General features: G+C 40.7%; 3 protein-coding genes and 1 long non-coding RNA gene across 5 annotated transcripts; 2 read left to right on the top strand and 2 right to left on the bottom strand.

The window, feature by feature from the left end:
- Positions 1-40,880: 40,880 nt before the first annotated feature.
- Positions 40,881-48,095, bottom strand: CRIPT (CXXC repeat containing interactor of PDZ3 domain). The gene is made up of 5 exons (XM_074168639.1): positions 48,036-48,095; positions 47,704-47,769; positions 47,240-47,294; positions 46,468-46,571; positions 40,881-44,634 (listed from the first exon to the last, which is right to left on the bottom strand). The coding sequence occupies exons 1-5, from the start codon at positions 48,049-48,051 to the stop codon at positions 44,570-44,572; spliced, it is 306 nt and encodes a 101-aa protein (XP_074024740.1). The 5' UTR covers positions 48,052-48,095; the 3' UTR covers positions 40,881-44,569.
- Positions 48,096-48,141: 46 nt separating this feature from the next.
- PIGF (phosphatidylinositol glycan anchor biosynthesis class F) lies at positions 48,142-69,106 on the top strand. The gene is made up of 6 exons (XM_074168640.1): positions 48,142-48,279; positions 48,596-48,846; positions 50,499-50,590; positions 51,490-51,606; positions 56,765-56,873; positions 68,730-69,106. The coding sequence occupies exons 2-6, from the start codon at positions 48,619-48,621 to the stop codon at positions 68,841-68,843; spliced, it is 660 nt and encodes a 219-aa protein (XP_074024741.1). The 5' UTR covers positions 48,142-48,279; positions 48,596-48,618; the 3' UTR covers positions 68,844-69,106.
- Positions 64,067-87,615, bottom strand: RHOQ (ras homolog family member Q). Of its 2 annotated transcripts, none has more exons than XM_074168642.1 (5): positions 87,391-87,602; positions 87,173-87,231; positions 71,032-71,196; positions 70,181-70,276; positions 64,067-69,440 (listed from the first exon to the last, which is right to left on the bottom strand). In XM_074168642.1, the coding sequence occupies exons 1-5, from the start codon at positions 87,533-87,535 to the stop codon at positions 69,408-69,410; spliced, it is 498 nt and encodes a 165-aa protein (XP_074024743.1). In that variant the 5' UTR covers positions 87,536-87,602; the 3' UTR covers positions 64,067-69,407. The 2 variants fall into 2 exon arrangements, with proteins under 2 accessions (XP_074024743.1, XP_074024742.1); XM_074168641.1 differs by having other exon boundaries at positions 66,963-69,444; positions 87,391-87,615.
- A 161-nt stretch (positions 87,616-87,776) lies between these two features.
- LOC141462502 (uncharacterized) lies at positions 87,777-92,153 on the top strand. Its single transcript, XR_012463203.1, has 3 exons — positions 87,777-88,049; positions 88,681-88,920; positions 89,590-92,153. It is a non-coding gene; the product is annotated as an uncharacterized lncRNA (long non-coding RNA).
- The last annotated feature ends 52,026 nt before the right edge of the window (positions 92,154-144,179 follow it).

A 144,179-nucleotide genomic window follows, 5' to 3' on the forward strand; every position in this document is an offset into this window, starting at 1 on the left:
TGGGCATGTGCACAAGTGTATGCATAAATATAAATATAAATTAGTAATCAATAGCAAGCTAGTAAAAAAAGAACACATCTCAAATTTTCTTAACTCACCATCAAGAAACAGAAAATACACAGTGTGTTTATTTATGTCTTTGGGGTTAGGATTTTTTTGTTGTTATTGAGGGGAGAATACAAACTGGGAAATACAACTACAGCCATCATTGAAGAGAGCTGCACAAATGAAAATTATAGGCAAATGAGAGTGAAAGGGATAGAATACTAATAAACATACAATTCATGTGAATCCATTGTCATTTTCATAAGGGTAAACCAGGTTTATGTTAAAATTAGTGCCTATTTCCTGTATCAGGACTGTCTGGATTTACTACAGATTGGACATTAAAAGATGTTGCCCTTAAAGTACCAACCCAATAAAGACTTGAAGCCTGCAGGACTGTGCCCAGTTGAGTTCTGAATCTCCAAGGACAGAGACTCCACAACCTCTCTGGCCAACCTGTGCCACAGTAAAAAAGTGTTTTCTCGTGTTCAGATGGAATTTCATGTGTTTCAATTTGTGCTCATTGCCTCTTGTCTTGTCTCTGGGCACTACTGAGAAGAGTCAGCCTCCTTCTTCTTCATTGCCTCCCACCAGGTATTTGCACACATGGATAAGATCCCCCTGCACCTCCTTTTCTCCAGGCTGAACAGTCCCACCTCTCCCAGCCTCTTCTCCTATGGAAGAGGCTCCAGCCCTGAGTGATCTTTGTGGCCCTGTGCTGGCTGGACTCTCTCCAGTCAGTCCACCTCTCTCTTGTACTGGGGAGCTCAGAACTGGAGACAGTACTGGAGGTGTGGCTTCACCAGTGCTGAGTCGAGGGGAAGGATTGCCTTCCTTGACCAATGCTCCTCCTAATGTAGTCCAGGATGCTTTTGACATGCTGTTTCCTGGGAGCACTGGTGCACACCTGCACTCCCAGCTACCTGGGAGGCTCAGTCCACCAGATTGCTTGAGCCCAGGAGTCAGGGGCTGCATTGGTCTACACTGAGCAGGTGTCCCCACTAAGGCCAGCATCAGTATGGTGATCCCCAGGGAGCTCAAGGTCACCAGGCTGCCTAAGGAGCGAACCAGGCTGGACTGGAGAGGGTCAAAATTCATTGTAATAAACAAAGTTGAGAAAGTGTTAGATGTGAAATTTAAACCTAGAAGGGAAATAAATTGTCTTAAATATGCTATATTCTGAAAATATTTCATGATAGTTTGACTTTTTAAACGAGGGGAGCTATTCAGCTAACTAAATAGTGGCTACTAATTTTCTAAATTTGTTTTCTAAGCTTTATGTCCTAGGTTAGAACAGGATGTATTACCCTACCTACCTTGCCATTGACACAAAGGGAGCATAGGTGACTAGGTTAGGCAAGATATCTGGTGCTCAGGTAACAGAGCTCAGGTAAGGCAGCTCCCTGATCTCCTGCCTCACACCCCGACATCCACATCCACACACAGAGTTGTTTGGCAATGTAATTAGCACTGAACCAAGTACATTTGTCAAGCACATACCTCTTCCCAAGCCTGCCCAGCTGGGCTGATACACCACCGCCATGGCTGTACTTGCTCAAGGTAAGGCTAGGCACTGCTTCACCCACTGCCGTGTCACCCTGTACGGTTGGAGTGACAGTGAAAACAGTGAGCTTTGGGGCACTGTCTTTGTTTCACACAGGCATACCACACCGTTTGGGAAACTTCTCCAGTTGCTCTTCTGGACTTCAAATGGGTTGTTGGGATCGACTTTGGTTAAGTGACTCAGGTTGCAAAATGGGCTGAACAACAAACTGCATGTCTCATCAGACCTTCACTTGACCAGTGAGTATTTCTGTGAGTGCCATGCTTCGTTCCCAGCTACACAGACCACTTTTGCGTCTAGGATGGAGTCTGCTTTTAGGACATGTCTATCAGGACCAGCACCAACTCCATGAATGTAGACATAGACATGTCTGAGAAAGCAAGCAGCAAGTTCTGGGTGTTTTCAAGCCTCTTCTGAGGCAAGAGGAGGCCTCAGGGGTACATCTCAAAGTGTAAAACAGTGACCAGATTAAAGGAGATTTAAAGCACAGATTAAAGGAGCCCTTATTAGAGTACACATTAGAAGAAGTAGGACAACTAGAACATTTTCTCAGGATGTGCTCAGAACCACACAGGAATCGTTTCAAAGACCAGTGGCTTATGACTAAAAGAGACAGTTTAAAGTGCTTTTGGACATCATATGTCTCTCATCTTTACCACAGGTTTAGCCATGCATGGACAACAAGGGGCACTTAATTTCTCATTAAATGATGCTATTTAAATGTTGGCAGTTTGAAGCAATGGTGCAATGCCAGATTTTTATGCTTTGACTCTTATGACCCCTCTTCTCCACCCTTCTTGTGTTGAAAGCCCATTTGGGTTAACCTGTACATATCGTCTGGGTGGGAGCACAGCCTATGATCAAACAATACTACTGGTTCCAGTGCTTATTTTTCTAAAGCAATCCTATTGTCACCAGTTGGGCTATTTCCATTGATAAAGACTATTCTTGTAGTGAAGGAATGTACTATTAGATTTTTTTATTTGTAACTGACAAGTAGATGGCCTTTTAGCTGGCAATATCCCTACAGTGTATAAAGATATATAACTAGAATAAGATTTACTTGAAGAAACTTAAACATTCATGACAACCCTCCTTAAAATTTAAATGTCAGAGTTCCCTATCTCTGAAACAACTAACTCCCACTGGTTCCAGTGAAATAGATACTAATTACCCTTTGAGGATTTGAACCTGGAGCATAACAGAAGGCAAAATGTAACTCACAGAAGTGCATAATAGAAAAATAATTATGATACTATAAATATAACTTGTAGTGCTGTTCTAGTGAATATTCTGAACTTATACATTTACTTTAAAAGGATTTACAAGATATATAAATCTGGTTCTACAGTGTTTTAGAATTCAAATCTGAGAGAGACCATGTCCTTCAAATTGCAACAACCACACCTGAATTTAGTTTAAAACAGTTCAACTTACAAGAATGAGTATGATTTTTTCAACAGGCTCTATTTTCTCCTATAAGTATTTGATAATATAAGCTACATATACATGGACTATAAGGACTCAGTTGGTCCTATAGAAAACTACACTTCTGCAAAGTTCTAAAAGCAGTCTGTCAAATCAGCTTATTGCAGTACCTGTTAGAAAAACAAGCTATATTGTCTTATTAGGCTATATTGTGTTATTAGGAACAAGACATGTATCAAGCTTTGATGTTAGCTACCACCTGTGGGAAATATTAAAAGAAATTGGCAATAGTCAACATTTAACTCTGTGTGATAGGAAATACAAGCTATGAGGCTAGTCCCAAAAATCTAGCTGATTTGGCCTGCTAAGTCAACGGGCACAAAACACTATAGTTATAAACAGCCAGTTTATATCTGCAGACAGATAGATGTTGAACTATGCAGTTGCCTAGATGACACATAACATTTTTGGTGTGCTTTTGAGTGAGACAGTTTTAGATACATTGAGTCTGGATATCCTTACCTTGGGTTCAACAGAACATAACAGGTTTTCAGGTGCCTTGTGGACTCACTTTGTGAAATGAAAGCATTCAGGTAGTTTTCCACATACATATATCATTTTCATCATATATAGTATATCACTTATGAACCTACTCAAGGCTATATATTATAATCCTTGGAAAGACTGCTATGTCTCATATTCCTCAGAATCTACCCACGCCACCTAGGTAGAATTTAGATGGTAAATCTGAGCTGCCCATTCACAGCTGGTCCCAAGTCCATCTTTCCCTGAGCTTGGCCTATGCTTTTTGAGTGAAAATTACTGTAGTGCCATCTAGTGCTACTCTGCTGGTCCTTGCATTTGCTGTTTTCCAAGGACATTACTTTGGATTCATTACTTCTAGCTCCAAACACCCTGAAATCTTGAAAATGCAATTAACTTCCTCGGGAACATTCCCCACCACCCATTTTTTCTCAGGCAAGTCATAATATAGATCATATACATTTCTATAATAGACCTTCCAGCAATGCAATAAATTGGCACTGAGCAACGTGACTGTGTGGAATGGGGAAGGAACTACAGATTATCTTGCAAAGAGCACATGTTCCCGTATCTTCAAAATGTGCAACTTTTAAAAATAGGAATGCAGAAGTTGCTCAGGAAAGCACGTCTAAAGAAGGCGCCTGATGCCTTCCAGCACGGCCAGTCTGGGTGTGGGGCTGGAGAGCACCAGGGAGGAGAGGGGAGATATCCCTGCTTGCAAAGACAATTTTGAAGCACCAAGCCCAGCCCAAATGGTGAAGGAACTATTCTTTTTCCCTGCATATATGTATATATCTCTGTTGAAAAATCCACAGGGATTACCACACCCCAGGAAATGAAAAAGACTTCCAAGATTTTCTGTGCAATTCTGTTAACTAACACGTACCTGGTTCATGTAGCAATTGTCCCTGTTAACTCACTCAGGTCCCCTGCGTTCCCCATCTAGGAGCCCTAGAGGATTTTGGTATGGACAAGGGACAGCTGCCCTAAAAGTAACTGCAGTTGAAAACCAGTTACCCAGCCGCTAACTTCTGGCTTTCTGCAGGCTGTGTGCCTTGAGGCACCTAACACCATATTTTTGAAGTATTTTTAAAGTATTACTACAAAGACAGTCCTAGTGAGAAACCAATGGGAAATTAGGACATAGGGGCTTGTGAAAATCCTGCTGGGTTCCTGTCTACATCTGCAGAAGCTTTTAAATCTGACCTCAAGACACCTTGTGGTCAAGTAAACGTGCTTTGCTAAATGTGACACTGATTTTGTGTGCTGTGGTACAATGTGACCTGTGGCCTGTGTGATTAAAAGTAGTTGCTGTCGCCAGATGTTCCACGTGTCTCCCCAGGCTGCTTATTTAAAGTGCTGGCAGCATCTACCATCAAGTAGTCCAGCACTCAGTGGGCCAAATGAGTATTCCTGTTTCCTTGAAGAGCTATAACGTCGAAGCATTTATCTGAAGTAGTTTGAGGCTATGACCATGATAATAACTAGAGGGTGAATAATTTCAGGTATATAACAGGTTCCACTTAGACCAGTAAAGTCTATTCTATGATTTCTTTCATCTCGCAGTCATTGTAGTACAAGAACTACACTGGGATTGCTCTTGAAAAGTCCTACTGACACTCCCAGCATTTGCATTTTCATGGCGCCTTCAATACCAATCTAAAATTAGACTGTTCCTGAAATGAATGTTTTGCTCTTCAATATGCAAGCTGCAAATCGAACAATAAATTCTCGTCTTACATACTTAGTGTTGAATTAGCTTGGGGTAAGATAGGAAGATTTACTTATTGCCACTTCTGAGGTCATAAAGTAAATAATAGAAACTGTTTTCTGTGCAGTCTGCTTGAAAGTTATAGCGATTTATTAGCTAACAGAGCAAATTTTGTCTGGTGGCAGAACTATTGGTAAGACAGTAAAATAGGTAAGAGGGGTAATATTAAGGTAATATTATAAAAATCTAAATAAATATATATTAAGAATTTAGCCCAGTGTACAAATCTAGAAGCATTATTGCTATTTTTTTTTAACTTTGGAATAAGCACAAACATCCACATACTTGATATAAATGTCTAGACCTTATCTTATTTGAGTGAATTCATGTCTGTTTAATAAGCAGAATGGTGCCAACAACTTTATATAAAGCCCCACATGTGTTTTTCCTCTGGAATGTCTCCAAGCAAGTCACACTCTTCAAAAAAAAAACTTTTGGCGCTCATCCTGCAAAGGCTTGTGTATGTGTCAGGTTTTACATGCTGTGAAGAGCCTCATTGATTTAAATGGAGCTAAAGTAAGATGTTAAGCATCTGCACAAATTTCACCCGGTTTAGGACTTTTCTTTGAAAAACATTTATGTGTTCTTTACCTTCATTTTGAAGGGGCCCCTACTGCCCATTGCTCAGTCTTTGTGTATCCAACAGTCTCTGTAGCTGTTCTAGTATTACTACATCCTGAATTTGCTGGGACATTTAACAGGATCCTGTAAACTGTGCAAAAGAAAACTGCAAGTAGGAAACCCATCTACTCTATACTTTTTGCAGATCAAGTGTGCAATACATTATCCTTCAAACAGTATTAATAGATCTCTGTGAGTTAATGACAGAAGAATTTGATCCAATAAAAAGTGTCTAAAATCTACTCATCAGGAATAAGGATGTCCCCCCATGAATGCCAATAACTTTCATTTTAAAAAAAAGTTTCTAGTGCTGCTCCTGAAAAAAAATTCAAATGTGTCTTGAGAATGACATAGTATAGTACCATTTTCCTGAGTCTGCAGAAGATAATTCCAGAGTCTCCGCTGCTGCCCAATGCCTTCTCAGATTGCAAAGGAGTGAAAAAGCCTGATGTGAGAAGACACTTTTCAGATTTTGCCATGTAAGTCACAGAACGACAGCAAACCTAATGTCTTCCTGAAGTCTTCGAGGTGAATAGCTGTATAGCTATTTCAGAGGTGTTCACCATCTATCTTAGATAGTGCTCAAGTTAGAGAACTGAAAGCAATGATTTATAATTACCATCTGACTGTCACCCGTTTGGAACATATCACGGGAACGGTGGGAAAGACTGATACAGTTTAATTTAGGGACATTCTTACTGAATTTTACTTTCCACTATACGTTAGGTCTGATAAGAATCTAAATTTTAGGACTGTGCTAAATATGTCTTAGCAGTAAAATATACCAAAAGTGCAGGTGAACTACCTAGATTTTACTCTTTTTAAAAGGTCAGGATTACATTCCCATTGTATCTAGAAAACATTTCACACATTTTGTGAGTACAATGAATTAAACATAAAAATGAGCTGATTGACGGTGTCACAGCTAAAGACAGTACACAATTGACTCATTCTTTTAAATGTCAAATAGATGTTCCACTCTGGTATACTTCAAACTGGTTAAGAGATTTAGATATAACAGGTGTAGATCAATTTTTCCCTGTCAAGCAATAAATATAACTTAAGAAACAATATAGAAACAGAAGGCTTTAAATATAAATATATCCTTCCCCTAGGAGCTGTACAGAGGATGTCAACACATGTGACTTCTGAAGATTCAGTGACATCTGGCTTCACATTTTTACTACACATGATGTGATATTTGGCATATAAAGTTTTCCTCTGTGATACTGTTCCTACATCTAAACATTTGACCTGACCTGATTTCTGTCAGAAGGACTTTGGTCTTGTCTGCTTTCTTTTGCGTGGGTTTGGTTTGGGTTTTTTTCTCTTTGCTGCTTTTACCCTTAGACAGAAATGGTCTAATCTGTCCCTTCTTTCCCAGATGATCCTGAACATGGTATCAAGCAGCAGAGTAAAGAACAAACCACTGCTCTGATGCGACTCCTTTCCAAAGAGCAGGTACCTGTGTGAATAAGTCATCTCTCTCCACTCAACCTGATGAATGAAGATCACTAGCCATTGACTTCTATATTAATCATGTCTTGTTATATGTAAGAGTCACATAATGGGTGTGTGTGCATGTGCATGAAGTGAGAGGTCAAAACATACTGCTACAGAAGATATCCGTGCTGGATGTTAGGGGGGGATGTGAAGATGCACTGAGGTTTAAAGAGGTGAAGAAAGGAAGGAGCAACTGCATAGGAAGGAGGGTGGACAGAGGAGGGTGAGAGTGAAAACAAGGATGGTCAGGGAAAGTGAAGAGTGCGTGAATAAAGTGAAGGAGAAGCAGCAAACAACAGCAATGGTCCAGACAAATGGAGACTGGTGCAGAAATAGCTGACACCCAGATTTTGGAGTTCAGGGCATGGTTTTGTCCAGGAGGACAAGGCCCTTCCCAGCTGCTGCTGTGCATCTCTTTAGACAATGGGAGAAAGGAAGGTGTTTGAAGGCTTTGGCTTTTATTCCCTGATCTCAGCCTTAAATGGCTGCTTTGAGAAAAAATAAGATTTTAAATTGCTGAGGGAGATAGAAAGGAAGAACAAGGGAGAGGGAGATAGGAGTCTAGCCTCATTGTGATTTTAATTCAGGCTGCTTGCCAATACATAGTTTATTTATTTTTCTGGTTACTATTGGATAATACTAAGACATGGCACCTGAGACCTTGACTATGATTTGTTTAGATGGTACCAGGGAGCCTCCTTCAAACTCTCTCTCACACCCCAGATGCCTTCTTTATCCCTTATCCCACCACCTTTAAGAGTGAAGAGGAAATTGGTGAATGCTCACTGGACACTGTCACTAAGCTTCAGGGACTCGGGCTCCAGCGCAAAGGTGCTGCAGCACCCATCTCCTCGGGGCATGGGGTCTCTCTGCTCTATCAGCTTCCACTGCCACAGCAGGAGGCTCCCAGAGTCACTAGTGCAAAGCGTCTCTGCTAGCCAGCCCGTGGAGCAAGGGAAGGACAGAGGGAGTTAGTTTAGCCATTTGCTGTTCCCTGTTGTCAAGTAATAGCGCATGGGCAAGGTGGCTTTCAGAACTCACTACGGGTGATCTGATATTTAATAAGAATTGCTGGTTTTGCTGTGAAAAGATGGGACGTTGCAGGATTGTCAGCTCTGGAGCCATTCTCTTACAAAGAGTATCCCATTTCGCTCACGTCTATCTCTCGGTGGCACCGTTTCCTATCCCCTCCATTTAACAGATTCATTTTCATTCTTTATTACCATTCCTTTAGCTTTACACAGTTCACTGCTGTAACTCCAAATAATCTCCATCTGGAATATCACTTTGGCTCTCTTTTTTCATATTACTGGCAACTCATTAGTTCTGTCAGTGTTTCAGTTTAACTCTGCCTTCAATTTTTTACTTTTTTTTTTATTTTGGTGGTGAGTTGCTGGAAGATTGTTAGCTGAGTTTCTGAGTGGATTGCCTTAGCTTCTCTTTCTGATTTAAAGGTACCAAATGCTAAAAGTTAACAGGTTGTGTCACAGCAGAGATTTCACAGGTTTTTTTCAACAACCATGAATAATGCTTATAATGAACTTCTTTTTTGTCCTCCTAATGCTTGCAGTATACTTGTGATGGACACTATCAAGATAGCAAGTTTAGACATGAACTTTCACGGCTGTTCAGTTGTGTTCCCAAATCTTTGTAACTCCTTCTTGGTGTTAGGATTCCATTTTCCCCCTCTCCCACGATTATGTAGTTTCATGTTTCAGTAATTCTAAAAATTATTTTAATTAATAGCCAAAAGGTGGACTTTTACAAATCTTTACTTGTCTTTCTGTAAGATTGATTGTTTTCAGTCTGTTATTCTTTTCCCTTTTATCCCTACAAACATAAGAAGTATGTTAGAACAGACTTGCCTCTTTACCAAAGTGCTTGATTAAAATCAGCTAAATCCTTCTTCTCTTTACGATTTCTGTGCATGCAGAGCAGAAAGCAATAAATTCATTCAGGACCAGACTCTGTCGTCTTTTTCACAGGAGTAAATCCAGAGATCTCTGCTGACTGCTCTGGAGTTGTGGTTGAGATATCTCAGTTCAAATGTGACCAAAATTTCTGCTTTAATGTGTAGCTAGCAGCACAGTTCTCTCATTATCAGGAAGATGCTCATTCCTATTAGTGTTTAACTATGTTTTCAGAATGGTTACAAAGATGGTCACATCTTTTTTCAGCATGCTCTGAACTTACTTTCATAATTAAGGGTGTTTTACAAAACACCGCAGAAATTCATTACACTGTCAATAAAGACAACTGTTTGTTGTTTTTCTTTTAACTTTCCCTTCAAATTTGAATGCATTTGTAATCTCTTTGACTTTCTTGGCCATCCTTTCACAGAGTATAGAATTATGGTGCTATTGCAGCAGATTGATACCTACTGGTGCAGCAATACAGCTCTCTCTGATCGGAGGAATTATCTAGAGATCTCTCCTAACATTTTTCCCCTTCCTTGGGCCTAAAATCTGGCAGATTCGTACTCTGCTCAGGGGGCTTTCTGTAATATGACCAGAATCTGTTTTACTATGAAATGTGCCAAGAAAAGGACTTTAAAATTATTATTTTTCTTTTCTGTACATTTAGCACTGCTGTGTGATTTGAGATACTCTGGCAGAAAAAAAATACTTGGTTTGCTGATGTGACTTTTGTGATCTGCAGTAAATATTGTCAAAATTTAAAAGTTTGAAAAGGAGTTTTCTCCTCAAATTTTCAATGGTCTACCCTTATCCAACACTGTAGATTTCATTCTGGGCTTCTGCACATAAATTAAGGAAATTCTGCCACAATACTTTCCTTCAACAAGAGGGACTGTGAGGGAATCCTTCCTACTTCCCTATGCTTTTGCAAGTCACTCACTCCACACAGGTAAGTTCCTTTCTTTTAGGAGGCCAGAGCTCTTGGGCTCACCTCGACGGCTGCAGGGAAATTGGAGAAGGCTGCCTTGTGGACCCCATGGCATTTGCCATTTCAAAAGCCAGACTGGGTATCTTTCTACTGGAAGTGGTGGGCTTGAGTTGTGAAATCCAACTGCCTCTATTATGTCAGAGTGAGACAAGATGATCTGCAATGATTCTTTCTGGCTGCAGGGCTTATGAATTAATGAAGAGATGAAGAGGCACAGAGAAAGAGCTCCTGTTCTTGGGGAGTCCTCTCGCCCGTGAGAAACAGTAAATATTTCACATGCACAACAAGCAGTGTTAGAGAAGCCTAAATGACCTTCAAATTATTATTTCCCAAGATTCGTGTACTTTGCTTTATACTTTTTTTAAGGTAAAGGTTTTCCATGGAATTAATCTGCATTTTGAACACTTCTGACATCTTTATTGTTGCACTTAGGAAATCTGAAAAGATTTATTATTCTATGTAGTAATTGCCTCCTGCTCCTGACAGAGTAGTACTGACACAGCACTGTAACAGCACTGACATCGTGGCCATGGGATTCCCATGTGTCATTCATTCTATCACAACACATTTTTCCACCTCTGAAATTTTCTTCAGCTTTTATTGACTGATCTCATCATTATGCTACAATAATGACACACTGGAAAAGAATTGCAAATTCTGGTATGATATGTTGGCTTGCTAGAAAGATTTAGTCTTTTTCTGAGATATTTACTAAAAACTAATTAGATTTGTTTTAGAAAACATATGAGTTGCATTACTGTTTTTCAAAAATGCAATGGTTTCAAGAAAACCTCTTTTTATAGCTTCTAGACTCTCATGGAACATAAGTTTTACATAAAATAATGTTTTATTTTTCAAAAAGAGTTGGTTTTCCTCCAAATGCCAAAAGCTAAGACATTTGAGAATGCAAAAATCTTTTTCTATTTTCATTGGCAAAGAATCACCATTTCTTATGATATATGATTTTACAGCTTTGTAAGGTGATATGAGCCACTATTATTGCTAACATTTATTTCGCTTTAGAGTAAAAATCAGCAGGGAAAAATACAGAGCTTTGCAAGACAGTAGAGAGCATTATAAGTACATTAATTATCCTGGTACTTTTAATATTTCTTCAAATAAATTTGTCTTACTGTTACAGCTCCATTACAGTTAAATGCCAGTCAGCTTTTCAGTGTTCTAACATGATTTTTAGGAGTTAGAACGGCTTCATATGAAATTGTCTCGTGAAGCCTACTGCATATTTTTGCGATAAAGCTAATTGTTTAGATAATTGTTTATCTTGTCTGTTCTTAATCACTTCCCTTTCATTTTAAAAAATCCAAAACATTATTTGAACTAATGATGTCTGCTTAACTGACATACACATTTAATAGTTCTTTTTAGATGTACAGATCCTCAAGAATGACTTGGTGGCAACATTTCAAGTGTCTCATTGCTGCAGACGCTCGAAGCTCGCCTCCCATGGGTTGTTTAATGTGTTTGTGCAACGAGCTGATTCAGTGTGTGCTCCATCCCTCCTCTCCTTGTCTATCTACAAAATAAACTAAAGGCTCTTGGTCACGCAGTAACAGTGACCACTGAGGCAGTTTTTGTGTGCACCTGCATGAGCAGGCATGTTTGTGCTCTTTGAGCATCTGGCCTTTATGGACACATAGAGGAAATTCCACCTTGGAAAGCTAAGGAGCTAGAGGAAAGCTATGGATAAATTAGGAATGCCCCAGGAAAAAATTAGACTAGAGGCCTAGGTCTCGCCTCCTTGACTTTTATTCCATGCATTCCAGCAAAGTCAGTCTTTCATACTGATTCAAAAGGGACCAAAATATAGCTCTGAGTTTGCAAAAGTCTGCATACTTCTTAAGTAAACAATTCTGCCTGCCTCCAAATCTCTTCCCTATTGTCCTGCCCTGCATGACTTCCTGTCCCCTCACTCCTCCTGCTTCCCCTCTGCTCCTTCAGTAGATCCTGCAATTTTGCACAGGTCCTTCTCTCTCTTTCCCTGCAAGAGAGAAGGAGCTTTTTGAGAGAGCAAAAATGCATATATATGATAAAAAAAAGACAAACCTGGTCATAAGGAAGCTATTCAATAACTCATGTTATGGGCAGCCCATGTAAGCGTGGCATTGCATTCCCCCTCTCCTAATCCACAATCCTTTCCCTGCAACTGCTTTCTCTTCAGTCTGGATGTCTGGGTGAGCAAATCTTGCAATGACTTGCTTTTACACATCCACTCTTTGTGTAGGGGATTCAGAACTCACAGAAGTTATGGAGTACAAAGTAAGAGGGGTGTGTGGGATTGCTGGCACACTAGGTTCACTGCTGCTGAACTTCAGCCTGGAGCTACTGGAAAAAATGAGGTTTCCAGTGCAGACCAGTGGAGCAAGACATGGGATGTGCTGTGCTTGAACAGCCATAATATCCTCAAGACTTTGGCAAGTTAAAGCCCAGTATCTTATTTTGGTATTGCTAATGACAAGTATTCAAAATCCATGCCGCAGCACCCCAAAATCATAAGGATTTGGGGTTTTTTTGTTAACTTTTTAGGCTTTTAGAATTCATCATTTTTCTTTGCCATTACACATGACATAACTTAGATTTAAGAACTCCACATCACCCTACTATTGTAAGACACATAATAAAATTATGTGCTTCTAGAGCAATGATTAAGATTTCAGGTTATTTCCATTTTATTTCATTTCACTTCTTTCATGAAATTGCTTGAGTCTCATGGCACAAACCAGGTTTAAATAATCTCTGGAAAGTGTTATGGTTTGAGAGAACCCATAACAATCTATTGTCGTTAGACAATTATTCTATCACCTGATGACTCCTCCCCACCAGGAAAGGGGAATCGGGGAACACAAAGAAACACAAGGGTTGAAATATAAATAGATTTAATAGACTAAGACTAAATAATTAACAATAATACTAAAGAACCAGTATTAATCCCGATACTGATATAAGATATACAGGAATTATACTCAGCCAACTGTATCAGTAGGAAGCTGTGCACTCCCAGCAGTGGATAGCAAGTATTGGACACTGGGAGCGCAATGGCTTCAGGAGGAAGGGAAGGCCTCAGGGCTCCGGCACCGGGGCGAGGAGTTGTCTGGACCCGCCGCCATCAGGGAGAGAGCCCACTACGCAGCAAACTTTTCTAATTTATATTGAATGTGACATTCATGGTATGAAATAATCCTGTTGGCCAGCCTGGATCAAATGCCCAGGCCTTGCTCCTCCTTGTCCCTGCACCTGGCAAGGCTTGAAAACACTAACCTTGAATCCCACAGAGCCTGGCTGGCTATAAAGTAAATATTTTCACAAATTCAGACACCAGAATCTTCTAAAAGTGCAATTTTCCCCAGCATTAGAAGAAAAGTTAGTCCTGTGTCTCTCAACCCAGGACAGAAAGAAACCCATAAGTGTAGAAAACTGCAATGAAGCATGCAAGTCATATAACCAGTACATTCTTCTTATCACACAATGGCTCGAGTTCTCATAAGAGTCTACTCACATTTAAATAGTGACAGTCTTTGCCGCTAGTGAAATCTCATAAACTCTTAATCAACAAACCCCACAGCCTTTGATTGCATGAAAACAGTCAGGTGACATCAAAACTGGCACTTTACACTGTGGTTTACATACAGATTACAGTCACACTATATACTTACACTTTTTCATTGCATATGACAGCTCATGACCTTCTGGGTTTCCTTTCATGCTCAAAAACACGAAGGGCTTATAGTTTTCCTAATGACCCATTAAGCTAAGACAAAGGAAACCCTTTTATTCTATATGGAAAATACAAGCTTCAAACTTCAAAAGTATCCTATTTTCCCAGCTACACAGACATCTTGGGAACGATCAGGACAGATCTGAGCTCGGGATCTATGTCATTTTCGATGACCTAGGTTGTCCAAGACATCTGCATTGGTCTGGCAGGTATGATAAGGACTTACAGGAGATCCAAGCCCTTTTGCAGCAGTAGCTGGAGGCTGGTCAGTATCTGAAAATACACTAGATGTTTCTGATTAGGCAACTGAATCACCTACTGTCTAACATCCACAGCTGCACATAAACAGGACAGTTGATGAAACCCATACACTGTGGTGCCCACCAGCTCCTGTATCTGTAGATGCAAACAATCACTTCTAGAAGAGTTGTCAATTTTGCACATGCACATTTCAGGGACTGTGCCTTGTTCAGGAGCCAGTGTTGATCAGTTGCCTCTCTGTCCTTTATGTTTTTCACATTAGTTTTTCATGAAACCTTGCAAAGCTGATAAAAGGCACAAACAGGAGCCAGAGATTGAGGTAACTCGCATATCATAACACTGAGCAGACACCAGAACTGGTATGTAACTGAACAAGATTACTTCAGAAACACAACCAGCGATGCAGGAGTAGTAAGTCCTTAGATGAGATTCTCATTTCTTACCTGTGCCAGTGGGCCTGGTGCTAAGTATGGTCACGAAGATGAAAGAGAGGTAGCTGCTCAGCCAGTCTTTGGCAGGCCCCTCCAGCAAGCCACCACATGCCTCCAAAGAAGCCTTATTTTCCTAGTGTGGATACCATGGCAGGATGTTACAGAATAACAGCTAAAGAATCCACCATAGAGGAACCTTTTACCCGTGGAGAAGCAGCTGGAACTTGTTAAAGGTCTTCCCTATACCTAGCACTCAGTGTGAAAGGACTGAAAAGGTTGCATGCAGGATGACCTGCAGCCTCTCCACTTCTTGCCTTTGAGACCAAGCTAAGAGTTACGAGAGCCTCCATCCAGATCCAGGGTGGAGGAGGAGTCCCCGTAGTCCCTGCTCCCCAGCAAGGCAGGCTCTTTCCCTCCTCCAAGACTGCTGGAGGAAACACTGCCTGCTACCCGTGTCACTCGCCGCTGAGAAGAATTCTTGTCTTTATTCAAAACAGTAGCAAAACTCCTTTTGACTTAGCAGAACAAAAGTTTCACCCTTGGAGAAACTAAGGAGTAGCTTTGTATTTCCAGCCTGAGTAGCTCTTATCCCAAGGAACTTGAAAACACTCCAGTACCTCAGTGGTTCAGCAGCGGGTGCTCAGGAAGGAGTCTCTTTTTCCTTGAAATGATTGATGGAAATGGCCAGAATCTGACCCATTAAAGCTGGAAAGCTACTCCTCAACTTTGAACACATCCCTCTCGGTCCTAACTATTTTTTGCCAGCTAAAATCTTGTTGAGTGGACAACTTGAAATAAAGCGCACAGAAGGTAACATGCAGCTACAATCAACCCTTGGTAATACTTCTGCAGTAATTTCTTTTTTTTTTCATTCATGAACTTTCAAGTTGCATGCACAGTCCACATACCTATCCTAAAGTGCTAAATTCACTGAATGCAAATACCAAACAATTTGGGCGTATGAGGGTGGGGGCAATGCTACAGATATCTGTGATTGTGATAAGAGGAGTTAAACACTTTGCTCTGACTTCAGTCTCCTGATGACAGGAGTGGAAAATAATTACCATTTTTCCATCTGAATGATGAGTTTATTGTCTTGGGAACACTCCTTGCAGATGACAGACAGAGGAGAAAGTACCCTACTAGATGTACTTCTAGCTCTTCCACTATTTATTTCTCCTGCCAATTTGGAAGCCTGTTTATTTGGTTTATTAAATATTACAGCTTACTATTTAAAATACCATACAGCAGGACTGGAAGAACTACATACTTAACTACTATGTTATCCTCCTTTGTTCAGCTCTTATCTGACAAGGTCATTATTTTAAGAGTGTAGGCACATATAACCTTCAAAACACAATATGGCAATAACCTGTTCTCTTTTTAGTATCAGCTGTAAAATCTGCAGGATGACTGACAATTATAAACATCTTAGGAAGTGAGCTATGAGATCGCCTTTAATACTGGATTCTGATATCTGTATTCTGTGTTGGAGGCATGGTCTCTCTAGCAGGAGGTGTATAAGCAAATAAATGGGAGGACCATATGAAATGTTTCGTTCTTATGGCTGCATTGCCTCTTCCTCTTACCAAAGGATAGTCACCACTAGTAACTCCCCCCCACCCCCCTTCTGTTTCTGCATCAGACAGAAAAAGCTAATTATTGTCTTTCAGATATCTGGGCAGCTGGAGAACTTCTTAATCACCTTACAATAAAGTGTAAACTCCTGCTCCTGTGGCCCCTACATGGCACAATTCAGTGAGGAATGTATCTTTCCTTATGTTCTGTATTGGTCTGTACTTTAAATTTCAATATATGTGATACAAACATTTAACTAGGTTCACTGCATTTAGTTTTTACTAGCTCTTCACTGAGACAAGGCATTACATTGATTAACCCCCATGCCATGCCATGCCATTATCTGTATTGTGTTGTATGATACAATACAGAGTACAGGTAGACACTTCTGAATTAGCTCAGATTACCTTTGTTCTTATGAGAACGAGTGCAGTGATCCAGGATGGACGTGAGAAATGCACGGAGGAAGGCAGCACGGTCCTTGACAAGACAGGTACTCACAGGTCGGTAGTCAGGTACAAAGGGGTTCCAGCCTCCACTGCAATTTGCACATCCACTGGCAGCCAAGGAATGCAAGCTCTGGGGAAAAAAAAGATAGGCATATCATTAAATTGATGGGAAAGTTCATATGTATCTGTCACTGCATCTGAGCAAGGTAAATACAGTTTTTCCTGAATTTTGACAGCATTAACGAGACTTTGAGATCTATAGCTGGAAGCAATTTCCTGGTATCATTTACTCCATTCTCCGGCACCAGTTACAGAATGACGTATATCAAGCTATTCCTGACAGATGCTTATTTCTTAACAGCTTCCAATGAAGGCGATTCCACAAAGACAGCAGGCACACTCACACTACTTCATTCCTCTTCTAACTAGGATTTTTTTCTAATTGTTAATCTAAATCACTGTTGTTACAAATTAAGGTAATTACTTGTTAACTTCATACCTGCACTAGACATAGACAACAGTTGAATCAACTTCATGACAACTGAAAATACACTCAGCAGATTGCTATATTTGCCTTTCCCTCAGTTTCCTCTTTTTTTTTTTTCAGCCTAGCTTCCTTCTGTCCTTCCTCAGAGCCCAGGATTTCTGAACTGCCTGTCATCTCCATTGCTTTTCTCTCAGCTGTCTCTAGTTTTTCACTCTTTTTAAAACTCAGTGCCCAAAACGGGACTCACAATTCCAGCTGTGAAAGAAAAATCCAGTGCCAAACAGACCCCTCCAAATGACCTTCTTTGGCTCATGTATGGCCCTATTATTAACACTTCCCAGAACATCATTTGTCTGTTTTGCAATCCTGCCACATATCTGACTCACGCTCAGCTTGTGACCCATGTAACCCCTGGTCCTCCTCTGTGACGAGCCCTGCGTAAGACCCTCGAGCTGACTCTGAGGGACAGAGGAGGGTAGATCATGTTGTGTTGTGACAGCTGTGAGGAAACAGAGCCTCAGGGCCTGTATCCACCAGCCACAATTAGTTTGCACTGAGACCTGGGTGCAATTAGTCCCAAGAGAAAGGCTTGATCCTGCCACCGGTTTTATGAATAGATCCTTGTATTCATCGGAACAATTAATACAACAAAAAATTCACTGAAACAAATATAAATGGAGTACACAGGCAGAGGGCAGTGGGGAACAGAGATGTCAAGCGTACGCAGGTCAGTTTATACACTATAAGCAGGGCACAGGTCTCAAGGCTGTCATGCCTATTGTTTTTACCCTCAGTATGGTGAATAAAGTACAGAGAGAGGGTTCACAGCACTAATGGTGTGCTTTTCTTCAGATGTCTTCTCCTCACCTTTCTTCTACCTCCAACTTAGCAGAGGAGTCATCCCACCTAACTGATCTAAAACTGGTGTCATGTCTAGCTCCTTTTCTATCTCCTCCCTGGTCTGGGAAAGGAAGAACTGTCTCCAGAGCTCTGGATTCACCCCATTCTGAAATAAATGTCTTGGAGACGCGGCATGAATCACCTCCCAAACATGCTGCGTCTCTCCATTGACGAGTGAGGGAGTGACCAGGACAGCCTTAGGCCAGGTGTCCAATTCTTTGATAGCCATGGAAATGCAATCACAATTATTTCCTTAATGACAGGCCAGGCTCTCCAGTCCAGCTGATTACTTCTCCAGGAAAGCACTCATAATCTGTTCCATGCACAGCCAATTTCAGTATATGTACGAAAATCCATGAAGTTTAATTTAAATGCTGAATATCCTCTCTGTTCTCTGTCTTCCACACATCCTCTGCCTCTAGCTCTACAGTCATCTGTAGCAGATTGTCTTTTCCCAGCCGTTCCTGGCAATACCTCAATAACCAGCAGCTGGGTCACATTCATGGAGTCACAAGAACAAGACAAAGCTATCAGTTAAAAAATGAGATCTCCTCTCCCCAGCTTTCATTCGTCCTGGCATAAACTGACAAAGGGATGTCATTTTTTTTGCCTGACCACATTTCTCATAGCACGTAGAAGGAAGGGTAATTTGCTATCACAGCAATTTTTCCCTTTCACACTTGGCTAACCACACTGTACATTTCACATGATCTTTTCACTCAGCTGCTGCAAGTAATGGTCCCAAGGTACCAGAAATCAGAGACTATGTCGTCTCAGCTTTCTTAGAAGCCATAGAAATCTATGCTAAAACTATACACACTTTACTGATCTTATTAAAACAAATGTTTTGGTAGCAAACTTATGAAGTACAAACTGTTGTCAGAAAAGCTTTGCTGGTAGATTTTTGCAGAGTAGCACATGCAATAATACACTACATATATATGTAATTATGGTTCTGCTTCTGCAGAACTCCATGGAAGAACTGGAAGGCCAACATCATTCCCTTAAAAGGAGGACAATCAGCAGCTAAATTTGGGATGCAGATGGCTGCTGTTATGGTTTGGGTCAAAAGACGCCACTTTCCAGAACAGGAACAGAAACCCATTTTCTCCATTCAAGCTGTGTTTGAAGATTTATCTAATACCACACTTGTTTCCTTGAAAAGTACTGTACTTTTGCCACTAGTGAACACACAGATGTTCATTTCTGACACTGAGTTGATCTATTAGTTCCAGTGTAACATCATGGGAAAGAAAAGGAATTGGAAATCAAAGGCATGGAAAGGCTTTTGCATATCCTGCTCTGGTATATTTGCATTCTCTAACTGGAAAAACTTAATTGTGTGAAATTAATTAGGTGATGACTCCCAGCAACATTACCTTTTATTATGGCTCAAACCTATTTGTAGTGACGTTCTGTGCTCAGTGGTCTCAAGTTGGTCTACATTTTCAAACACTAGATGGTGCCAATGGTCCACACATAAAGAAAAGCTGACTTTACAACAAAAATGCTCTATTTAATGGCAATACTGGCATAGTTTGGTCTCTGTGCAGTTCTGTGAAATAGTTCAAAATCTACTGTTAAAATCTCTCATTTCCTAGAAAGTGACCGAAAAAAATTCTGTACAAGATAACAGTAACCCTCAGGTTAACTCACAGGTAATTTGGTGCTGGAGTCTACAGAGAGGACAGCAATTCAGAAATGAAGTTTCAATACAGGGATGTTACCAGCATGTGCAGGTCAAGATTCCTCTGGTCCAAACTATTTCTCAGACAGTGACTGGTACAAAGTGCTTCAAAGAAACCCATAAGAGCCCTTTACAAGCAGATAATCAGAGTTGTACCCTTGGTCTTTGCCTGGTGCCTACAGGTTGGCTTAAACTCTTAACATACAAAGTCAAACTTTCCAAAAACGTGTTTCTAATTCAAAAATGCATTGTTCTTCTAGATATAAAAATACTAGTTGACCTATTTTATAACTTAACTACAGACAATGATTGCAAGGTTCAAAAATGCAAATGGCTGCAAACTGTATCTGTGCCTACATAATAACGAAGATGCTAAAACTCTTTAACTTTTTTGTAATTTAGTGCTTTCATGAATAGAAAATACATTTTTCCATCTGATAGTCTTACTGGTCTCACTGTATGACCAAACTCTAGTGAATGAAAAACAAATTACCATAACTTCAAATAAATGCATAATATCCACTGCATACTGCTTTACAGCAATATTTGGGGAAAAAATCTGTAGCCATTCTGCAAGCCAGTATCATACTTTCCTGAGGCAGCTTGTATGAGACTATTATCTGTGAGATAATGGTCTTGATAGTTTGCAGGAAGACTGTTATTAAATTACTAGCAAGAAAGGGCAGAAAAAGAAGGAATATTTGACACCTCATTAGCATTTCTATTCTGATACTCTACTGTTTCAAATTATTGATGCTATTCTCTTTTCCCAGTCCAGATTTTCCTGTTTGCACACAGTTGGAGTTCTGTGGGAAGAAGAATTTTTGTCTGCCAAGGATATGCAAGAGAGTGCAATTATCTTTTTCTGAGTCTTGGGGGAAGGGCTCAGTTCATGTCATTATTTGTCAGTACAGATGCTAGATCCTGGTCCTCATATCAGAAGGATTATCATAAGGAACATCTCATAAATGCCAATGTAGCTGGACAGAGAGTCTATTTTCTCAGTGGAGAAGTAAGTACCATTTCTTAAATCCTTCTAACATGAATCTTTAAGAAGGTTCTTTGGATCCACTCTTGATATAAAATTGTTTCCTGAGAACTTCTCAGGAAAGGGTTGTGTCTTCATGTCTTTTGTGGCAGCAGCATGTATGTAAATAAATCAAGTTACTTTTAGAATATTGGTCTAGAAGACTACAGGTATCTCTTACCAGTCGGCTTACAGGCTTACAGAGTGAGGCCCAGTCTACAGGCAACAGAAATGACGTGATATGGCCCACCATAAAGCAGACTGAGCAAACAGAAGGTACCGTGTCTCTGTTGTTTGTACATCTTGCATTTACCGGAACTATGTTGCCTCAGGAAACTTGTGTACAGAAGCTGTGGTGGGAGGGTGCATAGGACTGATAAACATACCAGAGGGAAAAGAACAGTATACCTGTGCCTAGCTGATGATGATGTTTAGAGATACAACAAAGATTATAGGAGTTGTGAAGAATGAAGACAGGTCAATAATACAGAATAATCTGGGTGGCATGGTCAACTGGACACAAGCAGAAGATATAATCAAACATAAAGTTCTAAATCTAGGATGAAAGCATAAAAGGTCATATTCAGACAACAGGTGAAAGCTGGAAGATCTGTCCTGTGAAGATGTGACATTGGAAAGGATTTGGCAATGAATAAGGCAGATTGTCTACTGAGCATTCTGCTTCTGATCTGATTCTGTAGCCAGGAACACTAATGCAATCCATAAATGTACTTATAAATCAGAAGTGAAGGGGCCTATTTGACATTTGAGTGATTGATTTCCACTAAATTCAGTGTTGAGACACTGAGAATGTTTAGAGGAGACTCACAATTGCCATTAAAAATTGGAAAACATTTTGTAGTGAAATATTTCAGGAATTTCCTTTGCTTATGAAACAAACATAAGTCCATAACCTCCTGTGCAGTTCCTCTGCAGATTAGCATTACTTCACACGCCCACTGGGTGCACTGTGTCATTCTTACAGTATGTGGGTAGATCAGGTTCCTAGGATGGGGTCATTTTCAATCTCATTTTGACGCAGTTACATTTTGCAAAGTTAGGTTAAATATTCTTAAAGAAAGAGAAAGCCAGTGACGGGAGATGAATCTATTACCCATTCATTAGGGATATAATGGAAATAAGGACTTTGGTTAAAAACTATGTTCTGAGAATCAGCCACCTCAAGGTTCAAGTCATGTCTGCCTGAGCAGCCAATTGCTGTGACACCACTCCCCAAAACGCAGGGAAGTCCTGAGTACATGGCCACTGTACTGTACTGTACAAGTGCCACCGACACATGGCTACAATTCTCGTGATCTGGAGATAAGCACAAGCTGGGGAGTAGAACTGCATTTATGGTCCAAATGCAGCCTTGTTGGCCAGACATTGAGCAGTCCTGCCTTAAGCACTCCTTCATAGAGTCTCATTTCCTAACATTGTAATTGTAGATCATCTGCCAAACACTGATTAGCTTCAAAAGGCTAACTTCAATTTCTAGGTGTCCTTATAAAACCACCTACACAGCATTAACTCAAGCCCAAAGCCAAGAATCTGCAAACTAAGTGTCACTGCTGCAATGCTCAATAAGCAAAACTTCCCCACTAGCAAGCAAAACATCAAATAAATGGTTTTAATTTAACCCTTTTTTACTGGAGACAAGAGAAAAGGAAAAATAACAACATATCCACTATATATGCTTGAACAGTACATAATGCACAGGTCAACCACATCACTTCCAATATGAGGTTAGAAATAGATCCATCATAATTCTCCTCCAAAAGCTCTCAGGAATGGCTAAGATAAACAGCTACTGCTGCTCACATTGCAACTTTCAGGCTCAGAAGGGATGAATTCATGGGTGTGTCTATGAGCAGCCTGTAAAGAGGATGCTCATTCCCTAGACTTGGCAAGAAGCTTACAAAAATAAAGCCATTTTGTGATACAGACCACATCAGTATTTTCAGCCTACAAGACAGAACTATTCTAGAGCATTAAAATGGCCACAGGTGTCAGAACTGTTTCCTAACTTTCTGTCCCAACTTAAAACTAAACTTGTTATGTGACACAGATCATGCCAGAATTTTCACCTCCAAAAGCGTGAGTTTTACACACATGTTCACCTAGGAAACTCTGCTTACATACCAAGTAAGTAGGAGTTAAGCTCAGGCTAAGGAATAATGAGATATTGAATCAGATCACAGCTCATTTACCAGTTTATAGCCATTAACAAATTTTATAAGTTATACATATTTGAATTTTTCATTTGAATAAACCCAACAAACCTTATTATTTATATGCTTCATAGTGAAGTTATAAGGTCTAGTCTATTAAACTGTAAAGCTTGATGAGATCCTCAGCTAGAAGATGTTAGGAACAAATAAGATTTATTTGAAAGTACAGAAAATGATCTGAACAAATACCAGATTCGGGTAAATTAATAGCAGGAAAATATGCTCTGTTTCACTCTATTAAGATGAATGGCATTTTGCCTGGAATATGAGTCATGGAGAACATTATATTCTGAGTGTAAGACACAGCTAGACAAGAAGGAAAGAGAAATAGTAATCTGGAGGATAAATTGCAGGAAGAAATAAGTAGGAATACACTGAAGTGATAGCAATACTGCATGAAGAACTAGTTAAGACTAAAAGCTAAATTGCATCTTATCACTTTGAAAGCCATTTGAGTTAAAAGGCTCAAGGATTCAGATGAGGGAATGAATCAGATCTCAAAGCCTGGCATGTAGCGTGTGAGGGGATAGGACAAAGCATTCTCAGTCTGGGAGACCTGGCTCTGGAAAGAATTTTCAGCAGAGGTTAGATGAATCACGGTCTGAGCTCTCATGAGTCATTGCAAAACCTTCATTAACATTTGTAGACCCGAACAAACATTTACAATACCAACTGAAAACTCCCATCTCTCCCACAGAACAATGAAGGATTAGCAGAAACAGCCTGGTCCAAAACAAAGCTTTGAAGAAAGTGAAATGTGAGAAAAGCCAGAGACTCAGAATTGAAACATTATTCATTGTTTCTATAAAGAATCCCCCAGAATTAGTGATGCCATTTCCATCTTCTCTGGTCACATGTAGACATCTTATTGGTACTTAGACATTTTGGCAAAACGACATTAGCAATGCTGGCATCTATCCCCACACACAGTAGTATCTCAGCTTGTGGTGGCAGTTTCCATTTGCTCTTTTTTTGTGGACTAGGGTCACTCAGGCTTCATCTGCAACTAGAACCATATGGCATTACTGTAATCATTACTAGTAACTCCGTTCAAAAGTAAGGACACCAGAAACACAAAAGCACGTCAGGACTGAAATGGGGAAAGCTGGGAGTGACAGCAGGACAAAGCAGTCAAACTGCCGGCGTGCAATTACTACACTTAGCTGTACTGCTTGCCAAACGCAGTCCTATGCAGTGTCATTAACAGAATCCAGTCTTAATAAATGTCATTTGAGTAAGAAGCTTTACAGGCCCTGATTTGACACATCTATTACTGACATTACACAAGTTCTGCTTTGAGTCATTTTTGATTGAATGTGCTGATACAGACTGCAGCCAGAGCTGCAGATATTACTTCCACAGGACTTTTGGAAAATTACTTCTTGCAGCAATAACTACATCTAGTATTTTTTACACATTAAATAGCCTAAAAATATGTCTGATAATTTAATTTAAGTTTGACTTGCTGCTATATTTAAATCTACTTACTTATTCTTTCAATGACAAACCAATTCCCCCTAACACTTTAATGCACTCTGCCTACATTTTTTTGTTCTGCCCTGCACATGCCCTCTGAATTTTGGCTTGGCAATGTATTACGCTTATTATCTAGAACCTCTGTCGAGGCTATCAGTTTTATCTAGATTCCATTCAGATTTTAAATTTATGGCTAGGCTTTGATTTATCTGGCTTGATTCAACACCTTCCTAAAAGGAAGTTAGATTGAAGTATGTTTGTGTGCCTAGTTTGATCTGACATTAAAGTTCTTTTTTTCCATTAGGTTCTCCATATTAAAAGTGGGTTAGCAAATTGTCACAAAGTACTGAGCCGTTTTCTGAACGCAGAGATGTGGAAAAAAAAGCATTGCTTATGAGGGCCTGCCCCAGCTCTCACTGAAATCAGCAGAAGCTGTTTCATTTACTGCAGCGGAAGCTGAGCTAAAGCTGAATGTCAGAACTACCTTTATTCCAGGATTTATTCCAGAAAGTGAAAACCTAATGTAAAAAACAGATGTTTTTGCCCTTTCTAGGTCTTTATTGAGGTGGAGAGAAGGTAGGATCCCAGTGCTGTTCACAATTGCATGAATTTCATGAAATGCAATTGATTTGTTTCCAGAGTTCTGTGAAACCCTCAGCTTTCATCTTAAAAAAAGAAAAAGAACAAAAGGAAAAAAGTAACTTAACTGCTTTTAAGACTACAGAGAAAGGTCGAAAACCATAAATAATAAGAGCTCAAAAATAAGAAGGCCATGTCCCTCCTTCCAAAATGATTTGTGGTAAAATGCTATGATTTTTAAATCAGCTTCATAGTTTGGAGTTTCATTCATTTGAAACGCTTAGTATTGTTAATGCCTCTGTCTCACTGTGCTGGATAATTATTCTCTGTGCCATGACATTTCCCAAAGATTCTCAACAGAGTCAGCACTCCCATCATGCCAGAGGCTGTCCAAAAAGTCAAAATTTAAAAAGGGGAAAAGTCATGTAGCATGTTAGCAAAATTAATTTTACCACGAGCTAATATGAAAATGGATTAAAAAATGCTGTTTAAATTACAACATCATAGTCTGCCTCAATCCTTGTATAAAATCAGACTGGAAGGGATGTTAGAAGACCTTCTGCAAAAATATCTAAGAATGCATCAGTTTGGGTTTTTTTCTAGAGGGAAACTTCTGTCATATATAGAATGTAATATAGCTTTGGCAAACATTTATATATACAATTGCTTATGCATATATGAAGAGCTATTTGAAATTCCAGGGCTCTGTGACTGGTACAAAAATGATTACTGACAGCCCCATCTAATTCTGTATCTGATCTGCTGCTCATCCACTGTACTCAAATTTCTACAACAGAGAAACTATTGCAAGAGCAACTACATAATATACTGTTCATAAAATATTCAAGTACTTTATTAGCTCTGCATACCTAGTTATCTCGTGCTATTCTGCTATTCATAAAAAAACCCTGCTTGCTGTTTTCACAGAAATTAATTCGTGGTATCACCTGTGAATTTCCAGTGCATTCTGATCCATAAGGGGCATGCAGACTCTCCCACCAAATCAGGGGACCATGGATGAAATTTCAAGGAATGTCTTGTGTGTCACTTACTATTCTTTATCTGTCTGATTAGCACCTAAGTCTGCAAGTCATAATACAGTATTTTAGGTTCTTCTTTGCTGTAAAACCTTGATACAACCGTAGGAGGAAAAGGAACTTCCTTTATGGCACCTACCCTGTTTTGTGACTAGGGAATTTTCATTAATATTTTCAGCTCTGAAGTTCAAAAGAGGTAACAGTCAATGTATTAGAAATCCACTCCTTCGGCCCACTGCCAGCCGATTTCACTGGCTGACAACCGGTACATGCATGAAGTATGGCAGTACTACCTAAATATTCATCCATGACTTACTTGCATTTTCTGTACATCTTTCTCTACCATCTACGGTCTAAAAGGCATCTGCTTTTATTTCTCAAGCCAGGCAGGGAATGAGAAGGGAAGGTGAGCTAAATTCTCAGAGGGCATAAAAGTTCAGTTTGAAGGTTCCGCTGAAACTCCAAGATCCTCATTTCAGTCTGCAGTGGGTGTCTGAGTTTCAGCCACCGGCCATGCACAAAGCCATCTCCTGAGGCTGTCACAGAGGGGCACTCACACAGTGTTTCCAGCCTGCAAGAGCCAAGCCAGGGGAAGATGTGCAAGATGCACATCTAAGATGGGATGAATCACAGTCTGGAAATAGATATTTCTCTCCACTGATAATAAGGAGAACACAAGGTGATTCAGTTGACAGGGTCTTTTAAAATACAGTCAGGGAGCTTCAATGGGCTGGTCTGATTCCAGTAAACCAGGCATCCCTACCCAAGGTTGTAGGAAAACTGGAAGAATTAGAACAATTTTCTTTTCCATAGCATGCCAATCAATTAAAACTATAGCTTTGTTTGTTAATAGTCTTAGCTAAATGGTGATAAAGCATCACAGGCCCAAAGAAAATGGTATACAGATTAAGATATAATATAGAGAAGATCTGTATCTATATCAGAAAATATAAACAAACTTAAATACATATCTTAGATAACGATCCTAGGTATATTTACCTTATCTTTTCCACTGTATTGCTTGTCATGACATTAGCTTTTGTGATCTGCAGCATTGATTCTTGACACTCTCTAGATAATTATGCAGGCAGATGCACTATATAGGACATCATTGTTTCAGGCACTGCACAAACACAATGGTGACATACCCTGCCTCAAAGAGTTTTCTGTCTAAATGATGAACTAGAACAGAATTGTTGAAACATAAGACTGCAGAGCCAGAAAAGACTTCAGGAGATAGTATAATCCAACTCTATGCATTAAGGCCAGCTAAAGCTGTGCTCAGATTTGTCCATTTTCCTGGAAAACAGCAACGAAGGCTATTATACAACCTACCCATACAATCTATTTTAGCACTTTGTATAATAGAATGATGAAAATAAACCATCCTCATTTGTAGCAAAGAAGATACATGTTTACCATATGAAACATTTTACCGTTGTAAGGATGAAGAACAGCTGAGCACTACATTTTTATAACATCCACTCATGCACTGCAAACTGGTTAAAATCTCTAACCATAGCCTTCTCTTTTTCAAGTGAACAAACTAATTCCTTAAGCTTTGCTTTAAGTTGTGCTTTCTAAAATCTGCCATGGGACAAAGTTTTCCAATGAGTCTTTAAAAGGATCAAGTAGAGCAGAATAATTACTTCCCTTGTTTAAAATATGACAGCCCTGTTCATTCATCTCAGAATGACACTATTTAGTTGACTCATCTGTAGTTGTAAAATACCTTTGTTCCCTCATACCTTTTTGCTGTACTGCTACATAGGTGGTTATTTTCTAGACATACATATACAATTTCTCCCTTCCTCGCTAGGCTAGTTATCCTCTTAAAGAAGAAAATTGGACTGGTTCATCTAATGACAGAGTAGGGGGGGAGGGGTGGGGGTTGTGGGTGGATGCTTATCAGTGTCTTATCTTGGCACTCATACATTCATTCTTTGGTGTTTTTTGCCAAAACTCTAGAGGGTATGAAGTTTGGCTGACAAGTTTAACATTTCTGACTTCTCTTTGTACCTTTTCTCTTTTCCAGACCTTGTAGATATCTATGAGATGTCTGCCAGTGGTTCATATGTTAATTTCAGCTAATTGCTTGAGTAAAAGGTAAATTAACAATGTCATACCTTAGGTGAATGGCCAAATCAGGGAGCAATTGCAGATTATCTACTGTTTGATCCAGAACAGTCACTGCTACACATAAAGATGTTGTCTCAAACTAATAGATATGAGCAGATTTTACCTTGCTCTGATTTGGCCAGTGCAGAGCCTCACAGAGTCCCTCTGCATACCAAGCGGCGCAAGCCTGCCTTGTGCTTACTGCTGTGCGCACAGCTCATGCTGATACTGGGAGCCCCACAGCCCATACCGGACTGTACCATGCTGTGCTGGCATGTCCCATACCAGGACAGGCCATACCCAGCTGTGACAAGTCATGCCGTACCGACACGTGCTGCGCTATACTGGTCTGAAAGCTCTCGCAACCTTACTAACAGGCTGTGGGATGACTGGAGGAGGCAGGGATGCCCAAAGAATGGCAAGCTGGGCTTCAGGCAAAGGCATCTATGAGGCAGCATGGTCCTTTCTGAGCTGCAGGCAAGCCCTGCTAGCACCGCACTGCTCTTACCTCCACTGTATTTTGCTCATCCACTGGTGTATGAATACGCCTCCCCCAGATATGCCTCTTCCTAATTTCTCCATCCTAGACAGTACTGGCAGAAAGTGTTATCTGTAATGGGAAATTAGTTGTTGAGATCAAGGGTGCTTGGATTTTCCTGGCTCAAACTGCTGTAAACAAATAGAGCCAGGTTTCACTCAGAGCTGCACCTTCTGATGGAAAGTTTTGTGAGAGTTGTGTAAAGACAGCCTTCCCCACAAAGAGATAAATTTCAATACCGGTCAACTAGGAGAAAGTTGTGATAACAAGACTCTTTCCTACCTGTTCCCTTGCTCATCAAGTTGCTGTAAATAGAGGGGGTTTTTTGCACCTGTCAGAAGGTCCTAAACCTAAGGATGTCCTGTTCTAGCAGGGCTGTGGAGGAGGGCTCTCAGAGCCTCCTCTTGCATCGGTCTTAATGTCAGATGCAAAAAGGAGTGAGCCCTCTGAAGCTGCTGATGCCAATATCCTGGGGATTCTCTAGGGCTCAACAGGACGCTCAGACCAGTGATGTCCCCATCCTGCAATGGGGCAGGAAAACCCTTGGGCACTAACTGTCATTTCCTAGCTATGAACTGCTTCAGAAGCTTCTTCACCCATTGTCTCCTGCAGTCCATGAAATATGCCTTACAGCTCTCAGCTGTAAGATTTTAGCACGTGCCTCCCAAGGGCAGGAAAACCAGCCATTCCTGGTACAAAGGATGCAATCAGGAGCTGGCTGGTTTCCTCTATTCTGAACAGCACCGAATTCCTACTTCTTGAGAAATAATTTTTACTTAATGAGATAACCTGTTGCTATAATGGCCTGTTTTAACTCATGGGTCTGCCACGTCAGACATGTAATGAATCTTTTACATGGAAAAATTTTGTTTCTTTTTTAAATGGTCCTGCTTCCAAAACTGCCTAGAGTTTTTATTTCTTTCTCTCCATTTTTAATAACATGGATGATAAATAATCTGACCTTTACTGCCACAGATTACATTTGTATGCTTTAAAAACTTCATTTTCCTTTGGAAATCCATTGCACACATTACTTCTACCATTGATATTATTATCTTTTTAATTCTGAATATTCACATAGCAGTAGGTTAGAAAGTCCACGCATTATTTCTTTTGTTGAAAGTATGTCAAGGATAAGCCTTTCAGTAGGGGTTCGTTTATAAGCCAGTATTTAAAGATCAACTAAAAAAGCGATCTCTATGCAAAGAGAAAATCAGCAAGTAGTTAAAAACACATTTGTCATTAATGAAATGAAAATAAGAACAAACACCACTTACACAATTTTGTTTATCTTCCATTCTGATAATCTATTCCAGAGCCACCTTTTAAGATGATTCCCCTTCAGTTACGTATGGTAACTTGATCCTAAAACCCAAGACTAGATCCTGAAAGCATTTACATGTATGTATTCTCTGTGTTCACAGGGAGTTTGCCTGGACCAACATGATTAAAATGATGCTGGTGCCAAAGCGTTCACTGAATCAGGTCACATACGTCAGGTCAGACAGTAGTCATGGCCAGGGCTCTTGAGACTAACAAAGTATCTGGGAGCAATTTAAAAAAAAATAACATTTAGTGGGTGATGAGAGATTTGTAGAGCTTATCCGTTTTGCTGAGCCTGACTGTGCTTTCCGTTTCTTTTCCTAAGTTCACCTGGCATTTACCTCTGTTTTTCCCTTGGCAAGCTGCTCAGTTCTTTGGCAAGTTTAAGGCTATGATAATACTGTAACATTGTTACTAAATGGTAAAGGCATTTTTTAGGCACTACTGCAGTGATGACTTAAGGGAAGGATTTGAATTAAGAACGTGGCAGAGAAGCTGCTGGGAAGAAGTATATACAAAAGAAAGGTACGTTATGGAAAATGTGAAAACTGCTTTACTCAGAAAAAAACCCTCCTTAAATAAATTGCATCTTCTTCTGCTCAGTTTCTCTAATCCTAGGAAATTTCCTTCCTTTCAAACAAATGCTCATTCTTTTTTATCACTGCTTTCAGGGCTGCAGCTTTTTATTTGTGGAACAGAAAATAATTATCTAGTGCTTTTGCTCTGACTCTCATTTCATTCAGGGATCATGGCTTCTATATGTCAACTTCATTTTGCTCTCATGGTAATTCAAATGTTTGGGAAGAGGTTCCTGAAAGGCTGCTGCAGTGTGCACGGGAGACCTATTTTCTTATTCTGTCACCTCAGCACACTCACTACTTGCAAACTTGGGATTCTAGTTTGATTTTTCAGAGTTTATTTGATTTTTCTTCTGTATAACAAATCCACGCCATTTGTCAAAATATTAAAAAATGACCTTACAAGTATTGTAAGACTTTACATTTAGAAGGGCATGCAACTGTGCCTTGATCTGCAATTAGTAACACAAACTGTTAAACAAATCAAGCTTAACCCTAGAAATTTATCACATTGTGACCAGGAATGAAATTGGTTAGACCTCAGACTTGGTGAAGTCCCAGCAACATTCAGATCCAGTTGAACAGTTCAAAACTGGAAATGTACCTGATTTGAACGCAGAGCAGAATCCTCACTTTCCTGAATGGATGGAAAGAGGAAAGAGCAGGTCTGGATGCAAGCCCCGACTTCCTCTTAGAACTACTGAGTCTTCAGAGTAACCCCATAGTTTAACCGCAGGTTTCTTCATTAAAGCCATTTTCAAGGGCTGGAATGTACACCTGCAGTTTCCACTTGAAAATTTCTCTTTGCCTCTTTGGGCTGTACAGCTCATTTGTTGCATTACAACCATAAATCCCTTTGGAGCAGAGTTTTCTATAGGTCAGGTATTTTCTTTCCAGTAAAACCTCCTCTCTATCCTTTTAAGTACACTCTGTGATGCTGCCTTGATGAAGGTCATGATGAGATGATGAGCATCAAAGATATTGACAGCTTCTCCCTTTATAAGCACCACTTACTGCCCTTCTTTTGTAACTTAGTTATTCTCCAGCTGTTTTATGGAAAATATCTGTGTTTCAGAGTCTTGGATGTTGTATTGAATAAAAGTAAATAAAATGAGAGGTAATAGGAAAGAGAATAAAGGAAGAAAAAAATTATATGAGTTCTTAATGCCCAGCGAGGTAAACCAGAATAGCAAATACTCATCCCTGAAGACATATGCAAAACAGTAGCTTCATATGAAGGTAGTTTTAGGAGCATGAAATGGGAAAGCAGTCGTATCTGTGGCATAAAGTAGTCCAGAGCTGGTCACTAGATACCCACCAAAAGCGACAGAGTAACACTTACTTCTGTAGCCAGATAGCTGAAAGCTGATGGCCTAGTAAGGGGCAAAACTGTTCTCCTTGAGGCATTCAGAATTCCCACTGAATTGCTATAGCAGTTCATGTAAACACTATGCAAGCTATACCAAGGAAATATCTGTACCCAAAGTCAGACAAACAATCCAAATTTTGCAGTCACTGGCTTAATCTTGAGATCCGTCCACAACTGAAACTCCCAGTGCATTTATTTGCTAGAATGACATTTAAACAAACCAGATGATTTTTTTCTCTCCAGTAGAACTTCCTTTTTTTTTCCTTCAGCCATACTTTGTTTATACAAGCGCTACCCAGCTAAAGCTTTCTCTGTTTATGGCCCCAGTACTTACTCCATGCAAATCCTGGGCAACTTGAATCATTTGGAACATGCAAAAATATACCTGCCTGCTTTCCTCCTTACCAAAAATCCTACTTGTGATCCAGACATGCATAAACTGTGCCTCAAAATAGACTGATTAATAATTTGAATCACTGTTTTAATTACGACAATTTGGCAAATGGAAATTCCTGACTTGAATAGTTTATCATTTTGCATTCCTGTTTTTGTTACTTCCTGAAAAAAGTTGGGACTTCTCATTGATTAGCAATCTAGTGTTCATTTGCAACATAATGTAGCCTCGACATTAAACTGGGTCTTTTTTCTGCTAATCAGTAAGACACGTTCTCTATATACACAAGCACTTATTTAATGTGACATACATTTATTCAGATTTCTAATGTTTATATCTTGTGATGATAGGAAAAGGTAACTGGTATTTCTCAGAGTTGATTTGTTTCCTGATTAGTGTTAAGCTACATTTAGGTGCAAACTGGCATTCAAATAGAATACAAACATTCAGAATATTAGTGTTTTTAGTTGGATAAACTCAGGTTAAATTTCTAGCTATAGGAATAAAAAGGCATGTTAAAACAAAATTTCCATTTAAAATGTCACCTTATCTTCATGAACTAAATGATTGTTCCTGGGTGTTGCATAATTCAGAATGTTAAAGGTAATTTTATTCTGAGACTGGAGGAAATTGAGTTTACCTGCTTCTTAGCATCTCAGCTGTAAAGCACCTCTGTGAGTACACTGCTTAACTCTACAGCTTTATGTGTCTGACTTATTGACGACGTTTTCAGAATTTCAGATGCAGTACTGAATTTCCTATTGGTATTAATAGGAAGACATGCTGGCTTGAAGACCACAGCTCAAGAGTTTGGTGTTTACAGCTTCTGATTTGCACCTGTGCTGCTGTGACCATGGGCAGCCCCATAGACTTGGCACAGAAATCCTCTTCAGCCCTTACGTTATTTGTACTTCACCTTTCCTTCCAGGATGACTCCTACTAGTCATTAAGCACTTGTACCCTTTCTTTTTGCAGCTATGCATCAGATACTTCTGAAGAAAGTGGCTGCACTAAGCAAGCTTGCAATGTAACTAGATGTATATAGACAACCAAATCTGTGGAACACTATAGCTAAGGTGCAAGAGGGAAACCTCATTTCCACAACTGAGTCTGAATGGTGGTGAACCACTCAAAAGGACAGATTCAGAGTTAGGACTGAAGTCTTGATACTGTGGTAGTACTGTGCTTCCTTTCAGCCGTGAAAAAAACTGGCAGATAGCTCTGTAGTGTCTCCCAGCCTGAAGAAGTGGAAAGACCTCCAAGGAGCAACTAGAAGGTACGCAGGTGAAACTCCATCTCAGGCTCTGGGAATACCTTCCCCTTTGTATGGGAGGTGAGGGTCTTTTACAGGTAACAGGAATAGTGACGATAGATTGTCTGTGGTTTGTTTTTACCAGTAAAAAAGATTATGACAGTGGACTCAATATTTTTTAGTGGGAAATTAGGGTTTACATAGTATGATTTTATTATAGTTTATATAGTTACTTGCAGCTTTTTCATGGCAGGATTTTTCATGCCACAGAAAAGCTATCTTTTCTGACACCATTTCCCAATCGGACTTCTTGAAAGCTTGCTCATAAAACAATTGCCATCATCTACAAGCAGAAAGAGATTGGCAGGAGGATGTTCTCTGTGAGAGGTCCTTAATTGAGGAGTTGGCACCTCATCCTGAACTGAAATAGCCTCATGGGCATGCTGCAAATATTTTCCTATTGCCCAGACTTCTCAGTGGGGAGGGACTTGGCAGGAAGCTAAGGTCTGTATGAAGGGTAGATTCTGTGATCTGGTTAGTTAAGATCTAACCACCAAGTGTACATATTTTACTGGCAGCTGCCGATGGCCCTGCTGGTCATCTGCTAGGTTTGCCAGATCAGTTTTGTAAGCAAACCAGAGATACCCATAACTTTCAGACTGGTGCCTCTTTCTGGATAGAAAAAGAAGATTTCTCGCAAGTGAGGAGCTCTACTTTCTGTTGAAGGGGCTGAGGCTATCGAATAACGAGCATACTCCTTAAGTTTGAAAAAATACTTCACAAACCAGAGACAAAAATAAAAAAATGTTTGCTGGTGACCATGCTACATTCATACTGTACTCTGAACTGCAACAAATGCATTGTGATATTGGAGGTTGCTTTATAATTGTGATAGCAAGGCTGATAATGCACTGGAAATAGATCACACTGGTAAAATATGATCTCTTTGTTTCGTCTGACAGACATCTCACAGAAAAAGCAGAGGTTTTCATATGCTGACCTTAGAATATTGTAACTACATTTAAAAAAGACAGGGATTAAAATAAGTGGGTGCTGATGTAACTCCAGCCTGACAAAGACTAGGCTGGAGGGCAGTAGCAAATAGGTTCAACCATAGCTGAACCACAGAATGTGAGGCATATACTTCACTGGCTTATATTAATAGGACTGTGAGTCCCCTGTGTCTTCTTTAAATGCACCTCAGAACTGTCATAACAGTCACATAATCTACACTGCAATAGCAGCTCAGTATTAAAAAAAAAAAAAAAAAAAAACCACAACAAAAACACAGAAATCCCCAAATCAAAATATTTTGAGAGAATTCTACAAAGAAGGATATAGTAATGGTAACTAGTATATAAGATGATATAAATAGGCCTGGATGACTAATTTATAATCAGATTACATATGGTGGTGTACAATCATTTATACTGACTAATAGGGTAACAGCTTCAGAGCTGCCAGCCCAGTACTTGTCATTAGCGTTACACTTACTGGCTTTCCAAAGCATTGAAGAAATGCTTCTAGCACAAGAGCTCACTTAATTACTTGGTGTTAGAATTTGATGGCATGTACCTGGAGTGCAGTAGGACCATCTCCATGTTGCTGCACAAGTACTGGCAGTAGCAGCAAGGTTTGTAAGATCCTACTTTTCTTCCTCTAGCTTAAGAGCAGCTTACAAAACAGATTGCTCTTACAGTCACTGAAGCTCTGAAACCTGCTGGGGTGCCCACAGTTGTAGAAGTAAAATTATTCCTGGAGTTTAATCATAGTGCCTGCTATTAAAAAGCCAGGAACAGCTACACAGTCCCAGTGTATCACTGTCATCTCCCTTTTGGGAGATTTTAGGGGAGATTTTGAGCCAGCTCCTCAAGCTGATTTTGCTAATGACCCAGGTAACGTGATGTTGGTGAAGTCATTTGCAGCTACCGCCACAAAAGAGGTGTCAGTGTTCCGGTGCTTCATTGTTAGGCCAACTCATGAGCAATGGGATCTTCAGCCTTGAGATGGGTACTGCATCTTTCCCGCACAAAACCCTGTGTGTTGTTGGGGACTGAAGGATGAGATCCTCAAAAAGCAACAATCTGAGTGAGAAGCTACCTAAGCTGTGTTAAGGTCTCCACACTTAAAGGATGCTAGATATCAAATTCCCAAGATGAAGAAGAGGAACACGTCTTCGGTTAGACTTTCACCATGAACTCCATTCTAGAGATAAAAAGCAGATCATTCTTACAGGAAAGTGGGTAATATATGTGTTTTCTGATTAACTGAAGCATGTTTAAATATCGACTACTGAAAAACAGCAGTTCATTTCAGAGCTGTTCTCAGAAGTTAGGAATGATACCTTTTATCCAGACTTACAATATTTTAGAATACTAAACTAAGGTTGAACATTTAACAGATCCCTCTGTGGACACATATGCATAGTATTGCTCAGTGTTGATGAGCAGCAGGACAGTCAACAAGTGTCATTCTTGCAGTCTTGCAAGAAGATCCAAAATCCAAGGAAGAATTTTCTCATGCTGATGAAGAATTAAATGGGAACAGATCTGAATCACAGTTTGATGGCACTAACAGTAAAAACAATTGCCAGACACTGATTGCCATATGTGGCATGTTTGTGTTATGTTTGGAGAATCTGTACAAGAGAAACAGCTATTTCACAGCTTTGTTCTCACCTCTCGTTGGCACCTTGCAGTCTCCTAAAATTCTTGCTAAGAGATAAACGTATTTAATTCATAGCTACCCAATAAAAAACAGACAAGGTGTTTTCTCACTGTTCGCAGCATAATGCCACTGTAACATTTTACTAGCCAGAATCTAAAATGACCTACTCATCCCCACACAAGAAATCAAAACCAAACCAATTCATCCCAACTACTAACAAAGCCAACAGAAGACAAATTTAACTACATATCCCCAAAGACACTCAGGCACTACCCATATTTCAGTAAGAGCTGAATGACCACACACCTTTGAGGATCCAGACCCCTAATCCTTGCTCCTGAGGATTCTGTCCCATTTCAACAAATTCTACAAGTTACTTTCAAAAAGATGCTTTGATCAAAAACCCCAGGTCTCCCCAGCTAGGATTCCCCCTGTGAACAGCCAGAATATACAGGATTGATATAATCTGCTTCTACACTGCCCTCTATCCTTTCTGGCTGGCAGAATTAGGGTGCAAGCTAAAATTCCCAGCTGGCATGGCAAGACAAGCGTGCCACACTGCTCCAGAAACTGCTGTCTCATAAACTGCCCATTGGAAGTCATAGCCCACTGGAAAAATAGCACGGCAATTATGTGCCCATTCCTAAAATTCATCAGCAGAAGTTTTTTAAGTGGTCTCATTCCTCCTGTGAAAGTAATTTATTTATCACTAGCTGGCAACTTCAGTTCAGAAGTCCTGTTTGCTACTTTTTGAAGGGTATACAGAACCAACAAGGTAAAACAATGCTGTTTCTTAAGATCTCTGAGATTAGTCTCTCCAGATCTTTATGCATAGGAAAAAGATCAGCTGCTATTGTATTGCTATTTACCTGCTGGTGGCAAGCTAAGTTTTTATTAAAGCTTCATTGGAAATAAACCTGCAAGAACAATAAATCAAATATAAATTCTAAATGAGACAGAACAAGTGGCATTTTTTATATACCATCACTAATATGCCACATTTTGTACCTTATTACACAGCTTTACGTGACGACCCATTCTCAGTTAAACCAATTCAATGGGAATCAGGTCCCTAAATACCATTAAATATCTGCACGTCTGAACCAAACTAGGAGCAACACTTGGATAAAAAGATACTATTCTAATCAAAAGTGGCAAAATCTGACTGTTAACCTGAATTTGAAACAGAAGTTTATCTTCTATAGATGTTTGGGGTTTTTCCTATCATAGTTCCAATTTATTTTAATACCTGCTCTTTCTTCAGCATTCTTAGTTATACCAATTTCACCTGACACCAACTTTCTCAGCAGCCTTGGACAAATGAGCTGAATGGTTCTTATTTATCTACCTCGCATGGAATTGTGATGGAAAAATAATGCTTACCGAGTGTGTGCGCTTGTGCTGCACACACTTATACTGTTGCTAGTACTACAATTTCCTCCCTCAATCTAAGCATTGACTTTTCATTATAAATATAAAGGTAGGAATAAAGCCAGAGCATATGGCACTCTATGGCAGAGCAGTCTAAAATTGCATTTCACAGCTAGCATATGACAGGCGCACTTGTCAAAACCTGATTAACCTATATATTCACCTCCAAGCAATCTTCATGACCTTGCCATATATAGTCTTATATGGAAAGGATTTGAAACTTTAAATTCTTTTCTTAAATAAGCTTAACAACCTTTACAAAAATCACCCCTGGCACCCAGCTGTTTCTGAAAAAAAGCCCAATCTTCAGAAATCTTTTCCAGAATAAAGAGGCATGAAGATTGCAAGTTAGTTATCCTTAATATTTGCATGATCATTTGTTTTTAGCTAAGATAAATAAATTTTTAAAAAGTTTTCTCTTCTATAATGAATGTATGTGACAGTCCTTAAAAATTAAGGTTTTTTTCTTCATGAACCATAACACCTGGTTGTCTATTTTTAACTCAGTGCAACTATTAATGCTGCACTTACTGAAAAGTTCAGCAATAACATATGCTTGCATATTAGCCAGGTGTAGAGAGGTAATTATAATAGGAAATCTGGATAAAATAGAAAAAATGACGTATTATCAGCAAAATCTTAAGAATCAATTGCTTTCACTGTTCTCTACAGAGTTTTCCTAGAAGCTTCAAAGATTCACTCACACAGTTCACTATCTGTAATGTTTTAGAATCTAGACAGACATTAAATTTGAATATTTTGACTCCTAAAGCCTGAATTCTGCTGCCCTTGCTAGCAGATGCTTTTTTTCTCAGATACCACCAGGATAGGTGCTCAGAGCCTCTCTGCCCGGAGCCTTCACAGCAGCAGTGCAGGATGCCCCCTTCTTCCTCTGCACTGCAGCCCTACCAAATCTATGTAAATCCATATTGGTCTACTGACCGCTATTTCCAACCTAGGCTGAGAAACATGCCAGTTTGGTGAGTTTCTGAATTTATATTTCACATGTTCTGATAAGAACAGCAGCAATTAATGTTATTAATATCTCGTTATCCAAACAAGGATTTCTTTTAAGCTTAGAGCAACTACTCTCTCAGTCACCGCGTCAAGCTCTCTGCAAATTCAGGCTGACACCACTGCATACAGAAAATACGCCTGACCTTTTAAAGATTTCTGTGAAATCTTAGCAAGTAGGGACTATCTGAAAAAAACCAAGACAAAACAAATAAACAAAAAATCTGAAAATCAGTAGAATAACTCTTCCCTTATATCACTTTTACTTATTTCCCGTCCTTTAGGAAGCAATGATTTTGGAAGTCATAGAAGGAAGCTATTCATCACTGAAATGTCACGTCGTCACTTTTTAAAAAGGCTTCCATAGACATATTTAAGACAGCAAAGTCTTTGCTTAATCCAATTAGCATTTACATATTTTAATCAATAAAAGATGACAATTGGACTGGGCTAGGTGCCAAGTCCTGAGAGTTGTGCCTTTTGTCACACATAGTCTCAGTTGCACCAATGTGTTACCGAACAGTAGTAAACACACCAGAACAGTAAATGTCCATGACACAATCTGGGAGCTGTCTGAACTTAAAGTCTTTACCTTCTGTGGCAGCAAAAGGAGTAAGAGAAAATTAATAGCAAGGAATGATTTCCTGGAGACTGGACTGATAATGATATATTTAAGATGCCTGTGATGAGACCCATTAGCCAGTATAAAATGGCAACTGTGAGTTCTGTGTGTTTGCATGTGACCTGAAACAGTTAAAAATACTGATATCTAATCATCATAACCACGATGAGGCAGAAAAAAAAATAATCTCAACATTTGTTTTCCCAATACCACTTGGCAGACGAGCACATAGTAAGTGCATTTGCTGGAAGCGTTTATGCTTAATGAATCGCGAACATTGCTAAGTTCAGTCTCCATCTTCCAGTGCAAAGAGAGAGACAGAAAGGAAGGAGTAGTTTCTACAGCTTTTCTTCTAGAAAGCTAATCAGGAAATTTCTGCTTAATTAGGTAGTAATTTGGCTATCAATTCCATGGTGCCTGAAAAATCTACTTGCTATTTATCACAAGTGAATGGCAGCAAGGCAAAAAAAATGTCAGAAGTGTCTTCACAAACCATGTAAAAAAATCTTTACCAGCAATACCCACATGGAGAATACTCCACTCAGCGCTTCCTTCAGTTTCTTGGCAAGGTTTCAGACAAATTCTTCCTGGTCCCATCAACACATCTGTTCCTGTTGCCCTAAAGTGGGTGAAGGAAGTGCTCCTTGTCAACAGAGAACTCGGGTTTTCTGCAGGCATTAGCCAGACATGATGAACACACATACACCTCATGCAAGTTCCACAGAGTGAACTATGGCCCCACCCATAAAAGTTGATGAAAAATCAGTTTCTGATGAATTTCAGATTATAACTTCTTCCATAAAAGCACAAGTCTGGGAAGAAGACAAGCAGTTCAAAACCAACTAGTCTTCACAAGGCACATTTATAATCCTCACTAAAAGAAACATTTGGCTCTGTTATTTGTACGGGCCGTCATCATGCCTTATCAGATTGTCCAACCAGTTCTGCTGACTGGGAGAGCCAAACAATTTGTGCTTAATAGCAAACCGCAGCTGTGATGTGGCAATATGTCCATTCTCTCACAAAATTCAGAGTGTGTTTTCCCATCATCAGTATTCCATTTTGCACCCTGCAACATTTTTTCTTCTAAACCAGTGAACTAGTAAGATACTGTAAGCAAAAGAGATACTTGCATGATTCTATGCTGAACCAGTGCTCGCTGAGCAGTTTAAGCGACCTGTGAGTCAGTAGCTGGGCAGCAACATCCAAAGTGAATGACAAAACGGAGCCCATCTTTAGGCCATATGTATTTACAGGAGATCAGGAAGCCCAGGTTGAATGCAAGAAAAACAAATTACTTGTCTGAGAGGGTTTTTTTTGAAGACTTTATTAGCCCCAGAATCTCATTCTCCGTGTAGAGGTCCTATCACAAACTAAGTTTTGCCATACCAAATGTAAAGAGCCACAGCTTCTGCTCTCGGCTTACTATCTTTAAGTGAATAACAACTCTCTCATGCTGGGGATTCTTTCTGCAGCTGGGAAACTTACAACTCTGTATTAGGAAAATACAGCAACATGGCTCATTGCATTACTTTGTGCAGCTCCCTAACTCAATCTATTTTTATTTTTTTTAATTTTTGCACATACCTCTTATGTCCCCTGATAATATAAAGGCATTCCTACCCAGAATTTATGATGGTGAGATTGGCAGAGGGTCCTGGCCTAAGTGTCTTTGGGTAGACTGATGCTCATCTAGCATAGAACTGGAATATTTGTGCAATCTGAGGCACTGCAGAGAGATGGGCTGATGATGGGAGTGATACAAGAAGAAGTATGTAGGTGCAACAGACTTACAATCTGAAACCTATACATCTCTTATTTTGCTAAATAAGAGATTTTGGTGCAAGTCTGGGCCACTCTCAAGAAAAACTGAATGCAAAGTAGTCAGTGACATCCCTGTACATAAGACAAAGTCTTTCTTGCTCTCCTTCTGATAACGAAGGAACAGAATAAACCTAAAAGGGGAAAAAAATTTCTACAGGTAAACAATTAAAATAGTCCTAATTCCTTGGAACAGTATTGCCAAATGACTACCCGGGATGGTCCTTTCTCCAGCTTCTGCAGCAGAAAGAACAGGGTTAAAAAACCAAATAAACCATTACAGTAAACAAACGCTAAGGATGGGGAAGAACATGACAACACCCTGACACATGAACCCTTTTTCTGTTCAATTTTTATCTGACTGGCTGCTACAGGCACAGTAACATTTTTATAGCTAATCTGTTCTTTTCTCTCAAAATGCTGCTTGTACTTAGCTCAGTAATAGCTCTGGCCAATGAACATGCAGAAACAGCAAGGACAGTACAGGAGTTCAGCAGCACTGAGGAAAATTCTAATCCTACTAAATTTGGCAGCACAAATCTCTTATGTAACCTGTGATTTAGAGGACAGTCTGATCATCTGGGAACATTACTGTGCTCTTCTCAGTACATTAAAAAAAACTGGCAACTTTCCATTACAGATTTTCTTGTTTTTCACTGCATGTCTCAGGAAAGGCGTCCCATGCTATCCAGACATTTTTAGTATCAACAAAATTGCTTTTATGTGACAATTCAATTATACCGAAGGTGTATGTAATTTTAAAAGCTAACTTTAAGTGCGTCTTTGCCAAGATTGCCTTGAACTATGGTGCATCTCAGAGGTGCAGGAGAGGGCTTGTGATCTAAATTTAAAGCAATGGGTCTCCAAAACAATGCCTGGAAAATGGGCTTTTCTGAAACTTGACTACTAGACCAGCAAATTTTACAGATCTCAGGAACTGAACCTCTCACAACACTAAGTAGTCTTGAGAGCTACAGATGGAAAATCCCAAGCATGTACAAACCACTAGAACAAGAAATCACTGTTTGTGTTCACTATTAAAAAAAAACCAAAACCCAACCAAAACCCCAAAATAAAACCTGTCCTCCTTTTCCAACAAAAATATATTTTAACATGCAAAAGCTGCTGCCCAGTAATAGGATACAGGTGCATAAAAGTTCTATTCACAAAATAATTATGAACAAAGGATCATACTACTTACATCCCTGTTCTTAAATCGGTTACAAAATGAGGTTAGAGTTCATTCAGCGCCAATACTTACAGAGTGCAATAAACATTCAATTCATACCATGTATGCAAGAATTACAAACAGTAATGCTTTTGAAATGGAGATATTGGCAAGTTTTAGGAAGACAAGAAAAGGGAGTTTTATTCACAGAATAGCAAAAATGAATCAATCTTATAGAATACACCCATAAAGGGTGAAGAGTTCAGAGAGTATCAGAGAATCTGCCATCTGAAATCACCACACATTCTGGCAACAAGCACTTGCTGCAAAACTTGAAGCTAATTATAGACATTTTCTTTTCATCCATACAAAGCATGTGCCACAGAGATGTACACTAATACTAGAATTCCTTGATGTGTTTGGAAACAAGTGGCCATCACCAAGTGGAAACAACTTTGCAGGATGCCAGCCATCACCAGCTAGCTAATCCACGTACTTCCATACTTCAATTGTTAAGGTAGGTGAAGCTTTTAAAATTAAAAGCAGCAGCATTCCTCTCTTCTTTTGAGGGACACAGCTCATTCCACTATCCTGACAAAGCTTCTTAGTAGATAAAAAACTGAAAAGAATTACCTTTTAGCAACTACAGGATGTCAACATATTTGGAACAAGAAACTTTGGAGACAAATGCTCAATAATGGGCAATTAAGAGTGACAAGAAATGTCAGGCAACTCCCTTTAGAGGGCTACTCACAGCACAACCACAGCATGGCAGGAGCTAAGAGCAAAGAGAATAACTATATCCCTAATATTCTTTATTTTCTCCCACTAACACATAGAAAGAACAGCGATTTTTCAGTCTCCATTAGTCATGCAGTATATGAGAACTAAAAGAAACCTAAAACACAGTATCTATTCATAGGGAAATTCCCATTGATAGCTTTTCTGTTTCAGTTGAAAGAGTAAGAGATTGCCAAATGGAGATTGCTTGGAGGAGGAAACACTTAAATAGGTCTAGTTAAAACCCCACCATTCTCTTCACCTAAAACTACTCTCCCTAACAGAAATTGCTTTCTTATGTAGAAAGTAACCAAAGGACAAAAGAAATGCAGAGCCACACTCAGCCTCTCACGTTCAGAGAGGCTCACTTCAAGTCTTACACCAAAGCAATGCTGAAGAGAAAGCAGCCTGTTTTGATCTTTCGCATTTGACATGTATATCAGCAATTACGGCATAGAATTCAAGACCCAGTTTCAAATCAAGTATTTAAAAGCCAGACTAACTTCGGAAATGAGAAGACTGAGACTTGGCATTAGAAACCAATGTTCGTTATTTTGTTGCCTTGGGCCACCAGATGCTATATGTAACGCCTCCTTAGAGTCCGAGAGGGGAACAGCTACTCAGTCTTACTGGCAAAGTAAGAACTGGCAGAGTAACACATTAGATTTCAGTAGTTTAACAATTTGTGATTTAACCAACCCTACTATAGGCAGAAACAAAATTCAAGAGGACAATTGCATTAAAATCTGAAGAACAATACTTAGAGGGGAGGACGTAATAGTTTGAGGTGAGAGTAATTATAAATACCTATAAACATAGAAATAAATGAAGACACTATTTTAATGAGGTGATACAAGCCCATATTTTATACATCTATAGAATATTACTATCAGACAAGCAGAAGACTCAAGATACGGCAAAAGAATAAAAGTGTTAAATCTTCAAGATCTGTTACGATGGTAACACAGTTTCAACCTATCCACCAGGACCCTCTATTCACTTTGAACTGTATCAGTTGCTGCAAACCATTACCTTTAAATATCAGTTAACATTAGTGCTAAAACAAGAAAAATCAAATACTATGTACATTTCCAGGCAAACAACCAGGCTATCTTTACCTCTCATCTCATTCCAAATGTGAATATTACTTTCTGAAAGATAATACAAATTATTTTGGAGAAAAGTGAACTGTACAAAGACACAAATGTTACAAGTTCATAAAAAGACTAGTCAAGACAATTAGACAGAAGTTTGCTTGTAGTTCTTCGTATCCAGCACCTTCTTCCCACACATTGAGCAGATGCCTATAAGCACACAAAAGGTGTGTAAATTATTTTAAAATAAAGTTTTTCTTCAAAAACATAGTTGATATGTATTTCAGAAATTGCTTAAATGAGCTCTCATTGACAATCTATGCATTTTTTCTCACCAGATATTGCAAATTCAGAAGTAATAACATGACTTTAATAGAAATTAGTATTTGTACCATATGTGTAATGCTACTAATTAAAAAAAATCAACTCTATTTTGAGAGCATTATGATTCACAACACTGTCCAAAGCCTCTGTAATTTGCTGGAATACTGGAAGAGAGCCAGGAACGGCTCCCACCTGGCAAACAGGTAAAAATGGTGTATTATCAAGCTTTTAAAGTCCTATAGCCAAATCAAGGCCCGAGACAGACAGAAAGTAGCTAGGCTAAGAAAATACATTCACCAACAAACTGACTGCTAAACGGAAGATTTGACAGGTGGAGAGCTTCAGACAACTGAGAAAGTTGAGAAAAATACAGTTTCATGGAATTAAGCTATTTATCGTGCAGTAGAAGTGATTAACAATGGACATCAAGAATACTTGAGAGTTGAAGTGAAGATGACCACTGATGTCCCAGATGACTGACCTAAACCCAAAGAGTGGCAAGTCAGAAGACGAGCAGCAAAAAGTACACAAGTTCGGTAAGGGCAGAGGGGTGGGTTTTCTCAATGTTTCCCTCTTCTAAAGCAGAAAGGTGCTAAACCTTTTGTCTGGTACAGCCACATCTCATTCTACAAGATCATTCATCAAGAGACAAAAAAAAAAAAAAAAAAAAAAAAGTCAAGTGGCAACTATTCCTGTTAACTCTCTCCAAATTGTGTGCTTTCATATATTGCCATCGTGTGAGTGGACACTTATCTGAGTCCATTAGGAAAGAGAACAGCCTGGAACATGCCACATGATTTACTTTGGAGATCAAAATCCAGCCCACAGGCTATTCACTTCAGGTCTAAATTGAGGAGTTATTAACTTTAGGGTGCCTCTCGATTTCAGAGATACACAACAGTTGAACTAAGCCACATGACTGAATTTGATTCAAGAAACATGCCACAACCACGTCTTTGAAGGTCAGAACTAGAACTTAATGCACTTCTGAATTTTATGAAGAAAACAGATTCAACCTGGAAGGACACACAAGCAGACAAAGACAAAATCCTGAAGCCCACCCAAACCAGCCATAAGTTTAAGAAAGAGGTTTTACCATATGGGATACAGGCAGCCATCTGGTGAGCATCTAGCAACTAGAAAAGGCAACCCTCCTACAGGAGGCTGCTAAATCACTGGCTCAGTGACACAGTGCACATTTATAGAACAAACAAAAGTCATTTCATAAACAAAACTTACTACTGGTTAGCTGCAGCTCTACATCTAACAATTATACATAAATAACTTCAGTTGGAAAAGATCTCCAGCAGTCTCTACTCTTGCCCCTGCCCCACTCAAAACACAGACAACTTGGATACTGGATGAAGCTGGCTCAGGGCTTTTCAAGTCAAGCTCTAAATATCTCCCCACAGAGGTTCCACAACGTCTGTGGGTTCCTTTTATTACAGTAACCATAGCGCTACCATGGTGAAAATTGCTTTCCTTGTATGTAATTAGAATTGTCCACATTCTAACCTGTGTACATTGTCTCTTATTCTACTACTGTGCAGCTCAGGAAGGCGTAGAGAGCATGGAGTCAGACTTTTCTATTAGTAGTTGAAGAGAGCAATTCATTCTTATCTTAGCCTTCTCTTTGTAAGGTGAAAAAAACCCTGAGAGTTCCACTTGCTTTCTGATTTCAAATCAAACCGGGATAGTTTGGTACTCAATGAAACTCACCTTTTTTATAGGCACATCCTTGACAATAGTGAGACCCTGGCTGATGGACAGAACTCTTACAAATCCGACATATTGCAAATTTGTTCTTTCCGTAAGGATCAAACCTGGGAAAAAGAAAAAGTATTTTATTTATCACCTTGAAATAAAGTATTTGCTTTGCCTCATCCTAAAAAGCCTAAGCCAGAGGGCACAGACAGAAACTCCAGCAAAAACTATAATTTAGAAAAAGGACATTCAAAGATTATTTCTAATAGGCTACACAAAGTCTACAGAGAAGCTCCCACTTTCCCCATTAAGAGAGACTTCCTGCGTTACGGACACAAACTTAACAAAAACAGAACTAAAAGTGTGTCTTTTTGTTAAGATATTAGACTACTTTGAACTTAAACACCTTCTAGCAGCGCCTTGCCCCCTTGCAAAATAGAATGTCCCCTGGACATTAAGGAAATGCTCAAGAGATTGTACTGGCAATCTTTGCATGGAAAATAAGCCTTCCCAGTTCCTCTCCTAACAAAAGCATCAAACCCTAGCAATTTCAGTGAGGACTGCAATAAAATAGATGCACAGACTCTATGATTCAGCAAAAAGCACCCACAAAATACGTATGGACATACTTTTACCAATTAATCAAATGTCAAAATCCCAAAAGTTATTTTTAAAAAATTATATTTATATTTTGGACAAGTTTTGAGCAGTTGCCCAGATATGCAGAAAACAGGCCTCTGTTACGGCAAACTGACTTTTTTAGCCGAAATCAGTATTAAATACTGACCTTGCCTTCTTTGAGGTCAATGCCTTGTTTTCATTTAACTTGCGGCCACCGCTTTCTACAAAAAGAATAAAATCATAAACCAATAAATTTCACACTTCCAAGCATACCTAAAAAAAGCTTAGTTTACAGCTTTTACACACGTGCAAATAAAATCAATGTAAGACATAACATGTATAGCACAGCTTTAAAGCACAGAACAATAGAATACTTTATCCTGTGCTCTCTGTATCATCATTCTGTACAAGGGAAAAAAAAAAACAAAACAGACAGACAAGTTCAATACAGAAGATCTTAGGGTAAATAAATTCCCAAGACATTAAATAAGCTTGGGAGGGAAACTACAGGAGTTAAAAATTAACCTGATTAACTCTTTCAAATTTTAGCCTGAAGACTGTAAGATAGCTCAGGTGCCTAACCAGCTTTAAGATACCTGAAAAACAAATGTTAAACCTCTCCGAGATTACCTGTAGTGTTTCTCGCACCATCTTTCCACGTATCGGGAGTGATCACCGTACCGAGTTTCTTCTCACCTACGTAAGGAAACATTACAAGGGGAAAAAAAATTAAAACTATGCTGCATTAATACCCACAACAAGCGCTCGCCTGCGGGGGAATGACAGAGACACTCCCGCAACAGCCGCCTACAGCCCGGACCCGTCGCTGCCGCTCGGCTCGGCTCGGCTCAGCCCAACTCAGGGGCCGCCCGGGACCCCCGGGGGGAGAGCAGGGGCTGAGGATAAGGTAAGCCCCACAGGTTGGGGCAAGGCCGCCGCTCCCCCGGGACGCCCGTACTCACACTTCTCACACACCATGGCTGCCGGCCCCTCACCACAACAACAACAGCCCCTTCCGGATCCGCCCCGGAACTGACGTACGGCTGCGGCGAGTTTCCGTTGCCGGGCGGCCCCGCGGCGGCGGCTGCGGTAAGAGGCGGGCCGGCCCCTTAGCCCCTCACGGTCCGCAGCAGGTGTCGCCGGGACGGGCTGCGGCTTGAGGCCTGTCAGGAGGCCCCCCCTCCGCCTCCCGGCTGAGAGGGAGCGGTGAGGAGGCGCCCGGCCTGGGCGGCTGGGAAAGCCGGGGCGCGGCGTGGGTGAGGCGGTTCCCCCTGTCAGGAAGGGCACCGGGCGGCGTGAGGGGTGCCGGCGCAGGGGGACGCTGCCCGTCTGCTCGGTGCTGCCGTGTCCGTGTGTCTGGGGTTGATTTTTTATACGAGTGATGTTCTTCTGCCCCAAAATAGTAACTTTCAGTCCCAAACTAAGCTCAGAGTTCTGCCTGGCGTGTTGCGACTGGGAAAAGTCTTACCCTGTGGCGCTTGTGCTGTGTTTCAGTAACGGGGTGCGATTTGCTGTCTTGCAGGTGGCCGGTGAATAGGGAACACGATGAAAGAAGGAGAAATAAGGAGGCTTCTGGCTGCCAACCTCCTCTGTGTTTTTTCCATTGTACTGACAGCAGTTCTTCCGGCTTTCTTCTGGAAAGGATTCACAGTTTTGGGAACACACCTCACATGGCTGTGTATTTGTTCTGTTTGTGTTAGTACCCTTAATATAATCTTGCACTTAGTCTTTAGACCAAATCTGACTCCTAAGAGAAGTTCATTTGCTCACAAGGTAAGATTTTCATTCTTAAATTGCAACCAGACAATATGGAGGGGAAGCAAATTCTTTCACTGGAATAATCGAATAAGAAAGAAAGAAGATGACAATTTTTGGTGGTAAATTCTTGTTTTCCATGAATGAGTTGAGTGTAGCACCATTTGAAATAAGTTCTCCAATATTTTCACAATGTTAAACTTTATCTGTAAACAACCTGTTCAGGTGAGCAATTCTGTTTTCCTTTTTCTGGTCAGTATATTTCTGTTTGTAGTCCCAGCAATTGGTCTTCCAACAATTTGCATGGTAGCAAAAATTGGCAAAATTGAATGGGTGCAGAACCCATTTCATAGTCCAGGCCTGACCTTCAGTGTTATGAAGAAACTAATTACTGATAATTTCTGCTATTAATTTCTAATGACTTTAAAGGAAGAGAAATAATTTTTAGAATTTGAGACATAAAAGAGACTAGCCCATTACGATTTCAACAAAGTTGGTAAGTTTTAAAAAAATTGTGGAAGGGTATTAAAATGCCTACATATACTTGAATGATGGAGTTTGCACACAGAAGAATCTAAATCTGGGAGAAATTTTTGTAGTAGTTTGAACAGGAGCACTAAATCCTGATGAAATAGGTCTGGACAGAGCGAATTTGGAGCAGCACATTAACTTCTTCAGGAGTGGGGAAATACACTGTCATTTTGAAGTCGGCTGGATAGTCTTGCACTCCCAACCTGCAGAGTCAGACAAGACTTAGTGCTCTGATGGGGTGATTCTCAAAAATTTAAGCAGACATTCCTGAAAACAGTATCTTTATATGCAAGGCTTCTGTCTAGTTTTGCTGACGGAGGGGAATGTGAAATACACAAAATCATTATGGAAAACAAGTATTTTAACCATCTGTGATTTTAAAATGAAGCAGGCTTCATGTTCTAGGTGAGATTTCATCCCAGCCTAGCATAAGGAATAAATGTCAAAAAAAGTGGTCAAGTGAAATTACGGATTTCCATTGGTGACCTGATCAGAACAGACCTAACCAGAATTGTTTATCAAGTGGCTATACTTCTGTATGATATAGTGAGTACCCAGAAACTGCTGTTTAAATTCATAGAAAATTGTACGTGTTTTGCAGCTTTATAGGAAGTCATGGACATTGCTCAAGTGGATTTAGAATTTAAGATGCCAAGTTCAAAATGTAGTGGGTTTTATTGCATATATTTTTAAGTATTACATTTGATTCTGAATGTCTTTTTCTTCCCCCGTATTATGTATTTTCTTGCTTTTAAATATTTTTTCGCTTTCTGTAAAAGATGCCTTTTAATGAGTGGACATAACACTCAGATGTAAAACAGAAATGTAAAAATATCCAATAAAATTAACTCTGTTCATCTTGTCATTTCCAGTTATATTTTTTGTATGTTTGCCTTATTATAATAGGGTGCATAAAAAAAAAATTAGATGGAGTGTGATCATTTTTTGTTAATTATTTAAAGTATTAAATATAGGGAAAACTGTTTTGAAATATGCCATTCTATTATCATACTGTGCTATAGCTGAAACTAAAGAAATAAGTAGAGTACAACGCTAATGATAACATAAGTAACATATATAGTCTATATCTTCTCTTTTCTTTTGAAACATTATTCTGATATTTTATTGCTCTTTTTTAGATATCCAGATTTCTAAAATGCTGTATATACTTTTTCATGTCTTGCATACTGTTTCATGCGATTATTGTTCTTTATGGAGCACCTCTCATAGAGTAAGTTAGAAGACCCTGTCTTTCCCTAAATGTTTTAAGGGGCAGTCCTCCTTGCAGATATTGGTATAAGTACTTGTATATTTCCTGGTACATTGGAAATGAAAGGATAAGCTCCTGGCTGGGGGAAGAAGGAGGGCTGTTTTGAGTTTTGGGGGGCTTTTTTGGGTTTGGGGGTGGGGTTTTTTTGGTTGTTTTTTGTTTGTTTGTTTAGAAGCCGTCTCTTACAATTTCTGTATATTAGGAGGTGTGTTGTTCAAGACAGTTACAAACAACTCCTTTTACTTTAGTATTTTTGTTAAGCATATGGGTACAAACATTTTTCCATGTTTCATTTAGTCATTTTCTCCATAAGATTCTAAAACACACTTGTTACATATCTTTCATCCTTTTGATATTAGTGTTTTAATTTTTAGGAATGATTAAAAAAGAAAAAAATAAAAGGAGAGACATGAAGCAGCCTGATTTCTGAGAGAGATCCGAAGTTACTCTCTAACAATGGCATCATGTAGTTTGGTTTCATGGTTGCTTCCACAACATCAAATTAGAAAAATAAATGGAATAATGAAGTAAATATCCAAGTGTACTTCAATTCAGAACTAACGTTCTATATGAGGTACTCCTGTGTCTTTAAAAATGTTACAGGTATCAGGCATTTAAAATAATTGCTGCTTTTCAGTCTTTGTTGAGATAACAAGCAGATACCAGAATTTTTTCCGTTTTTCTGTACTGTTCTATAGAGTAAGAAGAAAGTACTTTATTCTTCTACATGAGGTTTAAGAAAGCATGCATGCTTTCACAAGTTGACTTGGAGGTGGGAGGTGTGTGTTTTCCTAAATCTTGGAACTCTTAGAAGACTTAGTGACTACCTCACTTAATTTTGTAATATTCCTTCTTTGTAGGTCAGTGACCGAGACATTTTTGTTTGCAGTTCTCCTGTCTACCTTTACTACTTTACAATGCTTATGTATACTGGGACCAAACATACAAGCATGGATACGGGTATTTAGTAAAAATGGGTAAGTTCTATTCTAAAGATTTTACCCAGAATAGAAATGGACAGAATTGATATAAACAGTACATCATGGATTTTTTTTGTAAAGAAAGGAAAAGGTCTGGAATTATGGGTGGTTTTTCATATTGGTAATTAGAAGTTTATGAAAGCTTTTCTGACAAAATTATTGTTTACATTGAACACGTTGATTCAGGAAAAGAACTTCTTATTTTTGGTGTCCAGACACTAAATCTCACTTTATATGTGTGTTTGAATGAAGTAAAGTTTCAAACACACAATTTACTGGTGTAAAACCATTGTGCAATCCAGTATGATGGTTGTTAAATAAAGAGGAGACCTGAAACTGAACTCTAAAGGGAAACTCTTGCACCTGATCTAATAGTACCTTCATGAACACAGCTTTTAAAGTAGGAATAACAATCCAGAACAAACACTATTTTAACAGTATTTTTAACTTGAATATAATGGTGAAAATGATACATAATCTACTCTGGTCTTAAGTATGTAATGTTTACCCATGCTGTTTTTCAAATTTCAAAGAAAGCTCTTTTCAGTGTCGGAGTTTTCAAGCATTAATCTTTTTTCAAGAGTATGTGTAAGGTAAAATGAGCATTTTTACTTCATTTTCACCTCAGTGACAGCCATGACATTAGCACGCATCAAGGATAATGTATTTTTCAGAAGTGTTCTATCTCTTCTGCCTTTTTTCACTCACTAAATAACAGGATTTTTGAAAGATGGGGATGCTGAAACATAAAGAAGCCCCCCCATATGCTTGAATTTAATAATTAGCTGTTAGCATTTATTCCATTTTAATAGTTCATAAGGGTGAAGTTTCATCTCAAAAGAAAGTGAAAAGTTGTATAACACTGCTGACCTGTGGAGTTATTTTTGGTTTAAACTTCTGCAGAGGAGGACAAAAGTAGTAGTAGTTCTATAGCAGTTTCAGGTATTGACTTGCAGTTTATCTTGGTTCTCAGCTTACTGAAAATTATCTTGAATCCTTTTTCAGGTTAGTTACGCTTGTATTTTTTTATTTTCAGTGGGAGGGTTGAATAGAGTAATGAAAATGACACCTAGCAAGACTTTTATTAAAGCATGGAGTTGTTTAACCAAAACAATTCATTGCTGATTCACTTAGTCATCTTTGGAGGTTTTGAAACTGGAAATAATAGTTGAATACAGATGTTTATCAAGCAAATGTTTGTCAAGCAGTCTGTCTTTGTGCCAGGTTAGATTTTGAATGGCTGTAAACTTCTTTCTTTCGTAGTATAGATCTTAATGTTATTTCAGCACAATTATTGCATAGGAAACAGGGTTGTCTTATTTTGACATTTTTGCTGTGACAACTTGTACGTCCTTCTTACTAGTGAGCCATGTGACATTAATCTGAATAAAATGTCTAATGATGACGTTTATTTAGACTAGCCTTTGAATGAAAATAAGCTACAAAGAAAAATGGTATTGATTTTTATTTTTTTTATGGATTGTAGCAAGCTGCTCTTTTAAATCTGTGTTTTTTTCATTTGACCTCATGAATGAGTTGGAACATCTTGTGCTTAAGCATGAGCTGAGAGCAGGCATGATCTATTAAAAGGTTGTCTCTAACTTAACCATGTGGAATGAGGTGGGGCTGTTTGAATGGAGGAAAAGGATGGGTAGCTAAGATCAACACAGCTGTTTGCCTTGAAAGAAGAGTTTAGCAAATTGAATTGCACTGGGACAGCAAGCTGGAAAGTCTGATTTAGAGTATAACTTAGGAATTTGTTTTAAAAATATCTGAATACAATTTAGACTTAAGTAATCACTGGCATTTATTTTTGGTATTCTTATTTACACAAGCAATATTTATAAGATCAAAATGTGCTTGTGCTATTGTCTTTGCAGAAGGAGGCTTCTAGAAAAAGGAAGTTTATCTTGACATAGAAAATGTAAATAATAAACAGAAGTTAATTAGCTATTGCTCTGGATAGCTTTCTGCTATGTTTTAGGTGATCTGGTGTGAAAATACTGCTGGACGTAATGTCTTGTCATAGGACTATTCATAAAGTTACATTCAAGTAACTTGCATGTAATCTGTTGCATCCTAATAGCTATGGTACAACTGAGTCAGTCTGATTTAAATATTTTGCAAAGTGCTTGTTTTTTTTGAGGAGGCGGTAGGTTTCTCTGTTTCCACTTGCAGCACTTGGAAGTACAGTCACTGCTAGCAAAATCACTTCTAAGAAGGTTATGACAAGATTACTTTAAGAACCCATGCCTCGAGGAGGTGGATTATATGTGCTGTCCCATGATAACATGTAATCTGTGATGCTGCAGGGTTGTTGTTCATAGTGTAAAGTTTGGGTTGTTGGCACGGTGGAGGGGAGGTGTTTGGTTGTGTAGGGGTTTTTTTGTATATATGAAACAAGTGTAGCTCAGACAGAAAATTGCACATGCTCCACATTTTCAAACTGAGTATGCTTTTGAATTGGAAATGTTGATTTGATGAATCAAATAGATTTATTTTTTTATTATTATCACTTTATTTTAAGAAGTTTGAAAAAGTTGTACTTGCCCACATATAGTCTATGTGCACATAAAATGTGTGAGAAAAGTAAGCTACATAAGAAAAAGTTCAGTTCTGAGTAATGAAGCTTTAAATAGGGTGCTCTTGACTCCTGCATAAAAGCCTTTAACAAATCAGCTTTCAATTGCTGATTTTTATTGGTCTTTTTGGAGACTGTTTATTTCAAATCACTAGTCTGAGTAATCGTGTTGAATTTTCTGGTATAATAGCAGTTGTGTCATCTGGGTAGGAAATGGTTTTTATTTGAAGCTTGTCAAAAAACTGTATAAAACTATAATTTTAGGGCTCCTTCTGGTTTTTATTTTGCTCATTTCATCACTTGTTTGGGAACTGCATAGTCTTACAGACTTGGAAATATTATTTGTAAAGGTGGGCATCATCAAAGTGGTGTGCTGCTTTGTATTTCAGTCCTGCCACAGCGCAGAATTCAGATCTTGCCTGTCCAAAAGCTTAGTAAATTCTTTTATGTTAACTAACCTTTTAATTAAGACATTATTAAAAACAGCTCTTAATGTACTATATTATTTATAGGGGTTAAATAATTACTTTAGGCTTTAAAAGGCCTTTGTGCCATTAGTGCTCATTTATCATCTTGAATATCACTAGTTTTGCCTGCAGAATAGTTTCAGTTATAGTTTATTCATAGTTTTAAAAAATTAAGAAACCTTTAAAACTCAAAGTTTATAAATGTTTCTGCAGTTGTTAGCTTCATTCAAATGATGTGATGGGTTAATGTGTTAAAGAATACCTGCAAAAATCCCAGTAGGTCACATGCTGTGCAGAAAAGAGAATACTCAAAGCATTGTTGCTGCAGGATAATGTTGGAGGACAAGTTGGTCATATTTGAGTAGCCAGTGTCCATACTGCGGGGTGGTTGAATTAGAAGCTCAGATGTTTGCCAAACTACCAATGGTTGTTCTTGACTTGGGCATTGTGCCTTGCTAATTCTGTGGTTTTGCTTTTGGACTTGGACTGATACCTCCATATGGTGGAGCAGTATGTGTGTAGATTTACCAGATAAAATGTCTTTTGGGGTATAAATGTACCTCAGTCAGTCCTTGGTATATTCTGCTGGCTCTTTCACTGCTCTAAGGCTGTGGTGAATGTTCTCTTTCTCATGCTGCCTAACAGCTCTCTGCTTAGTTATTCAGCTTCTGAAAATAATTTACAATAATTTTCTATGTGTGAAGACTCCTGAAGTTTTCTAGTTAAATCAGGACCTTTTGCTTTAAAAAGAACTCTCAAGCCAGTAGGATTATGAGTTGAAATAAAGTGTTGTAAGTTAGAGGTATGGGGTTATTGTAGAAGAAACAGTTCCTGTTTCTGCTCAAAATGTCAACATTGCACTGTAACTATTATAATCTTTATGACCTTTGTTTTACAAACAATAAAAAAGTGTTTGTCTTACACTTGTGAGCCCTTCGGTCAGTATTAAATGCAGCAGTGAGTTATGTGTACTCAGAAATAAAGTCAGAAGTGTTAAGTTCTTCAAAACAAGGTCTAGGGTTAAAGCTTTCATATCTGCAGCCTAAACAGCACATACGAAGTTTGGAGTTTACTATCCAGTTAGTCTTCTAGCTATAAGAACGCCCATTTCTTTTATTCTGTTGATTAAAGTTTGGTTTCTATTTATAATCTGAGATACAGTGAATTTAAAGATTCAGATCCTCTTACCCTACTGATTTGGAGCAGGGATTTGAACCTGCTGCTTCTGTCTCAGAACTGTCCCCTACTGTGTCCTGGACTTCGTTCTTGTTTCTCAATTGGTTCGAGCACTCAAATGCATGGCTTGAGAAAAGCAAAGCAATCACTTGGTAAACTGATGATGGACAATAAGTGGTTATCTATTAAACGGAAACCCAACTTTGCCGAAACTTTTGAAGTCAGTAGTGGTAGAAGGCTATGAACTGAGAACTGGAGTCATTAACATCTGTTATGATATATGTGCCTTGACTGGTGATGCAAGAATTCTTTAGCATACAGTAAATTTATCCTGCAGCCAGTGTACTTGGACTTGGATGCGATGTTGCTGACGGGCTGCAACATGCAGGTCACATTAATTCACAATGTTTCTTTTCAGTTGATGGAAATTTGCTTTAGAATATTCACATAGTGGACTTGTATTTTAAATATTAAATTGTCGTAGTCATCAAATAATAACATGACTCCACCATAGAGTACTTTGCGACTGTGCTTGCACTCTTCTATACAATCCCCCACTACCCTTTCCTATCTGCTTTCCCCCACAATGCACACAGTATCATTGTGATATTTTAACTTGCTCAATCAAACAGTGTTTCAAGCTCAATAGGAGTATTTCCAGGTAAAATAAATTAGCTTTTACAGTAAGCATTTCAAGGGGAAAAAATAATCTCTGAATGTGTGGTATAGAAAGATTGTGATTATAGCTAAAATATTCAACCTATGTTTTACATATAGTGTGTATCTCTTAGGAGAAACCTGCACGCTATTTATCAAATAAACTGACTTTTTTTTTTTTTATCTGTAGTCTCAAAAATCTTGGGAGAAATCAGATCTAGCGTTCTGACATGGTAACTTCTGCTTTTGAAATCTTGTAACACTGTTTTTACAGAGCTATGTCCATCTGGGAAAGCAGTCTACAGATTACTACAATGTGCAGTATACTAGGAGCTTGGTTTGGAGCATTTCCTATTCCTCTTGATTGGGATCGGCCTTGGCAGGTTAGTATCTGCAGTTTTCTCATAAATATAAAAATACTCATTTTCTACATATGCACCCAGTGCAAAATTGTTTTGAAACTGTACAGGTATATTGGACTTACTCATAAGCTGTTCCTACAGGGTTATGCCAAACATTTAAAAAGTTATTGGAAGCATCTATGCTTACAGTATAAGGATGTAAAATGCAGGAGTATTACCTCCCTTTTTAATAGATTCTTTGTAATAGATCTATGACTGTCTGTTGCATGCAAATTTTATCATGAAATAGAGCTGGAAGGATTTTGATATGAGAAAGCTAGACAAGCAGGAGGAGAAATGTGAAATGATGAAGATGGCTCCAAGTTTGTCTGCCTTCAGTCTGGTATCTTTTATTGTTTATGGGTAGGGAAGGAAAGATGCTTTCCTAGTGTTTTAGTTCCCCTCTGCCTTCCATAAAAGCACTTAACAGAATGCATTTTAAATGGATTTGGATTGATTTGTGGAAATGGTGTGGCCGAAGCACTGTACTAAAAAGTTACCTTCTGATTTCAAAGGAAGGCAAGCATTAGCTTTGTAGTTGTACAATAAAAAATGTGAAGCTGGCATTGCAGATTCTGTCTTTATAAATTCAAACGTCTGTGCTATTTTCTTAATACTTTGGTTGGCGTGGAGAAAGTATTCCATTAAATATAACTGAAGTCTGCAATTGCCATAAAATTATGACACTAGTAACGCTTTTTCCTAATGTCCTCAGTGGATATTTTCTTGCTGCTGGTTACCAAACTTATACGCTCTCAGCTGAATGCTATCTACCAGGCCTGTTCTTAAGCAGATGGTTTCAAAGGTTTCTTTCAGAAATCAGTATAACAGGTGATAAGCTTTTCCCTCTGATATTGTAGAGACATTGTGGCTTACAGCTGCAATGGAAATTTGTCTTCCATAAGTAGCCAACAGCCTGCTTTTATGCCACCAACCTTTCTTTACACCAGTGTACTGAGATAGAAAATTACTATTTCAAAAATAATAGTAGAGGAGTAGGTTAATACTTGAAGTAAAAAGAATCAGGTTTTCTTCACTAAAACCACTTGGTTTTACTCCTGTAAGATGTTTCGTCGTCAAACTGACGTAGGTATGCGTTGGCACTAGTTAATTGTTGATAGACGTGAATGTCACCCAAAAATCAAGGGATTCATTGAAATGCAATCTCTGATCTTCTAGTGAAGTCTCATTTACCTTCCTGTTCCAGTGACAGGCAAGGGCTTTTTTCTTGCTCAGCTGGGATTTTAAAATGGTGTGTCACATCCGGCAGGTTTTATTTTATTCCCATTCTTGCAGCCAAGGTTTGTCACAGTGTCTTCACTGTCATCTGGGCTTTGACTCAACCTAGAATTGTTTGTGAAAACTTGCATTTATATAGCATATAATGGCATGTTGTCCATTTCTGTGCTTTATTCACATTCGTCAAAAAAAATCCAAAACCCTCTCCGTCTCCTTTTGCTTGGTGTGAGTGAGCTACTCTAATGGGTTGCAAGTATAGAACTTGGTCATCTGGGATGGAAATAGTTGTGTGCATGAATAATAATTGCAGAAAATATCGGTCACCATTTAGGATTAGAGTAAGTCTACGTACATGTATTTTGGATTATATTCAGTAACCTAAATGTAATAGAGTGCCATCTGATGCATCCAAGAAATTCATGTGGGACTGCTGGATATGGTGCAGGACCTAAAGGAGACCCATCACCTTTCTGAGCAGTAGCTGGAGACTAGATAGAATAGTGGAATACCTAAAATTGTACTGGACAAATGAATCCCATATGAATACTCTGTCATATGACTAGTCTGTCTCTTCTAGGCAGATGCAGATACATGCACACGTGCGCACACATGCACAAAATCTCAGACTTTGCTAATATGCTATGTATAAAAATGTCACCTTTTATGCACCAATGATATAAGGAAAACTTAATTATTAAGTCAGTAGGTTCTGACTAACAAAAGAAAGACACTTATAGATTAAGACAGATACTTTAAATACAGTTAATTTTTTACTTTATTGTCCGTTTTCCCATCTTGCCATAGCAGGAGACACAAGCTTGGTAATAGTCTTACAGCTTTTTCTGTTTGAAAACTCTTCTAAGTCAATAAAAGCCAATATGACTGATAAAAGTTAAGCTCTAGAATCTGTACTCAGACATCTAAAAAAGATATTATCTGATGTCTCAGAACAGCAAAACATCTGCAGAAACCTCAAATACCATAGCTTGTCACTAGCTGTTTCTGGGCATGAATGCTCCCCAGAGAATTCAGGCAGCAGCAACTGTAAACCTGCATTTTCCCTTTCCTTCACCATCTCTGCCCTCATTTCTAACATACTCCTGATGCAAGAGTTGCCAGGGGAGAGTTTCTGACTATCATTTCCTGCATCAAAGCAATTTTCCTGTGCCTAGATCCAGAGCATTTGCTGCTGTGTTCTTTCCCTTGAGTTTCCCTCATTTTTCTCTGTCCCCACTTTTCTACCTTCTACCTTTTAGGATTTAAAATAGTGGTGTGGGAAAGGAAATCTTGCTTTCCATTTTGGGTCTGAACTGCTTGATCATTACTTTAATCATCATCTGAGCAGTTTAAGAGCAGCCGTAGAGAAGTTTGCTTATCAGTTCTGCAGGCTGCCACTTTGAAAACGTTTTTGGAAAACTGCAGTTTTAAGAGCTTTTTTTTTTTTTTAAGATCTGCTGTTTAAGGGGGAATGAAAGAAGCTATTTTTTAAAATGTAATGTAGATTTTAAAGTCAAATTATCTCAGCAAAGCAACACATTGAAGCACCAAAATGGTAGCAAATCCTCAAGGTAGAGATGAACCTTTTTTAAAGTGGCTTGTTAAAGATCCTGTTCACAACTCTCAGAAGTTTTTAGTCACTTATTGATAATTTAATATTTTTGTGAAGGTGATCTTTTAAATATTGGTCACCAAGACAGACTTAAAGTGTCCTGGCCACGGATTTTCAATAGTTGCCCAGGGAACACTGCTTCCTAGTTCAGCCAAACTGAGATACTGAGATATGTGTGGATTGGGTTCTCTGGAAACACTGGACTTCATGGAACAGTTGACCTAAGTCTTGTCTTTCTGTGCCTGCTGAGTAGTATGGATTCAACAACACACGTATTGAGTCACATGTGGTAGCTCTGCATTGCTGTCTCAAACATTCAGAGCCAAGAGACATTTCTGTTGTTTTTCAGAAGCTCACTGAGAACTAGCAACGAAACCCCTTTTTGCAAGAGTGTTCCCTTTTGCTACCTCATGTCGGGTGGCTGCAGAAACTCATAGTAGATTCTCTCTGTAGCAATGAAAAGAGGAGAGGTGCTTTCTGTGTTATCTTCAGCCTAAGGGAGGGGAAAGAAGAATGGCTGTCATAAAGGATTGTGCTGTTTTTCCAGATCTGCTTTGTTTGGGAAGAAAATCTGTAGTGCAGATTGCCTGTCTCCTGAGTGGCTGATCTATCTACTGCCTTACTGAACATAAAAAAAAAAATACCTGTACATAATGCAGTTGCAGGAAGAAGTTCTTTATTTTAAAAATAATTAAAAATTATTATAATATTTTTTATTATAATTAATTTAAAAATAATCCCCCAAAAGACATGGACCGGCAGTGTTTTGTGTAGAACCTAGTCCAGCTGGTATGCTTATGGGAACACCTACAGATTAAGTCCAAGCAAGGTCTGGGAAAAAAAGAAAATCATGTAGATCTTAATGTAGGCTTAAAAGTAATCAGAGCCCAGTCAGAACTAAATTACTTCTGGGCATCTGCATGAATAAAGTATTAAGCTGTCATGCGTTTGACATCAGCTGTTTCTCGTATTAGCCTAAAAGCAGAGAGCTTGGGGATTACAATTTTGGATTTACCCTTCTCAGATCCAAAAAGGGACTCAAACAGAATAAGTTCATCTTTGGACTCAAGAACCAGCTTTTGAGATAAGAACAGGTTTCATTAGTGATTGTTTTCCTTCTTGTACTTCAGACTTTTTGTAGTAAACCATTATTATTTATTTTTTTTAATCTGTAGTGGAAATGGTTATGCTTTAGAACAGAAAACGCGGTTTAAATCTTATTATATGTGCAACACTAAAGTGATATTATCATTTTGGACAACTGTGTTAAGGCCTTTTAGCCTGTTTGTTGCAAAATCTGGTTCTGATGTTTCTATTTGTTATGGTTAGTGTTTGTGGTGTAACAACATGTTATGGAAACACAGCTGTATTTGTACCTTTAGCTTTAGACAATTCATTAAATAAGGAGTGTTGTGGGCAAGCCAAAATTGGTACTACGAGAATTGGATGGGTCAACAATAGTTGAGAAATATCACATGATGAAGGAAACCACAGGGTTGCTGCTGCCCTTGTGCTCTGTTCGTAGCTCTGAAATGTCAAAAGTTGGCAAAAACATCTGACATACAGCAGATGCAGAAATGTACTATGAGTTTGGAATAAAAAATGCTACTGCTATTCATTTAGCCCTTTTAGAACAATCTAATAGTCAAGCACCGTGTCTTGAATTGGTATATTTTTCCATTTGATCAGGATTTACACTTTAAACTGTAGACAATTTCAGAGTGTCTACAGTCTACTTTTAAATTGACTGCAGTCCAGTTCAGAGAGTGGGGTACGTAAAGCCACTTCTTTGAGGTCAGTTTTTGTTCATAGAAATGGCTTCAAATGGAAGTGGCCTGTAGGCACTCACCTGAAGCAAACACGAGGTTGAAGGAAAGAGAGAGTACTGAGGATGCTGGAATTCCAGTAGAATATTGAATAAAGCTGCCTACGCTTTTCTGTAAGGCACCTGTTGTCTGAATTGCCACACTGATACATATGGCAGTTCTTCTGATGTCACTTTCTTGCTGCTTTCTGCCCTTAAAAGAAAAAGCAATTGAGGGCAACGGTAGTTTAATTTTTTGCTAATCTATTTCCCAGTCCTTAGCTGTCTGTATTGGGACTAACATCACTTCCTGCAATCTTAACAGAAGAACTGAAAACTTATATGGTACTCATCCCTTTACGTTGTGGTTGAGATATATTAGAAGCTGAGAAGTTTATAGTACCATTACCTATGTCTTACCTGATCAGAAAATCAGATGTCAACGTCTTGTATGTCTTTCACTAGAATTTGTTTTTACTTCAAAGTACTTCAGAATTCTGTGGAGTAAACTTGGTATGAAATTCATCATCAGGAGTTCCAATTCATTGCTAATGGCTAAAACCAAAATGCTACTTCATCCTGAGTTACTCATAAAACAAAGAAAGCATATTGGTTCTTTACACATACCTCTTGTAACATGCAACAAAACTGAGATGAATACAGATGTCTCAGAAAATCTTCACTTTATTTTCCATGTTTATGTTTGAAAAATATTGCATACAGGGGGATATTCAGATTACTAGGCCTGTCTACATTTAAAAATAATAATGTAAAATGCTTTTTTTTTGCATACAAAAATTTTTACGCTAAGTAAATATTACTTAATAGAAACATAATATTGTTTTTGAAGTAAAATGACATTAATTATCGAATAATGTTTCAGATTGGAAATGAAAAATATATAAAGCATTTATGTTAGAAATATAAAATATATTGCTGAAAGTCAGCTGGTATCCTGATGATTGATTGTTTTTCATTATTCTGTTGTTCTTAAAGTAATTTTTTAACATAATTTGGCTATGCCTCTTGCTCCTCTACTAGTTTTTCAGAAAAATTTATTTTGTAATTATGCCAAGCAGTTGGTCATTGGTCAGGGAGGCCTACTCTAAGGTTGTTCCTGGTTATAGGTCTGTAGAATTAAGCCTATCTCAGACAAGGGTAAAGATAGTTGCCTTACAGGAATGAAAGTTAGTGCCTACAGTAGTTACATTTCTGTACTTAAAAAAAAACAAACAAAACCCTCCCCCCAAAAAACCAACACAAAACCAAACCAACCAACCAACCAACCAAACAAAAAAATCTCACCAAAAAAAAGGCAAACAAAACCACAAAAAAACCCCCAAACTTTTCAAGACTTACTCTGCAAGACATGTTTCAGTTTATTTTAAGTGTCAAACTGGTAGAATAATTTTGCCAATGTTCTGAGATTACTAGCTAATTCTTAAACAATTTTTAAAATACTTTGCAATGCTTAATTATGGTCATTTAAATAAGGCTGTTCTAGACAATGTCCAAAAGGTTTGAAGAGTTGTACATCCATCTCTAGTTGCCTCTAGCCCTCTGATCCACAGTGGGTATCTAAGGGTTACAGTTAGTTAGGACAGTTCTAGCAAAGAAATAGAAAAGAACTTCCTTTGTTACAGTTGCTCCATTTTTTTTTTTCACATTACTTATTTCAAGTTGGTGGTGTACTTCTATTAACAGCATGTGATTATGATCCTAGCTTCAAGTGTCACCTCAGAAGTGGCACCTTAAAACACAACACCACTGAAACAGAATGGGATCATTTAGGTGTTACTAGACACATTGTGACACATTCTTTCTCTGCTCAGCCTGAGGTAATTTAGCTGCAGAACAAGATGGTATAATTAAACAACAAAACCTTATCAGCATGCTTTATATGCGGTGGAACTAGTATTCCAGACACCCTATTCATCATTGACAGCAACTGCATTTTGGAAATTGTGAAGTTCCTGGATTTCTTGCATGTTTTAATAACAGATTTTTAAAATATGTTCCTGGGTTTACTGTGTGCGTGCCCACCCATCCATCTCGTAGCTTTATTTTGATCTGTAGTACCTGTTACTAATCATAAAAAGTGACTTTGAAACAATATTCTGCCTACGGTGTTTTCATATCATTAGGTAAAAGTGAAATTGATATATTCCCACTTCATACTGGATACTACAAACCTAATAGGTAGTGCTGATATAACTCAAATGAGTTGATTGACTGCCATGTAATTTAGCCAATATGACTGTAAATATTAGCCTAGATATCTCCTAGACATTTGTAACCTGAAAAATAATCTGTACCCAATAACTGGGTACAGTTTTTGGTGAATACTCATGTAAGCTGAAATAGGACTATAAACTTTCACACTACTTTGTTATTTTTAACACAGCTCAGAAAGTTTCCTCTTGTATTGCTTTTGGATCTATAAGTTGCTTTATGTGAGTAGAAGGGGTAATACCCAGTGTTTGAATTTTTTGAAACAGAGGTAGAAGCTTGTTCCACTTCAGTGTGGTTATCATTGTTTATTTAGGTTTTCTTAATGTAAACCTTAATGGTGAGATCAAAGGCAGTTATGCTTGCTCTAACTTTAGAACGCAAATCCACAAAACCAACTTCTAGTTACAAATGCCAGCCAGAAAAAAAACCTCACACTTTCTTCTCCTCGGCATGTGCTTGTCAACACACACATTCTGTACAACGTGATAAGACACTTTCAGTTAACATGTGCATGCAACCAAAGTAGATTAAAGGCATGTACTCAAATTTTTAACACAGTACAGAATAAACAACCAGGAATTTAAGGCATGTTAGAAACAGGGAGGGAAAGTAATTGTGCTCATTTATTCAGTTTTAAAATGAAACAAAAATTTTTACATAGCTTTCTAATTGACAAGCAGAAATGGATCTTTTGAAACAGTAAGCATACAAAAAAATCGAGTTTAGGAATATGAGAAAAGCACTCATCTAAAGAGTGGGACCAGTTTATTAAAAAAAAAGTAAGTACAGTAGATTGCCTCACTGTATTTGCATTTGTATAATTCAAGTTCCAGCGGTCAGCTGTTTACTTTATAATATCCTTAAAAACTTTACTAGGGTGTTGCTGCTCTGGCCTATAAGCATCTGGCCTTTATGTCTTTATCAATGTGTACATAATTCCCATTGTATGGGATGCAAGTTACAGACTTGTAAGACATGACAAACCTGTCATGCAGTCAGAATTCTGCTTTAACTAACCACATGCACAGTACAGCAGAGCTGCATACCTTGCTGTGATCCTGCAACATGCTCTGCTTTCCATGCAATATGCTAAGCGTTCTCACATCAGTTCATAGGTGTTCTAAGGAGCGCTGAGGAAACTAGCTCATTTGTGTCCTGAAAGGCTGGCAATTCCTATTTTGAATCCTTATTCTTAAAATGAGTTCTAATATATACTAGAAACCTTGCAGTTCTGCAGTGTGTATGTAGCTAGCCTAAAGAAATCTCTGTTAAGTCCTATCACTGCTGCAAGATGAAAAGGCAAAAAGAAAACTTAAACAAATAGCAGAAGTCAGGATCATTTTGCATTAACCACTGGCTCATGCTCTGCCCCTTAAAATGCAATTTTTGTGCTTGTTAAGCATGGAGGTGGAGATTTGTTTTTGTCAAGCTGCTGTTCAGTTTCCTACTAATCATGTACAGGTTGTTAAAATTGCCCTTTTCCACATGCATTTGATATGTAAACTGACTTTTCTTGTATTGGGCTATGAGGATGGCGCTGATGCTTCCCAGCTGCTGGGACAGACAAGGCATTTCATGACAGCTTCCTGAAGAATGTTCTGTCCTGTCTTCTGTGCTCCCCACACTCTTGTCTCCAGATTTTCTTCCCCTCAAAAAAAGTGCGGTTAGGCACTTTTTCCCGTGTAAGATGTTCCCTAACATCTTATTCCCCTGCTGCTAACCCAGCCTAGACATGACATCAGTACTGGGGTAGGATATGTCAGCTTCGTCATGGCAGAAGGGAGCATGAAGTAGAAGAAACCAAGCTGAATAGTTCTCAGGGGAGAAGAGGGGTGTATTAAAAGTTGCATACTCTAAATAAGTGTAATGGAATCTCTTAGAACAGGCAGACAGATATTAGCAGCTTAGATTTTTATCATGTAGAAGCAGTTTGTACCAAGTTAGGGAAGCTAACCCAAGTGTAAGAGATAATAGCAAAGAGAGCGCAAAAGCAGAGCAATCAAGGAATTCATTTAAAAAGGTCCAGCAGAAAGAGATTGGGTCTCAGAAAAATGAGGCCAGCAGCTAATGCAAAATAAAGCAACCCACTTTCATAGACTGACAAAAAGCATATGCAAGGGCTGTTATTTTAGTGCAGCTGATGTGCTTAAGAGCTATGTCTTAATCTGTCTTTGATAATTTGCTGCTTTAGATATACCCGTGGTTGCATCTGGCTACATGTAGATTACAGGCCAGCAGTCAAGAATAAAACTAGTATCGTTACCTGTTTGCTGGGGTGTTCTGCCCTGCCTTGAGGGTTAGAGAAAATAGCATAAGGGCAGCAACGCTCTTACGTTCAGGCTTTTAACTTCTGTGCTTAGGGAGTTTTCAAAAGGCCAATCAAACGACCTTCAGAACTGCTTTGGGCCATCTGACCAGCATAATAAAAATGAGTATCTGGCATAGTACCCTTCTGTTCTGTGCCTCTCAAAGGGATGAAGTGGTGCTGCTTCTGTGTCTCACTCACAGTCAGTGAGATGGAGTATTGTGTGGTTTCTTCCCTTTGCCCGCTGTCTGAGCCAGCTGCCACCCAGGAGGGTTAGATGTCAGAGTGTCATGTGAAGTGAGACAGCCTCAAATTTCTGTGAGGTAACACTGATTTTATAAAAGCAAAGCAGAAATTGAATGTTTTGGAAGGCAGACAAAGGCATAATTAATATCAAAAGTTACATAACTATTAAAAAAACGCGTTCCAAGTTGCAGTTCAGTCAGGTAAAAGAAGCTACAACAATCATCAGAGATCCTTTTAATCGTACCAACAATTGCCTACTATACACAAAATGCTGAAAGATAGAGGGTCAATGGGTCATGGGGGATATTGATTCTCTAGTTAAGAGGATGTGAAAAATTCAAGAGTCCAACATTTACTTATACTTCTGAAAAGCAAATAGGCAACTACAGATTCACCTAATGTAGGTAAAATTTAGTGAAGGATCATTGATCGCTGAAAGAATTTGATGCAAAAAGACCACTGAATTATGAAGCCTCTGTCTATAGTTTTATAGATATGGATAATATCTATATATGTGGATATTAGAGTGGTATTTGACTTCATCAGTGGATAAGAAAGTACAACTCCTGTTCCAACTGAACGTTACTGAGTGAGCAGCTAGGGTTGCAGGGACTTTTTTTTTTTTTTTATTGTTTTGTCCTTTAGACATGTGTAATAGCCTGCAAACTGCTAGAAATAACTTGATTGCACTTCATTTAAAAGTTGGAAAGATCCACCTGAAGTGTAAGTTTAGCGAAGGCCACAAACTCATGTGAGTTTTAAATATACATAATATCTTACCATGCCAAAGCATCTCAAGGCTATTTATTGATGATCTACAATACCGCTGTTGAATGAATGAAAACAAGCAAGTCTTTGGTTTGAGAGGCAACAGCCAAAATATTCAGCAACAAAAAACAAGTAGCAGAGACAGAATGTCCAGAAATGGAAGAATGAAACAAGGTCAATAAAGAGTACCTAAGGCACCTTGTTTAGTCATCTTTGCTACACTCCTTAAGACCTCCAAATAATATATAAAACTGCAAATGCTAAGGAATGTGAAGATGAATCAGTTGAGGAGACTGTGAAGATGAAACAGCAGAGGACAAATACATTATTCTTACTCCTAGTTAAAATTCCCATGATCAAAGGAATAAATATATTTCTCCAAGTGATAACGAAGTAAAGAGAAGAATCAGAGCTAGGGAAAGGAATGAAAGGAGGAACCAGTACCATTAAGAGTAAGTTAATTTGATATTCAGGAATTGCAAGTCAAAATAAAGTAGAACAGAAGGCTGCACACTGAGATGTGTATGTCTTTAATGTCTAGTGCATTTCTCAGTCTCAAGTACTATAGAAGGTGGAAATATCCCCCTTAATTTAAAAATTAAAAAAAATAGGAGAGTGCAGTGTGTACTTACTTAAGGAACATGCACTGTACAGCAGGAAGTGCAAAACTGTCCTTGCAAAAAAAGTATGCAAAGTAGAATTTTGAAGAGGGATGGGAATTCAGTTTATTCCACGGTAAATAATAATTCTTAATCACCAACTTAGTTGAGACATTAATCAAATGCAGTACGTAGCTGACTGGTAATACAAGCTACATCTAAGGACAGACTGTTTAAGTTTTGCTTTGGCCCCTCCTCCCTGCAAATCGATACCAATTTAAAAAAAAAAAAAAGCTGGGGGGTGGGGAGGAGAATCATATCTTTGCCTCAGTACTAGATGGTTTGTGAAAGTGAGTCAGCTGTATTGAGTCAGTTCCCTGTTCCTGTACTAAGAAATAGAGCTTATAATTAAAGCTCTCTTTAACGTAACCGGCTTACTACATGTTTGCTGAACTGGGTGCAAGATGTTCAGTCAGTTTCCAAATTTATGTTCCCTCCCTCCTGCTAGCCAGAGGGAAATTCAGCCCTTTGCCTACTTTCCAAAACCAAAAGAAAGAAAAACCCTCTATCTATCTCAGTTTCTGGCCTCATTCGAATATTAGTTTGTTTATACACACACCCCTCTTAAAATTTCAGAATGCTGTGAGAAATTAGAAGGAGGAATTGCCAAGAAATCTGTAGGTTTCCAAACACGTGCAGCAGAACAGGAAGTTTGGTTAGCTGAACACTTCAGGGGATATAAATACTTCTAAGTTTTTCACATAGTTTTGGGACTATCAAACTAAAGTCTGCAATAGCCAGAAGCCTGGTTACATTTTAATGCATATTAATTAAAAACTGTACAACAGCATTTAGTGTTCATGAAGATCACTGTTACACTTTTGGCATTTTTAGGAAAGCACGTCAAGCTTTAAAGTAGAGTAAGACTGTACCATCTTTCAGTACCTAGATTACACTGAGAATTTGTGCTCACGAAGTACAAAAAACCACAAACATTTTCCTCATTGTCTGCTTTTACCTTGTGTTCTCCCCTCAGGTGTGGCCCATTTCCTGTTCCCTCGGAGCTACCTTTGGCTATATGGCTGGTCTGATTATTGCACCTCTGTGGATACACTGGAACCGGAAGCAGCTTACATACAAAAGCAGATAACTGGAGCAAAGAGAGACAAGGTATTTCTTTGTGCAGATTCCATACAGACTGTGCAAAAGTTGTTGTTTTTATAAGATATATATATATATATGTATAGTCAAAGCAGAAGACTATCCAAATTCATTTAGAGTATTTCAGGCCAAGCATCTCCACTCAATAAAATCGCATAGATGCTGTTTCAACATGGTGCAGTTTTTGCTTCCTCTAGACTATGTAACCCTGAGAGATTGTACCTTCCAGTCTGAATAAAATATTTGTAATAGATGTGGTGGCTTCTTATTACAAGTTCGTTGAGACTGATTTTATTCCTCTGGATTTCACTGGTTGTAGAAGGCAGAATCGTAGTTTTAGCTTTCAAACCTGTAGCAAGTTCGCTGTGTACTTAATGCATTGTATTTAAATTCAGTAGAATTTCACAGTAAGCCTGGCCATTGTCAAATGTATCTCACGTGATCAAACAGCAATTTATGCATCTTGAGCCTATTCTCTTCTTCACCGTGTGTTTCTTTGGAGTCAGAATGGCTATAATAGCTTCATCAAAAACGGTCTTCAGTCCTTTCTGTGTCAAAGCTGAACACTCCACATAGCAGTAGGCGCCTATCTGTCAAGAAAATAAGTAAATTCAAAACCAATATATTTCAGCTGTTCAGTTCTATCTGTGCACTTCTGCTTTTTTTTTTTTTTCTATAGTGACACCACAATATTTGGCTGTGATATAGAAAAGTTATCTGAATGTGCTTCCCCCACTAAGAGAACAGAAGATTTGTCTTTTGGCCAAAGATCTGGAATGTATTTAAGTTGGTTTGGTTTATAAAGGAAGAGTATTAAATAAGATCTTTGGATTGGCAGTGGGGTCCTAAGGTATTTTTGGTAACTAAACAGCAGAAAAGAATTACAGAATTACATGACCAATGCATGTTTCAAAAGTAAGACTCTATAAATAAGTGTCCTGATAAGCATTATCCACGCAGTGCGTTAAAATGGCATTCTCAAAAAATTTCTTTAAGGTGCTTATGACATTTCGCTTGAGCAGGAGAGGTCCCTTTCAACCTCAACCACTCTGTGATTTTAATGCTTATGCAATTTTTATGTATTTTTATGAGTGTCTACACAGCAAGTTAGAACTATTACTAAGAGGTAAGTGTTATTACACAGGTCTGCTTGTTAGCTGTACTCAACAATGTAAGTAAATATTCTTAACTGGTAACCAATCCTAAGGTTTCATATGTTGACTGGTAAAAGAATTGGGCAAAGTGATAAAGGAAGAAAAAGTCAATTGGAAATAGGTTTTTTTTCTTTCTTTGCTACTTGCTTTCATTTAAGAGTATCCAGTTTACCTCTTTCGCTAACTTCTGTCCTTGCTCCACAGATACGGGCTTCTCTTTCATATCATTCAGTCTTGCCAGAGTTTTTGGGTCATCGCGAAGATCAATCTAGTAAGAAAGATTGCAGTCATGTTGGAATACTTTTTCTAAACAAAAGCCAGCAGGCTATATGATACCCTCTTTTTAAAGCAGAATTATTTATTTAATGGAGTATTACATGTATAAAAATGGAGTCATGTCATGATTCAGATTGTGGACCCTTCCTGATCCAAAAAGTACTGGAAATTTAAGCTCTGAATTACTACCTTTAATCCAGAAAGAACAAACGTTTATCCTGTAATTCAGCTCTTTAATTAGACGTGATCATCTCAGAATACGAGAAATTATACTCAGCAGTGGCGGAAAGATTAACCCAAACATAATATCAACATGTGGGTCTCTTTATAATTGAAGCCGAGTCCGCTGCCCACATGAAGCAAGAAGAAATTGTCTCACTTCTCCCCTTCCTCCATTGCGTCAGCAAACATTGGACATGACCAGCAGTTGCAGACCCAAGTCATTCCAGTAACATGGGTATCAACAGACAGTTCTGTTCCTTAAGTCCCATGACTTTATAGGAGGTCACATAGAGAGATGCAGCCAACCTTGCCACCCAGGTTACAATCCATATATTTTACCAAAATGGAGGTAGCTCATTAGAGAACAACCCGGATGTAGGTTCTTCTGCTGCTTGCTAGGGTCGTTCCGCCAAAGCCAGAAGGAGATGCTGCTCAGGTCCTGTCGGGCCTGAACTGCCAGCCGAAAGAAAAGGCACATACAATGATCTGAATTGTTTAAATAAAATAGAACAGAACCAGATATACCTGTGTTCCTACTAGTAAAAAGGGAACATTAGGTGCATATTCCTTCAACTCCGGTACCCACTCTTCCTTCACATTTTGAAATGAAGCAGGATTTACCACTGAGAAGCAGATAAGGAAGACATCGGTCATAGGATAAGATAAAGGTCTCAGACGATCATAGTCTTCCTGAGAAAGAAAAATTCTGTTAACTGCAATATTAAATTGTTGCTTGTATTTTGTTAATTTCAACAGTTATATTCAGAAACTCTTCATATTTTGTTGAAGCAAACTTTCTGAATGTTTACAACAATTCCTGGTTAGTGTGGCTGTTAGAGCAAAATCTGCATGAGGGTAATTATATGTGAATATAAATATAAAAAACCCCATGTGTTAATACCAATAGAAACCTACTTCTGTACAAGAATATATAGAAGACTACCCTTTAAAAAGTTTTCACTTAAAGAAAAAAAAAAGAAAAGCTTATGGTTCTAACATACTTGCAGATCAAAGGTTAGCATTTGTTTGACCAAAGAGACTAAGCAGATGTGACTGCTGTAGAGCCATCCAGGTTATACAGAGCTGGGCTATATTTAGGCTATTTAACGCACTTCCATGTTCTCTTTTGGAACATATGTAGAGGTGATACTTGAGTCCCTCCTTAGAATTTTCTTTCTGTCTCTTAGAAACCATGCTGTCCTGATGCTAATGATTAGGGCAGACAAAGTAAGGATCAGAAGGGACCTCTTTTGTCCAGCAACGAGTGGGAAAGACCAGAAATTAAACATCAAGAACACTATCAGGGGAACGTTAATGCCCTTTTTTTTGGGGGGGAGGGAGGCGAGGTAGCATGAAAAGATGATTATTTGGGTCATTTAGAATCATAGCATTTGAAGTTACCAGTCCTACTGCCAGGGCATGCAATACCCTGGCAACAGAGGTACCCAGGAGCATTGTCCCTGCTGTAAAACAGAGTCCCTCTAGCAAGAGAGAAAGAAAGTGGATTTTGCCATATTTTTTAGCTAACAGCAGGAGGGGACAAGCCCCAGCTTCTCTCTGCAAGGCTTCCTTTGGTATTTGGCAGTGAGCCAATGCCCTACCAGTCCTACCTTAGGCTTTTTCTTTTTTTAAACATAGATAACTAAGACCGAGCCCAGGCATTGCAGAGACAGCAAAGAATGCTGGTTTTAGGCCTTCTCTTCCACAATAAACACCAGTTTATTATAGCTGCCGCAGCAGCCTCACTCTTCCCTATGCAAGCTTCCCATCTTAATTAAATCTCACAAATACTGGAATGATTTGTTCATTAAATGTAGAGACAGAAATGTAATTCAACTTCATGTTTGAAACGAGCCAGAAAATTAAATTTTTGTTTCCTCGGCAACTGTCACATTACCAGATTACTAACCTATAGTTGCACCCTCAAAAAAGCCCTTCATTGATTAGCTGTTAAGTTTTAAAGACAGTGTCACTAGAATTTTAGAAAACCTGTGGAAACCTCCTCAGAACAGTTTCTGCTAGACCCACCTGCTCATTTGGAAGCCGACAGGTACAGGAAGAGGACTGTTACCCTCCATGTGAAATGGAGAAAAGACATACGGGAACAAGCACTGAAGTAGATTCTGCACTAGCAAGGAGACAAATTGGCCAATGCTCTTCAGTGCCTATTTACACAATATCCTCATTTGTAATCAGTATTCTCATGTGCCAGTTTGACTGTATGCCCTACTCCCAGTCTTGTATACTCCACAGTTTCATCAATAAGCCAGAGCATGTTTGGCTGTAAACATGGGCTCCCAGTTTCACAACCGCAGTAACTGAAACTACTGTGAAACTACAACATCTGATAGGCCTTTCTGAAGATCGGTTGTTTCCCTGCTAATGTCAGGCTCCTGTCTTGTTTTTTAAAAAAAGCACTCTTAACCATTCCTTTTCCACGTCTGTGGACGTTCATCATAGAAGGCAGAAATAACTTTAAAAAAATCACAACAGCAACTTAAAACTATTTAGCATTCGATTCTTTTTTTACGCATTTTATGTTTCACTTCTGCTACTGAATGTAGTTTGATCCTTCTCAGGATTGCCACTGTTTTATAGGGTGGAGATCAAAATCCTAAAAGAAGCTTCCCAACTGCAAATTACACTGTCCCTGGAGTACAAAATCTGCATGCAAGAACACGCAGGCAGACCCGTCAGTTGCTCTCAAATTCAGCTCTACTAAATCATATGCAGGCTATTACTGAAAAGGTTTTCTCAAAAAAAAAAAAAAAATCAGTTTAAAGTCGTAATTTATTCCTACTATCAAAGAGTTGCCTTCACTATACTCAACGTTTTCTAAAAATCTCACACCTGTGTTACCGTAACTAGAGTACTGTCTGCGTTAAATATTGGAATGGAGAAAACACTTTGTTGTCACCAGAAATAACTGTTAGTCCATTGACCTTAGAATACCTCTTAGTTAATCCACTTCAAATTACAAACGGACCTTTTATTCATAGCAAATACTAATCGTTTTCTGATCTCAAAGCCCAGTTATATTTGCATGGTTTAGTTCAAAACTTGCATATTGAGTTTATCTTTTAAAATCCCTTAGATACAAATCCTTGCACATTTAGCCGCATCTTGGTACTGCACCTGACTTCCCAGGTATTCATCAGCACTCATCTGGGAGCGAGCAATGGTACCACTTTTTAAGGCATTATGCGTTGCTGAACTCTTTTCCTGTCCCTGCATCTATTTATATGCCTTTTGATTTAAACCCTCTTCCATCTGCACTGGGCAAGCTGCGGGTCCATCCTCTGTAATCAAGAAGTTAAACTTAAGGCAAGTACAGTGTGACCGGACACATCATGTACCACGGCCAAAGACCTGCGTGGTGTCCACTACAGTGACTTCACTGCATTTAAGCTCACTTACATTAACAGAGAATTTGACTGTACCCACCAATCCTGCTGCTTGAACTATGTCAGTGCTGTCAGGCTCTTTTGTCTGTGCTACGAAAATTAGGATTGTATTGATAGTAATAATAGAAAGTAATTCTAATAAAGCCTCACGATTAGACTGGTCCTGGGTCCTCCGAAGAGACCCCCTAGCTGAAATGTTACCAGCATTGAGTAGGTCATCTGTGCTTGAAGACTCCTTCTGCTCCCCAACAGCCCCTCAGAAAGAGCAGCCAAACCTGGAAACTTTCTCTGACGTACTGGGCCTAAATAACTGCTGCGCTTGGTAGAAGACTCTGAAATACCAAATGAATTTAGACTGAATATTAGAGAAGCCTGGAAAAATCCGATTGCTTCAACTATAATTTATTTCCCAAATCTAGTGTAAGGGAAATAAATGTGGTTCATTCTAAAATTAAATGCAACAGCACAATGTAATTATACTAGCCAGTCAACATAAATTCCAATTTGAGTGCCTGTACACACCACACTCTACAGCAATTAGACTTCCAATCTAATTGGGGGAGGCACTGCGTGTGTATTTAGGCATTAAAAATATTTAAAGAATTTAACTGGAATATTTTAATGTGAATAAGATGTGCCAGAAGGCCACTAAGGATCAAAATAAGCAATACAAGTCTCAAAAACTCCAGGCTATAATAGTGAAATGGCTCATTTTCCAACATACTTTGGACTTCGAAACAAAATCATTCACTGTTTGCTGAAGCAGATGAATACAAATAGAAAAACATGCTGAAAATATGAGAGTTGTAGTAACTTCAAACAAATTGTATATAAGTATGTTGGCTTAATTAATGCTATATGGAGCTGTGATCCTTATAAAAGATACTACATTGCAACAGGACCATCCATCATTTACCTTCTGTCTCTGGTAACCCAGGGCAGCTGCCAACAGAGAAGAGACATGAGAAAGGAGATGAGATTCAGGAACTAATGACTTGACTTGGCTTCTCAGCTACAAACTGGGAAGAACTGTTTGGGGTTTTTGTTTTGTTTTTAAGAGGAGAGAATGGGAATTCATACTTTCACATTTTCATTTCACCCTAGTTTTGATATTCTGTAGGTAAGTCTAGCATTGCCTTTATCTTAGCTCCTCAAAATCTCTCCTTCATGTTTTTTTCCATGTTACAGTCCCTAATAATCTGCCTCCCTGAGATTTTCCGCTGCCTTGTACTTGTAAATGGAATCACTGATTTTCATTGTATTTTGGATGTTCAGGTGGATTTGTTTTAACATGTCCAAAATTTGGCTATTTCTTTTCCTGACATTTACCTGCTCAAAAACAGTGGTCTCGAGAAGCTTTTTGTTTGCAGACTGAATTGTATTGCAGTATTGCAATCCTGCAGCATTATATTCTTCTTCATTTCAAGGGTTTGCTCAGGATAAAAGCAGAATGCAGTGCCGTTCTTCATGTTGTACAATTGATTCTGAACTAATACTTTTGCCTAATTCCATGGATATCGGCTGAGAGACATAGTTAAAAACACACAAACCCTGTTCCTAACTCTGCCACTGACACAATAGGTAGCCCTGAGCAAATTATTATCCTCTCTCTACTTGCATCTTCCCATCTGTTAGGGTGCCCTGTAGGGGTTTGCTACCTTAATAATGCATTAGTCTTGGCAAAGCACTCCAAAAGCATTTGATGTACACAGCTTATGCGTAGTGGGATATTTTTTTTTAAATTCAATAAGTAAAAGTGAAGACCAGTAATTTCTGGACAACCTTTTTGACCCACAGAAAGCATTATTTCCTTGTATTTATTAGAAAACTTAAGTAAGAGGTGCAGGCATGCTGAGATCCCGTAGCACTAGAGCCCCTGCAGCTCCCCTGTGTTATGGTATCACCCTTCTCCCTGCCCAAGTTAAAGTGATGGGGACAGAGGTCCATACCCCCCTCTCTCAGCAATGCGAGACCACAGCCCTCTTTCTCCTCTGGAATGGTACTGGGGTCTCTCTATCAAATTTGAAGAGATGAAAGGCAATTAAAGGAGCCACCTTTGGAGTCAATGCTTTCCCACGTCTTCACCAAGACCTTTGGGGAAGTTCACACCTCTCAGATCTGCTGTTACAGGCAATGAAGAAGATGTTAACCTAGATCTGTTTGATTTTCTTTTTTTTCCTTGCAAATATGAGGGCTGGCGTCTTTAAGCAAATAGGAGAAACTGAATTCTGGTATGTCATTAACATTAGTGGCAGGGGCCCCGAGCAAAGTGTCTCGTGCTTCTGTTTTAATCCAGGCCTGGTGTTTTGTCCTCTCATGGAACCAAAGGTTAATGATTTTATGTGTTTTGCAGCTTAGGAAAGAAATGCTAACGATACATCTCCAGTCATATCATACAGACGTACTGTTATGAACAAAAGGATAAGCCTCTCTCTTTTCTGTTCTGAGAAGGTATGAAGTGAATGGGGGGGAACAAAACACAGGTTGCACCACTGGAAGAAAAACTGCAGCTCAACAACTCTGGGTTTGTGATCTCTGTGTTAGCAACCATCTGTTGCTTTCACAGCTTACAACAGCAATCGTAAGAGGAGGTTCTCACTTCCAACCATCTGTTTTTAGAGGGGAAGCCAAAAATAGACATCAGGCAGAGTTGCTGGAGGAATCCAACCTTCATGCAGTGAAGGGTAATGACTGCTGCTGCTCAAAGGGCCGCAGCGAGGCACACACACGGAACTAGCTGCTTTCTGCGGAGCAAAATCCCAGCTAGAAGTCCAAGTTGTAACCCATTTCATAGCAGGGCTTGGTAATGACAGTCAAAAGTCCTCTCTCAGTGTGAATCCCCAGGCTTTAATTTTTGAAGTGCATTTCAAAGCTATCCTTCAAGACTGCATTTTTCATAGTTTTCCTCCCTGGAAACAAATTTCCATTTCAGAAGGCCCCCGGTAATCTTCGGAAAACGTCACTAGTGAACCATAACAACTCTTGTATCTAACATGCGCCCCAGGGACTTAGTAACGGCTCATGGCTACCCCAGTGGAGGCATCCTGCCGTCTCCACCAGATTATTTGGAGTTGAAGGCTGATGTGCAGCTTTGCCATAAGCACCAGGCAGAGCCTCCCAGAGCAACTGCCCACTGCAGAAGCACACCAGGAAACTGCCTTCACCCGCTGAATCACCCTGTGGTTTCTGATTCTACGAGATGCTTGGGTGGGGGAGGAGAGGGAGGGAAGTGGTCTGTACTGGCCCATGCCAAGCACAAATGGCTTCCCTGGCTAAAAGGAAAACTTTCCGAATTTCTTCAGCCTGGGCTGTCTAAGCCGTACCCCTTTGCAGGGAAGGAAGGTGGAGCGTCCCCAGGACGCCGGCTTCCTGGCACTGCCGCTCACAAGGCAGCACTAATGCAGGGCCCTTTGGCACGTGGCAATTTGGACTGACGCAGCATTGCCCTAAAACGACTGCTTGTCCAGTTCTGCAGTCCGAGCCCTGTCAACACCGATCACTACGTTTGATTTTTCAGTCGCCCACATCTGTAGCCCGTGGCTACTGAACGTGCAAAACAAGATGTGGTGATTATTCCATGGCTGCAGGGGAAAAAGTGCCCTACAGACCCTCTGTCTCCTCACAGGCTTCTGGGGGATACAGCTTGCATTGCTAAAGGAAGCAGGATTGTCCTGTTGTGGCTTGTTCGCACAGGTTTCCCAGGGAGTGCAAAAAGCTGCCGATTTGGGCCCAGCATCTATTTTTAATTTATAGAAAAGGCTATAAGAATGCAGGATAAGTGCTCTTCCATTGTATTCTAAAAATGAAGTAAGCTGATCTAAATCCATCTCTAAATTCCTGTGAGGAGGACTGTTCAAAGGCAGTATGAATTATACATTGAAAAAGCCCAGGGTTTCTGAATTACGATTATTTTTTTTCAACAAAACTTTCCTTCTGGCAAATTTGAGGACTATGCAGCTGCTTGCATGTCTGAAAAGCTTTTCTGTACAGTGAGAAATAACTAGCTGGAAGATGGAGCCTAGTAAGATGGATTTTAGAGCATTAGGGACAAGAAGGACAAAATATTACTTTAATTATACAAAAAATTGCCTTTAAATGATCAGAATTGATCCCAGTCTTAATGTGGCATTAAATACTGTCCAAATCCTACATCTTGCATCACGTGTTGATGCTAAAGTATTTGCCTCGACAGTCTTAACAGCACACTCCCTCTCTCCTGTCCATCACCACAGGAACTTCAACTTGCTGGCTTCTTCGTGGTTTTCTAAAAGTAGAAGTCCCTAAATTTTCTCTATAAGACGTATTATTTTAGCGTTTGTAACAACAGAACATGGATTCAACTGACTGCAAGCAGTACCAGCGAGCACAGTTTCACTTAAACACCTTATACCAGTTGCTTAGCTCCTGTTGAGCTCTGAAGAAGCAGCAGAGTAACTGCCGTGGGCAAGCCCTTTCACTCCTTATCCTTGAGAAATCACAAGGCTGTAATGCGTTCCCATGCTGGTTCCTTTCCCACTGTCAGTGACCTTATGAACAGCACACTTCCCACACAGGATTCCCACTTTATCCAGAAAGAAATTCACCCCAGTTTTGGTGGTTGCAGCCATGATCAGGATTTTCCATTTTTTCAGATAAGGGAAATCAATGGAAAAAAATAAAATTCACCCCGGCACAGGGGACCTGCAGATCCTCTGCAAAACCTGCTCTTAGGAAAGATGGGTTCTTAAACTTTATTTTTACAGAAGAATATGGCCATCAATAATTCTGTTCTCAAATGGAAAACAGACTGTGGAATAGAGATGGTTTAATATAGTTATCCATATCATATCAGACATGTCTTCTCATTTACTAGCTGTATAAATCCTGCCCAGGCAAGAAAGACTGACCAGTTAGGTGTCCCATGCCCTTTCACTTTTTATAAATAAACCCCAAAAGCACGTTCTTCAGTCCAGTGTAGAGCAACAGCTTTGTAAGACAGAAGACTAAGCCTTCACACTGGCTCCTCAGGATTAATTCCCATCATCAGCTTCCCTGAAGGTGAAGTGCCAGAGTACCGGTGCCATCATGTGCACATTGAATAAACACATCAGGGTGAAAGAGTTTCTGGAATTAAAGGAGTACCTAAGAGTCTTTTGCACTTCACAGAATCACAGAATGATGTGGGGTTGGAAGGGACCTCTGGACATCATCTAGTCCAAGCCCCCTGCCAAAGCAGGTCCACCTAGAGCAGGTTGCACAGGAACGTGTCCAGGTGGGTTTTGAATGTCTCCAGAGATGGAGACTCCACCACCTCTCTGGGCAGCCTGTTCTAGTGCTCTGCCACCCTCAAAGTAAAGAAGTTCCTCCTTATGTTTAGATGGAAGTTCTTATGTTCAAGTTTATGCCCGTTACCTCTTGTCCTGTCACTGGGCACCACTGAAAAAAAGACTGGTCCCATCCTCTTGACACCCACCCTTTAATTATTTATAGGGTTTTATGTCAAGTCCCGATTTGTCAGGGCTAACAGCTTCCACTGAAGAACATGGTAAAACACTCACAATTTCACTGCAGCAGATGTTAAGGCAGTTGAAAAACTGCCTATGGTAGGTTTTTCTTTCTTAAGCGAGGAATATGTAAGCCCTCTCACTGCCCATGGCTGGGCTATCGGTTGGTCATAACCAAAGATGCAGCGCAGGTCACACCTGGCATCCATCCCTGATTGACTCCACCACTCCATCCCAACTGGAAACCAGACCAACAAGGAACTAGCACAAAGTCCCACACGTGATGTTTCAGCGTTCATGGCTACAGCTGATTTAGAGCGCAAGCTGCCCGCGGCACTTTCACTCCGTGTTTTATTCATCTGAAGCCATAAGCTCACCTAGGATGCTGACAGATGGTCCTTTGCTCTGAAGAATAATGCTGCCACCTGCATTTTTATAGACACACCAGCGAGTGCTGGCCACCGCAAAGAATTATAGCACATGAACCACAACGTGGAGGCAGCACAGAGCCCAATTAAACCAGGCTGAGGACAGTAGCCACTAACGCGTCAAATGACACAACCTCTTCAGAACTGCTGAAGGTGTCATGTCGCGTTCAGACACGTTTTTCTTAACACAAATTATCCAGTCACCAGTCCTACCCAATAGACTGCTTATAAAACCACAGAGCAGAGCGGTAAAAAGATACAACTCCCCTCCTCTCTGCCCTCATTTTTTCTAATTAGAGGAAAGGCAGTTTTGTTAGAAATGTAACTGGTAATTTTGAGGTTTAAAAAAAAGTCCTGAAGCTCTGTCCCAACACATCCATTTTAGTAATGCTGGTTTTCATAATTCACAATAAAACTGCAGGATTTGGAATCAGTGTGCTTTATATTATTTCTTAAAGCCCAGGTTCCTGTAGTCTTACGATCATATAAAGACAATCACATCCCTTTTACCTTTAAATGAAAGATAAATTTCTAGTCCCCCACAGATATAGAGAAAGCTTGAACACATGGAGCCCAAAGGCTTAAAGAAAACCCACATCCAGCAAAGGGTAAAAGAAAAAGTCTCAAACCATTTGGATTTCCTAGGTTTCTTAGGTAGTGGTGTCTGTGGACAGGAATGCCTGGGACTGACAAAATCTGGGTGTTGCTGAAGTAAGTTTTACCTCCACTTTGTCCATGTGTTCTCAATAAAGGAACTAGAACAAAGCTACTGAAATCAGCAACAGGGAGCCTGCTAACACAGAGCTTTGGATCAGACCCTAACACACATTATCCATCCTCCTGCATTGCAGGTCTGCGCTAGAGGCAGGACTCTAGCCTAAATTAGATTTAGTTTAAGATGTAGTTTAGAGGATGAATCAGAAGTTAGGCTATAAATGAAAAATAGTGCATTTTTTTATACTTTACAAAAATATAAACAGCTCTTTGCAAAGGCAACAGATTTCAATCAAGAAGTCTGACTACGGACCTGCCAAAAATTCCCAGGGTCTCCTATGTTCTCTATCAGAAAAACTCTGCCGGCTCATGCCACCTTGCCCAGTTGTCCCACTCCCTCACTCTTGCCTCCTGCAGAACAGCCGTAGTGTACGTGAGACTCAAATGAGCGCGGGTGCACAGCCCATCTGAAACTGAAGTCGGGAAGTAAGAGGATATGCAATAACATTGTGCGAGAAGAGCAATAATTACTGCTTGTATTCAGTGTTGCCTTTTTAGCTGGGGATGTTTGGATACCATTGAATGATGTCACTGTACCTCAAAGAAATTATAAAGGAGTAAAATTCAGAGAGAACTCTGTCACAAACTAAAGGTTATCTACTGACTCTTAACCCAGGAAAAAGGGATTTTTACTCAACCACATCATCAATGTTTAGCAAGAGCCTCTCTAGGTCAGCAGGTCTTCATAAAAATGTGCTTTTAACATATCAAAAATTGAAGTCTCAGAGAACTTCTCAAACTTGGTTTGCTTTGGGGTCTATACTTTGGTCTGCCATTAATTTACTGTTAATTTGGTGAAGACACTCTGGATCTACATTTTCAAACATATCCCTCACGCTTGATTTTAGCATAACTCAGTGCCGCTATTCAGAAGTGCTGTGGGGCTTTGGACACTCTGAAAATGAAAGGTAACTGCCTTGAGTTTGCCACATATATTCAGTGAATGCTTTTGGGAACTCAGAGCAGCATCTCCCGTCCTGAGAGTCCCCATCTGGCAATAACAATACTTACCTACCTTTCCAGGAAAGATACGACGCTTTCAGAGTGTGAGTCACAGCTCACAAAGAGGCGTTTCCATGTAAGCTTCGCACTGGGAATATTATCGTTGGAAGGCCATTTTTAACAGCCGATCTGAAGGTAAGAGTCTCTTTCTTTTTAAAGGGAAAGCCTGCCTTTGCTTAAACGCTTCTCTAGAAAACTCTGGGCACAGAGATCGATAAGCTCAGGCACTTCACCTCCTCCTTTTGCCTTGAAAAACTTAAGATTTCAGAGGGAGAGTCGAGGCACGTTTTCATTTTATCTGCACACATCCAGCTGTCGCTGCAGAGCCGTTAAACCTACGTGGCTGGCACCGTCCTGAGCCAGGGAGCAGCTTCGGCGGAGGCCGAGCTATTCATAGCCCAGCACAAGGGCCCGGAGCGAGGGAGCTCGCAGCTCCCCGGCGCCCGCTGCCAGCCCGGCACCGACAACGGAAAGGGAGCGAGGGGAAAATGCACGTGGGAGGAGGGAGGCGCCGGGGGGGAATGGGAAGAGGACGGGATGTTCATTGCTAACATTTCGGTTTTAGATCTGCCAAAATCACGCTGTGGGTTCCGTCCGCTGTTTACACCTCTGCCGTAAAGGGCGGCAGCTTCGCCTCGTGCGAGACCGTGCCCGCGTGTGCCAGGCTCACACGCGTGTGCGTGGCTGCCTGGTGGGAGCCACTCGGGAGAAGGAACGGGGCCTGAGGGGCGACACTTCTACTTCACAACGGACCAGCCAAAATGCCTCTGCTTCCAGCTGGATACTGACGTGGTACCTGCCAGACCAGGGCTACCTACCAAAGCCGAGACAAACAGCCAGCAAGGAGTATGAAGATTACTGCCATTTCTTGTTTTATTTTGCAAGTTTGGTGACCATCCATTTCAATAACCGCACCTCTACCCCTCTCTTTCCCACAGGCTCGTTCACAGTTATAACCATTTGTTTTTACACCTGGCCTTAAAGCAGACGCTGATCTTGCTAATATATGACTTAGCTTTACGCACTTCAGCAGCCCGACTAACTTTAATATAAAATTGCTTTTAACATCAGGGCCTCCGTTACAACCAAAAAAATCAGTGTATCTGAATTAAAATGGCTGCGGCTGCAACCAGAGTAGCCACCAGTATCTGAGCTGAGAAGAACCAAGAAGTGGCTTGTTCTGCTCTTGTGCTGAGTGTTTTGTGGCTGCTGTTTTGGTGACAGTTGAGAAGGCACCGAGAGCTTTATTGTATCAGACCTACAGATTGCCCTACACATATTAGGGCCGTTAAGGCAGAGAAATAAAAGTGGAAAGCCAAGGAACACAGTTTACCCCAGCTCCGTCCAACCAGGCCTTGCTAGTATCACAACAGTAAGGGATGCTGAGGGATATAAATATTATTATTAGGCACTGCACCATAGTAAGATTCACTCTGCTCCTTCTGTACCCGGCTCTGCGCTGCCCGGATGCTGGCTTGGTGCCAAAGCAGCCACGCTGTGCCTCAGCATCTCTTCCCAGGGCAGCAGGAACAGCACAGGCTCTGCTCCTGCGTCCCTCCCATCCTCCCTCCAGGTCCTGACAGTCCTTCACAGCAAAGACACACGAGCAGAGCAAGGCTTCCACCTGTATGTGGTCAGCACATACTGGAGGAAAGGGACCGCACCATGAATGAAAACCCTGCACCAAAAGGGACGGAGAGGAGGATGGGCCCTGACTGCCATTTTAAGCAGCAGCCTTCAGTATGGAGCGAAATCCCCAAGAGGTAACTCCTGTGTGTCCTCGCACTTACCCCGATCATTTGGGATGTGACAAGGGGACATGCACAACACCTCTTCGCTAGTGCTTACAGACATTTCCCCACAAGTTTTAATCTCATGAGAGTTGGCAGTATTATTTTTGGTATTACAGAAGATCAAAATGATAATCACTCCACCACGGCGAGTTAACAGAACCCTGATGAAACCATGGTTCTCTTCCCAGGCTGATTTTGCCACATGCCCCTGCTCAGTGAAGAGCAGTAGTGACGCGCAGTTAGTCTCCCAGAGCAAGAGAGGCTCCTGCAAAGCCAAAGGCATCCAAGCGTCAGTATCACAAGCACCTCACGTTTACACTTCAGTGCGTTGATGCTCCCAGCTCCAGGCAATGCAGGTAGGTTCCACGGTTCTCATCTTCCTGCAGAAACCAGGACCCACGCCAAGCCCACCCAGTCTCAGCGCCTGGCTATGTGCAGCTATAAGGCTAAAAGGAGCTGCCGGCTCCACCTCTGGGAGGAATTGCGGGAGGAATGTCCTCTCGGACACCACCGGCACCGAATTCCCACCCGCTTCCCTGGCATGGAAGCCTGCCTTCACAGCTGCAAACCCAAACGGGCTCCGAGAGCTTCCACTGCCCAGCAGCTGTACTGGCTATTTTCTGCTCAACCAGGGCCTCAGTATTTTCAGCCAGAGAAAAGCCTGCCTGAATTCATGCACACACACAAAGGGGGGGTGGGGTGGGGTGTCTGTCGGCCCACAGACTGAAGTTTGTGAAGCACTAGTGTCGTTTCTCCCCACTGTATATAACTTGGGAAAAAATGGGATTTTAATAGCTTTATTCTCAACCTACTTTAAACTCACAAAGTTGTGAGGCATTATGTCATCGGCAGAGTCACCACACGTGATCCTGTGTGTGTTGTGAAGAAGTGAGCTAGAAATGAGTACTGGATGCCATGAACTCAAAAGCTTGCGACTCCTCTGCCAAAGAGAAGTCTGTCACAAGTTGCTAAATACGTAACCACGCACGTTAAAGAGACCCACAGGCTGGTAGTCGGTATTTCAAGCCGACGAGCCTGCTGTGCACCAGCTAGCAATCAAAAAGACTTTAATTCTTGCTCCGTTCCACACCTCCTGCATGGATTTGGAGTAGGTCACTGTCTGAACTTCCATTTACCCCCTCACTCCTCTTCCCTCCGAAAGGAGATCTGTAGATTGTACCTACGTAGTCTGTCCACAGCAGAGAGTATAAACACGCTGAAGGTTGTGAGCTGCTCAGACACCACAGTGATCACACACTGCCAAGTTTTGATAAAATGATACTATCAGACCAGTATTACAGTAAAACTATCTGGGGGTGACAGAATTAGAAATAAAAACGCTGACGTATGCCGGTATAGAAATCCCGACTTTGAGCAGCAAAGAATCCGAGCTGTAGAGAAGCCTGTGCGAGCAGCAGGCATGTACCAGATGCAGCACGCTGTCTCCTCAACACAGAGAAGGCACCATCAACTCATGTCTTTTCTGCTCTTTACTATAAATATTTAAGCTTTAAAGTAAGCTTTCTGTTATTGCATAGCTCTGGGAAGCTGGGCTTGTCAGCGTGCTCTCTGCTGAAAGAATGAAATTGATGGACTGGCATCTTCACACAAACTCCCCATGCGCATCTCCCGCGCTGTGCTGGACACTGCGATGGGGCTCCCGTGGGCAGCCCCCAATGTCCACCAGTTCCCCAAGCGCTCTGAAGCGGGATAGGGATAATGGTAAAGATCTTATTAGCGCTGCAGGTCTGCCTAATGGGAGTTTTGCCAAGACCAGCTAACATTGGTAAAGGTAGCCTCATTAAAACACCCTACGTGAGCTAAGGCTCCTCTGAATTAGGCCAGCAAGATCTGGTCCTGGGTACACCAGAAACTGCTCTGTAATTCAAGCTTAAGATTTCAGCTTCTCAGAATTTGAAAAAAAAAAGAAAAAAAAAGGCTTACCTCAACTTTTTACACACGTGAATATACAATTTCTCACTGAAAAGTTTTTGTTAGTATAACAAGAGTATCTTCACTTGCTGTTCAGCTGCAAACTGTCTCCTTTACCCTACCGGCTTTTGAGGGGGCCAAAGGTCGCTCAGTTTAGTACTTGGCACATTCGGGCAGAGTGGGACACCACAAAACCACCTTAGTTAAGGTTACACAGAGCTAACACCACGTTCCCATTAATAGCAACAAGCCAGCACAAGCAGTTTGAGACAGCATCCACAAATAAGCTATGTGTACGTACAGTAGTGCTAGGGCTGCTTTTACATTTTCCAATACTCATTATAAAAAAAATAAAAATAGATGCATATTAACCAAATGCTTTATTCGCCTGAGCACTAGATCCTCATTTTGTAGCATACTTAAGCAATATTTTACAAGCTGTGTTTTGAAACAATTGTTATAGAAAAACAGGACTATAACAGTAATAAGAAATGCACTTAGTTGGCATAAATTTGACCAGTTTGTGTTTACGTCAGTGAGATGACAATCATGAAGTCAGCCTTTTGGGGACAGTCTCACCCTTCAGGTGTCAGCTTTCTGGAAATGGTGCTGTTTCCTACAATTCTCATGGAATTAATTTTATTACTGATTTCAGGCCTAACAAAGATATAAAAGACCGGCTAAATGCTGCTTCCCTTACTTAAGGCTGTAGGCAGATGTAAAAAGGTACACTAATATATGCAGCGGTTGTTCAATTAAGTCTAGGAAATAACACAGTTAAAAAATATGGCTTCGGTCTATGCCAGTCCAGTGAGATTATCTTACTAGTTGCTCTTTACAACGAGGAAGCATGTCCGAGGTCATGTGAGACCAAAACACATGCTCACATTGCGAGAAGAAGTTTTAATATAAGGAATAGGCAACTTTACAACAACCCACGCAGCATTTCCGTACATGCTCTGCACCTCCCTGGGAGAGGCCTGCACCTCCCGGCGTCAGGCCCCTTGCAAACTGTTTTGTTTGGGATAAGGCATCTCCGGAGAGCCGGGAGAACTTTAACCCAGGCGGCCGTGCTCGGCCCACGGCTGGTGCAGCGCAAGTTAAAGTAACGAAGAAGTGACTCGAATAAAATGACGGAGCCCTTTAGAAACCGGTACACCGGTGACCCCTCCAAAACGGCAAGCGTTTTTACCCATCATTGAAGTTACTTAAGAGACGTGCTGCCATCGCATCTTTCACAACCGGCCGTAATAATCTTAACCAAATGAATCACTTGAACTGTCTGCGATCGCAAAAGAAACCCAGGTTATCTGAAAGGCAGTGGCTGAGAGTTACATTTTATCATCTTCCACCTTTAAGCCGAGCAACTCTTTCTAGCTATTTAAGAGCTGCGAAGCGTAAACAAGGCAAGCTGCGGCAGCCTGGCTCTCTACCCGACCTGAGGCGTTCGAGGCACCGAGTCCCCCCCCGTGCTGAAGGAGGCACATCTCCCCCACCCGAGGGTCGGCACTTCGGGGAAGGGGGTCTCACCGAGGGGGCGATGCCCGGCCCGGAGCGCTGCCCTGAGCGCCGGCACCGGCACCGGCACAGCCCAGCGCTGGGCGACGCCGTGCCGCCCCGGGCCGCGGCTCCTCGCTAAAAATAAAGCCCCTCTCCGCCTGCCCGCCCTCGGGAATAAGGGTCGGATCGATGTTTTTCTTTTAAAGCCAGATTTTATCAATCGCGCAGCCCCCCGCCCCCCGCCAACCCGCCTCCGAATCGCCCATCCCGGACCGCAGCCCCGCAAAGAAGTTCAGCGGCGGCAGCGCGGGGAAGGGGCCGGGGGGCGGCGGGCAGCGCTCGGCACTCACCTGGCCGGCGGTGTCGTACAGCCCCAGCAGGTACTGCTTGCCCCCGACGGTGACGCTGACTGCGAGGGGGGAGAAACACAGCGGGTGAAGGTGGGGGGCAACCCCGGCCGAGACACCCCAGCCGCCCTCCCCTACCCCCCTCCCACCCCCGGCAGGGTAAGGCCGGGGGATGGAGGGACGGAGGGACGGAGAGGGGGCCGGTCCCCCCGCCCGCTCACCTGCGTAGTGGTCGAAGACGGTGGGCACGTACTCCTCGGGGAAGGCGTCGTTGGCGTAGCTCATCAGCAGGCACGTCTTGCCCACGGCGCCGTCCCCCACCACCACGCACTTCAGCATGACCGCCGCGCTGCCACCATGGGCCATGGCCGGAGCCCGCCCTCATGGCCCCCCGGGCGCGCTCCGCCGCCGCACCGGGCCCCCCGGCATCGCCGCCGCCGCTCAGCGGGCGCCCCCGCCGGCCCCCGCCGGCCGCGGCCCCCCCGCCATCCGCCCGCCGCGCTGGGCCCGGCGGGAGCCGCCTTCCCCCGGCCGCGGCCGCGCCGCGCAGGGGAAGCGCCCGCCCGGGCGCGGAGGCGGGGAGGGGCGGCCCACGCGTGGGCTCGGCGGCGGGGGCTGCAGGGCCGGCCTGCGGGAGCGGTCGCTCGCCCCGGCGCCGCTCGCCCGCCCACGCATGCACAGCAACACCCGGCGCTGCCCCGGGAGCGGGCGGGCTCCGCGGGGTCCCCGGGCGCTGCCGGCGGCTCCTGCCCCGCCGAAGCCCCGGGGGCTCCTTAATTCTCCTGCGCCGGCCCCCATCCCGCCATCGCCCTGTGGGGTTTCCACAAAGGAAACTTCGGTCGCGTCCTCTGGCGTGATTAGCCCGTAACTGAGCCGGCAGGTATGAAAATAACCAACGGGACGAGAAAGGATTATTTTATTATTTTTTTTGTCTGCGCTGAGTTTATTGTCTTTGGGTCTGAAATTCAGGAGTGGTCATGTATTTAAGAGCACTAACGTGTGTGGTTTCAACAGTCCCGAGTACCCACGTGAAAGGCTAAAGGACCGGAGAACAAGATCTAGAGAGAGTCGATATTGCATGAAAAATGGGTGAAATCATGCTCCCGCTCAGGTCAATGGCAAAAATCCCACCATTCAGTGACAGCAGCATTTCACCCCAGCAAGCTTTTTCCAACTTCACATTTTCAAATGATGTGAAACACACTTACAGGCAGACAGAAAACAATTGCCTTTTCTGGTCCATATTTTTTTCGCAGATTTATGCTATAAGCCCGATCCAATTACGACAAAAGGCGGCACGCAGCCGCGCAAACCACGAGGAGACCTTTGTGTCGTACAGTTTGTGTTTCTATTTGATCTGACATGCTTGAGGGAGAAAATAAATGCAAATCCCACATTGCACAAAGCTTATCTGAATATTCATTAAAACATGTTTTCAAATCAGGACAAAATAGAAAAGTTATTACTTTGCAAGTTTTTCAGCTTAGTCAATCAAACTTTCACGCCTTCAGACCGCGGAGGGGGAAAGCAGGACATCGAAGACTGCCCTGCTGCGATCTTCTGATTCATCCAGAGAACATCAACCCAAACCCACGAGCAGAGAGAGGCTGCCCCAGGAGGTATTTCCTCAGCCCTTTGGAAAATGCCAGCTGTAAAAGAAAGCTGGATTTACCTTACCAGGAGGGCAGCTGGCAGCCAGCGCAGGACTCAACGCACAGGTCTCCCAGAGAGCAACTTTGCTTAATGAGCAGGTATGTCCTGCATGAGCAGCTATTTCAGGATGGGGTTCGGGACTTGGTCCGGGAAAACTGCTTTCCAGTGATCTGACTTGTGCTACCTCAGGTTAGAGGTTCCCAGCTATCCATGAGGGAGTTGAAAACTTGCAAATACTCAGCGGCCGGGATGACATCCACTTCCTTTTTGCTGTACTTGCCAACGTATACGTTTAGGAGCCCCCAACATCTGCAGCCCTGGGCAAAAGCAGCCCAGGCCACTGGCTGCGCAAGCAATGGGAAGTCTAGTCCCTCCGCTCTGCTGCTTGCTTAATTGCTAGCGTTGCTTCTCAAATCCTGTAATCATAATTTTGAACTTGCACAATCTCAGCCAAATGATTCTCATCCAGTCTCCCATCTCTCTCAGACAATGGATGGCCAATTAGTCTGCACTAAATATTTAGAGAAAATGAAGATACGGAACTGGTAAACCAAAACGCTGGCCTCGGCTCTTCTCACCAGCCTGGCTGGTGGCACAGTCATGGGGAGTCACGTAGCTGCAGGAGGGGGACCTCATAAAACCTGACACGAGCCCCACGGCCCCATGGATACGGCTGCATGGGATCACCTGCAGGGGCATAGGACTGTAAGTGCTCAGCTGGTTTCACCCACAGCATATTTCTTATTCTTGTTTTTCCCCCTTTGCAGGTGTTGTTTTCCAGCAAGCACCCACAGCAGCGCGATAAAGGGTGGTACAGCAATAAGGAGAATATACTCACCGAGAGTTCCTGGAAATTGCTTTCTTCTTTTAAACTTTTCTGAATTTTAGCAGCTCCATAAGAATGTGTTAAAGCCTCTGCCGGTGTCAACTAACACGGCTCCATGGAGGAATTCAATTCAGCTCTACCTTGGCACAACAAATACCTTCCCAGGAATCACATCCTTCTTTCAGATAGATTAACAATCTGATCTGTGAAATTTTTCAGCAGTATGAATATAAGAAATTTCACTTTTCACCAGTATGAATATAAGAAATATATTAAAATAATTACCTACCTATGACAAATATTATTTTAAATATCTTTATTAAAGACACTAAATCTAACCATTTTTTCCCTAACTTCTTTCATGAGGTAGTAAAATAAACCAGTATGAAATGTTAAAAGGAAACTCTTAGCATCTTAGTGATATTTAAAATGTATTTTTATTTCTCATTGTTTACTATGAAGTTGTTAGGAAATGAGAAACAGTTCAATCTAATTTTTCACAAAAAATTAATTTCTAAGGACAGTTTGTGACTAGTTCTAGCTTCTGCACTGAACAGCTAATTTAGCATCATTTAATGCTAAACAGTCCATTTTTTAAATTTTAGGAATTAAAATTTTGATTCGTAGGACTTCTATAAGACCCGTGTATATATATATATATGAGGCTGAGCACTCACTGGAAGGAAGAAACAGGTCATATGAGGCCTGTTCCAAATAATTCAGGTGAGTAATGGAGGAAAACGTGTAGACAAGAAGGTCCAACAAACGATGGGAAGCCTGCGAGGACACAAGCCTCGTGCAACCCTGTACATGACCACGCAGCTACATGGCAGAAGATAAACATTTCTTGGAAGCAATTTCTGGGGTTTGCAGACTTCTGGAAGTGAGAACATGGAGAGGGACCATGAAGTAGAATCACGACGTCCCTCACGTGAAATTACCAGCAGTAGGAAAAACAGAAAAGAAAGTGAGAGAGCCAGGCCATAGTAAGCAGCAGAAGACCTGACTGAAGCCAGGGAATACGTGTTGTTAATCGTCTAAACTCAACAGATTTTGAAAAGATAAATCTGTCCATCTCAGTTATTAATATGTCTCTAAATTTAACCTTGAAATTTACATAATATAGCTATTTTCACCAATTGTGCTGCCACTCCGTGTTGTGAGTACACGCCAGCTTTCCTCTGTCCAAATCCTCTTGTTCTCCCCGACAGATAAGCCGCAGTGCCTCGCTTTGGCACCAGATTGATGTGAACTGCTAGAGAGTGGCCACGCATCTCACTATGGAGGTGGGTGTCTTCCCATGTTGGGTGAAATGACTTCATGAGAGTAGCCAACATTTGAGGAAACACCCTTAAAAATACCAAGTCCCAGCCAAAGCTCAAAGTGATGTGCAAAAACCACTCAAATTACTCCCACAAAAGTATGGACTTTTCCATACAGAGGATTCATTCTTTTGGCATCCCAGTCTGTGCAAGATTGGAGCCATGGTTTACAATTCTCTAAAAAAACTTTTAGACTTAGAAAGAATGTTAAGTCTTGAGGAAAGGCAGTGAAAAGGGCAATGTCATCCCAATGCCCTGTTTGCAGCGTATCGTCTTTCAGACCAATCTCCCATTTTCCAGCAGAGCTGTCCCTAAGCAGCAGAAGGTAACACCCGAATGGACATAACGTAAGCCTGGCTCTCAGTCAGGATGACTTATTGCTGTCATAAATGGTGAGAATGCCATTTTTACAATTTATGAATCCAATCATTACAGTTTTGCTTTTCTACCCAAGATTATGTAATGCAGAGAATGTTTATGTATCCCAGGTAGTATAGAGGAAACAAATCACATATTTCTAAGGTACCAAAAATGGATAGGCAATTCAGTAGCTGCAGATCCAGTTCCATCTGAATGTCAGTCTGCACTCTATCCCAAATATTTTTTTAATCATTCACAACAGCACTGGTACTAATTTCCTCTCAATTTAGAGGGTCCTGACTGCGTGCTTGCTTCCCTCATAATATGTTTCATGCACACGGTGATGTCTCCAAGCAAAGGCATGCAGTATATAAAATCAGAATAAAACAGGATGATGCATTTTAGGTCATCTGCTGTAGTCATTTATCTGATTGCCAGAGCACACTGGCTTTTCAATGTACCTGTAGTTGTTCTCTTCTCAGAATGGGGCTGAATGTCGCAAGCAGGGGAAACAAGCACTTCTTCTCATCAGGGAGCAACCCCGTGCAGCCCACACTATGGAAAGCTCCCGCACAACTCTCTGGAATTGTCTCAGCTTATTCTGTTATGCTATTACCCTTCATGATACTTTATTAACCACCCTAAATAATTTCCTTCCTTTTTGCTTGGAAGGGAGAGTCTGAGATGGGAGTCTTCAGCTGGCTTTATACATGGCTTGCCAGTAGCAAAGCAGTGGCACCAGGAGCAAAACTAGAGCCCATTTCTGAGAACGAGACACAATGCTTTAAAAATAAATTTGGCACTTGCCACTGGGAAGTGCCACAATCACTACTCTGTGTGCTTTTTCTTAATAATTGTAGCGCAGGAGCTTTAAAGATGGTCAAAGAAAATACATCAGTGGAACTCTTTTCTCTGAAAAGGCAGCTCCTTTGAGGTGAATACTTTCTGAAATCATGTGAATTCCTTGAAAATGTTTTAAGAAAGGCAGAAAAATGTTATGGCAGCTTGAAAGCATCCAGTTTTTATATTTTAAAAGCAAAACATTTTCATTTCAAAATCCCTTTTTTCAATTTAAGTTAGCATAGTCTTAGAATATAGTGAAACAAATGAAAAGATGACATCAATAAACATTTCAATCATCCTCATTTTTCTTCTAAAAGTTTTTTATAAGGGATTTCAAAATTTTCAGGTGGCATTTCAAATTAGGACAAAGACAAATCTCAAAAATGTTCATTAAACTGAATTTTCATCCTCTGCACAGCTTATGTACTTCCTCATGCTCATGGCATGCTAAACTATGATAAGATAGTATGTTCCCTTTAACTCTCAGTATCTTTTTTTCCCTTGAAATCACTTTGTCAGTGTTTTCAGTAATGAAGCACCCAGATTTCAACATCATCATCCAAGTAGGAGCACCCAACAAGTCCTGTCCACTTCTGAGCTGCGATTCTCTTAGATGTGCATTCCAAGACTGCATCTGATTTTGCAGCAACGCTGCATTGCCACACTATTAGTAATATTTACTGTACCATATCAGGATAGTCTTGTGTCCTAAACTAAGGTGAGTGTTTGATTTGAATAGGAACTGCTCAAATACAGAGTGGGAAAGAGCTTCTCTTCTGCAGAGTTTATGACACAATCCATGAAGAAATTCAACACATAAAAAAAGGAAAGCGAGTGAATGAAGTCAGGGTTAGAATTGACAGGATCAAGCTGATACAAACCGTGGGTACATGCCCAAATTTCCAGGTTTCTCTGTCCTAAGAAATAACTGTGAATTGTCTTGATTTTCTCCATACATGTTTCTAAAGATCTTCATTTTTTTTCTGTTTGTATCTTGATTTCTCTAGGGTTGTTTACGCCATGCTTACCCCTGTAATAGCTACCAAATTAGTGGTTGCTGCCAAATTCATTAGCACACTATTTACCAGCCCCTCTTAGGAAATTAAGGAAGAAATGAAATATAACACTACTTTGTGACAGTTGGAAAAGAAGATTCCATAGGGAGGGAGGGAGGAAAAAAGAGAGTGAGAGGCAAAGCAGGGTGAAGGATGCTGCAAGAAACGGAGGGAGATGGAAGAATGAGAAAATGCAGGGGTGGAAGAGATATTTAAAAAAAAAAAAAAGAAAAAAGAAACAGACAACCAAAAAAGGAAAAAAAGTGATTCAGTTAACTTCTGAGAAGGTACTTAATTTCAAATATGAGAAGTCCACAGACCCAGGCCTGTGCCTAAAATTAAGCTTGTGTTTTATTCAGGCCAACATAAATTGCCGTTTTCTACACAAGGATTTAAAGCACCAGAGAAAATAAATCCCTTGGAAACTTGGTGAGATTAGGGCATCTACCTCCCAAAAGTTTCTTGAAAAATCTGGGATTTCAAGATATAGTATTAAACTATAAAATAAATGATGCTAGAGTTCTTTTGGTGCTATTGCCTATTCAGGGAAAGAGCTTGAATAGAATAAATCACTACTCAGCTATTTAGCACTGGGCTAAGTGTCAAAAAGAAGCAAGTCTCTTCCTCAGGCCAACTTGGGGACAATTACTTGCAGCTCACCAGACATTTTGTTGGAAGTAAAATTCGTATCATGGTGGGGCTTTTTGTACAGCTAGAGGCACCACCATTCCCAGGCATAGAAGGAAGGACTAAACAAGCAAACACTTCCTCTAAGCACTTAACATCCTCTGTTGTTGCTACCTACATGGCTCCATACATCACCATAGTATCAGAACATCCCTTTCATGGTTGCTAAGAAATATACACCTCTGACTCATTCCAATGCTGAAGACTGTATAGTCTGGCATGGTTATTAGGAACCACAGTGTACCAAAATGGAGAATGAAAGATGATCTTGAACCAGAGACCAGAAGAGGTATTCTTGTTACAGGAACAGGGCAGGATTTGCACAGGGAATACTGACTCCTTCCTGACACCGTGTAGTTTGAAATAAAACTAATCCCCTGAAACGTCTAGTTCTGGAAAGTTAAAATTGAGCATAATTTTGTACATTACGAATCATCCTCCAGTTCTACTGGCCTTACTCGAAGTGAAGGGCATCGCATCATGACTCCATGAGATAACAGGTTTTCTGGTTTGGACTTGGCTGTTCACTAGACTTCCAGAGGGCACCAGGATCACTGCTGTGTTGTGTCTCAGTTTGCTGCTCCTGCCTGGGATTATCCCAGATGTGGCTCTTGGAAAGCAAAATTAAAGCTTTACCAGTCTTTCATTTTAGCTAAATGGAAACTATCTTTGAGGAGCCAAAACAGCTCCTCTAACCCTAACTAAACAAAACAGCTCCTCTAACCCTTCAACTAAACTCAGTTGTGCCTGAGCCTATTCCACGGCTCTGGGACCAGCAGACACAATCTGGCCATGTCAAAGACACTGATGTCTCGTGCTCTGTTGGGAACAGTGCCTTGTCAAGGCTGACTTCTGTGTGGCATTGGAGTTCCCTGGGAGAGTCCTGGTGTTGCTCCACACAAAAGTTCCCCCAAAAATGTTCTATCCTGGCTTTGTGTAATTTACTAGGATGGATGTCATCATTGCAAGGCCTATGTGTTCTAAATTTCATTTTTACTGAGCTGTACTAATTCCAATGCAAATTATTTCCCTTGTTTTTTACCAGTATTTATTATTAATTCCAGTAAGTCAGGTAATATTTCCCTCCATGCAAAAATCAACTAACCAACCAACAAATCCTCCAGCTCTAAACCTATACATGTGATAAAATATCATTTTTAGTTCCACATATTACAAATGAATTTGTGCCTAAAGCTGGCCTCTGGATTTTCCCCAACCTTTGATGAAGTCTGGATTTGGGTTTAAATTTTCATGAAGCCTGAACTTCTTTCATCAGCTTCTGCTTGGTTAATGGAAGCCCCAAAACTAGTTAATCTCTGCACCAGTAAGATTCAATTTTAAAGCCAAATGCTGAAACAAACATCTTGCTTGATTTGAGAATGCTTCACACAGAAAAATGTCATATTTTAGCCATATTTTAACTTCTGTCAGTTATCAGCTTCCTAGTGAAGTGCCTTGTGAAGTCTAGTGTCATGTGGAGGTAAAGAATGGCGATGGATGGGACACTGGGAAATGGGTATGGATGGCAGAGAATGGGAGAAGTGAATGGGAAGGCAGAGAACTCTGCAGTCCCCCCACTCAGTCCTGCTCTAGGAGCTGAACCCACCCTGCACTAGGAGGGAAAGGGTAAGTCCTTCCTTAGCTGTCCTCTTCAACAACTTGTCATGTAATTTGGCATGTAGAGAATGCTGGAGGGGATTCAAAAACAGACCTGGGGACAGAAATGCAGACTTGGGGAACCTGGCACGTGCAGGGGAGCGTGGGTGCGTAAGCAGCTTGCTGTGAAGCAGGCCTGCAGCAGCACAGTACCAGAGAGCAAAGAGAAACTCTTTAAGTGCTAATAGCTTCAAAAATGTTAATGGCTTAATAGGGCTGGAAGAAAAGAGCATGCTGGAAATTTTCTCAGGCAGGGTTATGTATATCCTGATAGGAAATGGAGGGGAGGAAGAAGAGGGGAGACCCATTATTTTCATCTTAGGTGTTAATTGTCCTCAGCACAAGCAGGATATGGACCTGTTCAAACAGGTCCAAAGAACGGCCACGAAGATGATGAGGGGGCTGGAGCAGCTCTCCTATGAAGACAGGCTGAAAGAATTGGGGTTGTTCAGCCTGGAGAGGAGAAGGCTCCAGGGAGACCTTATAGCAGCCTTCCAGTACCTGAAGGGGGCCTACAGGAGAGATGGGGAAGGACTCTTTATCAGGGAGTGTAGTGATAGGATGAGGGGTAAAGGTTTTAAACTGAAAGAGGGGAGATTTAGATTAGATATTAGGAAGAAATTCTTTACTGTGAGGGTGGTGAGACACTGGAACAGGTTGCCCAGAGAAGCTGTGGATGCCCCATCCCTGGAGGTGTTCAAGGCCAGGCTGGATGGGGCTTTGAGCAACCTGGTCTAGTGGGAGGTGTCCCTGCCCATGGCAGGGGGGTTGGAACTCGATGATCTTTAAGGTCCCTTCCAACCTGAACCACTCCATGATTCTATGACTGTAATCAACATAGAACTATAATTTCTGAGGATTCTCTCATCACACTGTCAATATCTTCATCCTCCAAATATTTCAGTGAATGGTGACAATCCTGGTCCATATAACAATGGAGAGAGCAGGGCTTCAAAATCACAAGGTTCCCTTTACTTCATTTCAGTAGTGCCGTTGTTGCAATAGTAACTACAAGCACCTAAAGATTCTCTAAAGATCTACAAAAAATATGTCCCTGTTAAAAACATTACTTTGCTGAAAAGATTTGCTAACATATGGTTAAGATTGCTCGCTTGCTTCCATAAAGTCGAGCTCAGCAAAATTCAAACCTCTGAGAAACCAGGAAACACAGAGGATAATAAAGCAATATTAAGTCCAACCTTCATAGCAATGCCTCAATATATCTGTAATAGAAATAATTCACCTTTGCAGTGAGCGTCTTTCAGAGAACATTGTTATGTATCTACTATAGCCCAGGCACACTTTCTCTTTGGGAAGGGGGACTGTGTTTGCAGTGACACTTCCTTTACGTGAATGCTGACCGAATTTCCTAGAAAGAATTCCATAATAATTAAATTTGATCTTTCCCACTACTCACCAGATAGCAATATTTGCATATACATATTATTAAGCCTACAGAATATTTTCTCTGCTTTACTTTGCCCTAGTGCCATGGCTAAAACATCTCTGCCTCCCAGCGCTGACTGAACATATAGAACTCAGTCGTGAAAAGAGGTATGCAGCTGACTCGGGGTACATATATATGTTGGTCTTTTGATCCCACCACAAAAGTGATGGAGCTGCGGCCCCATCTGAGAGGTACGGCCTCTCATCTTTCCAACTACCATAATCTACTGAGTCTGTTACCATTTGACACAACAATATTCAACTCAGCAAATACCACCAGTTCCTTGTTCTATTGCCAGCTCCCAGGAGGGAAAAATAAAGGTTGCCTGAATGTTGACCTAAACTCTCTATTTCCTGGCTTCCAATAGTCTGAATCTTGCTGAAGCTGATATTTTATAAGGGCTCCAACTACTGCCAGGAAATTCTAACTCTGCATTAATTAAGGGGTTTTGTCAGTCAGTAAGAAAGAAAGATGCTTTACGGACCTGAAATTCAGTCTTTCCTTGATTCTCAAAACACGGCTTCAGAGAGAGCATCTTTGCAATGTGTTGGTCCGTGATGCAGGATGAGAAAAAAAAATATGAAGCTACTGGAGTCCTGAAGTTTCTAGTAAGGACCAGAAGTATGAGGCAATGGTAAGCTGGGTTGGTATTTTTTTGCTCTGTGTGGGGTGTTGGTTTGGTTAAACATTTTCCTGCTGACTGGCTCTTTTATACCAGTGGTGGGGTTCACTGCCGTTTTGCTATTTTCTTTATTGCTTTCATGGGTTCTGTTTTTAATAACAGTCAGAAAATACTGAGCTAATGATAAATAGGCTTCTTTAGCAGGTATATATAGAGAAACTAGCTTTTAAAAGTGTATGTATAACTGTTTGAAGCCACAAACACTGCACTAGTTTCAACAGAGCTCAGCTCCTATCTCTCTGGAGGAAAAAAAAAAAAAAAAAGGATCGTTATCCCAAACTACTCACTCAGTGATCTCACTGTCACATTTTACAGCTGGATTTTCAGACATATCTGACTGGGCTCTTTGGGTGGTACATGACCACCTTTTAAAACTCTGATCCCAGCTGTGTACAGATGAAGGATAGAGTGAAGCTGAAGTTCTGACCTATAGTCATAATCTAACGACCTACAGTCGTAATCTGACCTTAATCTAACCTACAGGTAATCTAACCCTTTAGTCCAAGGTCTGTCAAAACTCACCCATGAACTCATCACTTAATTTTTCAGTTCTACATCTCTAAAATAGGATGGAAATGCCGTGGCACGTCAGTAATGTTGACAGGATAATAGGGGTGAAGGATCAGTGGTGTCAGTGGAAACAGGGGATGCACACCTCTCGCCCCCTCCATCTTGTGAGGTGAGCTATATACCACAGCTGTCTCTTAAAGGTGGCTGCAACCTTCTTGACCTTCCATTTCCATAACCTGCAAAACCTCTTCCCAGGATGGCTGGAAAAAGCTGTGGTGACAAGGGCAAAGAAAAATGTTTTAAAGATCAGTTCAAGCATTTAAAATAAAATTTTTAAGGAATAAAATGAAGAAATGTTTTCCATTGGAAAACTGGTATTACCACGCCAACTGAGGAATGACCAAACACCTCAGCGGTTCACATATTCATGAATATGCATGAGTGCACTGCTACCAAATTCACTGCTCCTTCCACCCATTAAACCATCATCAGAAAGTGATGGTTGATGCTGGGCAATAACAAGTGCTCAAGGAGATAAAACTGATATAGACTTTACCGTATAGTAATAGACTTCGAAAAAAATAATCAGTGTAGGCATGAGTCAGCGCAGTTGCATCAGCTTCTGTGATGTCTGAATTTGGTCACTGGATGAATCCAAACAAAGCAGATCTTGCTTTAGAAATAATTTTTACATGGCCTTTGTGCTGTTGAGCAGTGCAAGAGAGAAACAAGAGGATTTCAGGCACAGACAACTCCAACACTCTCCCTGAGGAAGATTTCTGGGGCAAGCAGTGATTAAGTGTGACTGGAACCAGGCAAAACATTTTCAGAGAGCTGTTTCTTCCAAAGTCAAAATGGGCCTGTTTTTGAATTCACAAATTCTGAAATGAAACTGGACATCTTCCCACACGTTCCAATTTATGCCCCCTTCCTCTTCCAGAAATAAGTAATATGATCATTCATTCACTTAGAATGACTGCCAAAATGCTGCAAGTACTGGTTGTAAATCTTTTTAATTTCAAGCTTGATGAGTTGTTCTAGATTTGCCTACTGGCTTCAGACAAATCCCAGTTCCTTTACTGGTCATCCTGCTTTGGGTTATCCAAAAAGCCAATAGAAAATTCTACTTAATGTTTTCAGATAAGGAACTGCACTTTTTGTATTGTCCTCTAGCTGGAGAAGATAAGGAAGTTGCTGCTTCCTGTGTGTGGATTTCTAGTATTTTACTGACCATGAGAAACCCAAAGTGGCAGACAGGAACTTAGGACATAAGCATTTGCAGAAATAACAGTGCATACAGTAAAGACATCAGAGGAAAGTAATCTAAGTCGCCTTCCCCCTAAGATAGTAACAATGCGTAATTATGAACAAACTTACAGAGTACTCCAAAATGTGGACAACTTTGACCGAATTAAAAACCTCAAGTCCTTTCCTGGCAGTAGAGCTGGATGCAGCACAGTTATGTGGAAGTCAGTTTTGTGTGTATGCATGCAGTGATGCTGCATTAACACAAGGACTGCAAAATTGTTGCTCCCTGCATTAACTTACTTCTCTTGTAGCCATGGTGAACCAGTCCTGTTTGCTACATCCTGCATTTCTCAAATGGTAATCTGCAGTAACTAAAACACCTCCAGTCTCATTTGCATCACCTGTACAAACATGGGCATAGCCCCCAGAGAGCTCCCAGGTTAAGGGCCTCATCCACCCATCCTTCCAAAAGAGGATGGAGAAGAGTTGAGTGCAAAAAGCACTAGCAGAACCAAAGGAGAAGTGCTCGTGCTAATGGCAGCTTTTATGCGAGTGCCCTGCCACCTGACTGACTGCAGGATGCCAGCCTTTGTGCTCTGCTAGGGCATGCATAAGAACATTTTAATGGGAAGTGGCCTGGTTTTTAAAGAGCCAACATTAGAAGGGAAAATTTTGTATATAAAAAAAAAGCAACCGGGTTACAGAATGTCCGTGTGAATGGAACAAAGCATTTCCAAGCATGACTCAGTCTGTATGTGTGTGTTTTTCCCATACATGTAGCAAGCTCTGTTTTGCAAGAATTGTATTTTTTTACCATATTGTTTTTATTAAGAACCTAGAGGGGTTCATTTTTCCTCAAAATCCATGCTCTGGAGTCATAATTTCATAAATCCTAACTTAGTTTGGTTTCATTAAAATTTTTGCCCTCCTGATTAAGAAAAGGCTGAAAGGAGAACTGTGAAATTTCAAACACCAGAGGAATTTTCAGGAGGTCTGATGGAAGTTTGGGGTCTGACTCTCAGTTTCTGATTGTTGGGGTTAGCAGCACTATTAGGCTCAAGAATAGAGGCTTAAAAATTGGCTTAATACTCATATAAGGGCTTGAGCAGGATATTTTCTTTTATTCTTTCTTCCCCACCCCTAGACTAGTACCAAATTACATACATTGCTTCAGATTTCCAACATTTCCCAATCTGGATTAATTTACATTTGGAGAGAGGGTGTGAATTAAACTGTTATAAAAGGCTTAGATGCAGTGCCAACTTGTTACTATGCTTTCAAGCATCAAATGCTGGTTTTATTAAGGAAGCTCTTGGAGAATTCCTTGCAACTGTAAATCTCTCTCGTTACACAGCTTATTTATCAAATGCAGAAGACATATACGAACGAAGGCATTCATAGTGATACAACTCCTGCAGACCTTGCTGCATTGGAAGCTCTACCATACTATGGCCTACAGGAAGATGTTGCTGGGGAGACCTCATAGCAGCCTTCCAATATCTGAAGGGAGCCTACAGGAGAGCCGGAGAGGGACTCTTGTCAGGAAATGTGGTGACAGGACAAGGGGTAATGGTTTTAAATTGGAAGAGGGGAGATTTAGATGAGATATTAGGAGGAAATTCTTTACTGTGAGGGTGGTGAGACACTGGAACAGGTTGCCCAGAGAAGCTGTGGATGCCCCATCCCTGGAGGTGTTCAAGGCCAGGCTGGATGGGGCTTTGAGCAACCTGGTCTAGTGGGAGGTGTCCCTGCCCATGGCAGGGGGGTTGGAACTCGATGATCTTTAAGGTCCCTTCCAACTCTAACCATTCTATGATTCTATGATTCTTCAAGATTTCAGTCTGAAAAAAATCCAGCTGTTACAGGGTTGATTAGGGGACTAGAACATCTCTCTTATGAGGAAAGGCCAAGGGACTTGGGTCTTTTTTTTTCTGGAGAAGAGCAGACTGAGGGGGGATCTGATCAATGCCTATAAATACTTAAATGGTGCGTGTCAAGAGGATGGGACCAGTCTTTTTTCAGTGGTGCCCAGTGACAGGACAAGAGGTAACGGGCACAAACTGGAACATAGATAGTTCCATCTAAACATGAGGAGGAACTTTTTTACTTTGAGGGTGGCAGAGCACTAGAACAGGCTGCCCAGAGAGGTGGTGGAGTCTCCATCTCTGGAGACATTCAAAACCCGCCTGGACATGTTCCTGTGCAACCTGCTAGGTGGACCTGCTTTGGCAGCGGGGTTGGACTAGATGATGTCCAGAGGTCCCTTCCAACCCCGTATCATTCTGTGATTCTGTCGTTCTGTGATTCTGTAATTAAAACACTAAAGCATTGGATGAGGCTGATTCAAATTTGGCTATGTAAAGGATGGTCTCATTCTTGCTGTTGATACTTGTATCAGAGCTGGGTTAGTCACTGAGGCTTTTGCTAGCAAATCGTATTCAAGGCCTGTTCAGCTTCTCCCTTGCTAGCATTCACAGAAATCTCTCCCTTATATATTAGCCAAATCAACTAGCCTCTGCCAATTTTTGTAGGCTCTGTAAAAATTATTCAGGGATCACAAATCTCCCAGCAGTTGCAATTTCAATCCTGAAGCAAACTGGCAAACACATCCTCTGGACACTTTAGTGTGTTCATCAACTTTTGATCTTTAGCCTGTCCTAACCTTCAGGTCTCCACCACGTGGGTAAGGGCTCTCCTTCAAGCTAGGGAATATGTGAAGGAGCTTAGAGCTGAGTATCTTTAGTTTCTCTCCAATAGGCCTGCAGAAGCAGAAGGGACTCAGAGCTTTGAGGGGAATTGTCAGTGACCTTTTTTTGTCCTTTGTTCATCCTTTCCAATCAACAGCTACAAGAGCCTTAGAAGTTCTGCATTCCTCCTTTATGGGTTTTTTTCTGTCATTCCCCCTGTACCAGATTTCTTCTGTCCTTTGCGGGTACGTGAGTGGTATTGTGGGGTAGCTACAGAGTACAGCTCATCTCCCACATCACCAGTGCCAGCATCAGAGACAGCCCAAATGCTGCCAGCAAAGATCTTAGGCCTTCTTCCCACCAGTTCAATAGCTTGATTACTTTTGTCTGACTTTCTGAGAGTAATGCATATGCATCAGCTTATAACTCATCGAATGTCACTAATAGTTTTATGGTGCTTAATATATGAGACAAATATGAACTGATATGAACCGCAATGTAAGGAAATTACCAAGCAGCAGGTTTTAAAAAAACAGAAAACAATTGCTTTAACACGGTGCTTAATACTGTTGTTGGACTCATAGCCATTAGTTGCTGTGGCAAAAATGGATAAACGGGCTTTAAAAAGGTTGGAAAGATTTGTGGAGGATGATTCCATCCTCGGCTATTAAATATGATGATCCAAATGCAACTCTGACTCAGGAAATTGTTCAATTCACCAAAAGGTGCCACAATGTTCTAGGAGAAGAAACACTCTTCAGAGAGAAACATTCCCTGAGCATCAACCTTGGCCCCTGTTGATGATAAGATGTTCAGCTAGCTGAACTTTGGTATGGTATGAATGTTATTATATTTTTCCTAAAAATTCTGCATTTGCCTAATATGTTTTCTATAGTGTCATACAGTGGCTCATCTATAAGGACTTGTACAGTTCTGGTGAATTTACCTCTTGCAACCGATAGGATATTGCTGGACCCTATGCAATGAAATATATATATATGGTTCTAATAATTGGGAGTTTACCTAGTATGCAGTAGTACCCATTCTCCTCTGACGTGGACCCACCAATTAAAAATGGAAACTATGGGAATCCATCCACACTGTGCTTGCAATGCTTCTGAGTCTGCAATATAGAAGGCATGCTACAGTGAGACAGAAAATACTGGTGTGCTGCTGCACCTCCTGGCATAACCTGCAACAGAACTGGCTATTCTTGTAGTCATAAAACAGTCACTGAAAAAAAAAAAAATACTACTTTATCTAGTAATTGCATATCCTGCGCAGCCACAGTGCAGCTGAGGTGAGAATCACGCAGTCAGATAGTTTGGAAAAAAAGTCTCAAACCCCAGCTCCTGCAGGCAGGAGACTGTGTTCACTCCCATTTTCACTGAGCAGGCTCAAACCTCTCCTGAAACACAGAGGTTAAATTTGCCGCTCCAAACAGTCCCACCCAAGAGACTGCCCTGAAGCTTTTTGCAGGGAAAGGATTTAATTGGAATGATATTTTTGTGGTACACTGCAATATTCGGTATAAAAAAATGCACACTTTGTGATTCATGGTACGGGTTTGCTTAGACAACCTTTAAGATGCAGAAGTGCAGAAAGGGATGAGAGGCAAGGAGAGGCTTTGCTGAGCAGGTTTGAATGTCATAAATGCACAGTTATGGCTTAGTAATTGTATCACAGTTGACAGATGCTGCAGCAGTCACATGACTAGAACATGACCTCATATTTCGGCTTTCTCCCCTCCTCCCCCAGTGATGAGGGCAGCGCTGGCACTTAAATAAGCAGAAGGCATTTACAGAAGGCGAGTTTCTAAGTTACTTAAAGGAGAATCCTGAATTTGGACACAGAGACATACTTTGTATGGGCTATTAAGCAGCTGCTCAACAGTAGCAATGAGGCAAAACTCTTTTTTTCCACTTGGGAAGTGCACTACAGTTGCTATTAGGGTAAAAATATTGAATCCCAAGTCACATGGGCTTAGGTCATCCCTTCCCAAGGAAAAATCTGCAGGAAGGGCAATAGAGGGAAGAAATGCCTCCATGATCACGGTATTACTCTGCAGACAATGGAGCTGCTGCAAGCTCAGATGTCCTCCAAGGATCTGTGGGAGGATGCTGCAGCAATGAGGAGGTTGTCTTTGCCCTGTCACTGCCCCAGAAGCCACTCCGGATGCTCTGGAAGGGTGATTTTGCAGGAGGGTGGAACAGCTTGGAATTGTATTTAATTTTCTGGAGATTTTTCAGGAGTACTGAGTGTCCTCCTAAGCCTGTCCATTCCTTTTTGCATAGATTTTGGATGATGCAAGTCCCAGGAGGATTCTGGGAGGAAGACACAGGATGATGCTCTCTCAGTGGCCGAACACCACTTCAAGAAACCCCACCTTGGAAATTCCGAAAGGTGCAATTGGCCCTATGTGGATAATTTTCTATCACAGCACTGTTACACAGGGACCAAAGTTGAGGCTGGCTGAGAGTTAAAAGTCCTAAATTAAAATCCCGTCTTTGGTGCTGACCCCCATGGCAAGTTATGCCATGCATGAAATGACAATTGCAATTACTTGCTGAGTTATCCCAAGGGCAAGTGTTCTAAAAGTGCAGAGATTTTTGTATTTTTTAGAGTTTTCTCACTAATGCATCTGCAATTTGCAGCTATTCGTAGACTACAGACCTGAAACTTTTCTTTCTGTACAACTGCTCGTCTCTAAACCTTCTTTTCTTTTGCCTGATGTTGCTTATCTTCTCTTTGGATTGAAACGTGGCAGTTATTCTGATCTACTGCAGTGGTAATGCTTTGGAACGGTAAAAACCCAGTTAGCCTCGTTAATGTTGACAGCATATCAGAACAGGATGGGATTTCTCTGCTTTTGATACACAGGGTTTCAGTCACGTTTGGGTTGCAGCTCCAGGAACACCTTTGCTTGAAAAGCAACCATCATTTTGATTATCCCAGTTGAAGCATGAGCATTCCTGAAAAAGCCAGCAGCTCCATGCTTTGTTGCTGATCCGTTACATGACTTTGCTGAAGACCTTCATATGATTATTCAGTTTCCCAAAGGAAAGAAAATGAAAACTGAAAATTTGGGGACAGGAGGAACTCTGTGTGTGTATGTGTGTTGGGTATTATTGCTTAACCATAATAAGTAAGGGTCTCCCAGTCCTGTGGTGCGCGCTTGGGTGACTGAGCTGGCATCCCCAGCAAGCACAGTGCCTCTCCTCCATGGCACCTGAGACCACCTCCAGGGGCTCAGGCTCTGCAGAGCTGCAGATCATCAGAGTATTTTGGTTTTGTTTGCTTGATCCTTTTCCCCTTTCTAAGCTTCCAGGGCAGAAAACCAGATCGTTTCTTGCCGTCTTCTGTGTCAGGAACGTGACTGACAGGTGCTGCCGGAGAGGCACTGGGTGCAAGGGCAAGTGGGTGGCTGCATTCAGCCTCAAGTTTTTCCTAGAGACCTGAAAAACAGCCACAGCCACTAAATGTGTGCGACCCTGGGCGCTCAGGGAGCTGCCCCTGCAGCAGGGCCTACACAGCCCTTGCCATGGCCATGGCACCGCCTGTCCTGGTCCAGCTCTGCCCCAGGCCCGAGCTTTCACATCCAAGGCTCTGTGATGCTTTCAGCTGGCGCTTTCAGTCAGGAGGCCTTTCTGAAGCAGAGGGGAAGCCTGCCGATAGGAAAATGTGCATGCTCAGCCATATCGCAGGGGTTAGCCTAGCTCCAGCCACCGGCTGTGCACCCCTGGTGTGGCAGCCATGTTGGGATCCGCGTGCCCGCCACGGCGCCATCTTGTGGCCCCTGAGGGCTGCTGCCAGGAGACAGCACCCGGAGGGGGGGGGGCGGCTGATGAAGTTGCCCTTCTTGTTATGAACGAAAATGAAAGCATTTCAGTGTCATAGAGCCACCTGCTTCTCGGCGCAGCAAGCGAGGGGCTAAGAGGTTCAGCGATCCCCTTGCGATGCCCCCCTGTGCTGTGTGTGGGCCTGGTGGAGAGCCACACTGGTGCAGAGACCTGCCACCCTGGTGTGGGGATTTTCGGGTGTCGCAACAAGCCCCAGGTCCTTTCCAGTGTATTGGAAGGCACCTTTGCAGTGAAAACTGCATCAGCAGCAAAGGACTGCTTCTTGCACTACAACACACAAGTTGCTGAAAAGGTAAGATACCATAGTGATAAACAGACATTATTCCTGTTCAGGGCAAGCCTACACCTAACTCCTTGTAAGTGCACATGGTTGAACAGCTCCCAGCATTTCACCAAGATTTAAAATCCACAGGCACCTTTTTTCACCTAGAACCTGACCTGTGATAATGTGTTTTCTGGTAAAACACTGAATTGCAAGTGAGTATTTGGGAAAAATAATCTGTTAATCAGCACCATCATTCCTCAACCAGTGGTGGTGGGTGGTGGTGTGACTCTGAGGCTGGTGGAGAAAGCTGATATACCCCTTGTTTTGAATGGAGCTCCCCCTCTGCTGGGCTACACTGACAAACAGCAGGCACAGAGCCGTTCAGGTGACACTGGAGAGAAAGCTCCTGTGCCTTCTGACAGCTTACATAGCCTTTGGAGCTGGATTTGAACTGAATGAGAGTGGCCTGGAGTATTGTAGATAGCAAAATGGGATCAGTCACGGTTTCAGGTATTGACGTGTTTGTCACAGCATCATCCCTTGGGGAATCTCACTTCAGCCTCCTTCTTGCTAAAACTTTCCAAAAAGTGTTATTTAGGCCTTTTTGCAATCCTTTGTCCTATATCATTGAATAAAAAGTTTTCAGACACAGTCTGTATTCACAGTGTTACAAACATTGATCAAAACATCTAGGTTTCTACAGGTTTATGCCATACATTTAGGTACCTGTAAACATTTGAAAATCTAGCTCTTAGTGTTTAGTTAATTTTTTCCTTAATTCTTACTATTGGTAAATTAAGTACTTATCAAGTTATTGTTGTTACTTAGTAAAATGCTGTTACGGTGACAGCATCCAACAACCTAACACATTCACTTAACACTTAAAAATAGTTTAAAATTACTTTTATGAGGTAAAGCAGTACAAGATCTCTCTGTGAGCCCCACATAAGCCAGTAACACTCAGGACTGGAGAAGTGTTATTTTACAAGTTTCCAGTAAGTCGACATGGCTTGAGCATAGACCATCCATGGTTTTGTAACACTTACGCACCAGACACACCCCCCAGCCATTCTAGGTGAGGAACTTAATTTATTGGTGAAAGGCCTCAGGATATGCCCCCTTCAAATATTATGTGTGACTGTAACTGAAATTTTATTCTGGGAGTAGATTAAATGACAGTCTCATTGACAATTTGCCTAGGGCATTGCAATTTTATCTTTTGACTTGCACTGGGAATTAAATTAAGCTTCTAAACTCTGCTTTTCTGCTCACAATCTGCCTAATCAAAGCAGGAGATCCTCCTGAACATTTCAATGCCCAAGTTGCTGGTAGGAGTCCCTCATAGATTTCTCTTTTAAATTTAGCACAGCCCAGAATAGTAACTCTTACATAACATAGACACAGCAAATATGGGACTTGCTATAATTTCAGTGAGAGACTGCAGATTTCCTGCCTTGCAGAATAACTAAAGCAGACAGCATTAGAATCACCAAAAAGCATGAGCAAATAAGCTTATTCTTACAAAGCAAGGGATAATGTTTCTTTTAGGTATCAGAATATAGTTGACAACCAAACGGACAGATCCTAACTCCTGTCATGTATCTATGACTGGCATTGTGGCTTCTGTTTACCTCAAAACATGCAGGTGTGCTGGACTCCCTGCTCCTGAGGATAGGGACAGCAAGGCAAGAATTTGCACTCCGTTGTGGACAGGCCACTGGGGCTAGTTGAGAAGGGGAGTTCTTAGATAAATATGATCTCTCCTTATTCACAGCTATCTATCTATCTGTGGAACATACACTCCTCTATGCAGCCTGTGCCACAGAGAGGAGATCTTGAAGGAGTGAAGAACAGGAATTAGACCTTTCTGGCATAGTATGTTTGGCAGGGGAACTGGCAGAAGGAATGAAATAGACCTTCAATCCATTTTCACCCCCTCTTTTCCATAGCTTGAAGCTTCCAGTGACAGTGAACTGCAGAGCAACTGCAAAGCCTGAATGTTATATGTGTGTATCACAGCTGGAACTCAATCCCTGCCATGTTTCAGGGGTGAATCCATGAAATACTGCATCCTCTGAGTGCTCGCTCTCTCTTTCAGGCTGACAGCCTTTGAGGGCTGTAGTATACTGAGCTACGTAGGAGTCAACTGTTCCGGTAGGCAGGACACCAGCACACTTCAGCCTCCCAGTCACTCCAGTGCTGTTATACTGGAGGAAGCAGCAAGGACCTTCACTGTGCTTAGTCAGATGGTCGTAGCCATGTGGACTCTTGGACAGGATTTCATTTCCCTGAGATCCACAGATGCAGTGTCGTAGAACTGCTGGCACCTTGCATATGGAGTATGGGCTGCACAGTATTTGGCCCTGTCATTTGATGAGATTATTTACAGAGAGGAATTTGCTTAGCTAAGAAACCTGCATGGAAACAGAAACATGTCAAATAAGCAATTGCCCCATACTCAGAGGCTTACGGAGATCAATCACACTGACCCATACTCCCTGCTGTTTCCTGGATTGCTTTAGAAATAAGAAACCTACCAGTAAAGGCATTAAAGCATTATTAGATTAGCCTTGATTTTGCAGTCGGCTTGGGAACTTTTGATCTGATAAGAAGTATCCCCCCTGGTGATTTGGTAAGGTACCCTTTTCTTATAGGTGTAAATGATGACGCAGACAAGGCAGTGGGGTCTCAAAACCAGTTCATTGCACAGAGGAAATGTATCAGTTTCATTAGAAGGATGAGGTTGCACCAGTTTAACTGTGTGTCCCTTTAAACCTTGCTTACCCCTGTGAAGTTTCCCCCAGGCTAGTACAGAGTATGCGCATACACACAGAGCTGCACTGGTTGAACTAGAGCAGTGTGATGCCATATTTTTAGCTAAATCATTAAAACCCCTTAATGAATATTTAGGTGTGGCATTTATCTCTCCCTCAGACCTATAGCAACACACTGATTCTGCTTTCTTGTCTCTATTAGGAACTAGTCTGTGATTGTTTTCTGTGCTGATACAAAAGGTTGGGGTGGTGTCTTCCTTCCTGCTTGCTTCACTACAGACCCTGGGTTTTCTGGACCCGCAAAAGTAGAGGACATGGTTACTGGAAAGATAGTTTGAATGCCAGCCATTGCCATTTATAGCCATGAACGTACTCTCTCTGCTCCCACAGAGTCCCAGAAGTCACAGCCTAGAGCTTCTAGATTCTGTGCCTTTATTCAGTGTCATGATTGCTGGTCAAAATAAAATTTCCCTCAGGGGTAAAAAAAAAAAGAGGAGCCTGCCCTCCTGTAGGCAATAGACTAGCAATAAACCCCACCGTAAGGCAGGAAGGAGGACTCCAAAAAGATTAGAAACGAGAGATCTAGCTTATTATGGGTATCTGAAAGTCCTATAGAATCATAGAATTGTTTAGGTTGAAAGGGACCTTTAAGATCTAGTCCAACCATCAATGTAACTGATAAAAAACCATCACTAAACCATGTCACTAAGCAATGTCAACCATGTCAACGCGTCTTTTAAATATCTCCAGGTGTGGTGCCTCAACCACTTCCCTGGGCAGCCCATTCCAATGCTTAATAACCCTTTCAGTGTAAAAATTTTTCCTAATATCCATTCTGAACCTCCCCTGGTGCAACTTGAGGCCATTTCCTCTATTGCCTGTGACTTGGGAGAAGAGATGGACCCCCACGTCCCTACAACCTCCTTTCAGATAGTTGTAGAGAGCAGAACTGTCTTGCTACAGTTCAGGCTGTAGCCACATGTTTTTAACAGTGAAAGATATTTGGGAATCAGGTGTAATGAACTCCCTGTTCTTCATAGTCTCTATGTCAAGAAAGGATGCCTTCCTAGAAGTTTGACTGCTTTCCAAAGGAGAGCTATGGGATTTAAATAGGAATTCCTAGGTTACTTTACTTGGTCAGTCTTTTGGCAGAAGTCAGACTAGAGGATCGTAATTGATATAGCTGAATTTAAACTCTTGAGACAGAGATTTTGTTTCGCTAATAACAACAGGGGAATGGTGCTATTGACCTTACTGGGAGTTTAACCTGCGTGTGTCCAGTGAAGACTGTCATACATCTGCTGGCGTGCACGCTCCAGCAAAAACTCCAGCATGCCAGTCTCCTGCAGTCTGGGTCATATTCTGGAACACTGTAGAAAGCCAGTGATTTAGGATATAAATCGGCAATAAAGTGTATAATCCCAATATAGATGTTTAATTTAAAATAGAGAGAATTTTATTAAAAGGGTTAAATTAGAAGCAAGATTTAGAAATAGTCATGTGGAAGACATTTAAATAATACAAATGCCTTTCATGAAACACAGTGCCAGAGTTCAAGAAATATTTAAATAAAATATTTGGATTGAGGGTTTTGCCAAAAAACCTTGGAGAATTCTTGGATAATTTAATCAGGTTCTTCCTGGTGCTATAAAATGTGCCCTTGGAAACACTTTCAGTCCTCTTACATGTCTTGACAGGGGCCAGATAAACACCTTGAGGTACTCCCACTGGGTTAAGGTCACCTTTATGCAGAGAGACATCACAATGCTCTACTTAGCAGCATCAGAACAGGACTTAAATGATGCATAAATCTTGAGCTTTCCAGGAGTTATTTTCACCCTCTCTATATGAGAAGAAAAGCAAGTGTCTCCTTTAATCCTGTGTGGTTTCTGTATTAAAATAAGCCTTGATACTAACCCCTGACTATGTGGATTTAAACTGACATATATCCTACAATTTTAAATACCAAAACATCTGAGTTACTAATGTGCCCTTAAAAACAGAGTGTTCATGTGCTTCATCACACCAAAGGACAGAAAAGTCATTATCCTCCCAGTGTTTCCCTAATACTGCAGTGGGCTCCCTCAAAAACCCAGTTTTCTTCCTTTTGCTGCAGTTTGCACTGTTCCCCATTCTGAGTTGAAAGAATATGGTGAGCAAGGTAAATATCACAGAGGGTGATAAATATCAAGGCTGTGGTAGCAACTTGTGTAACTTCAACTATACGTACTACAAACTGCAGTTTGCACTTGAATTTCAGAAAAGGTAGATGGCTTCTCTTGTATGTAAGCAGATTTTCTCCCTGACGGGGGAACTCACAGATTCCTAGGCCCTGATCCTAATACAGTTGTCAAGCTGTCAATACAGTTGTCAAGAAAAATATCAGTAAATGATAAAGCATCTTCTGGTTTGTAAATACATATATGATGGTAATGCATCAGAACAATGCTCCAGTAGTGATAACCTCAGCAGTGTTACTTTATGTGTGTATCGTGCACATTTTATCACATAAATAAATGACAATTTCTATCTCCTTGTGTCCCTGAAAGTGCAGAGGTACTGTATAAGATGCTGCTGCTCTGATAGAGTGTAAATGACCAAACTAAGCTTTGCCTTCTATGCTATACAGGCCAACAGGGTGAATGCTGAACAGACAGAGCCACCACACTGTGACTTGAAGTTGCTTGTGCCTGTCAAGGCTCAGCACCCAAACCTGATGTATTCATTGCGTGAAGTCCATGCTTTATAGGCCTCACACTGGAGTCAACCAGTGAGGAAGAGAACAGAGTTGAAGTTGCTGAAGGGATGACCAAAAGTCAAGGACTAGGGTCTTTGAAGAACCGAGGTGGTACCAAGAGGATTATCTAAGTGGTCTTTGTCAAGGACCAGGAGTTCCTCAGTCTGGCAGTGCTCAAAGTAATTATCAGCTCCTTTTTTTTAGGCATCACAGGAGGCTTCAGCTCTGCATTCTAGTCACTGGAAAAGAAATATTATTTGTGTGGGAGATGGCGTCCCACATATTCACTGTTCCATGCTTTGTCATGAGAGGAAGGAGGTGATTGTGGAATTTCAAAAGCTGTTAAAATTGTTCTTAGACTGAGATGGAAATACTTTCTTGGAAAAAAAAATGCACGTTTCTTCCAAAGGTTCTTTTGGAAACTTTCATTTGTTCTGTTTGCAGTTGAAGGATTTTTAGTTTTGGACTACTGGAAACATTTTAAAGGATTCAAAACAAAGCATGTTTGGAGAAAATGCCATTCTTGTCAGAAAGGAGAGTTTTTTTACTACAAGATGTTTGTCCTCATCTAATTCTTACATTAGTGGCTGGCAGCAATTGAGAGCAGCAAAGCAGCCAAATTTCTGTCCTTGCAATAAGTCTACATTTGAAAGGTACATGCCAGAAAAAAAAATACAGGAAAATCAAAGACAGTGTATTACTGTGTCAATTCCAAGAGTGTCTGTTTCTTGGGACATATTAGCTGATGATATATCCACTCAATATCTATATGTAAGGTGGAAAGCCATAAACTGGAAAGCAATTGATCTCTAAGAATATAATTCCAGTCCTCAGAAATTTCTGGTTACACATGTGAGATTTACTTCTGCTTATTATTAACTGGTTATTTGATCCAGTTACCTGGCAATAAAGAAAATTATCAACACCAGATATTCCACTTGTGAATGGTCTCTGCAGCACAGCATTTTTATGATGGTCAGAGAGAACTGTGAAAGCATATGGAGCACTCACTTTGTTCTCTAATATTTCACTCCGAAAGTATGTCTTAACTGCAGTATTTGACCACTTTGCCCTTTAGCATCTGCTGAAATTGTCCCAAACTATCCAGTCCTCTGATCCAGCACTGGCACTGTTTAAGCCCATCTGATCAAACAGTTATTACTAAGGAAAAAAACACAACCTTGTGTTTCAAACTATAACACAGAGCTAGAAAGATAACAATGGCTTTAACCCCGATGTGTATCTTTGGTAGCACCAGTCTGTTTGGCAACATTTATGGAATTTCTCCAGTTTCATCTTTGTCAAAAACCACACACCAATGAGCACTTCTGTGATGTCAAGAGATGTCCCTTACCCTGAAGTTCGAAGCAAGTTGAGGTAAAGAACTTAAGTTTAGAAGTTATGTGCTGAGAGTGCAGTTCGTGAACGTACCCACAGAAGGGAAACTGGATATTTTTGGTGAACTATGACTCAAGATTTATTGAACCACCTTATTTCCTACGGAAGTGATCTCCTCTCTGTTATGATCCTGAGCCTCTGCAGTGCTGCAGAAGTAGTAGGACAGAAGGGAGCCAAGCAAAAACTGAGCCATAAAGGATATCTATTAAAATGAAAGAAAAGAATAGACCTTTGACAAACTCTTATACAAAGATAGCATTTCAGACTTAGTGCTTCCCTAAGACAGTTGCAACTTTTGCAGTGAGAACTGCTATTGTTATAACATGTTCCACAAAATTCAGTTAAAAAAGGGCAGCTGCTATAAAAACCACTGCATTAATATTTGTTTCTTCTTCCTCTACTGTATGCAGGATGCTTCTTGAAGAACAGTGTAAGCACCAAAACTACATTCAGGTCTGTAACCACATCATTTTTAGGGCTACAAAATCAGTACTTTCCACACCTTTGCTAAACCCAAATACACTGAATTACTTAGATGTCAGAGTCATGATTAGCTTAAAACTTATAAGAATTTTTCTTGTAAGCAAGTAAGAGCCTTAGAGCTCTTTAAATTGTCATCTGGATTCTGGGCTTCAAGTCTTGTTCTGAAGTTTTCATAATTACGAGAGCTGGAAACTTGAAAAGAAAGTGTTTATTGTGTAATCATGTAATCACATGACTAGTGGCTGTGATTTACAATAAAATCTTAAGAGCCAGCAGTACTGGTTTTGATTTGTACATCCAGCTTTCACAGTGGGGGAAAAAAAAAATAAATTGGGCTTTTATAGCCTAGTGCTCAAGAGGGACGTAACAGATCTATGCTCAGTTACTCAGTTCCTGCACTTCAGGCAGGAGGGGAATGACTGCAGGCAGGGAAGCAAAATTTTCTAAGTTACCTTTGGATTCATACTCTGGAGTCCTGCAGGGGCCGCAACAACTCTTACTGTGAGCCGGAGCCTCCCTAGGGCTAGCATAATTTGCACTGTGCCTCTGAAGGTCCTGTGAAGCAGAGACTACCCAGGGCTTAGCGCCTACCAGCTATGCTCCTGATCTTCCCTGTATGCTGAAGCTGGGAGAAAAGCCAATGTGGAGCTCCTAAACCAGTTCTTCATAGCCCAGAAGGGCCCTCAGAGCAGAGATACTCTCAGCAGATTACTCCTCTCTGTGTGATGATACCAGAACAGATTTCAAAGGCAGGAAATACCCAAGTGAAATCTGCAGTATTCTTAGCTGAGCTCATTGAAATATGCCAATTACTTTGCATTTTATTTTTTTTATATATTTTCTAATGCAATTTCTTTTGGAAATGGAAGTAGGAAAAAAGAATTTCCTGAAAGCAAGAAAGTTATGATAAGAGTGAAAAAGTATTGCTGGAAGAACATTTTATTTTAAATTTTTTATACAAAAGCTCAAATTTTGTAGCCGGTATACACATTTCACATGCACACACATATGCACAAAGTCTATAGTCACAGTGAATACAAAACATACTGATATTTTACTGTGGTTTGAGATAAATGAGCTTTGAATCAGGATTTGTTTTAAAAATGAACAGATTTAGATACTGCATTTAAATGACTTGATGAGTGTTTATAGAAGGACCCGTGGTAGTTTTAAGGAGTGAAGCCTCAGAGCCCTGCCCGATAGCTTTGTTACACTGCAGACAGTCTTCACCATTGGCTGCTCTGAGGCAACTGCAGAAAAAAATACTACCTCTGGGCTCCACACAAGGTTTGGGTTTGCTGTTCTAAAGCAACAGGAGGTGCTGAGCCATTTTGGCTTAGTGTAAGAGCAGTGATGCAGGACAGCAGCATCTGAGGCACAGGTTAGCTCCCAGGCTTTTGAATTTGTCTGGAAGAGTATGTGTTTCTCCTGGGAAGGTGGTATGTCTTGCCATCCAGGTAAGGCTGCCATTAACAGTGGCATCTGATAACAGAGTCTCAGCAAAATAATTACTTTAATGGTGATGGCTAATTTTAGATTTTCTGATCTTTATCCTGATGCATGTTCTCTGCCTTATACATACGCTCTCTGATATGAGAGCATGCCATTAAATAATGCCACCAAGCTCTTCCGCAACACAAGAATGACCTCTGCAAGTGTCACAGCTCTGCTTAGACAAAGCTGAATTTGAGCTTGTGATTTTGAATCAAAGGTCATAAAGAGATACCTGAGCACCAATGACAGTGCAATACCAGTGTTAGGCTGAAGATTTTGAAATTTTGGCTTAGATGACTTGTCTGTGAACAAGTAAAGGAGCCAGTGGAATAAGCAAAATCCAAGCTCAAGTATTGTAGTTCTGAGGCCTGTGTACTACCCACTTTAACAAATCTGACATCCAGTAGTTGTGTCAGGGGGAAGATAGAAAGGTTGAGATGATATATGTGAGTTCTCTTTTTAAACCTCATTTTAAGGTCAGGAGATGGCTACAGTGTAATAACCAACCATATTCTTTGAAGGATTAAAAAGACTATAGATTGTCCAAGTTCATCAGTTATTCATTGTCCTGCTAATATCCTTTCAAACACAGACTGAGAGGTATGTGCTAAGTCATGATTGTGCGTACTGGCATCTTCATAACTCTGATGAGTAAAAGCTGTATTGTTGATGCGTATACATATGGGTATGTGTATATATATATACACACAAACACATATATATAAAACTTTATCCCTTTTTATCCAAGAGTGAGATCAGGCTCTTTGTTTTCCTGCTAATACATAGATCTCCTATGCAATGCTAATAAAAATCACAAATGTGTTTTTTCACTTGGTAGGCATTGCATTCAACACTCGCTCCAATGTCCACAGTGAAAAACACATACTGATGATCCATATTTGAGTAGCAGAATCTCTGTCATTAATTTAAGACACAATGATGCACACAGCACCCCTCAATTCTGTTTTGTAGTCAACAAGTCTCTCTATTCACTCAGCGAACTGTATTCTGCAACGTCTTGGTGGCCATAGATCTTTCTCAGCCTTATTAAAACCACATAGGCTCAATGACTCAATTTGCGTTCATTCTCATTATCCGATTGGATAGTTACAGTACTCGGCATCACCCACAGGGTCTGCTTAACAGTTGTCTAAAACAGTGGCTGTAAATGGAACTAATGATCTAACTTTCCCCTTTAAACTATTTAAATATAAATAGCCTTGTGAACTCAAAACAAACACACAAAAAATAAATTCTAGAAGTCGCTTAAGACCATAAAGGCACATGGTCTAAATTTTCAGAAATACTCAGTGTAGGAAATTTTGCAACAGTGTACTAACAGTGTAGCAAATCTCAATGCTATACCCTATAGGAGAGGAAGGTGATTTTATAGTAAAATCAAAGCCTGAAACAAACAAGATGTCATTAATTCACATATGTGCTCTCACAGCCACGTACAAGCACCAGGATGTGTGCATCCAAGCAACCTGCTGAGTAGTCAGGCACTGGGGGTGTGTGTGCAAGTGTTCAAGCAGTCTGTCCAGCACACAGGCACCAAAACACATGTATTCAATGATGCAGAGCACAAGGACATCACCTACTGAGTCCTCCTCATACCTGCGTCCTTTGCAGGCTGGTGACAATGTGCTAGTTTTGCATATGCCTTTTTGTATTCTTTTGGAGCTGACTGATCAGTCTGTCCATCCTGTCCCACCTGTTTGAGTAACCAGGATTTACTGTCCTTTCTCAACATGGGTGTTCTGAGAAGTTGCACATGTATGTGTGCCAGGACACTGATGACTTGCTAATCTAGGTGGCATCAACACATGCCATTCCTATAGTCCTTTTCCTACCTTGCGCCCCTTCCAGTACTTCCACACCCAGACAATTCCCATTCATACCATTTCTATTACAGTTGTCTACAACAGCACTACAACTGTAAAGAAATAATTTTCCCATGCCATTAAAATTTCTGAAGATTGAAGGTACTTCTCCATTTCATATCAGATGAAACCATGGACTTTCCAGAAAGCAAAAATTTCTTTTTTTTTTTTCAGATCAGCATTCTTAGACTTTCCAGACATCTGAGTTTAACCTAGACAATCAAAGTTTTTGGTCACATAACTAGGAAAACAGACTCTTAAAGATGATGCAGGTGCAGATGAAGCAAGTTCCCCATTGCAATATTAATGGGATAGAACAAGTATGTTCCAGATGGATCTGGTTAAGTCTAAGCATGGTAGCTAAAGTAGTCACCTGACTTATGAGAGAGCTTTGTTCAAGATGACATCCTGAGTTCAGAAGGCCAGAAGTTCGAACATGAGTCTCAGACACCCTAGAAGACCTCTCTCATCAGCTAGCTATAAGGCCAGGCTCTTGCTGCCTTTCTCAATGCTAAAGATATGCTCAATGCTTTTCTCACAAGCTGAAGATAAAACTGAAGTTTCCACTGCTAAAGGATGTAGCTATGGTCATTCCAGCCCCATGGCAACAATGAAGAAACAATCTCCTAAACTCTGCTCTGTTTTGCTTCAGTGCACACTCACCAAACCAGGAAATCACCAGCTGAAAGAGATTAATGTGAAGATGCTCCTTTCCCTATTACCATTTTACCTTGCTGTCTGGGTTCCTTCACAGCCCAGCAATTATTCTGCTTTCTGTAGGGAAATGCAGCCAGAGTAGGTGGTTATTCACAGCCATGTTGTGATGACTGTAGCTTACCCCTCAGGTTACATTGCTTGGATAGTGCTTTGCAAGTAGGGCTGTTGGCCAAGATTGGTTAATTTAGAACAGTCATCCTTAAACAGTGAGACTGAATATACAGGAAACTGGAAGACAGAGGAAAGCAAGCTCTTGAAATTAAAACAAAAGAACAAAGACCCACAACTTTTCAGAGCTCTTGGATAAAAAAACAATTCTACTGACAAGGGAAACACTTGTCTTTTAGTTTCTGTGGAAAGATTTTACTGCAGACATTCAGAGTTCTTGCATCTCTCAATAAGAGCCATCTTCCTGCACCCTATCTTTTTCATGCTCCTACTTCCTTTGTGACATGGAGAATCTCCTTAGCTTCATGTTTTTCTCTCCTGCCCCATTCCTTCCCAAGAGGGAGTCTGCCACAGACTGTGTGTGCTTCAAAACCCATCTTCTTCTCCCACAACAAGTCACCTTTTCCTTCTCCCAATACAATGGTCAAAAGACTTCCCTCAGTCAAAGTGTGCTCCTTTGAGTCCCCTGAACTCTTAACATCCGTGTTTTCAAAAGCCACTTCCTGCTCTTTGTTCCTTCATTTTTGCTGCGATTTTTCCATGACACACCACCAGCTCTTACATACCACTGGGTGCAAGGGCAGCCATACGTTTCTTCTAAGACAGTCCTATTTAAATGGAAGACTATTAATGTCAGTGACTCGCATTTTTTTCCCTTTTCAGTGAGTTATATGATGCCAGCTGTGGTAGAAAATTACTGATTCACTATAACCTTAACCTTTCCATGATAGAGTAATTTTATAACCTTATCCAGCATTCATAAATTACAAATAAATGGATTTTCCTACCTGACATTCTTAACGACAAGCTTTAGCCTCACATGAGCTTATGGAATTGTTTGATGCATGCCTAAATACAAACATGACTACTGCCTAGACATATGGGGAAATGTGAAGCCTAAAATATATAAGAAAGTGCACAATATACGATGCTCCACTGCTTTGCATTCCGCATCATTTATAAAGGTCCAAGGAGGAGGTTTACACAACCATTTCACTCAGTGATTGCTAGCAATGGTGTAAATGACTCGACATCAGTAGTACAGAGTCCAGCCCAGAATATTTTTCTGCCATATGTGCTGTGTCAACATGGTGAATGCCTCACAGGAAGGAAAAATGATAACAAAAAAAAAGCCATGTTGATCTGTTGTAGCGAACATGTTGCTTAAAGCCATTTTTTCAATTTCTTTCATTTCATTTCCCAGGTAAACGATTGAAGTGTGGAGATTTGTTTGTAGAAAGATAAATAAGACAGTATCAGAAATTATGAGGTGAAACTGACCAATAACTCACCTGTAACAAAACTGTGTGTAAACAGATGGCATTCCATGGGAATTCTTTTCTCTCCGGTAGATGAACAGCCTTTCATGACTCAAGAGGCATTCATACATCGTGAGACTAAACTGAACTATTATTTTTCCAGTGGGGAAAACTGACACAAAGGCACTCACTTGTACAAATCCTGTAGCAAATCAATGAAAGAACTGGGATAAACCCCCAAGGTTTACCCCGCATCATGGAAAAGGTCTGGTTCAGCTCACCACTAAGTGGAGTGCTGCAGGTATCAGAAGTGCTAGAAAGTTAAGGTGCTAGGTCTCTGCTGGGCTCTTCTAATGCTTAAGGGAAGAAGCTGGGTATTTAATGAACAGAAAAATAACCTACAGGGGGAAAAAGAAGACAACAGTGAACCCATTATAGACAGATGTATTATTTGCTATATACAAATGTTTTCAACCCAGAACTCAGATGTAACGGGAGAGTGATGGTTTCTAGGTGAGATTTGTAAGTGTCTTAGCTTTGCTTGACACCATGGGACTGGAGTGTGGAACAGAAAGGTTTGCGTGAGAGCAGGAACAGACCTCATCTTTTTCCTTACCGCAGATGAACATTCTGAGAGCTGACCTTTATTACAAGGTATATGCCTACACAGGTAGACCAACACTTTTCCTCTGATAAATTCTTAAAAGCCTGTCACTCAGTTTTGCCAGTTGTTTCTTCTGGGCAAAGTTTAGCCAAGGGAAATGTCCGCTTTTTCGCCAGACTGCCTAGATTTACGGGCATGTGCTGAGGGCATGGACAAATAGCTCGGAAGTATCGGCCAGAGAATGAGGGCTGATGCAAAGTAACCCGCCTTTTCATTTTTGTTGCTGGTTGAATGTAAATGAAGACTTGCATTCACTGTGGTTAGAAGAGAACTTAGGGTTATTGTGGTTTTCTTTCAGTTCTGCCACTTATTCACATGGCCTATTTTTCAGTCACACTGTTCTTTCACTCAGATGGAGAACTCTTCCATTATTGTGATGTCCTGAAGTGAAATACATACCCACTTCAAGGCTACTCTAATTGGCATAGCTGATTCTTGATTATTTTCTATTATCCCCAGGAAATAAAGAGAACTGAATTACAGTACAACATAGGCCATGCCCAGTAAGCTTTGACTGGGCCCTCAGCCAGTCTTAAGCAAGTGACCGTTCTTAAAACAGGCAGGTGTAGCTCTCACTTTTTGCTCTAGGAAGGCTCTCTTCACGGGCGTTTGCACTCCAGAGCTTCTGTTTGCCCAACGCAGATTTGCAGTCACTGCAAATAAAACTCTTGGAATGGGCTCACGCCAGATACTCGGCCTCTCTATACTTCAGTCTCCCCAGCTTGACATGAAGCTAATAATACCTGCCTAGCTTTCCTCTGAGTGATAGATATGTATCTGGCATTCACATTTGCAAGGCTGTTGGAGATCCCTGGATAAGTATATTAGAAATGTCATTACTATTTATATATTTACTTATTTGCGTGATTTATCACTGTGGTATCTAGACACTCCTGGCCCATTTAAGAAGATTGGAAAGGACACCCTGCTCATGTCCAGTTCTCCTGCTACTACAAATATATTTATAATTTCTATCACAAACTGTTAGAGCTCTAGCAAGCTAAGTATTCAGTGTTCTTCCCCCTCCTAATTCCATAGAAAGGCTGTTGCAGGCTATCACTCTCTACAGGAAAAACTAATCTGATTTCGAAGCAAAACATATTTGTGACCCATTTACACCTCGATTTCTTCTGTGCAAACACTTCACCTTTAGCTTACATAGTTCTTGTCTCTTCTGGGGCTTAAGTCACCCGAGGTATTTATGCAAAGTGATCGTATCTGCTCTCAGTCTTTGTTTTCCAAAGGTTTACAGGTTGTCCATTCTCTTTATCTCCCTTTTAAGTCTTCTCAGCAGGTATGCTAGTCCCCGTTCACCTGTATTTGAATGCGAGTGACCAGAATCGCATGACTGAACCAGAACTTCGTGTAGCATCTCAGCTCTTCTCTCCTGAATGCACATCTACTGTGACATTTCATACTGGAAATACCTAGGATCACATTTTCTTTTCTCACAGCATGAGTGGCAGCTCATAGCCTGGATCATTCCTTCTCACTCAATTCCAAATGGATGCATTTATAACATCAACCACGCTTATTCATCCCTAAATGTATGGACTTGGACTCATCCCATTTCTATTATCTCGGTCTCCGCAGGCCACCATTTCTCCCTGTGGGACGCCCATCTCCTTCCGCAGGGATAGCACATCCCGGCTTTGCACCACGCAGTTCTGGTTCAGCCATGCCATTTTGGTCCCTCACATTCAAATACAGATTTCGCCAGCGGGGTCCGACAGCTTCTGCCAGGGCCGCTAACGAGTACCTCGGACCGGCCCCGCGCCGCCGGTGCCGCTGCCTCCCGGCAGCCCCGGGAAGCGAGGCAAAGGCACCGGCCCGTGAGGGTAGCGCCTTGCGGCCAGGGCCCCTGGGACCGTCTAACACCTCCCCGGCGGCGGCGCAGCCCGGGCGGCTGCCGGCGCTCACGTAGGCTGGGGGGCGGTGCGGCGGCCGCAGGAAGCGGCGGCCGCGGCCGCACGTAGCGGGACCGCCAGCGGCGCCGCGCCGCCGGCCGGGTCACGTCGGCTGGGCCGGGTCTCCTCGCAGCGCCCGCTCGCCCACGCCCTCGGGGGCGGCCAGCGGGGGGTGGAGGCGGGCAGCCGGGCGGTTAAGCAGGGCTCTGTGTGCCGCTGACTGCTCCCCTCCTTCGTTCCGCCTCCGGAGCCTTCCACCTTCCCCATCTGCTTTCGGTGTAGTGCCTGCATGGGTGGCGTGACCCGGGCTCTGCCCCTCAACCTGGGGTTTCGCTGCTCTGTCCGACGACCACCCCCCGCTCCCGGGTTGAGGAAGACGGGTCTTCACATTTCAGCGGAAAAGCGGAGTCGTGGCTGAAAAGGCTCTGCTTACTGTTACCAATATCTTCATAAAACGCACAGAGTTTTCACATCAGAACAGCTGATACTCACCCAGAAAGTCCTGTAGTCCACTGAGCGCAAGGAGGCATTTTGAGCAGAGTAAAGCCTGTTTCTAATGCACCCTAATATAAAAAAATAGGTTCCAAAATGGATTTTGTGGCAGATGCATTTAGTGACTAGCCATTACATGGGTTTTATACGCATAACACCTGTCTCTCCTTATTCCAAGCAAGCTCTCAAAAAAGTAGCATCTGGAAAATACAAAATCATTTGACTTGAAATGGTGAAAAGTATTTTAAAATGATTGCCAGTTATTTTTCCTGCTCTGTTGTGCGTATATCCCATAGGCATTGCTTCGCCTCATAGGCATTCTAATGAAGGCTGTTTCAATCCTTATTTTATGGTTATGCATAACTTACGTATGCTGAACAGCATGTCGTTTCCTCTTTTCTTATAGCATCATCATGCCTGTCACCCTAAATCTGCTGCTTAATTCTTTCCTGTCCACATGGCGCTGGTCCTTCTTTTAATTTCTTCTCTCCTTTGTTGTAGCAGCTTTCATCCACTTTTCCTGTTACTACACTCACTTCCACTACGCATGCCAGCACCTGCCATTTAGCTCATTTCATCGGCCAGAAAAGTGAATTAACAATGGAGGAATGGCAAACTGGTTTCCTGTCCTGAAAGGAATCCTTAATAACGTGTAGGACCTGACTCTGGGGTCTGCTTCAGCTGCCATCACTCTGCAGCTATAAAAGTTGGATAAGTAACAGGGTTCCCTTAAAAAAAAAGGTGCTCTATTGAGGGGAGATAATCAACCCTTATTCACCCACAAAGGTGACGTCCCTTAGAGTAAGGAAGTAGAACAGAAGACAGTTCCACAAAAGCCACTGGCTCAGCAAAGCAGGGTCTAATTTCAAGCAGAACTGGCTGCTCTGAATCATGCCAGAGACCAGACTGGATCTTTTCTGCCCCCAAAATATGAAGAATATAGGAAGGCATAGAATGACCTACCCTGGTCCCCCAACTGCTGTTTATTGCAGCATCTAAGTTTAGCCTGTAATGGATTGATATTGCGCAAATAGTCATCTTGGAGCTCAGTCTAAAGGGCTGTACAACGTTCTGTGTTTAAAAACAATTATAAAACTGTCACAGCTCAGCAGTACTTTAGGGCATGATGATAAGGGACTCCAGGAAACTCTGTTTGGAGAGACTGAATTGCTTTTTTCTGTGTGGTTTTCACGTTCTGACTTTAGCTTTCAAACAGTTAATGTTCTTCTTGCCTCTGAGTTGCCGAGGTGCTTATAGAAGTCTCTTGGTTTAAGTTGGTCAGGTCGTCTCAGTCTTTTACCCTGAAAAGAGAAAGGAAGTAGTCTCTGTACATCTTGCCATACAAGAAGTTCTTCTAATACCCAAGGTATTTGTTTGGTAACAGGTAGGTGTTTGTCCAGAAACAAATTTGGCTTTCTATTGTGGCAAAATGTTTAGGCTTTTGTCAGTGTCTTCACTCTACTGTGTCCTCAAAAGTTTTCAGTCTTGAAAATAGCTAAGAATTGTTGCTGCTGCATGCTGCTCAGTGCAAGGTGCCTAGCCTTTATTCCACCATAAGTTGTGTTCCAGCTGCAACTTAGTGAGAAGTCATAGGACTGGACTGCAAAAAAAAGGCTAGCGGTTTATAATTATAGATAATAATGTGGTTATTGTCTACACGGAGAAGCATATGCATGTATGAAACTTTCCACAGGATAGCTCTGATCACAGTTTCTGTGTAAGAACATATTTTTTTCAGTGAGATGATAAGACAAACCCTCATCAGTGGCATTGTTCTATGAGAATTCCATGTGACAATACATTCAGAAAAAGGAGTAAGAAGGAATAAGGCCACAGGCCATACCAACAACTGGCAGCATTTTTCTTCACTCTTTAACTAATGGCAGAGCTCTTTCACTGCCATCCACTGCCAACTCTAGATCAGTTAGAGTTAATTTTTACACCTGGTAAGAAATACTTTCAGGACCCAGATCTTCAACACATTGGGAATCTTCTTGATGGCCTTCTATTGAAATTCAGGTTATTCTCTCAATAAAGCAAATAATCTGTTTGGGTTTGGTTTGTGTTTTTTGAAAAAAACAAACCAACCTGTGTGGGGAGATCAGAGTCTGTCAAGGAAACCATGCCTATCGTTCCTCTTCTAGGATTTTAAGAGATCTGCAGATTATGAAATATATATCTTTATCCTCATTTATCCCCAGGAGAGAAAGGTTTTGGTAGACAGTGAACAACTGGATGGTCCAGGAGGGGGTGGAAAGCAAGAGACATTGTAGAGATCTTAGAAGCCGTGAAGACTTTCACAAGGGGAGTGACAGAGACAGTTGAAGGTGCAAAGGGGTGATACACTTGAACAGTGGGTATCTAGGTTTCACCTTGCAGTAACAAATTAGTGGACTGGAACTGCAGCATGGCAGTAACTTTTTTCTTCCTGAAGTGAAGAATGCCAGCCTATCTGCGAAGCAAAAGCATCCAGATAGTAATGCAGATGTAAAATCTGTTTCTTCTTGTTTCTTCTGCATCAAACTCTAAATCAAGCATAACATTGCTAATTCACATTCTAGCTGCTGTGAGAGTTCTTCCTTTTTATTAGTGTGTGTGTCTAGCTGATAAGCCGGACTTGCATGTGTGATAAAGTTTAATAAAAAAGTAACAGTCAAGAACATTTTCAGGATTTGTGGCTGGTTCTATTTACCAACTTGAGTTTGGGAGTGCAGAATGAGGTTTTGATATACATTTTGTCTTTTTGCTTGTTCATTTTGAGCCAAAGTCTACACTTGCATAGTCTAAATAGATTTACAGTGGTGCCAAGCTGAGGCTCATAGAGAACTTTTAAAAATGAGCAATATGATTCATGACTGGAGAGAGGTATGAATATTCTTTCTAAATGGGTTCTAGGCTCATAGTGGATCTTTTGTCTAGTGCAGGCTGAATTAGAAAGTTGAGACTAGAACTGATTTCCTTAATTTTGTTCTCAGCTATTGTAGGCAGCCATGCCGTGTAATCCCTTTTATATCCTTCAGTTGGCTATAATCACTATAAAAATAACGAAGAGTGTCTCAGTGAACTGGTTTGGCTCCCAGAATAACCCTGTTATTCTGGTCTGTTGATCCCGGCAGTGCATTAGGGCTTTATCTGGGTACTTCAGTCTTCCTTTAAACAAATCTTTCCAAGTATTTTCTTCCCTGATCTATTGTTTGCTCCCCTGATTTTCTGTTAATTTCTCTTTCTCTGCTTGTTGTGCTTAGTGATTCTTTCAGTTGTTTGGTGTTTTTTTTGTTTTGGTTTGGTTTGGTTTTTTGGGGGAGTTTTGGGGTTTTTTTCTTCTGCTTAGCAGTCATCTAGAATCAGGGAGTCTGACAGAAATCTCTTTAATCTGGATTCTAACTGGTCAGTGCTGTCTAAAGTGAATACAGCACAAGATTGTGCCATTATTTGTTAAAAGTAGTGGTCTTCTCTTTCCCTGGTGGTGGTTTACTTTAAGACTAATATCTGGAAAAGAAAGCATGGAAGTATGGAGAGAGAAATGCACCATGTCAGATGTTCCTGGCCATAGTCTTGTATTCTAGAATAACCTCCCATGGTAAAGACAGATCCTCTTGCTTGGGATATTTAGGATGACATTGCAGATAACATTGGAGAAGATGGTTTGTTAGCTCCCAAGAAGCTGACAAAATGTTGTAATACATATTTTCTTCATCCATTCTTATACCATAGTCAATTAGTTAAATTATTTTTTTACAAAGTAAACAGCTTATTATCAGTGAAATAGTTTACAGGGCTGATAGGTCATCAGGAGGACAGGATGAGTTCTCCAAAAGTGAAGTACCAGAAAAAACCACCAATGGATCATATCACATGGCTTAATCCTTCTCATAAGGTGCCTTTCGTCCTTACATCTGAACATTGTAGATTACAGTCAGGAATTTCAGCAAAGGCTGATATGGGGGAGGAAGAACTAATAGCAAGCAAATAATTCCAGAGATTTTTAATTAGATAGAGTCAGTACACTAGCAAACAGCTGATGCTTCTCAATGAAAAAGAACAGCAGTTCCTTTCCTATGTAGATACAGCGCATGATGATGAAGCAGTACAAAAACAATGCAATCTGGTCTTGGGGCACATAGATGCCCTGTAATGTTTCAACAGGCTGTAGGAAAAACAGCAAAAATTGCTGATATACAGTGGAGGATTTAACCAGGTGGGGAAATCCAATGTATTCTTTCTGCCTTTCCCAGCACTGCTCATGCAGTGGTGGACAGTTGACCTCCCATATGAATTACAGCCTGATCCAGCCATTAATATTTTAAGGTCAAGCACTTGGCACTGACACTTGTCATGATCCACTGAAAATGACTAGAGCTGCATGGGAGAGTGCCAATGAATTGCAGACTGATGGCATTGCTTAGTTAGGCAAACTATTCAGCTAGTGTTTCATGGTGTACACTAAAATTTCTCCAATTACCTGAATATTCTGACACTGAATTCTGCCTTTCTTATGCCTGAAGCTATTTTTCTGCTCTAACAGAATAGGTAGGAACAGCAATATTCTGTACATTTTTATATCAGCTGCAGAATTTTTCTTTAATTCCCATATGACGAATCATATAGTATACAACTTCTAGGAACTTGCATGTGAAGTCTTGAGGTCATTGCTGCTACTTATTTTTCCCTCCTTTGGAGACTGCTTCTTGGTTCATAGCCCAATCACCCAAAAGAGATTTCTGGAACTTCCATTCAGCACGCTGCTCCAAGACTGAAATGCTGCTTCGTTTAACTATTGTAAGAATGCTGTATATTAGGTAGCCAGTAGCTGCTTTAAAATCTAGCAGGAGAGCTAGGAATCTAACATGAGAGCTCTGGTGTCCCTGAAGAATTATTCTGATTCACATGAGAATTGAATTAGACTGGTGTTAAGTCTTTGTCACTGTTAGACTACAAATATATGATCTCACAGAAATTCCATACTCCTACATATTCAGACTATTTCACAATACTACTTTATGGATTCATTTTCCTATTTTTGTACTGAGTCATTCACGGAGGAATTGCATGACCTCAAAAGACTTCCTGGAACTGATGTCAACTGGATAATCCTGTACAGAGTAAAGTTATTAGCTGTTCTGTTACTTAAGGTTTAAGTTATAACTCAACTTTCTAAAGTATCTCTGAATCTGTGCTATTGGAAGAAAGAGAGGCTGTGAACATTCTTGTATGGCTTTTCATCAGACGTGCCCTAGTAGATTTCTTAGCATCACCTGCTTCACTTTACTCTCAATTGGATAATTGTTAACAAACTGCCACTTCCTTGAGACAACCAGAGCTTTTTTTGCAGTCAGTGGCTTGAACTGCAGTCAACAGTCTGAATAACTGAAGACTCATTTCAGAGCTAGCCGAGTTTGCCCACAGCTGTACTGCCATCTGGCCTGTTTCTTTTACATCATGCTCCTTGTCTCATTATTCTTTTCCTATGAGCTGTCCTTGTGTATATTAACCATCACAACTGCTTGTTTTCCCTTGCCTGGGATTTGGTCCTGGTCCTCTAATCTCCTCTTCAGTTTCTTCAGAATTTATTCAGTCACAGGGTATTTTTGAGCTGACTGATTGAGTATTCCCTTGCCTCAGAAAAAAATGTGACCTCTGTAATATAGGTTCCAACCTCAGCTGTGCCTTGCTTATATTCCCTTCCAGCCAAAGAAATTTGGAGCTATACACTCCAGACAGGCAGTTACAGCAAAGAATTTTGGAAAGATGAGTGGCTGTATGTAAACACTCCAGAGGAAGTGTAGGAAAGAATGGGCTGTGGGCCTCTGCTCTCCTTGCAGAGGGTATGGCAGTATCTTCAAGGTTATTGCACAGCAAGTGAGCTGGAAAGGAAAATACAGAAGATTTTTGTGTAGTGAAGCTGCCTGTTAGAGGACACTGGTGAGCCAACAGGCATCTAGGAAGAGTGACAGTTTTGGGCAAGGAAGGGAAAAGGGATTTGCTTCCTTTCGGTCAAATCTCAGAGCTGAAGATTGTAATGCCTAAGGGGAAGCTTCCTTTAGCTCTGCTGGGCTACAGGAAAAAGGGAGTCACTGCTTGTCAGCAGGAAGCCATGCTGAAGAGTGAAAGACGAGCTTCTGCTGGTTTCTCTGCTGCTTTGTCTTTTATCCATTCTGTCACTGATAAGGATAACTAAACTGAAGACACAGAATCCTGACATCACTATGGAAAAGGCAGAGGGATCACAGTGAATGAAACTGAGAATGAGATAAAAGTAAGATTTGTTATCAATACAAATCTAGTCAATGGTGTTATGCAGGGTGTTGATTTAACCCGAGGCCTTCCCTTTACAATTCTGGTACAGCAGGAACCAACCATACAGAAACCAGAGTCATTAGTATGTCTACCCTCTCAATATAAGAAAATTTTTGTTTTTTAATGCTACGGCATTTTTTAACTGGAGTTATAATGTGCTTTGCATTCTTAGATTGTGTTTTTTACATTTTTCTGAATATTTTAGCATCTCTAAGCTGCATGGAGTAGAGCTTGTTAACGTTAACCAGTTTATTGACTTTTACAAACTTAATATTCCATTTAAGAGGCTCTTGTCCCTTCCTTTGCTTGAAATGCCTTCCCCTGTCATCTGTGCCAAATGCCAAGCCAGCAGTGTGGGACTGAGCTCTAAGTGATGGTACAAACGTCTGGCAGCATGACTATGTCATGCCTGCCTTCTTTTTCGCAAATTGAAGGTCACTTGTGCTTATAAGCAGAAAAAAAAGCTAGACAAAACTAGACTGTTTTCTCTCCCACCTAGGTTTTTGAAGCTTATCTCAGTTCTGAGTCCTGTTATATCATATGGACTCTCCTGCTTTGGACATTCTTCTGTCTTCCAGGCCCTGTATGCTCATGACCAAACCTTTATAGAGTCTTTCTCATTATTCTTGGAAGAGAACAATTTCATCCTGACTATAACTGGAGGTATCCAGTTAGAGCTGCATATAAAGTTTTAAAGAAAGGACTATTGGGTACTTTCATCATTATGTGTAAACTTGCATAGTTCTGTGCCCTTTCAAAGTGGTGTCAGTTGAGGTAAGCTGATGAATGTTGTCTGAAGATCTGTTTATTTAGCAAGTAAGTGCAGGAAACCTGGACGAGGGCTTTCATTAAAAAAAGATCAAACAGAAAAGGTAAACTCTCCCTGTCACAGGTGTAAATTCTGTCATAGTTCAAAGTCTACGTAAAAAAAGAGTGAGTAAACATGAAACTAAATAGTATTACTTTTAGCATGGAGAAGTTAAGTACAAAATCAGAGAAACTAATGTTGGGCTCATAAATAGTAGCCTCTGTCTCTCAAGCCTCTCATTCTCCCTGCAGAAGACTCCGTGAAGCCTGTCTGAGGTCAGCTCAGCACCCCATGTTCAAGCCCAACACCAGGTGCATGGAATGGCTGTGCTGACTTCTCTGGCCACTGTGCCATCCTTGCCACCTGCCTGCTGCACCAGTGTTGTCCCCGTGGGGTTGCCGAGCCCTTTGCCTCTCCAGCCTGGAAAACTGGATGGTGTTGAGTTTTCCCGATATAAGCAGTCTGGAGTAGAGCCATGTCAGGATGCAGTTTACCTGAGACCTGGTTTAAAGCCCTGATTACTAAGCTGTCTTTCCTGCTTTCTCTCTTGCCTGCCTCCTGTTTCCTGGCTTCTTTTGGGGAGGAGGTGCAGTTTCATCCATGTGATTCTGCGTGCTGCAGAGTGATCTTAGTTCATCCTCCGAAATACTCACGGTTAACTGAAAGACCTGGAGAAGAAAAGACTTCAGAAGGAAGTTGAAGAACGAGCTGGTGAAGTTTTCCTGGGTTCTAACATGGATTTTTGTATCAGGTCACATATCAATCATGAGAGATCAGGAATGTTATTCACAGAAGTGTTTGTTAGCAGAATAACATGGACTGGTGGTGTCATTTTTGTATCAAAGGAGATCTAATTATCATAGTGATGTTACCTTGTAGCAGTCTTTAAAGTCTTAAGAAAGAAGCTTATGTTTAAAGTAGTAAAATGGTAAAAAGAAAGCAAAGTGGAACTGGAGAAGTAAGCAAAAGGCAAAGTGGAAAATAGCGGTAGCATGTGGCATAGATGTGAGTGGCAAAAGGACTGGAGGCAACAGAGCTGGAAAAGTGGAGGTGACAGTAGTCAAGCAACAAGATTATCAGAGTCCATCAACAAACATTTTGGCAGTCTCTCAGGCAAAACATGATGGTCTTTGCAAAGCTGTGGAGGAAGGAGTGATAAGATTTAAACAGAGCCAAGATATAAGGCAATCTGGGAGGGGGGATGAGGAAAGATGGTGCCCTGCTTCTGCTTAGTGAGTAGGAAGATGATGCTGTCATCCCTGATGAGAGGAGAAGAAGAGAGAAGGGAAAATGGGAAGAAATTTGAGTCTTAGTCAGATTAAAATAACAGACCTGCAGCAAACACTGAAGTGTTGTCACGGTTAGATGGATGGCAAATGTTTTTGAGTTTCACAAAGTGTTTATAAGGTATCCATTCCTTCATGCCATTTCTCTCCTCCCTGTGAACTGAACAGCTAAGTACAAAGGTACTTTTGAAATATCTGGTTCTTTTGCCCTGTCCTAGAATCTCTATTTCTTATGATCAGTTGTAATCAAGAGAACAGAGAACATCAAAAGAGGAAAACATGAGCTGTGCTCCCTTTTGCAGAATATGAAGCGAAACAGGCTTTGAGAACTGAACAAAGAGGAAGTAATTATGAGAACTGATCTTCACAGGAACTGAGGCAGGAAAATATCTGACAGGCAAGGAATTCTCTTTTGTAATAGACGTTGGGCAAAAAGAAATCATGGAGGAGCATGAGCCTACACTAGTAAGCACACAAAAGCAGACAGAAAGAACTGATGATGGTGTTCAAACTACTGAAAGCCTGTTGTTTTCTTCAGGAAAAGCTATAAAAGCTTGGACTGTGACAGATGTAGTTGTTCCTGGATAACTTCACGGATGTCCAAAAGAAATACAGAAAAAAACTATTGCAGAAAAAATGGTGTCAAAGCCATTTCAGAAGAGCAGATGAAGGTACTTAGTAGCATCATCACAATGTACATATAATAGAAACATAAATATAACCAGCAATCAGACTCACCATGAAAAAAGGGATGAGGAAACAACTGGTGCCAGCCCTATCCATCATTATAAGACAGAAATCATGTAAGGCCATAGAGACAGAAGGCTTACAGTAGATGTGAGTTCCCTCATGCACAGCAACAGGAATGTCATGTACATGAGAAAATATGGAAAATATGAAGTGCAAAATGGTTTTCACTGTTTCACAAATACACCTCACAAGTATGCAGAAAACCACAAGATATAGAGCATTTATAACCGGAGAACAGTTCAAGGGATAGAATCTCATCAACAGTGACATTGTCATATTTTTATCAAACAGTGACAGAGTATGTGGAATTATTTTAATGGATGTAGAAGAAGTACCCCAGTAAGGCACAAATAAATGGAGATAGCATGTAAGGAAGCATGGCCCGTTCTAAAACATTAACAGCGCTGGTATCAGCAAGACTCACAGGATAGAGAACATGTCTATTCCATATAGCTGGTGTATGCAAAGATAAAAACACCAAAACTTAAGTTTCTATGTAATTAACGTGTGCTAGCAAAAAGCATGGTACTGAAAGACCTTGAGTCTGTAAAGCTGGTTAGGTCTTAAAGACAGTGGAGCCATTTGGAGGATTGCACAGTGGAAGACATTTTTGGAGCATTCACTTAATGTTTCTGTAGGTGTATCTCCTGTGACATTGCATCACTGAAATCTCTAAATGCAGAGCCTGCCACACATGCACTGAAGTAATCATTGTTGAAGAAGAAACCTAAGGAAGTATAAATTATAGCATCTGGCATGTCTGAGAATGAAAGAAAAGGTGAAGGAACATTGCAAGGCAAAATAGGCCAACCCTTTTATCCGTAGGTGAAGACTTCAGGCCAGACTTAATGGAATCAGATGAAACTAACAGGAAGAGATCATTTATACTGTCAGTTTATTATAAGAAGCAGGTACTAGAAAAGCCTGTGTGTGGGAGGTGTCCAGAACAGCAGACAGAAGCACTGGAACAGGCTGCCCAGGGAAGTGGTTGAGTCACCAGCCATGGAGGTATTTAAAAAATGTGTAGATGTAGTGCTGAGGGAAATGGTTTAGTGATAACTTGGCAGTGCTAGGTTAATGGTTGGATTTGATGATCTTAAAGTTCTCTTCCAACTAAAATGATCCTATGTGGGGTTGCTGCTGCCCACTCAGTTTGGATGACATTGGTTTGCATACTGTACACAGCAGGTGCTAACGCTCCATGTAGATCTCTCCTGTCCCGAGCTAGACAAAGAGTCTTTTTTCAGGACTCAGGTGGAAAACAGTGTTTCCAAGGAACGTCCCAGTGATTCACCTACATTACAGCTATGCCAGAAGAAGAATGTGAAATCTTACCAGAACTGATGACATCCTTGTAGACATCAGCTGAACTAGTAGAATAGAGCTCATGTAATATGGGCAAAATTAGGACAATTACTTAAATGAATCTCTGCCAAAATACACTGCTTTTGGTGGAAACCTTTCTCTTTTCTTCAGTGGTCACTGGATCAGGCTTTGACCTGCTGACTCCTTCTCTTCAAAGTAGTGTATATCAGCCTGTGGAAAAATTCCTCAGTATTCAAAAAACATTGCCAATGCTTTTTAGAATGTTCAAACGCTTCACTAGTGGATTGAGTCCAGGCAAGGAAAATTTCAATTGGAAAGAGGTAGTTTCAGTTGACTTTGTGTGACAAATACAAAGGAAAACAAGGGGCTACAGTCATGTCCCATTTTTAACAATGGCACTAAGAACTATTCGTATTAAAATGTCATGAGTAATGATGAAAAAAATCCTAGATAAAATTTCTCAAAGTATATATATATGAGAATCATGCACTACTGTATTGTAAGAGCAAGAAAATGCCCAATAACCTTCACTACCTGAAAAAAAAAGGGCAGCAGAGAATCTGATAAATTGCGTGAAAGCATTTCAAAGAAGTTTCTATAGAACTCACTATGGAGAAAGAATAATGTAGCCTTTTGTGGGGGGAATGACCTACTGTTACTGAATCATTCTCAAAAGATTTAAAAATAAATCTTATTTGCCTCTCCAGCATGTATTACATTTTTGACTGACAGTACATTACATAGGGCTGCTAATACAGCAGTGGTATTGTTTGGGTTTTTTAACCTTTTTAAAAATTGAGCTAGGTGTCAGCTCAGTCATGAATCTCATTAGAAGATCGTGTGGCTAAAAAACAGAATAGACTCAGTTCTTCTGGTTTCATTGTCCAGACCTCCACAGACTTTCTCTTCAGCTTGGACAACCTAAAGTCAACTCTAACAACCCACAAAAATCAATTGAATTCTGGGAGCTTTATGTCAGATCTTCATCTGTTAAACACTGACTCAATCATATTTCTTCTTAATCTTGCCTATTAGCTCTACAGGATCCATGTTTTTTGTCTTCTTTAGCTGTACTGATGCAAGTACCCAGTTAATGGCTTTGGCACCTCTATTTTTTTAGCTAATGAGTGCCAAACACTTATACTGGTTATTTGCTCTTGAAAAATTATACTGACTGAAACTTCCTGTGATTATAGAGATAGCCATCTGGAAATGCTAAGGGGAGGAATAGACTTTGTCTTGTGTTTCTTCAGAGGTAGCTTTTCATTCTCCCCTTATGATTCACATTTGCTGGAGATGAGGGCTTCAGGCCGGCATTTTTCAGAAAACTGAAAAGTAGAATTTGAATTTGTTTGAATCATTCACCTGATTTGGAGTGGAGATATGAATTTAAATCTCCACTTATTACCAAGTGAGCAGTCTAATCAGTGGACTAATAGATAATATGATTGTCAAAGAGGGAGGCAGCTCCTATGGCTCTATTTTGTACAAAATAGGGAAGATATGTTCTATGCCTGTGTCAACAGGAGTTAGAGTTCAGATGCTCTGACAGGCAACTGGGAATGAGGACATGAGTACCTGATGGTATAAAGTCTTGAACAGTCTATGTCAAGTGTGAGGTGATCACTTTGGTGAGCTAACATTTCATAGGAGGTAGGTAAAAACACTGAAGTCATCCATCAAGTGAATTATTCTCAGCAGTCTGAATATATTTTTTCAGTTTTAATTTCTTTTTCTTCTGAACTTTTGACTTCCTTCTTCAGGGCATAACTCAGATAAGAGTATGATGAACTCTGATAACCTGCCTCATCTACCTGAGCTTCCCAAGAAGGAGTGGTTTGGCATTATCTGTGAATACATTTGTGCTATTGGCACATTCCCTGATCTAATTAAAAACAGGCTAAGAGGATTTCTGAAGAGTATTTTCTGAAGGAATGAGACATTAGCAAAATGCAGAAGTATTTAACTCCTGAGCTGGGTACAATACTTCCTTCTATGTCCTGCCCAATCTTCCTTTTCCCATCCTGCTTACTGATTTGTGGGCTGACTATTGACATACCTCCTCCATTTCCTCCTCAAACACCTTTTACATTTGGTTATCCTTTTTTGTTTGTTTCTGAATCCCACCACATCCTTGCCAGCTGTGTATCATCTTCTGTGATCTTCATGCTTCAAAGCTGTTCCAGGTCTTCCAGTGAAAACTGGATTGTTTGGCAGCGAAAGCTGTCTAATCAGCTTTGGCAAATGTTAATTCAAGATGGTTTTCCATACATTAACCTAATGAGTTACTGACAGGTAAATCCAATGTCCTAGTCACATTGCTTTGCCCTCTTTTTGGGAAGTATCAGACCATACAGATAAAGACTGAAAGGCCTCTGATACTGTTCATAGCAACAAGCTTATCTGAGCTAATAAAGAACCCATCATCCATTCTTAACAGCTGGCACAGGTTCCTTTCTCTTTGATAGGAATTTCCTTCTGAGTATCGCGTCTTTTCTATTTCAACTTCCTTCTGACATTGAGTGTGAAACAGCTGTGATTCTGCTTCAAAATCTCTTCCCTTCTATTTCCCTTTTTATCTCCTGTTAACAATTGCCAGCATGGAACCTACTGGTCATATACTAGTAGCTATTACATCTCATTGTTCTCTTATGTATTGATTTAAAACCTTTAACCTCACCTCTACTTTCTGAAAACTCAAGTATAATGCTAACACATCATACATCTATGATATGAACTGGCATTTATCACCAAACTGGTGCTAAAATCAAGAGCCATAATGGGTTGAAAAGATTTATTCTTTCCCAGTTAGTTGAAGGAAGCGCATACCATTGATGGCCGCAGTACTAATGACACAGACATTTTTCTAATATTTACAAAACAGTCTTTGGGTTCTCTGATTTTCACAATAACATAAATGTACTTCCTTCTCCTCCTTTCTCCATGGTAGGTGATTCAAAACCATGAGATTTTAAAATCTGACTTATGAGACACTGAGTTTCTGGGTATTTTTGACTCCTTCCACGAGAGAAAATGCATACCCGCAGAAAAAGACAGCCTTCTTTTATAGCTTCCTACTGTATTTCTTCACTCCTACAAATTGGCGTCTCAGCTTGGTATGCGAACCTGCACCGCCCTCAAATCTCACACCTTGCTCTCCCTCTCATTCACACATCAGCAACCCACATCCTCCCACGTCCTGAGCCAGAAGCACAGCTCCCAGCACAGCCCGAGCCCCTGCAGCAGGCACTGCAAGTGAAGCAGCAGGTCAGTGTGGGGCCACTGGCACACACAGAAACAAGCTATTATTAACTGGTGGGCTGAAGGCAACTCCCTTCATAGTGATGGTTAAAGCTCAGCTCAGCTAAATGCTGCCCATTAGGCAGTTAATATAGCAGGTAGATCCCCCCATAGACTTTTCTTCTGTAGGCTGAACAAACCCAGGTCTCTCATTCATGTATTGCAGACCCCTATTCATCTTAGGATGTCTGCTGAACTTCCTTCAGTTTGACAGTCTTTTATGTACTGGGGAGCTCAGACTGGGTGCAATACTCCATGTGTCATCTCAAAAGTGCTGAACAGAGAGAATAAGCACTTCCTTTGACCTGCTGTCTACACTTTATCTAATGCAGCCTAGTATGCTGTTGAATCTCACCCCCCATTAAGGCACATTGCTGACTCATGTTCAGCTTGTCTACAAACACCAAATATCCTGTTCACCTGGTGAGTTGGAGGCCATGCAGCCCAGGGCTTGCAGCAGATGTTCTCTGCTCTCTCACTGAGACTGGTTTTTCTGGGTTTCCATTTCCTTTTTGTGTTCTAGATGAGATATTGCTCCTTTAACTTCTTCATTGGGGGTGGAGCGAGGGGTGTAAATTGTGTGTAAGAGTAAGTTTTCCTACATCTAGTGATGCTGTTGCCTGGTTCTGGATACTGATAATGTATTATGTGGCTGCCTAGACAATATAGGCTATAATTAGACATACTATTCACACACACGCACACACAGAGTCCCAGACACACCCTTTTGAATGGTGACTGCTCTTGCAGAAAGCTCAGTAACGGAGAAAAGTTTCCTATAGGCTGTTCCTGTCCAGTTACATATCCATTCCAGAGCAGTCTAGTTGCTATTTACTGGAGACACAGAGCATGAAACTATTCAGTGTTGTATATGCTCCATGTCCCAATAATATGAATATTAGTAACTGTATTGGTGATAGACATTTCCCTGAAGTTTGTTACCTCTTTTTGTGTTTAGCCCAATCTCTTCATGCTGTTACATCTGGCTCTTCAAACCCATTGACCATTCCTGGACTCACTCCAGAATGGTTTGCCAAGCCTTATGTCAGAATGAAACATTTTCTTTGCTTTTATTATGTTGCCACAGTAATTTATCTGGCAGAAAGAATGACAACTACAGCATGTCACTTTAAGTGATACAGCACTTTTCCTCTTCGTTATATAAGACTGTCGTTCTTTATAGTATTGTCTTTAAAACTGGGGGGGGGGAGGGGGAGGTAAAGGAAGCTTGACCATGTTATGATGGTCAGCATCTTTCCTGAGTTGTGTTGTATAGGCTATGATATGACCTTCCCCTCTTCCCCTTCCTGCTATTGCATGATGTTGCCATTGGAAGAGATGGATGCTTGGAGCAGCAGCCGAGAAACTGGAAAATGGGGCCGAGTCCTTACCAGCTAGAGACTTCCCAGTTAACATTAGAAGAACAGCTGTTAGGTGCCTCAGAGGAGTGTTGAAGGGGAAACTTTGGGAGTTGCTTCTTGGAAAACGGGTGTGCTTAAGCAGTTTCTCTAGAGATTTTAGCTGACAGAGAATCTGTAAGTATTTGCCTTCAGGGAACAGGAGGCAGATAGCCTGGATGATGGAAGATGAGTCGTGCTGGTAGAAAACCTCAGCATGAGTTATATTAAGGACTAAGTATGAAGACCTGGAGCCAGCTGGGAAGGCTGGATGGATATTCTTGGGTTGCTTGTTAAGTTTTTCAGTAAGTGTAAATCCCCCAAAGGGAAATGTTCTCTAGAACTTATCTAACTTGTTGGGAGAATGTGAAGGGAGCTGAGAGACATGGTGTTAGCAGAGTTACACCCCGCCAAGGGGATGTGTGCCCTGGGATGGTGCAATGTTGGCTTCCTCCCCGTGCAATACACACAAATGCAGACTGAAGACAGAAACAGCTATTCACATCAAGAGTGTCTATGTTCAGTTAATATTTCTTTGCTTTTTCTCTCCTCTCTGAGTCATCTATTGTTCTTTGTTCCTAGAGCTTCTCCATGAGGGAGTTCAGTCTTGTTGATATTAATTTGCTTTGTTTTTCGCGAGCAATTGCCATTTAAAGCTATTTGTTAGCTTCCTTTCTTTATTCACTCCATGTATTTGACTTGTTTCTTCTTTTGTGTCTTTGTCCTGTAAGGATTTTCCTGCCTTCTTTTTTACTTCTCTAAAACACTAAGCGTCATCTCCCAAATTGCTCTTTATATGTGTCCTGAATTATCAACTTCCACCCACCAGACTAAGAAGCACTGTTGTGCTTCCATTGCTCTTACTGTAACTGTACTTCCTTTTTGAGAAAAAAAAAAAAGTCTGCTAGTATAAATAAGGAATGTGCTCCCTTCACAGAAGTAGAGCTGTGCCAGGAACAACTTGAGCTTTTAACTGAATCATCTGACCTTGGTTTATATGGTAATATCCTGGGAAAAGGGACTCATCTACATATTTATATCAAAACAGACATATTATTAATGTTCAGTAAAGTTAGTCATAAAGAGGAAAGCACCATCCCAAAAAGTTCATAGAAATGTCAGATGTGTATTTAAAAAAAAAAAAAAGAAAAAGAAGAAATGTAGTCTTGATGGCTTGAGAATTGATTTTTTCTCTTTGAAGTAATAACTATCTTTTTTTGGAGGTGGATTGCTCATAGCTGAGAAACATATTTCAAATGCTAATGTCATACTGAGACAGTTCTGACCACATAGTATGAGATGGAGCAGGCTGAGTAACTAGGCTGACATTTAATGTGAGTAGCATTAGTGTGGGGGTATTTCTAAGTACAGCTGTCATCGTGAGCCAGTTCCCAGGGTAGGAGGAGAATAAGAGCAGGTATCCAAATAAATCATGGTGTCAGCTCCATGATGGCATCTCAGGCATAAGCACAGGTCCGATTGTTAACAGCATGCATGGTACCTCTCTGTTCTCAGAACACTGGAGATGGCTTCTCAAATAGCTATGTTTCCATTTCCATCTCCTTCTTTTCTCAGTGTTTGTGCTAACTTTTCTAAGCAGAGATACGGTACATTAACTTTAGCCAACTGCCTCATCTGAACACAGATATCCTGAATATTCAAAAAAAACAAGATTTGCCAGCTATTGAAAGTGGATATAAAGAGGAAATTAGAACTACCTTGAACATGAGACACCACCCAACCAACATCTACATAGGAAATGACATTTTGTCAGTTGCTTGTCATTCTCTGAAGGGATCCTATATTCTAACAGATCTACTGGCAGTTGTGAAACTCGTATAGGCGTAAGCAATGGTATGAAGCATCTTCTATACTGATGGCCCAAAGCCAACAGAAGAAAGACTGCATTCATCTTTCAGGACTGGCCTTTGCTTGGCTCAAACTCCATCAATGATTCAGAACCTAACCAAGGGGGCAACTGGAGCAATTCACTTAAAAGAAAAACTTCATTAATTCTTTAGTGACTGATATGCTGACTGCAGTGAAACCAGCCACAAAAGTAGCTCAGGTTTTGCAAATAATTTTATGCTTATTCAGAACTAGTACCTGGAATAACTGCAGAAGTTCCTGTCAGGTGGTCAAAAAAGCCTTTTCTCCTTTTAAATGCATTCATGGTTCTTACAACCCAACTACCAACTCCTTACTGAAACTCTGGACATTGTTGAAGTCCCATATAGTTATTTCTGATTAAAAGCTGCCTTTAAATACCATGACAGCAATACTGTGCTGTTTCCAATCTTGTCATGTCAATTACAGCTGTGCAAAATTAGTATAAAATTTCAGGAAAATAAAACTGGTGGTGCTTTTGCGCAGATTGTTGGTACTTGTTGGCTTTCTCTGCTTAGTCAGAGAAGTCAGACACAACATGCACAGCCTTCTACTCTCATCTTTCAACTATCTTTCAAGCTTAGACAGCTTGACAGCATTGTTCTAATATCTGCCCTGGGAGAAGCCAGGCTGCACCTTTTCACCAGAGCAAGTGGGACTGGACCCAGACTTCAAGAAATTATCTTTGCTGGAGTATAGTCAGTATTTTAACAAGTACAGAGTAAAGTCTGAAATTAAGGAAGCTCCAAAATGTAGGCCTAATGAAACAGATCTGTCAGTATTCCATGAAATACTGATGTAAGACGTTACCTGGATTTGGGAGTCTCAGTATTATTTGTCAGGTAAAAGAACACAACTTTATCTGTAGTGCCTTAGTGTTGTTGTGAAGTATTCTAGGCCAAATTCTCACATGATGAAAAACAGCAGAATGTCATGGAAGAAAATGAGGTTTGCTAACCTGTTCAAGATGATAATCCCATCCCTGGAGGGTTTTCATATCATTATAAATTACTCTAACATCCATTTCCTTAAACAAACCATCACTCAGAAAATTAATTTGCCCTGATGGGTCACAGAAATATTTGTATTTCCTGTTCTGTCCTTCATGACAAACAAATATCTTAAAATAATCAGGTATGTAGATATGCGTGTATGCATGTATGTTTGTATGTAGTTATTAAATCTTACAGGTGAACAGTTTTGCATTGTTTTAACAAAATGGAAGACCTCTTTTCTTGTTGCACAAAGGAAAGAAACCATGAAAATGAAGTATCCCAGTGTGACACAGGAACAGATCCTGAGTTTATTAGGCAAGCTGTAGAAAAAGCAAAAGAATGAGTTTTACAGTAAAATTAGACCACTTTCTCTCAGAACAGCTTAAGTAATACTGTCTTTGTTATCCAGTTTGTACAGCCCATGTTTTTTGGGCTTATCTTCAGGAAACTCAAACATATATTCTAAGTGGTCATCAAAATTCACTAAAAGGAGCAGTAAAGCACAATTAGCTAGGATGACTTAAAATGGTTCATTGCAATTGATTAAAAAAATCCATAGAGGAGGGAGTTTAGCCTTTAAAGACCTTGGGAATGTTGGTCATCATCATTTTTTGGCCATTATATTTGACGAGACTTACTTTTCATTTCACTGAAACGTGTACTCTTTTCTTGCATGTAATTTTTGTTTGACCAGAAAAACAGGAATTTGACCATTTGTCTGGAATTTCTAAATGTTTGGCATCCTGGAAGTCCTAGTGAGGTTGCCACTATACACAGATTGACTGTCTAGTGCATGCACAAGACCTCCAGCGTGATCACAATGTGAGAATGATTGTGCATGTGTTAGTTGTTGTGTCTCCTCAAGATTTTCCTATGTGTGCTGTTCTTTCTGGTATGAACGCCTCTGTACATCAGTAACTTTATAACTACATGTGTTTTCCAAAGGCAATGTGCGTAGGAGAAATGTGATACTTGTTTCCTTTCTAAGAATTTTATCTCATCTACTGCTGCACTATTTGGAAGGAGAAAATATGAGCAAAGAGGGATGGTTGCACAGATAAGGCATAAGTCTAAAGATCAGGCATGGATATGTCATTTGTTTAGCCAGTGACTCAATTCCTCATATGTAAAGAGGAGATAACTCCTCTTATCACACCATTAATACACAAATTAACCCAAGTGGATAAAAATCTATTGCAATAGTGTGTGTGCTACAAAATGGGTACTCATTGATTTCCTGACAGGCATCTAAGGAAGACTGCCTGACTACTTTGACAACCTAAAAGCTGCAGTCTAAGGAACTATTTTGCCGGCCCTCTCCCATTTTTCCAAACAGCAGCACTGTGATCCAGTGTGTTGGAAGGTCATCTAACTGGATGGGACTAAAACAGCTGGTAAGTGTCTACATACAACTCCATTTGCTGACCTTTCCATTTATTAAATATTATGTAGGAACTTGCAGTGCCTGAGTACCAAAAAAACCCAACCTTTGGATTTCCTCTGGAATTCTTTGCACTGTCTCACAATCCCTTATTGCTAACATCCTGCTCTAAATTTGGCCCGCAACATAGATGCTGATATGAGATGCAGTAGGCTTTATAGAGAAATTATCTTCAGATATTTATGTATGTTGTGAAGAGAGACTTCCTGCTCAGGCATGAACGTTCCTCACTGTCTAAATACATACAGTTATCCCAGCTTTTATATACCCTGCTCTGTCCTTGCAACTATGAAAAAATCATACCACGAAGGAAACGAAAGTAAAATTTTGCAATATGTAGCAATAACTGCAGCACAAATGACAGCAGCAGTATAGCTTCCTGCTATGGATTAACTTCAACTCTGCTGGCAAAGTGACAGCAAGTTTGGAGAGATAAGAGGAAAGCAAAACAGAGCAAAAGACACCATCATTTGAAAATGGAAGTAGCAGCCTCCATTTTTTCGGGTGGAAAAAGAAATTACATTAGCTTCCTCTCTGCTTTGAATGTGAATGCAAACATTTTAATACAATAAATCAAGGACAAGAGCATGTGAGGTGCTGAGAACTTCACAGCTCTCTGAAGTGACTGTTGGTGAGTCTGGCTTAGAAGACTGAAAGGTGTTTGGTACATGGAGAATGAATGATTTTGCAAGTACCTGTTTACTGTAGGAGGTTTACTATATATTTCACGCCTACCAAACAGTACCCTATTCCTCCCACTTACCAATTAGGTAATTCAGCAAAACCAGATTGATTTCCTAACTGCACTACAATGTCTGATTCCTGGACAGGGATGAAAATCCTTTTTATAGTTCTTTAAGATTTATCAGGGTGTACATTCATGAGGATGTCTTGAGACTGTCTGAACAAATACATCATTCGTAAGCATTTAAGGCATTATGATATCTTCATTGTCCACCAGGAATTCAGGAAACTTAACTGCAATGAAAGCACAAAGATTGCCACAGCTCCATTTCAGTGTTTTCTTAGAAAATACACATTACCTTTGGAAAGCATAAGGTAAAAATGCATAAACACATGTATACACAAACATCCCACATCCTTTCTTGCTCCTTTTCTGATTATTCAATAACTAGGACCTATGTTTAACTAGGTAATTGGATCACTGGCACCAAAAGCAATTAAAAACTCGCTAATATTTTCAGTCAAAATTAATAATAGGATTCCCAGGCCCTGTCTATCATGCTGTCTTCAGTGTGCCTTGGGACTTGAAAATCCAGCTGTAAACTGACAAAACAGTTTATAAATTATGTAAAAGGAAGTGGTCTCAGTAACTTCATTAGTCTTTCTTATTTTCACTGGATCTGTCATCCAGCTCTCCACACATCACCCACCAAGCAAATATACTGACTTAGTCCTAGTGTATGTGATAAATGGAACAGGGCAAAAAGCAATTGACGTCCCTGTGTTTATTTACATGATATAAACTGTAACTGATAAATCCTTTTCTGAAAGGTGCTTTATACAGACTAGTAACAGTGGAAGAACTTTGTTTCCCTACTCCTGAATAACAGAGAAGAAGAAAGCATTCTTTAAGATTCTTAAAAGGTCATGTTACCTTACTACAGGGACATCCTTTACTGTATCATGAAGTCACTGTGAGCTTGTTTCCAGTCCCTGCCAGGAATTCCAGCTTATAGATGGGAAACTGAAATGCTATCCACAATAGTGAATAGAGGACAGTGCAGAGATTCCTGGGCTAATTACATCCATGAGATTCAGTGCAACACTTTGAAGAGAACTATCCAGGAACACTGAAATGGGATAGCTATTATCATGGTGCTTTATCTGATCCAATAAACCTGCCTCCCAGAAAGAGCTAATTGGTTTGGGCACTTGGACATTCTGGGAGTCCACAAATTCTGGCAGAAAGCTTCACTGCAATGTGTAGATGTATTTACAAGGGAGAAAATAGTGACCAAGCAGGATGGCCTGTGACAGAGGAGGAATTAAGCTCAGTCCCCCTTGAAGAGCCTGGATACTGCCCCAGTGGTTGAACAAGGAATGGGGCAGAATGTGACGTTGCCAACAAAAAGCATCAGTCTGTTGTGGCAACAGGGCAGTTACGAAGCCAGCCAAGGGCAGAATCTCTGCAGTCAGTGTGTCCTGACCTTTGAACTGGGACAGCTGCTTCCACATTTTCTGTATGGAAATCCTGTGAAGAGGAGACTGTTGCCTTATGTTTAGCCTGATACCTGCCCTATCTTTGGGCATCAGTTATCCATGGTAATCAGCTTGCTTTACTTTCTTCCTCTTCTGCTTCTCTTCCTCAAACTCAATAACAAACAAGTTAGTTGTCTTACTTGCCTAAATCTTTTCTCAGATGTGGAATCTATGCCTTATATCACTTTTATAAAATGCGGCAAGTACTATGAGTCTGGAAACG

This window comes from Numenius arquata, chromosome 2 (genome assembly GCF_964106895.1).
Source record: "Numenius arquata chromosome 2, bNumArq3.hap1.1, whole genome shotgun sequence".
Classification (NCBI taxonomy): Eukaryota; Metazoa; Chordata; class Aves; order Charadriiformes; family Scolopacidae; genus Numenius; species Numenius arquata.

What these genes read in the sequence shown, in the direction of transcription:
- CRIPT (XM_074168639.1), bottom strand. An exon ending in TGGTGCGAGAAACACTACAG is followed by an intron (nt 47,295 to 47,703) that starts GTAATCTCGGAG and finishes TTCTTTTTGTAG; the next exon opens with AAAGCGGTGGCCGCAAGTTA. An exon ending in AGGATGTGCCTATAAAAAAG is followed by an intron (nt 44,635 to 46,467) that starts GTGAGTTTCATT and finishes GTGTGCTTATAG; the next exon opens with GCATCTGCTCAATGTGTGGG.
- PIGF (XM_074168640.1), top strand. Translation starts at nt 48,619, where the DNA reads ATGAAAGAAGGAGAAATAAGGAGGCTTCTGGCTGCCAACCTCCTCTGT. An exon ending in TATGGAGCACCTCTCATAGA is followed by an intron (nt 50,591 to 51,489) that starts GTAAGTTAGAAG and finishes CCTTCTTTGTAG; the next exon opens with GTCAGTGACCGAGACATTTT. An exon ending in ATTGGGATCGGCCTTGGCAG is followed by an intron (nt 56,874 to 68,729) that starts GTTAGTATCTGC and finishes TTCTCCCCTCAG; the next exon opens with GTGTGGCCCATTTCCTGTTC.
- RHOQ (XM_074168641.1), bottom strand. Translation starts at nt 87,535, where the DNA reads ATGGCCCATGGTGGCAGCGCGGCGGTCATGCTGAAGTGCGTGGTGGTG. An exon ending in TGTACGACACCGCCGGCCAG is followed by an intron (nt 71,197 to 87,172) that starts GTGAGTGCCGAG and finishes TTTCTTTCTCAG; the next exon opens with GAAGACTATGATCGTCTGAG. An exon ending in GACAGAAGTTAGCGAAAGAG is followed by an intron (nt 69,445 to 70,180) that starts GTAAACTGGATA and finishes TTTTCTTGACAG; the next exon opens with ATAGGCGCCTACTGCTATGT.